Below are 144,179 nucleotides of genomic sequence, written 5' to 3' on the forward strand. Positions count from 1 at the left end.
TTAGTTATCTTATTTCAATTTAAATTTTACTTATGTGGAAATAACAATTCTTTCACAAAAGAATTAAGCTAAGAGTTGCATAGGTCAAATTGTCGCAGAAAATTTGAAAGAAATACAAATTTATAACCAATATAAACTCTTGTATTTTAGACATAGTGAATTTTTGAAACAAAATACTATTTCTTTAAAATTTTCATAAAGATGTGAAGTTTATTTTGTTTGACATTAAGTACAAAATTACAAATAGGGTTCAACCAACCACAGGTATCTAAACCTGATTTCTGGCGTTGTAAGTCTGCAGACATTCAGCAGTTCAGTGTGTGTATTATTATATTTACCTTTCCAAAGGGCAAAAAAAGGTAATGTAAGCCTTCTAATATCTTGATGAAAGAATATAATATAAGTAGATAATGGAAGATCTCATATGTTTGAAAATATGTGTTTTTACGTGCAATAAATGTATTGTGAAAGCCTTTTATTTCATCCTAAAGGTTAAAGTATGTGATAGCATGTAACAAAATCATTTATCCAGTAAAACATTGTCATAAATGAATAAACTTGGTGGTCTTCACAATCTTACATGATATTTAATTTTTAAACATTTTGTTCGATTATCTACAGACAGATGTTAATTTTTATTTTCTTTATTTGTCGCTTAGCACAAACCAAAACAAACTGCTATCTGTGATCTCGTCACTGCTTGAATCAAAACCCGAGTTTTATTCTCATAAGCTAGAAATTTTAATTTACTGTTAAACCACTGGAAGTATCTGCTTACAAAAAATTGCGCAGAGAAAATAGAAGCATAGAATGATTGAAAGTTTAGAACGTAGAAAGTTTTACAAAATTGGAGAATGCTGGTCTTGTTATGTACTGTATGAAGTGAGGATTTTATTAAATGTGGGATTAATTTGGAGGAAATTCATAAATATAAAACATTAATTGTAATTTTCCTTTTCTTCTGTAATTTAAGAGAATGAAAATGTTTACTATGTCCAAGAGTTTGACTTTCTAACTTCATTAGCCTGTTTAATGTAACGTTAAGGTTGTTTAATTTTGTAAGCAGAGACTTAATTGCGCTTTGCAAGAATAAAATTGGTATACATGTAAGATTATTCCAACGAGGTTATATAACATTAAACGTCAAACTTAGACACCATTAAAACTAACCTTCCATACTGTTATTCCAGCGCTATATCTCGTGCTTGAAGTTTTGGTTTTCAAAGGAATATCCATTATTGTTACATAAAGAATACAGATTTTGGATGCATGTTTTGAAATATTTCCAAAATTTAAGAACAATTTAATAAATCTTCGAATTTAAATCACTTACATTAATTAGTTTCCAAATTATTATCAAGTGAATTTCTATTTTTGAATATTAGCTTCATAATTGAAATAAAGTTAGCTACCTAATTGAGAGAAACAAGTACTAACTGGCCCGTGAATTTAAGAAATCAAATATTTTCTTTGACTTGGTAATGAACAGCCTATATTTAGTCTAACAACTAATTGAAAGAAAATGAATATATCTTCAACGAACTTTATTGAGCATATCAAATGAAAACAGTCATACATAGGCTTCTGTTCACAAACTAATAAAGTATTTTGGAACTATTCTATACTATTTAAACCTAATACAAGATTATTCATAAAATGTTTAGAGGTTCTTAGAGATCTATTGCAACGAAGCAATGGCGTGAACGTCTAGAAAACGATTTATCTGTAGATGTGAACGAAATAAAAAATACGATAATGCTACGTACTGTTCTGAAATTTGACAAGATCTCAAAAGCAGAATGATAAAACAAACAAACTTCTACAAAAGCCTTTTTACATTTTGGTTGTACTGAAGATTCAGAAAGTAACCGAAAATAAATGTTGTACGTGCAACATCCATTTTTTAAACAATAGAACACAATTTCTAACAAGAATATGACTATATGTCAGAATTTGATTATATATTTATTGATGTAATTTTATATGTAGTACTGAAAAATTTTAGTACTCAAAAATTATCTTTTGAATAACTGAAACTACTTTTTAATATATCAAATCATCACAATTTACATGCGTAAAATTTATAAAAATTTTTAGCTTCGAACTTGAATTAAACTTTTACCGGGATTTATAATTACTAATTACCATCAGTGTAAATATGTTTCGTTCCTCAGTGGGTCATATCAATAAACCTCTTGGAATGGATAGTAATATTTATCAGAGCGTATATTTTCAGAACTGAAATAAGCGCCATAAAACGTATGGAAGTAGTAAATGAAATGATTTTATGTCACAGTTCTGTATGGCCGCTGTTGGTCACTCAGTCGCGATTTCGTATCTCCGTCTAACAAGATATGCTCTCCATTTCAGCCGTGGGGGAGTTATAACGTGAAGGTCGGTCTCACTAATCATCTCTGAAAGGATGGCGAAAGAGATGGTAATGGTTGTCTGCCTTCCCTCTAGTGTTATCCTTCTGAGTTAAGTTAGCAAGCACATTTAGTCCTCGTGTAACCTTACAAGTTTAACATAATAATATATATGTATGTTTATTAAAATTAATAACAAAAACATGTTACAATTTTTTTTACACTAAAGCATAAGCATTACTATGACAGGAATTTCTTGAAATGTCCACGTAAGGCATAAAAATAATCCGCAAATTACTTTGCAATTGATAATATACGTTTGAACGAAATAAAGAATGTATTTATTGTTTGTTTCATTGTAAGGCGTTGAAAACTAAACCATGTTATAAATGAAACAATGATACAGTAATTTTGCCTAAACTCTTAATAAACTCCCATTATTATTACAAAAGCAACAAAGTGTATTCTGTTCTGTATAACTAAAAAAAAACAATGTTTCGGTGGTAAAGGAATCCTAGTTACTGTAAGATACACAGAGTTGTCAAATTGCTGCTTTTGTTCTGGCATTTTACTCTTAATTTATAGCTATTACTTTTTCTATTTCTGTATGATTGTTTTAAAGTTTAGCACAAAGATAAAGTATGGTCTTTCTGTGCTCTGCCATATATTTCTATTGAATGGTTTCGTAAATACGGAAGTAGTAATTGTACGGCTATTTTTGAAACCATTTTGTGTTCAACTAGAGTATTGGAGAAATTATGTATTTACTGTTACATAAGTTGTCAATTTAACTTTACTTGCAAATCAGTAAGTATTAGCTATTTGTTGTTTGGTACACTATATTTTTTATCGTTCAGCTATCTGTTATAACTCTCTAGTCTAGTATACGGACAGCTAGTGCAGATAGCCCTCGTGTCGCTTGTCGAGAACTTCCAAAAACCAAACAGAAGATATTTTCATTGTGTAAAGATTTTGAACTAGCTATATTGATAGCTCTAGTGGTAAGTATAGTCACAGTGTTAAGTTTAAATATTTTAATCAAAAGTGAAGAAATATTCATATGAGACAATTTAACAGGGTGGATGACTTACTTAATGGCAAGATGTCTCATTTTTTATGGGTTACAGTAAAGACGTCACAATGCAGCAGACCAATAAGAATTGGCATGAAAACATCAGCTGTTCTTTCTAGAAAACAATACAGAGATTACAGACCACATAATAGGTTTGTTTATTCATGTTGTAGAGTCTAACGTGCTTATTTCCGCGAGCTTGCATCCATCTGTTCGAAGTTTTAATATAACATTTATAGCGTTATGGGTAATTATCTCATCAGAAACAAGGACACGCTGTTCTTTCTTAGGATTGTTTGTCTTGAATTTTTGCGCAAAGCTTCACGAGAGCTATCTGTACTAACTGTCCATAATTCAGCAGTTCAAGATTAGAGGGAAGGCGTCTCGTCATCCTCACCCTTCAGTCTGAATTCTCTTCTCTTTTTAATGAATTAAAATGTTTTCATTCACAAAATATATTTGTTATTTATATGTTTCATTGATCGCATCTTCAATTATCTCAATCATTGAGAAATCATATTTTAATTACATTGTCTATTCTATTAGTTACAAGCAATTAATTAATAGCTACAGAGCCATTTTATCTTTCATAATAATTCTATACTCTGATTATACACTGCTGGCCAAATTCTTAAGGCCATTGAATATGAAAACAAGAATGCATTTTTCGTTGTTAGACTCATCGACTTACTTGAATAGAGCTTTAAAAGATGAAAATAAGAAAAGGGAATATAATAAGGCAAATGTGAACACTATGAAATTAGCCTAAATACTTAACAGTCATTATACAGCTTTTTTAGGAAAGTTTGTATTTCAGTTAAGATTGCATTAAAAAGCAAAATAGGTTCAAAGAACACTCTTTGTGGTGACACAATTATATGATAAAGATTTCTTGGGCCTCGGTGAAATCCATTTGAGATACAGGAACAACAAACGTTCAAAGAAAAGTAAGTTTTCATCTTTAAACACAACACAGTAAAAATAATTTCTTTAAACCTTGTGTTTTATACTGTAAAGTAAATATATATATATAATTCTGATAAAGGATAAGACGTTAGTGAAACCGAACGAAAATCCATAATTAAACATTGAAATCACGTTTCTCCTAAAGTACGTGAGTCAATAATCAATTGCTTCACACAACCAAAATGCCTGTTATTTATTTTACTTTCTACCATATTTGTTATTTATACAGCTTTTTTCTAATTTCTGTGGAATTCATAAACACCTTTTTCGATACGTTTATATATGATTACGTGATTTTCTTTTTCCCGATAACTTGATACCTTTTAACGCCTATAATAGTAACACATAATTTTCTGTGTTTGCTAATGTCATTATTCGATTTGTTGGTTATGATTTTTAGTATAGTATATCTCATTTGTTCTCGAGTTGCTTAGGTATTTCTCTTTCACATCATTTGAGGTTTAGGAATAAGAAATCTTTTAAAAATGTGCAGATTATAAAGATCATGAGTTTGGTTTATTTTAACTTAACGTACATACCACTTTCTTGCCATATGCCACTAAAAAAAGTAAAATAAAAATATCTGTTACTAAATTTCTTTAATTAATGTTTTTGTAAGTAAATAATTACAATAACCAAAATGAAATTTAAAATATTGTGTAACTACATATAGTGAATAGTTAGGCTAACAAATAGTAAAGTTTCACACATAAATATTTTCAGTTTCATCAAGAATACAAAAAAAAATAATTATCAGCAAGTTAATTCTGAAAAACTGCATACACTTGCTTTCGATTCAGTTATTTGAGTTTCAAAAAGTTTAGATACAACAGAATACAGAACCAAACCCCCTCTTCACGGACTACTGTATCTTCCTCAGCTGCCACCATATCCACGTTTGTCATTCAATTCATTTTCACGACGATTATATTCTCCAACACTATCGAGTGCTCTATATCTGTCGTTTAAATTTGCATACCCGACTCCATACCTGTGACGTGACCCTGCTACGGAGAGATCATGTTGATTGTTAAAAGTGTAGTCAATTTTTCTAAGAACTTTGCTTCTGACTCGAGTAAATGTCGCCAAAATTATTGCAACACTCATAAGAAAAAGGAAACTAACATGCAATTAAAAAATTACAGTTCACAAACACGAATATACCAGAATCAACAGATAAGCAATATCTAATTAACAGTATCATGTAATTAGTAATGACAATACTTTGAGTCATATGACTAAGAGATTATCTCAGAAAAATAATGATACAGTTTTCCATCAATAAATTGTTCTACCTTTGATAGAAAAACAAACAAACAAAACTTTTCAAGTGATTTCTGATATTGATTACCTTTATCTGCGCAGTAAAAAAGTTTCTTAAGGAAAACAATATGAGTCTTGTATGATAACGAAGTCATATTATAGCAATCTCACATTTTAAATAGAATCAATTTAATAATAATACATTAATTTTTTGTCCTGACATCTAAATATCTGGAATGTTTTACCTCGAAATTAAGACACTAATGCAAAATATTGATTAAATTTCTAACGTTTTAAAATTTTATGGTGAAATGCAGTAACTAATATCAAGTATTTTAAAACTCGTTTGGAATCAACTTTTGCTTTTCCGTCTTCTTTCCATTATTAAATTTTAGATATGATAACCTTAAAATGCAATTTTTCACAGACTTTTAAATGATCAATTGTCAGGTAGATGAAGGTTATAAAAATATTAAAACGAAAGAATTTGTTGATTCCATAGAAATAAACTAAATTTTTAGGTACGTTAGAATAAAACAGAAAGCATTACTCATGTAAATATTGAATATGGATAACTGTATTTTATAATATTAATTAGTAAGTATGATTAGTTAGTTACTTCGACTGTTTACGAATTCACTCTAAACTTAATAAATTCTACTTTGAGGGATGATTTACTTTATGGCGAGAGGTCTCATTCACTTTGGGCAACAGCAGTGACCTCACGCTACTTCAGAGCAATAAGATTTGTTATATATCCCAGAGTGTAATACAGAGATTAAAGACCATATACTGGGTTCGTCTACTCAATTAAAAACAATGACATTCTGAACATAAGAATGTAATTTCTCTTTATATATATATATATACACAATATATATAAAAATGTCGAAATTTTAATAAATTCATTTATTTTAAATTTATGCGAACACAAAGGTGAGATGAATTTGGTTGTATTTAACATATATGTGTTGAATGGTTACCTAAATAAGAAAGTACTAACGGTACGGCTATTTTTGAAACAATACAGTGTTTAGTTGGAGGAGTGTTGCAGAAATTATGTATTTACTGTTCCATTAGTTGTGAATATACGTTTACTTGCATGTCAGTAAGTATTAACTATTTATTTCTTGTTACAGTATAATTTTTATCATTCAGCCATCTGTTTTATTTCTCTAGTCTAACTTAGCGATAGCTAGTGCAGATAACCATCGTGTAACTTTTCGAGAACTTCCAAACAAACCAGACCAGAAGTTATTTTAATTGTGAAAAGATTTTGAATTAGCTATATTGAAAGCTCTGATGGTAAGTATAGTTACACTGTTAAATGTAAATACTTTGATTAAAGTAAAGAAATATTCACGTAAGCCATTTTAAAAGGGTGTACGACTTACTTAATGGCGAGAGGTTTCATTTCTTGGGGGCTACAGCAAAGACGTCACAATTCTGCAGACCAATAAGAATTGGCATGAAAACATCTGGTTTTCGTTCTGTAAAACAGTACATGGATTACAGACAATGTAATATGTTTTTTTATTCATGCTTTACAGTCTAGCATGCTTATTTCTTCGAGTTCGCATCCATCTGTTGGAACTTTCAAAATAACACTTATACCGTTATGGGTAATTATCTCGATTAGAAACAAGAACACCTGTCCTTAGTATTGTTTCTTATGAATTTTTGCGCAACGCTACACAAGAGCTATCTATTCTAGCCGTCCCTAATTCAGCAGTGAAAGACTAGAGGGAAGGCACCTCGTCATCAGATTCACCTCTAATTGAACATTTCTAGAAGATAGATAATGAAAGACTGATAGTCACACCTGACAGAAAAAGCTCAACGATTTCATTTTTTTTTATAGTTGTAAAGTGTCAGTTTTATTGTTTTTGCGTCTCGTTAACTTTAAACAAAACAATATGTTTTAATTTTTATTTGTAATTGATTGTTTTACCAAGTGTTTTTGTATATGAAGTTTTATTCTGTTTTTTAGCTATTTCTTGAACACTTATAATATGTTAACCCTAGCAATTGTTAGAAGCCGTAAAGAATCAAAATTTCATACAACACCGAAGAGTTCGGCGGATTAAGGAATACATTAGTTCTCTTTATAATTTTTCCTTTTGAGATAAAAAATATATGGAAAATGAACCTTTACTTGGATAAAAACTAAACAAATTTAAAATTGTGAAGAATAATTACTAAAATTTGTTTCGTAAACATTATTAAAAGAAATAATATATTTTAACTTCTTTGTTATTTGTAACTAATTATTAAATAATTTTTCACGAGGTTTATTTTTATGTCTTCAGGTGAAATTACGGTAAGTTCAAAAAGCCCAAAATTAAATTCCTATCAGTAGACAGAGTGTAAATAACTTATTGTGTAATTTTGTATTAAATGTTTTTGCGTAATATGAATTTTGTTCATGTAAATATGTCAGCAAAAAGTCGTCCTTCTTGAAGGAAGTCACACAAGTGCAATTTAACATTATCACACAAAAACTTTTGTCGTTATCTTTTTCAGATAAAAAAAAATATGCAACTATTTATTCGCTCTGTGCATTCAATTTAGAACACTACAAAAGGAATTCAAGTCTTTACTTTGACTAAAACTAAAATCATTTGAAAATGTGAATAACAACTGCCAAAATGCGTCTGGTTAACATTAAACAAAATAATGTTTAATTTTTAATTAATTATTAAAGAAAGTGTTTTTTCTTATGTCCCTATGTCAGTGATTAGGTTATAAAGATTCAATATTCACTTGCGAGCTAGCAGACAGAGAGAAAATAGCTCATTATGTATAATTGTCAGTGTTGGTGAGTTAACATCAGATCGCAGAGATAGAAAGAATCCTCGGGATGTTGTAGAAAATTGTGTTTTTAGTTATTTCGTTTGAATTTATTAATGTAGAATTAACAATGCATTAACAAAAAATGACGCTAAAATATCTTAAGTAAAATTGTGAACAAAATTTCAAATAAAGAGAAATTTATACTCGACTTATTGCAGTTAATGTCAAGTTTCATAGACGGCGGATAGCATGTGACCGCTCACGTCCTTGTTTATTTAAAAATTATGCGAGGCTCCGAAATCGTTTTAATTCAATATATTCAATTACGGAGCAAATTTTAATCAGCTCATGGACATTTTTTTATTTTGTTCTGAACGATGATATAGTTGGTATAGTTTTTAGGACCACCATTTTACCAAAATTAAAACAGACATAATCACATAGTGAAGATTTTGTTGAGTTTTCAACTTAGTTGTGTAACACAAATAATTGGTAAACACCCACTAACTGAGAATTAACTGTAAGTGCGTGCAAGTTGGGCGCGACCGGTATTCGAACCTGCGACCGTCGGATTACGAGTCGAAAGCCTTAACACGCTTGGCCATGCCGGGCCCCCACCAGCTGAGAATAAGGCCTGATAGTGCTTGTCCTTTTCATTATAACTTTAATTAATAGCTACAAATTCAAATAAGCAATATATTTTTCTATATTTAATTTTTGAAAAACAACCAATACTTTATTTTTAAGTTGTACATGGTTTGTTAATGATTTCATTTGTTGAAAAAAAGAGTAAGAAAAACCATTACTTAAACATTACCTAATTATGTAATATTTTAAAAAATAAACATCCTTATTTTAAATAAAAGAGAAATTTTAATCAATGTTACTATTTCTGAATACATTTTTTTTGTAAAAAGTAAGTACACTTTAACATTGGTGTTATCTTAAAGTTACTTTTATAGGCCTGTCCACATAGCGTAGCAGTTTGATCTAAAGACTTCCATTTTCTAATTTGTAATCATTGTTTCTCTCCGCTGGAATTTATTGTTAACAAATGTCGACTCAGCACGAAAAGCACATTATTTAGTTTCAAATAATCTTGTCTTAATTTTCTTGTATTTTGAGGAAAACCTTCAAAGAGTAGTTCTTAACGTTCCTTCTTTTAAAGTGCTGAACGTAGAAATAACAAAGAACTAAGGAAGAGCTGAATAACCAATATCAAATACAACACAAGTCTTAAATTCACAGAATGCACAAAGCTATGTTTCTGAAGGCAACACGTTTTTGTTGTACCAACTTAAAATTTACCTATTATTTTTTTACTTGAAACTACTATTTTCCCACAAATGTTTGCTCTATGCGCCATAGATACCAGGAGAATAAAGAATCTTCCTTATCCTCCAGTATTTGATGCTGTCGTTTATTCTTTACAATATGAGGGACAGGAACACAAACATGCTATTACTGGGGTTTTTACTTTCTCGAAGAGTCGATTCCCTTCAGGGAACGTTAAAGTATAAAGACCCATAGACAAAAAGCCTGTCATGACCAGGTGGTTAGGGCGTTCATCTCGCATTCTCCGTTTTGCGGATTTTAATTCTCCTTCCACCACATATGCTTGTCCTTCCAGCCGTAAGGGTGTTATAATGTGACTGTCAATCACACTATTCGTTGGTAAAAAAGTAACCCAAGAGCTGGCGGTGGGTGGTGGTGACTAGCTGCTTTCCCTCTAGTCTTACACTGCTAAATTAGGGACGGTTAGCACAGATAGCCCTTGAGTAGCTTTGTTCAAAATTCACAAAAGATACAAAAGAAAGAAGAAAGTCACTCAAGCGCAAGTTAATATTACCACACCAAACATTTATCGTTATCTTTCTGAGATAAAAAAGAATCATGTTACTATTTTCTGCTCTATTTACTCAGTTTAAAACTCTATAAATAGAAGATAAATCTTTAATTGGACTGAAACTAAGCTAATTTCAAAATGTAAATAACGATTACTTATATACCTCTGGTAAACTTTAAACGTAGTAATAAACTTCAAGTTATTTCTTATTTGTAATTAATTATCAAACCAGTTTACATGTGGCTAGTTTTTATGACTCCATGTAATTTAGATTAGGTTATAAGGACCGAATATTCAATTGCAAGCAAACGGACAGAGTGGAAACAGCTCATTGTATAGAACTGACTGTATCAATGACGAAACGGTCTGGCATAACCAGGTTGGTTAAGGCGTTGTACTCGTAAACTGAAGGTAGCAGGTTCGAATCCCCGACGCCCTTTCAGCCGTGGGTGTGTTATTATGTGACGGTCAATTCCACTATTCGTTGGTAAAAGAATAGTCCAAGAGTTGGCGGTGGGTGGTTTGACTAGCTCCTTTCCCTCTATTCTTACACTGCTAAATTAGGACGGCTGGCGCAGATAGCCCTTGTGTAGCTTTCCCCGTAATTCAAAAACAAACATGACAAACATGAAACTTTGGGCCGTTGAAAAGCTTAATATTTTTATGTAGAATTCCAAAGAAAATATTATTTCACATGAAGATATGATGTTTATTTTATTTAAAATTAAGAACCAAATTACAGATGGGGTTCTACCAACCACAGATATCTGAACGTAATTTCTTGCGTTTTAATTCTGCAAATATTCATCAGAATCACTTGTGTATGTGTGTGTCATTATATGTACCTTTTCCAAAGGGTAAAAAAATATAATATAATCCTTCTAAGATGTTGATGAAACAATATAACATTAACGGTTAATAGAAGATTTCATATGTTTGAAAATAAGTAATTTTATCTTCTTTAAATGCGTTTTCAAAGTCACTTATTCCATCCTAAAGGTTAAAACATGTGATAACATGGAACAAAATTAGTTATCAATCAAGACGTTAGGATCAATGAATAAGCATGATGACTTTTATAATATAACATGATATTTAATTTTTAAACACTCTGTTCGATATTTAACAGATAAATATTATTTTTTCCCTTATTTATTTGTTGCTAAGCCTAAACCAAACCTAACTGATTTCTGTGATCTGGTCACTTCTTCTATCGAAACCCAATTTTTATACTCATAAGCCTCAAAACTTAAATTACTGTCAACCCACTGGAGGTATCTTTTTGGAAAAGATTACGCAGAGAAAATAGAAGTATATAAAGATTGAAAGTATGGTATGTAGAAATTTTAACAAAACTGGAGGATGCTGGTTTTGTTATGTAATGTATAAAGTAAGAATTTTATAAAACCTTAACTTAATTTGGAGTAAATTCATAAATTTAAAATATAAGTTGTAAATTTCCATTTATTCTGTCATTTAACAGAATGAAAATGTTAATTATGTCGAAGAGTCAAACATTACCACTTCATTAGCCTGTTTAATGTAACATGAAGGTTGTTTAAATTTTGTGATCAAAGACTTTGTTGCTCTTTGGAAGAATGAAATTGGTACACGCGTAAGATTATTTCATTGAAGTTTTATAACATTAAACATCAACACAGTTAAAAGTAACCTTCCATATTGTTATTCCAGCGCTGTATCTAGTGCTCAATGTTTTAATTTTCAAAGGAATATCCATTATTTTTACTTAGAGAATACAGATATTAGATACAAAATTAGTTTCCAAATTATTATTAATTCAATTTCTATTTTAGGGTATTAGCTTCATAACTGAAATAAAGTTAATGCAAAGAAAGAAGTATTAAGTAAACCGTGAATTTGAGATAACAAATATTTTCTTCGACTTGGTAGTGAACAGACTATATTTGATTTAAAAACTAATTTAAAGAAAATGACTGTATCTTCAACGCACTTTATTAAACATACTAAATGAAAACAGTTATAAAAGGCTTCTGTTGATAAACTAATAAAGTCTTTTGGAAAACCATACACTACTTAAACCTTATGCAAGATTACTCATGAAATATTCAGATATTCTCAGAATTTTATACTATAATGAAGCAATGGCGTGAACGTCTAAAAACTATCAATCTGTAGATGTGAATGAAATAATAAATACGATGGTGCTACGTACTGTTCTAAAATTTAACAATATCTCAAAAGCAGAAGTTGTGATTTAGTTTTGTTATGCAGGGTATTAAGGAGAAATCTTTAAAAGGTCGGTTTTGCTGGTTTCGTTATGTAATGTTTTAAGGGGAAATTTTTTTTAAAAAGTGCATTTGATTTTGAGGAAATTTATATATTTATGATGTAAATTGTAATTTTCCCGATGTCTGTCAAATAACAGATTCAAGTAGTTGACTTTTCTACTTCATTAACATGTGTGATGCAACATAAAAGTTCTTTAATTTTTTTATAATCAGAGACTTAATTGCGCTTTGCAAGAATGAAGTTCCTATATACGTAAGATTATTTCAACCAGATTTTATAACAATAATTTCCGGCTGTCAGGATATGTACATACTTTTTCAGATAAATATTTATAACTCCGATTTTTTAACTTCATTAATTAGCTATCATTTTGTGACAAAAATTGTTCGATCTATTGTTCTATGAAATGAGACGGTTACATTACTATCAATATTCATTCTGTTTGTGGAAACGTGCAAAGAGATAAGGTTGAAACAATGTGATACTTCGGTTATTGTAAAACACTGAGTAATACTGTGTTTTTAATGTATATAAAAGATGGGACGATAATATTTCATTATGAAATGTTAAAGTTTAGAGGTTTTAGCCTAATAGGGAAAATTCATAAAAGTTCGTATACTTTGACTTCAATAACACGTTGTTTTTAACAGATATAGTTTAATGTTACATTCTCTGAAATGTACACAAGTCGTTTATTTTGTACGTATACAAATATTGATAACAAAAAGTACTCTTATAAACAATTTTACAACAGTGCTTCCGCATTACGATAAAAAGTATTTGTTGAAAGTCCACATAATGCGCAAAAATGGATTGGGACAAAGAATTTGCAGTTGATAATATACGGTCATACGAAATAAAGATATTCAAAGAACCAATTCAATTATCGTTTGTTTCAAATTCAGACACTGAAAATCAAACCACGTTCTAAATGAAAGAATAATAGAATAATTTTTGCCTCGACCCTTGATACATTTCTACTGTTATTATAACAACAACAAAATGTATTTTATCATGAACAACTAAGTACATAATTTTTTGTAGGTGAAAAGAATTCCGGTTAGTTTAAGAAATATAAAGTTGTCAAATTGTTGCTTTTACCTTGTATTTCATTTATGGTTTATAGATATCGTTTTTCTTTTTATGTTTGTTTATTTTGATGTTTCGCACGAAGTTACACAATGTGTTATCTGTTCTCTGTCCAACAGATTCTAGTCCATTAAGTTTTGCCAAGGGTTTATTTCCAGTTCTATTTAATTATAACAATATTGTTATATATTTGAAGTGTTGAGCTTTTACATGACAAGGGATCATTATTACAGTAATTGTGAAATGTTAGTGAGTTGATCTTGTCGTTATGGTCAGTTTTTTTACATTGACGAGAGTGGATTAGTGGTTAACTGTTTGAAGTGTGAATTCGCAGATTAATGGTTCACCTTTATCTAGGTTAGAGATGCTAAGAAGGACACCAGGTAACCCACTATTCGGTAATATAAGAGTAACCAAAGTATTGGTTGTATGTGCAGTAGGCCAGATACCTTATTTCTATTGATCATTTCGAAATTATGAACGGCTTTTATTTGTTATTCTTTTTATGAAGCTTTGAACAAACAATGTGAAAGAAGCATATCGTTTTTTGTTATCAACTTAAAGTTTAACCTCAGTTTTCTTGAGCGATGTTATATGTTTGTTATACCTTTCTTTTCAATCGCTTATCCTGCTTATATTATAAAAACGAAACGTCATTTCTTGTCATGTTAAATCATGAGATATTTTACGAACCTTAAAAGTTTCAAAATCATGATTAAATTCATAAGAACAAAAAATGTTCAATTTTACCTATGTCAGCGTTTCTACCACATGAAATAGTGAAAACGCACAATATAAAACCGCGAGTACATTCATCTGTAGATCAGAACCTACATAGGTAACAATGGACAAAAGGAAAGTTCTCACAACCTGTAAATGTGATACATAGAACGATAATAAATGAATTTATTGTTAACCACTGCAGACATAACACGGATAGCACATTATATAGCTTCGAATAATATTGCATTAATTTTGCAGTGTTTTGTGGAAACCTTCAAAGAATAATTCTTAACATCCCTAACTTTAAAATGCTAAAGATAGAAAAAAACAACAATGCACCGTAGTAAGAGCTGAGCAACCAATATATAGGAAAACATAAGCCTTCAATTGACAGAATGCACAAAGCTGTGTTTCTGCGGGCAACACGCTTTTCTTGTACCAACTTAAAATTTACCTCTTCTTTGTTTACTTGAAACTACCATCTTCCCACAGATGTTTGCTCTATGCGCCATAGATACCAGGAGAATAAACAATTTTCCTTATCCTCCAGTATCTGATGCTGTCGTTTATTCCCTACAATATAACGTTTGTTACACTTTGAGCCAATGACATACAATTTTCAAATTTATCTGTTAGCTTGTTCACTGGCTACTCTCGATTTGAATTCAGAAATTAAGCTCTTACAAAAGTGACTTTGGGTTATTGTTCCAAACTATTGAGCTCGCCAGTTTGACATACTCTGAATCTGTACTTGAGCTACATCGACGTCACAAACTGTTTTTGGTGTTCCAGGAAGAATACGTCATATTTTTTTATTGGACGTATAATTTTTCTCACAAACGTAATTTAATTATAATTTTTTTGCTCAGCTTTCGTTCTTCAAAAAAGAACATATCTTGTTTCCTATTTTTGAGTGATGTGAATTTTGTTTATATAAATATATATGAGAACAAAAACCTCCTTCCAGCAGGAAATCAGTGAAATTAACATTATTAAACTAAGACATTTGTCGTTATCTTTCTCAAATAAATAGTTTCATTTTTTATATTATTTTTCATATTATTTTTTCTATATTTATTAAGTTTAAAACTCTAAACATGGAATTTAACCGTATACTGAATAACCTCCACCATCGTGTTATTCTCTTTCACCTCCTCCGTATCTTCCGCCTCCATACCCATAACCTGACTGTACTAACAAGAGGTTATTTTGATTGTTAGAAGTAGAATCTATTTGATTATTACCATCGTTTTTGACTAGAGATAATGTCGCAAAAATTATATTGAAGCAGTAGATAAATAACATAACGTTAATGTGACAAGGATTTAAAGCATTTAGTGAAATATAACATAAACTAAATTTTTGTGATGATGATAAATCACTGAAAAAGGATTTTAAACATTAGTTATTCAACATTATTGTTTACAATGATCACTGTACGTATGAAACAAAATCTTTCTTAGCTCTGCCGTAAATTTTCCAATAATAACAGTTTAAATATGGTTTTTGTACGCATACCATTTTCCGTCTAAAGAATTTTATTATCGAATGTTTACTCCAGTCTCGGTTTAATCTCTTCAAACTGTAAATGATATAAGTGCAAAGAGAAAGTGGGCGAGAGCTTGTAGAACAATGATTTCACTCATGAAAAGCCCAAGATTATATAGTTGATGCCCGCTGTGTCACGTGAAATTGTGGCATCAAAACGCTACGTTAATGTTCCACTTTTCTCCAATCACAGTACAAAATACAATGCAGAAAAATTCTCTGTCCATAGGATGAGATAGAGCTGCAGTGGTCTTTTCATATGAAGAAGGAAACATCCGTGTAAGGAAAGAATTACTAATACTATTTAATATCATCAAACACAAATACAGCTAGGATTGATATAGGTTGGCTAACTAACTTTAACAGTATAAATTTATGGCACAGAAACTATAATAATTGATTGAGTAATATGATCATTAGATTATCTCAGATATAAATAATGGTATAGTTTTCCATCATTGAATTTTTCTATCTTATATGAAAAACAAACAATCAAAACACATCAAGTGAATTCTGATATAGATTACACTTATCTACGCAGTAACAAAATGTCTTAAAAAAGAAAATATGAGTGTTTTATAACAACGAAGTTATATCATAGTAATCTCCACTTGCAAATATAATCAATGTAATAATAACATGTTAAATTTTGTCCTGCCATCGAAATATGTCGAATGTTTCCCTCTGAATAAGGATACTTGCACCACAAAATTGATGTGATGTCTAACATTTTAAAAGTAATTTGATAAAATACGGCCACATCAAACATTTATAATGTATTAATCTGTTATTTTTAATTTTGTAACTCATTCAGAATTAACTTGTGATATTTGTTCCTTTTTGCAACACTGTATTTTAGACGTAACAGCCTTTTTATGTAACATTTTCGTTTCAAACTCCAATGTCATTGTCAAAACACATATACGACAGATAGAACATGACCTCAAAGGACGTAACATTTAAAAGGAAATATTTAAAGAAGCCCTGAACTATTGTAGAAAAGAGTGTTTTATTATAATGAGTGATGAGGATAAAACCCACTTGTAGAGAAATATATATGTAAAAACGGCTGGTTTTAGTTCAGAAATTTTTTTATGTGGAGAAGCGAACAACGTTTTGACTTTCTGCGGTCATCGTCAGGTCCACAAAAAAAGAAAGAGATAATTGACCGATAGCTGACCATACGCTTGAAAGGGGTTGTGTAACTGAGTATAGAAATGTAGAGGGTATGCTTAGATGTTTGATTATATTTATTAATGCAGGTATAAAGGTGTTCCTTTGTATTGGTTTAATTTGAGCTTGAATTGTTGCATAAGTAAGGCTTCTTCAATTTTGCGTTTGTTCATGTTTGTTTCTTTATGTAGAGGAAACTTTCTGATGTTGATGAAGTATTGTTTTATTTTGTCTAATTCGTCGTTAATGTCATCTGGTGAACGGGAATAAAGCGATCAAATATCATTTCTTAACATCATAAATACAAGAATCGATACACAATTTAAAACAAAAATCCACCTAAAAATCATCCATACTGGAATCTGCATTCCTTGGGACTCAGCATATAAAACAAAAAATAAACTCAACATACCAAAACACAAAATAAATACAGCCATAAAACTATGCTCACTAGATAAAATTAACGACGAATCAGAGAAAATAAAACAATACCTCATCAACATCATTAAGTTTCCTCTACAAACCGTAGAAAACATAATACGCACACATCTAGACAAAAAGCAAAATCAACTAACAAAAGTAAATATATCCCACGAATTAAAAAGTCACGAAACCATATACTGCTGCATACCATATATTTCCGACATCAGCAAGTGTTATTCTGGTAGATTATACCAAATTTCAATTCGCAAGTATAAATCAAATATATATATATATTTATTAGGTAGTTTGAATTATTTTGACCTGACTTACAAGCAGCTGTTACGGGAATTAGGTTTAAATTCTGTTGATACAGTAGTCGATTGGTGTATGAATGTTCGTGGTTCAAAAAAGTCATAAAATAGCATTTGTATTACAAACATAAAACCCCTATGTAGGTAAAGTACTCGTTTGTTGAATTTTATCTACGGACAAACTTATAAGATGACTATTTGCTGCCACCTGCTAGTACAGCGGTATGTCTCCGGATTTACAACGCTAAAATCAGGATTTCGATTCCCCTCGGTGGGCTAAGCAAATAGCCCCATGTGGCTTTGTTATAAAAAAACACAAAGACTATTTGCTCTAGCGGACCATAATTTAGCGGCGAAATACTGGAGGGAAGGGAATTGGAAATCATAACTGATCGGGAACTCTTGGGCTACTTTTGATATAGTTATAGAGCATTAAATCTGACAGATAAATAATTATTTGAATACCTAGTTTACAGTGAAGAAAGGACTAATATAGTACAAAACGAAGTCACTCATGAATTCTTCATTACTTATATGAAGGAGTTTTCTATCTTTCTGGTTTATCAGTACAAGTTGCAAAATAATTTGACAGATTCACCTCTAATTGAACATTTCTAGAAGATAGATAATGAAAGACTGATAGTCACACCTGACAGAAATAGCTCAACTATTTCATTTCTCTTATAGTTGTAAAGTGTTAGTTTTATTGTTTTTGCGTCTGGTTGACATTAAACAAAATAATATGTTTTAATTTTTTTATTTGTAATTGATTGTTTTACCAATTGTTTATGTATATGAAGTTTCATTCCGTTTTTAGCTATTTGTTTAATACTTATAATATGCTAACCCTAGCAATGGTTATAAGCCGTAAAGAGGCAAAATTTCATACAACACTGGAGACTTCGGCCGATTAAGGAATACATTAGTTCTTTTTATAATTTTTTATTTTGAGGTAAAAAATATATGGAAAATGAACCTTTACTTGGATAAAAACTAGACTAATTTAAAATTGTGAAGAACAATTACCAAAATGTGTTTGGTAAACAATATTAAACGAAATAATTTATTTTAACTTCTTTGTTCTTTGTAATAACATTACAAATTATAAAATTATAAAATCATTTTTTACGAGGTTTATTTTTATGTCTTCAGGTGAAATTACGGTATGTTAAAAAAGTCAAAAATTAAATTCCTATCAGTAGACAAAGTGTAAATAACTTATTGTGTAATTTTGTATTAAATGTTTTTGCGTGATATGAATTTTGTTCATGTAAATGTGTCAGCAATAAGTCGTCCTTCTTGAAGGAATCACACAAGTGCAATTTAACATTATCACACAAAAACTTTGTTCTTGTCGTTTTTAGACAAAAAAATTATGCAATTATTTATTCGTTTAGTGCATTCAGTTCAGAACACTACAAAAGGAAGTCAATTCTTTACTTTGACTAAAACTAAACTTATTTGAAAATGTGAATAACAACTACCAAAATGCGTCTGGTTAACATTAAAAAAAATTATGTTTTATTTTTTATTTTTAATTAATTATTAAACAAAGTGTTTTTTTCTTATGTCCCTATGTCAGTTTTTAGGTTATAAAGATATAATAATCACTTGCAAGCTAGCAGACACAGAGAAAATAGCTCATGTATAATTGTCAGTGATGGTGAAGTTATATCAGATAGCAGAGATGGAAAGAATCCTCGGGATGTTGTAGAAAATTGTGTTTTTAGTTATTTCGTTTGAATTTATTGATGTAGAATTAACAATGCATTCACCGAATATGAAGCTAAAATATCTTAGGTAAAATTGTGAACAAAAGTTTCAAATTTATTCAAAGAGAAATTCATACTTGACTTATTGCAGTTAATGTCAAGTTTCAAAGACGGCCGACAGAACGTGACCGATCACGTCCTTGTGTATTTAAAAATTCTGCGAGGCTCCGAAATCGTTTTAATTCAATACAATTAATTACAGAACTAATTTTAATCAGCACACTGACGTTTTTTTATTTTGTTCTGAATGATGATACTAGTTGGTATAGTTTGTAGGTCCACCATCTTGACAAAATTGAAATAGACATAATTACATAGTGAAGATTTGGTTGAGGTTTCAACTTAGTTGTGTAACACAAATACCCACTACCTGAGAATATGACCTGATAGTGCTTGTCGTTTTCATTATAACTTAACTTAATAGCTAAAAATTCAAATAAGCAAGATATTTTTCTGTATTTAATTTTTAAAAAACAACCAATACTTCATTTTTAAGTTGTATATGGTGAGTTAATCATTTCATTTATTGAAGAAAAAGTAAGAAAGACCCTTACTTGAACATTACCTAATTATGTAATATTTTAAAAAATAAACATCCTTATTTTAAATAAAAGAGAAATTTTAATCAATGTTACTATTTCTGAATACATTTTTTTTTGTAAAAAGTAAGTACACTTTAACATTGGTGTTATCGTAAAGTTACTTTTATAGGGCTGTCCACATAGCGCAGCAGTTTGATCTAAAGACTTCCATTTGATAATTTGTAATCATTGTTTCTCTTCGTTGGAAGTTATTGTTAACAAATGTCGACTCAGCACGAAAAGAACATTATTTAGTTTCAAATAATCTTGTCTTAATTTTCTTGTATTTTGAGGAAAACCTTCAAAGAGTAGTTCTTAACGTTCCTTCTTTTAAAGTGTTAAACGTGGAAATAACAAAGGACTAAGGAAGAGCTGAACAACCAATATCAAGGGCAACACGAGTATTAAATTCACAGAATGCACAAAGCTATGTTTCTGCAGGCATCACGTTTTTGTTGTATCAACCTAAAATTTACCTATTATTTATTCACTTGAAACTACCATCTTCCCACAAATGTTTGTTCTAAGCGACATAAATAACAAAAGAATAAATAATCTTCCTTATCCTCCAGTATTTGATGCTGTCGTTTATTCTAAACAATATAAGGGAGAGGAACACCAACATGATATTACTGGGGTTTTTCCTTTCTCGAAGAGTCGATTCCCTTCAGGGAACCTAAAAATATAAAGACCAATAGCCAAAAAGCCTGTCATGACCAGGTGTGTAGGGCGCTCATCCCGCATTCTCCATGTTGCGGATTCTAATTCTCGTTCCACCATATATGCTTGTTCTTTCAGCCGTAAGGGTGTTATAATGTGACTCTCAATGATACTATTCGTTGGTAAAAGAGTAGCCCAAGAGTTGGTGGTGGGTGGTGAAGACTAGCTGCTTTCCCTCTCGCCTTACAATGCTAAATTAGAGACAGTTAGCACAGATAGTCCTTGAGTAGCTTTGTGCGAAATTCACAAAAGATACAAAAGAAAGTCACTCAAGTGCAAGTTAATATTACCACACCAAACATTTATTGTTATCTTTCTGAGATAAAAAAGAATCATGTTACTTTTTTCTGCTCTGTTTACTCAGTTTAAAACTCTATAAATAGAAGATAAATCTTTACTTGGACTGAAACTAAGCTAATTTCAAAATGTGAATAACAATTACCAATATATCTCTGGTAAACTTTAAACGTAGTAAGATACTGTAAGTTATTTGGTAGTTGTAATTAATTATCAAACCAGTTTACATGTGGCTAGTTTTTATGACTCCATGTGAATTAGATTAGGTTATAAGGACCGAATATTCAATTGCAAATGGCGGACAGAGTGGAAACAACTCATTTTGAAGAATTGACTGTATCAATGACAAAACGGTCTGGCATAGCCAGATTGGTTAAGGCGTTGTACTCGTAATCTGGGGTTCGCAGATTCGAATCCTCGTCGCATCGAAAATGTTCGCCCTTTCAGCCGTGGGTGTGTTATAATGTGACGGTCAATTCCACTATCCGTTAATAAAAGAGTGGTCGAAGAGTTGGCGGTGGGTGGTTTGATTAGCTGCTTTCTCTCTATTTTTACACTGCTAACTTAGGACGGCTAGCGCAGATAGCCCATGTGTAGCTTTGCGCGAAATTCACAAACAAACATGACGAAACATCATTTTGCAGCAAAACAATGAAACTTTGGGCCTTTGAAAAGATTAATATTTTAATGTAGAATTCCAAACAAAATATTATTTCTTGGAATTCACATCAAGATATGATGTTTATTTCATTTGAAATTAAGAACAAAATTACAGCTGGGATTCTACCAACCACAGGTATCTGAACGCAATTTCTGGCGTTTTGAGTCTGCAAATATTCATCAGTATCACTTGTGTATGTGTGTGTCATTATATGTACCTTTTCAAAAGGGTCAAAAATATAATATAAACCTTCTAAGATATTGATGAAACAATATAACATTAACCGTTAATAGTAGATTTCATATGTTTGAAAATAAGTAATACTACCTTCTTTAAATGCGTTTTGAAAGTCATTTATTCCATCCTAAAGGTTAAAACATGTGATAACATGGAACAAAATTAGTTATCAATCAAAATGTTATGATAAATGAATAAGCTTGATGATTTTTATAATATAACATGATATTTAATTTTTAACTACTCTGTTCGACATTTAACAGATAAATATTATTTTTTCCCTTGTTTATTTGTTGCTAAGCCTAAACAAAACCAGACTGATTTCTGTTATCTGGTCACTTCTTCTATCGAAACCCAAGTTTTATACTCATAAGCCTCAAAACTTAAATTACCCTCAACCCACTGGAGGTACCTGTTTGGAAAAGAGAAAATAGAAGTATATAAAGATTGAAAGTGTGGTATGTAGAAAGTTTAACAAAATTGGAGTATGCTGGTTTTGTTATGTAATATATAAAGTAAGAATTTTATAAAACCTCAAATTAATTTGGAGTAAATTCATAGATTTAAAATAAAAGTTGTAAATTTTCTTTTATTCTGTCATTTAACAGAATGAAAATGTTAATTATGTCGAAGAGTCAAACTTTACCACTTCATTAGCCTGTTTAATGTAACATGAAGCTGGTTTAAATTTTGTAAACTGTAAACATCAACACAGTTAAAAGTAACCTTCCATATTGTTATTCCAGCGCTATATCTAATGCTTAATGTTTTGGTTCTCAAAGGAATATCCATTATTTTTACATCGCGAATACAGATATTGAATACAAAATTAGTTTCCAAATTATTATTAATTCAATTTTTATTTTAGGGTACTAGCTTCATATGTGAAATAAGGTTTATGCAAAGAAAGAAGCATTAAGTAGACCGTGAATTGTTTGTGTAACTTATTATTAATTCGTATTTCTTAAAATAAAGACATCTGAGTGTGGTTGCTTTTGTTTACTTAATTCATTTTTACTAACCTTGGCTTCAAAGAGTGTTAGAGTAATACGTTACGTGTTTAGAAATGCATTTTTTGTTTCGCTCAAATTAATTATTTTCAATAAGAAAATATAAATATGATGACTATGACATAATAAAAATATATATTTAACCTATTGTCATCATCACGTAACAAAAAATGTCCGAATGAAAAAAAAATGATTAAAAGCTAATAGTGATCATTTGATGTTATTCACATTTTTAACATCTCTTTGCAGTAAAATACATCATGTTTAGAAATTACAGGATGACATTATATACGAAATTTTCAACTGATATTCTTTCACCCCATACGTTACGCTGAGGAATCCAATCGTCATTACAGATGTTTATATTGAATCAGATCTGTATATTATTGTTATCAATTGTCCAATATTTCCTTTATCTGTAGAGTTATTTATTTGCTTAATGAAAATCTGGTATTTTAAACAGAGTAACCTTCTCGTTATTATAAGTGTTGGTTAAGAAAAAAATCTATCGACAAGAGATATGTAATATAATCCTTCAGAGATTTTGATTAAAAAATATAACATTTATAGCTAATATAAGATTTAATGTGGTGAAAATAAAAAAAATTATAGCTCTAATGAATATGTTTTCAAAGTCGTTTCTTCCATCCTAAAGGTTAAAGTATGGGATACCATGGAACAAAACCAGTTATTCAGTAAGACATGATAATAAATGAATAAACTTTGTGGTTTTCACAACCTAAATTGATGTTTAATTTTTAAAGACTCTGTTTGATAGTTAAAAAATACATGTTTTTCCTATTAATTGTTAATTTGTTGCTGAGCGCAAACCAATAGATATTGCTATCTGCGATTTGGCTTCAACTTGTATCGAACCCCGAATTTTATATTGATAAGATCCAATGTTACCTTTAAACGACTGCGACTTTCTTTTGAAAAAAACTCCGTTAAAAATAGAAGCATTGGAATGATTGAAAGTGTATGTCGAAGAAAGTTTTTCAAAACTGGAAAAACTGGAAAATATGTAGGGTATTAAGGAGAAATCTTTAAAAGATCGGTTTCATTTAGAGAAAATTTGTGTATTTAAGATGTAAATTGTAATTTTCCCGATGTCTTTCAAATAACAGATCCAAGTAGTTGACTTTTCTACTTCATTAGCATGTGTCATGTAACATTAAAGTTCTTTAATTTTTTTGTAATCAGAGACTTAATTGCGCTTTGCAATTTCTGTTGATCATTTCGAAATTATGAACGGCTTTTGTTTGTTTTTCTTTTTATGAACGTTTGAACAAACATTGTGAAAGAAACACATCATTTTTGTTACAAACTTAAAGTTTAACCTCAATTTTCTTGAGCGATGTTTTATGTTTGTTATTCCTTTCTCTTCAATCGCTCACTCTGCTTATATTATAAAAACGTCATCTCTTGTCATTTTAAATCAAGAGAGATTTTACGAACCTTAAAAGTTTCAAAATCATGATTAAATTCATAACAACAAAAAATATTCAATTTCTTACAGTTTTCAGCATTTACTAAATAATTCGATGTTCTTTTATATATTAAAAAGCAATGAAACTAAAAAGAACACATATTAGAGAGAGAACATATTTCTTTTTCTTTATTCATATTTAATATCTCTCTGTTAAAATAATTTATTTTCTACTTACAAACTTCATCGAGGTACTTCCTGTTATTTTCACATCATGGTAAAAAGAGCAACCAGAGAAACATCTGTTACATAATTGTTACTATTATTTTTTTCATGACAAATGAATATTTGTATGTGCGTGAAGAATGCTTATTTTTATATATGACGTTTATTTTGTTTTAGGTATGTGATTAAAATTATGATATCATTATCCAGGTTTATGTTGAAAATCTGTAAAATTTCATAAGTGTGTTTGTGTGTGTTTATAGGGTTCTCTGCTCAGTCCACCAAGGGGAATCGAACTCCTTAATTTTGCATTGTAAATCCGTAGACATATCAGTAACATCAGAGAGTTTAGTCGATTAAGGAATACATTAGTTCTCTTCGCCGCAAATTCTCTTTTCATTTTCACCTCTCTTCAGAACAAATCAATAAAATGTATATATTTTTTTTGAAATATTATATTATATAAGAAAGTATAATACGTCATATTTTTAATGGACGAAAAATATATATTTACTCTGAAATGAATTTGACTATAATTTTCTTTGTGAGGAACAATTACAAAAATATGTTTAGTAAACATAAAACGAAGTAATATTTTTAACTTCTTTGTTATTTCTGACTAATTATTAAATCAGTTTTTACAAAGTTTTTTTTTATTTTATCCTGTAAAAATAGAGGTAAGTTAACAAAGACCGTAGATTAAATTCCATTTAGTGTACATCGTGTAAATAACTCAGTATGTAACATTGTGTTTCATGGTTTTGAGTGATATGTATTTTCTCAATGTAAAGATATCACTCAAAATCGTCCTTCCTCTAGGAAACCAGTGAACTCCAAGCTAACTTTATCACACCAAAACATTTATCGTTATCCTTTTGAGATAAAAATTTATGTTACTATTTTTCATCTATATATTGAGATTAGAACTCCATAAATGGAGTTAAAACTAAGGTAACTAGAAAATGTGAAAAACAATTACTAAAATGCATCTGGTTAAATTTAAATTGAGTAATATATTTATTTTTTTGTTATTTGTAATTAATTATTAAAACAATTTCCAAGTACTTTATTTTTATGACCTCATGTGAGTTAACGGTTAGATTATAAAACCCAAAATGTAATTTCAAGGAATCGGACAGAGTAAAAACAGCTCATTGTGCACAACAGTGAGTGTTCATGACGTAACATCACCTGACAGCGATGCAATTAAACTTTGGTTCGTTGTAGAAAACAGTGTTTTCAGCTATCTCATTTGAATTTCAATTTATTAATGTAGAATTAACAATGCATTTACAAAAGAATGATGCTAAAATTCTTTAGGTTAAATTCTTGCAGAAAATTTGAATTAATAAGAAATTTATACTCGAATTCTTTCAATGGAAGCTCTAATATCTTTGTTAAGTTTCATAGACGACAGATAGATCATGTCCAGACGTATCCTGGTATATTGAAGTGCATGGCCTGGTTCCAAAATTGTTTGAATTCAATGAACTGAATTCCAGATATAAGTTTAATTAGCTCACTGACCTTTCTTATATTGTTCTGAATGATGGTAGTAGTTGGTGTGCTTATTAGGCCCACCATCTTTGAAAATGAGATTCACGTTAAAAACGATAAACATGAAAAACTCGATCATTACACTACGCAGTTATTTCAGCTATACAATGTTGTTCGCTTCACTTCATTTGGAGAGTGGAAAATGATTGTATGACTTATTATCAACTTATGTTTTTTTATTAAAAAGTAGTGAAACTCGTTGTTTTTCTTTACATTATTTAAATTTTAATAACCTTGGTTCAATAAACTATTAGAGTAACAGGTTATGTAAGAATAGGAACGATTAAAAACTAATAGTGATCAGCTGGTTACAGTGATTTCTTTAATATTGCTTTTTATAGCGAAATACATCATATAGAAATTAATTAAAGATTATTGATTATTTTTATAACTAATCTTTTTTACACTATATATTACACTGACCAATACAAAGATAACTACTAACGCTTATATTAATCAGAATCTTGTATTATTAGTATTTGTTGTTCAAAACTACCTTTATGTGTAAAATTATGTAATTACAGCATAAGAAAGAAGGTACTGTAAAAAGACTTACTATCCCTCTTGTTATGATAACCACTGCCTGCTCAGAACACTTCAGTTTGAAGAAAATGAAAATGAAAAATGATTAAGAAAAAAATCTAATTTTTTCCTATGTCAGCGTTTCTCCCACATGAAATAGTGAAAACGCACAATATACAACCGCGAGTACATTCATCTGTATCAGAACCTACATAGGTAACAATGGATAAAAGGAAAGTTCTCACAACCTGTAAATGTGATACTTAGAACGATAAAAAATGAATTTAATGTTAACCACTGCAGGCATAACACGGATAGCACATTATATAGCTTCGAATAATATTGTATTAATTTTGTAGTGTTTTGTGGAAACCTTCAAAGTATCGTTCTTAACGCCCTTAACTTTAAAGTGCTGAAGATAGAAAAAAAAACAATGCACCGTAGTAAGAGCTGAGCAACCAATATATATAGGAAAACACAAGCCTTCAATTTACAGAATGCAAAGAGCTGTGTTTCTGCGGTCAACACGCTTTTCTTGTAACAACTTAAAATTTACCTATTTTTTATTTACTTGAAACTGCCATCTTTTCACAGATATTTGCTCTATGCGCCATAGATACCAGGAGAATAAACAATTTTCCTTATCCTCCAGTATCTGACGCTGTCGTTTATTCTCTACAATATAACGTTTGTTACACTTTGAGCCAATGACATACAATTTTCAAATTTATCTGTTAACTTGTTCGCTATCTACCCTCGATTTCAATTCAGAAATTAAGCTCTTACCTAAGTGACTTTGGGATATTGTTCCAAACTATTGAGCTCGCCAGTTTGACATACTCTGAATTCGTACATAAGCTACATCGACGTCACAAACTGTTTTTGGTGTTACATGAAAAATACGTCATATTTTTTTATTGGAGGTATAATTTTTCTCACAAAAGTAATTTAATTATAATTTTTTTTGCTCATATTTCGTTCTTGAAAAAAGAACATATCTTGTTTCGTATTTTTGAGTGATGTGAATTTTGTTTATATAAATATATATTAGAACAAAAACCTCCTTCCAGCAGGAAATCAGTGAAATTAACATTATTACACAAAGACCTTTGTCGTTATCTTTCTCAAATAAATAATTTCATTTTTTATGTTATTATTCATATTATTTTTTTTCTATATTTATTAAGTTTAGAACTCTAAACTTGGAATTTTTTACTTACACTAAAAGTAAGCTAATTTCAAGGTGTGAAGAGCAATTAACAAAATGCGTCTGGTTAAATTTAAACAAATTAACATATTTTGACTTTCTTGTTATTTGTAATTAATTATTAACTTAGTTTACAGAGATATATTTTTATGTACCCCGGCGAGTTAGCAGTAAGTTTATAAACCGAGGAGATTTAATTGCCATCATGCCCAGTGGGTTATGGCACTCGACTCGTTTTCTGCAGAGCGTTAGTTCACACAACTGTCACACTAAAAATTCCCATTCTTTCATACGTGGGAGCGTTATAATGTGAAGATCAAACTCACTATTCATTGGTAAAATAGTAACCCAATTGGTGGTGTAAGTGGTGATAACTAGTTGTCATCATTTAATATAGCAGAGCTAAATTAAAGACGGCTGGAGAAAACAGTCCTCTTGTTGTCTAATATGTGTAATAGAAGAATTTTTTTTCTTCAACATCTCAAGCCATATTCCAGTTTTAATAACTTAAAGTGGATTTCTCGTCATCAAATAAAATAAGTGGTGACATTGACTGCATATAATTACTCGACTATGAAGACATAGATTGTTTTAACATGTGATGAAAAATTATTTGATATTTTGTTGTATAGGTTTTGGACAAAATAAATATAATGAGAGGTTATTCTTATTGATGTTGATCCACTGACATAAGATTTTATATCTCGTGAACCAACTGTAGGAGAAGTATATGAATATAAACATATAAGATCGCTTTAGATCACTGTATACCTATCCGAATTCTGTCTCCATCAATTATCTACCATTTTACAACAACAATTCTTCGATTGATTGTTGTGGAAAATTGCTCGATCATATTATTATAAATATTCGTCCTCTTTGGCGAAACAAACAAAAAGATAAAGTTGAACAACATTGAATTATATTGTTTTATTTATGTGTATGAAAGGTGGAACAGTAATATCTCATCATGATATCAGCTTTTAGTCTTTATACAGATTGTTTTAACAAAGTTTGATTCGACGCTGAGATCGCATTAAAAGGAAAATATCCTCAACAAAAGACTGTCGTACACCCTGAGCAGTGAAATACTTAAAAGTTAGAGAATTCTCAAGCTTGATTGAAAGCCATGTGAGATACAGGAACAGCAAACGATCATGGAGTATTAGGTTCTCATTCCTTTTCTATGACTTTAGATATGCATCTAAGATTTTGTCGACGCTCTACATTACTTAAATATTATTTTTATTTAACTAATTTATTTAATTTGTTGTTTAAAAGTAGTTGTTTCTTTTGATTTCTATCATAGTGTATTTCACCTGTTTCAGATATAGCTCTCAGAAAAAGTTGACCTTGACACTACTAATTTACAAAATGTAATTTTTATGTCGCTACTAATTCCTCCACTACCAAAACCCCATTCTTCATAACCACCATATATACCTGAACCAGCGTATCTTCCATATTCTTCTTTCCTAACCTCTAATTGAACATTTCTAGAAGATAGATGAACAAAGATCGAATGTTACATCTGATGCAAAGACATTCATTTCTCTCGGTACTTGTACAACAATAGAGTATTTGTTTGCATGGGTTTGGTAATAATTTGTATTTGTTTCTATAGAAAGGTAAAGAAAGTTTTTTTCTTTTGTTATTCATATTTTTAAATCTTACATAATCAATAGGCGCAAAATGCGTAGCAGTCTTTCATCAAATATATAAACTGATATTTAAAGCAAAAGCAATAAAAGCGTCATCTGTTGTTACTTACAATATGCTTCAGATATATTACCAATCATAAATAATGATAAAATCAATAACAGATTAAAATATTCAATTTCCTCTAGTTTTCAACACTTAGTAAACAGTTAATTGTATTTTTATATACTTATATCCAATGAATATACACAGAAAAAATATGAAACAGGGAAAGTTATTTTTTACTTCATTCATATTTAATATTTTTCTTTTAAAGTAATTTATTTTATTCTTACAAACTTCGCCAATATATTCTTCATTATTGTAAAATATGGGTAAAAGAAACACTTTAAAATGTAGTTTACATCATTTCTATCAATTATTATTATTTTAATGACAAATACCAGTGCAGAAAGAGTGAATAAATTATTTTAAAATTTAATTCATTATTTACTTCTAAACATAGTTATTTTAATTAATTTAACTATATGAGTAATATTAAAAAACACTGACTCACACTGTGCTGATAAATCTTGAATCGCAAAAACTTTCGTCAACACCATATTGTAAAGCCAATCAGAGAACGCTTTAGGTCTACACCTAACAAATCCTCATTTAATTTCTTATCTGTTGAAAAGAAACTTAGTAAAATTCATATTTCTTCTTTATTATTTTTTTATATGAAAGTCAAATACTTCACAGTTGTAATCGCATGAAAAATAAATTTTCTCTGTCCATTTTTGTTTCTTTAAATAAGAATATTTGTTAGTTCATGTTTTGAGTGATATGAAATTTGTTTATATAAATTTATCAGCAGAAAATCATTTTTCAGTAGGACGTTAGTCATGTGTAAGTTTATATTACTACATCAATACATTTGTCGTTATCCTTCTGAGATAAAAAAATCATGTTACTATTTCTTGCTCTGTCTATCTGTCTATTCAATTTAGAACTCTATAAATGGAAGTTAAATCTTTACTAGGACTGAAACTTAGTTAATTTCAAAATGTGAATAACAGTTACCAAAATGTCTCTGGAAAACTTTAAACGTTGTAATATACTTAAACTTCTTTGTCATTTGTAAGTAATTATTTTACCAGTTTTCCAGATGTTTATTTTTATGACCCCAAGTGAGTTAACTGATAGGTTATAAAGACCCATTATTCAAATGCAAGCGAGTGAGCAGAGTGGAAAGAGCCCATTGTATAGAATTGACTGTGTTCATGACGAAACATCACTAAGCAGCAACACAATGAAACTTGTGGCCGTTATACACATTAATGTTTTGTTATCTAATTTGAATTTGAATTTTATTTATGTAGAATTAACAAGTATTTCACAAAAGAATTAAGCTGAGAGTTCCTTCTGTTAAATTCTAACAGAAAACTTGAAATAAATAGAAATTGATGTGCATTTTAAAATTTCTCTTTTGAAAATAGTGTATTTTTAACAAATTGTTATTCGCTAAAAATTCACATGAAGATAGAAAGGCTTTTTCCGTTTGAAATTAAGCACAAAATAACAAATAGAGTTCTACCCACCACAGGTATCTAAACCTAGTTTTTAGCGTTTAAAATTTCTCAGATATTCGATTATACTACTAGTGTTTGTTTGTGTGTGTATAAAGGTATTATATTTACCTTTTTTATCGGGACAGAAAATGAAATGCAAACCTTCTACGATATTGATAAAATAATATAATTGTAAGGGTAAATAGAAAATTTCATATATTTGAAAATATGTATTTATGCGTAGAGTGAATGTGTTTGGAATGTCGATTTTACTATGTTGAGGGTTAAAGTATGCGATAGCATAAAAGAAAATCCGTTATCCGACAATATATTACTGTAGGTGAATAAACTTTGTGGTTTTCACAGCTTAACTTTATATTTAAGTTTTAGAGACTCATGTCTGTGTCAAACAAATACCTGTAAGCCTCAAAACTTAATTTACCGTTAAAACACTGGAGGTTTCTTTTTGGAGAAAACTGCATGTTGAATATAGGAGAGAAGAGTGATTGAAAGTATTGTGCTGATATTTTATTTCATAAATTAAGTGATAATTTATAAAAAGTCAGTTTCATTTCGATGAATTTATAGATTGAAAATATGAAGTTGTGATTCCCTCTTTCTTCTATCATTTAACAGAAAGAAAATGTTAACTATGTCCAGGGATTTGACTTTCCTACTTCATTAGCATGTTTAATGTAATAGAAAGATTGTTTAACTTTTGTAATCGGAGACTTAAATGTGCTTTGCAAGAATGAAATTGGTATAAGATTATTTGAACGAGGTTTTATAGCAATAAATATCAAACCTAGATACTATTAAAAGTAAACTTCCATATTGTTATTCCAGTACTATATCTCGTGATTAATATTTTAGTTTACAAAGAAATATACATTATTATTAGACATGACAGCCTTATTATTTAACCTTTTGCAATACAGAAATAAAAGTTTTGAAATATTTCAGGACTTTAAGAACATATTCATTAATCTTAGAAGAAATAAATTACGTAAATTATTTTCCATTTTATTAATATATGAATTTCTATTTTAGGGTATTAGCTTTATAACTGAAATAAAAGTAGTTACCTAATGCAGAGAAACATGTACTAACTGGACCGTGAATTCAAGAAAACAAATGTGTTCTTTCACTTGGTAGTAACGTGATGTAATTAATAAAATATAAACTTGATACACAAGTATTTACTCGCTTTGATAAATTATTTGAAGGAAATGAATGTAATTTAAACTAACTCTATTAATCTTAATAAATAAAAACGTCATACAAGGTCTTCTGTTGAGAAATTCATTAAGTCGTATGGGACTACTTTGGACTACTTGCTTGTTTACTTAGAATTTTGCACAAAGCTAGACGAAAGCTATGTGCGCTAGCTGTCCCTGATTTACCACTGTAAGAATAAGTTATCACCACCTACAGCTCACTTTTAGTCTACTCTTTTACCAACGAACTGTGGGATAGACCACACATTATAACGCCCCACGGCTAATAGAGCGAGCTTCTTTGGTGTGACAATTTCTCGAGACTCTAAGAGAAGACTCTTGAGGTTTCTCGAGCCCGTGATCCTCGGAATACGAGTGGAGTGCCTTAAACACCTGACCATGCTATGCATCTGCATATGAATGTAGAAGTACTGATAGTCAGATATTATCCTACGTTTTTCTTAATGTACCTAACTTCACAATATCGTTTTACAGAATGCCTCTTCCTTATTCTTCTCTTTTACTACTCTTATTTATTTAGCATTTTCTAAATTCTATGTAAATTTGTAACATTCATTTTCAAAGACTTTATATAAGGATGTATGGCTTTATTGTTACTACTATATATATATATATATATATTGTTTTATTTAACAGATTAATTCTTCTTTCGTTTAAAAAATTATTGCATTAATGAGAGTTGTTTCCTATGATTTCAAGTACGGTGTCGTTCACCTGTTCGAGATGCAGCCTTGAGTGAAGAGTGTTACTAATTCAACAAAACTTCTTTTCAGGTTGCTACTATATCCTTCTCTTCAGAAACTCCATTTTTCACTACTACCATAACCAGCAGCACTACTGTATACTGCATAACCCCCACCATCGTGTTATTCTCTTTCACCTCCTCCTTATCTGCCGCCTCCATATTCATAACCTGACTGTGCTAACAAGAGGTTATTTTGATTGTTAGAAGTAGAATCTATTTGTTTATCACCATCGTTTCTGGCTAGAGAACATGTTGCAAAAATTATTATAACTTACTGCAGACTTCCCTAGACGAAAAATGGTATATATTGAAGCAGTAGATAAATAACATAACGCTATTATAACTTTTAATGTGACAAGGATTTAAAGTATTTAGTGTAATATAACATCAATTAAATTTTTGTGATAATGATAAATTACTGAAAAAGAATTTTAAACATTAGTTATTGAACATTATTGTTTACAATGATCACTGTAAGTATGAAACAAAATCTTTCTTAGCTCTGCGGTAAGTATACCAATAATAACAGTTTAAATATAGTTTTTGTACGCATACCATTTTCCGTCTGAAGAATTTTATTATCGAATGTTTAATCCAGTCTCGGTTTAATCTCTTCAAACTGTAAATGATAAGAGTGCAATGAGAAAGTGGGCGAGAGCTTGTAAAACAATGATTTCACTTATGAAAAGCCCAAGATTATATAGTTGATGCCCGCTGTGTCACGTGAAAATGTTGCATCAAAACACTACGTTAATGTTCCACTTTTCTCCAAGCACAGTACGAAATACAATGCAGAAAAATTCTCTGTCCATAGAATGAGATAGAGCTGCAGTGGTCTTTTCATGTGAAGAAGGAAACATCCGTGTAAGGAAAGAATTACTAATAATATTTAATATCATCAAACACAAATACAGCTAGGATTGATATAGGTTGGCTAAATAACTTTAACAGTATAAATTTATGGCACAGAAACTATAATAATTGATTGAGTAATATGACCATCAGATTATCTCAGACATAAATAATTGTATAGTTTTCCATCATTGAATTTTTTTTTCTATCTTATATCTTATAAAACAAACAATCAAAACACATCAAGTGAATTCTGATATAGATTACACTTATCTACGCAGTAACAAAATGTCTTAAAAAAGAAAATATGAGTGTTTTATAATAACGAAGTTATATCATAGTAATCTCCACTTGCAAATATAATCAATGTAATAATAACATGTTAAATTTTGTCCTGCCATCGAAATATGTCGAATGTTTCCCTCGAAATTAGGATACTTGCACCAAAAAATTGATGAGATGTCTAACATTTTAAAAGTAATTTGATAAAATACGGCCACATCAAACATTTATAATGTATTAATCTGTTATTTTTAATTTTGTAACTCATTCAGCATTAACTTGTGATGTTTGTTCTTCTTTGCATCACTGTATTTTAGACGACAGCCTTTTTATGTAACTTTTTCGTTTCAAACTCCAATGTCATTGTCAAAACACATATACGACAGATAGAACATGACCTCAAAGGACGTAACATTTAAAAGGAAATATTTAAAGAAGCCCTGAACTATTGTAGAAAAGAGTGTTTTATTATAATGAGTGATGAGGATAAAACCCACTTGTAGAGAAATATATATGTAAAAACGGTGGTTTTAGTTCAGAAATTTTTTTATGTGGAGAAGCGAACAACGTTTTGACTTTCTGCGGTCATCGTCAGGTCCAAAAAAAATAAAGAGATAATTGACCGATAGTTGTCCATATGCTTGAAAGGTGTTGTGTAACTGAGTATAGGAATGTAGAGGGTATGCTTAGATGTTTGATTATATTTATTAATACAGGTATAAAGGTGTTCCTTTGTATTGGTTTAATTTGGGCTTGAATTGTTGCATAAGTAAAGCTTCTTTAATTTTGCGTTTGTTCATGTTTGTTTCTTTATGTAGAGGAAACTTTCTGATGTTGATGAAGTATTGTTTTATTTTGTCTAATTCGTCGTTAATGTCATCTGGTGAACGGGAATAAAGCGATCAAATATCATTTCTTAACCTTATAAATACAAGAACCGATACACAATTTAAAACAAAAATCCATCGAATTTATCCATACTGGAATCTGCATTCCTTTGGACTGAGCATATAAAACAAAACATAAACTCTACATACGAAAAAACAAAATAAGCACAGCCATAAAGCTGTGCTCACTAGTTAAAATTAACAACGAATCAGAGAAAATAAAACAATACTTCATCAACATCAATAAGTTTCCTCTACAAACCGTAGAAAAGATAATACGAACACATCTAGACAAAAAGCAAAATCAACTAACAAAAGTAAATATATTCCACGAATTAAAAAGTCACGAAACCATATACTGGTGCATTCCATATATTCCGGACATCAGCAGAAAAATAACCAACACTTGGCAAAAACGAAAAACAAAATATGTCATTCCAGTTAACACTAAATTTATTCAATAACCAGGCAAAAATCTATGATCACTACTATCTAAAAACTACACTGACAAACACCACACCAACATTATTTATAAAATACAATGTGATAACTGCCATGACTTCTGTATTGGAGAAACAAGTAGTAAAATCGAAATCAGGTTCAAAAAATCACCTTCTCACGTTTTCGAACACTGCAAATCAAATAACCACAACATAACCACAGAAAAGATCCAAATACTAAATAATGAAACAAAGTTAAATAAGAGTTAGTTATAGAACAACTCAAGCCAAAATAAACCAATTCAAAGGAACACCTTTATACCTATATTAATAAATATAATCAAACATCTGAGCCCATTACATTCTATACTCAGTTACAAAACCTCTTTCAAACATGTAATCAGCTATCGGTCAGTTACCTCTTTCTTTTTTTGTGAACCTGACGATCACTGAAGAAATACGAAACGTTGTTCGCTCCTCCACAAAAGCATTTTCTCAACCCAAACCAGCCGTTTTTACAAATATAATATATTATTATCTCATTTGAATTTGTATTTTATTTATGTATAATTAATAAAGCATTCCCAAGCATTTTTTATCATTCAGCTATCTTGTATATCTCTCTAAACTATCTTGGGGACAGCTAGTGCAGACAGCCCTCGTGTCGCTTTTCGAGAACTTCCAAACAAACCAAACAGAAGATATTTTCATTGTGAAAAGATTTATAAATTATACTATTTATGGTATTTATTTTCTAATTTATAATTACTTTTTCTCTCCGTTGAAATTTATCGTTAACCATTGTAGACAAAGTACGGATAACACATTACATAGCTTTAAATAATATTGTCTTAATTTTCTAGTATTTTGTGGTAAACTTTCAAAGAACGTCCCAACTTTTAAAGTGCTGAACAAAGAAAAATCAAATGACGGAAGGAACAGTAGAACAACCAATACTTAGGACAACACAAGTCTACTATTGACAGAATGCACAAAGCTATGTTTCTGCGGGCAACACGCTTCTCTTGTACCAACTTAAAATTTGCCTATAATTTACAGTCATGTGAAAAAGTTAAAACATCTTATGAAAGCCTGTTTATTTTGTGTAACATTTTGGATATATACATATTTAATATAAATTTCAACAATACTGAGAGATTATAAGAATATAACTAAACAATTAAAACTGAAGAAATACAGGCTTTCATAGGGTGTCTTAACTTTTTCACATGACTGTATTTACTTGGAGGGCTCGATTCCCCTCGGTGGGCTCAGTAAATAGCTCCATGTGGCTTTGCTATAAAAAAAAAACACACACACACAAAATTTACTTGAAACTACCATCTTCCCACACATGTTTGCTCTATGCGTCATACATACTAGAAGAATAAGATATCTTCTTTATCCTCCACTATCAGATACTATCGTTTATTCTGTGCAAAATAACGTTTCTTGCACATTGAGCCAATGACATACAATTTTTAAATTTATCTGTTAGCTTTATCGCCGATGCATGTTCGCTGGCTACTCTCGGTTTGAATTCAGAATTTAAGCTCTTCCCTAAACTAAGTGACTTCGGGTTATTGTTCCAAACTCTTGAGCTCGGCAGTTTTGAATTTTTTTTCTTTCTCGAAGAGTCAATTCCTTCACGGAACCATAACCGAAATGTCCGTCATGACCAGGTGGTTAAGGCGCTCTACTCGCAATCTGCGTGTCGCGGTTACTAATTCACGTTCTACCAAATATGCTCATCCTGTCAGCTGTATGAGTGTTATTATATGTCGATCAATTCTACTAATCATCGGTAAAAGAGTAAGACAAGAGTTGGCGTTAATTACTAAATGCCTTCTCTTTATTCTCCTATGGCCCATGTAAGACAGAGAGCACATGCAGCCGTTGTGTAACTTTGCGCAAAAGTCAGAAATAACCAATGTCTTAAAGCTAGAATATTTGGTAGAACTAAATTGGAAGCCGCATCCGTTAGATCGCGACCCAAGCTTCCTTACCATTCGCCTTGTGGAAAATGTAATAGACCATTTCTTAGTGTGACATACACCTACTTAGTTGAATACCTAGTCTACAGTACATGAAGAACGAATATAACACATGACCAGAATATCAACTAACTCTTCAGTACTAGTATATTCTACTTTTCTATTTTTCTGTGTATCTGCTTTTTTTTTTAATAACAAAGCCACATTGAGATATATGCTTAGTCCACTGAGGAAAATAGAACCCCTGATTTTAGTGTTGTATATCCTCCTTTATGAGTACAACTGTAGTAAACAAACAGTGAAAGTCACATCTGATGCAAAAATATTCATCTATTTTATTACTTTTACAGGTCAAAAATATTTGTTTTGGTAATAATATGTGTTTGTTCCAAAAAATAGCGAAATAAAATATATTTATTTAAATGTCGTAATTGAAATCTTAAATTAATAATAGAATAAACGGAAATTGCGTCGCTATCTTACATCAAAGCTATGAATTAATTTCCAGACAAAAAACGAAACAAAACGGTCATTTGTTGTCATTTTAAATAAAGACAGATATTACAAACTATAAAAGTTTTAAAATCATGATTTACAACGCTAAAATCAGGGGTTCGATTCCCCTCGGTGGGCTGAGCAGATAGCCCTTTGTGGCTTTGCTATACGAAAAACACACACACACCCAAAATCATGATAAAATTGATAACAAATTAAAATATTGAATTTCCTGTATTTCTTAACATATGATAAATAAGAAATTCTATTTTTCAATATGTAAAAAAAATGAAAATAAAGAGAACACATGTAAAATGGAGAAAATATTTCTTATTCTTTATTTGTATTTGAAATTTTCCGATAAAATAATTCATTTTCTACTTATAAATGTCATCGAGTTACTTATTAATATTTTAATATTAAGGTAGAATAAGCAATTTGACCAATATACTTTACGTAGTTGTTATAACTATTATTTTCCATGAAAAATTAATATTTGTCTGCACTTGAATATTGTATATTTTTATTTATGAAAGGTGATTAAGTTTTTAGCATTTTCATAAATATTATGACATTCTAACCAAAGCTGTGTTAATAAACCATAAAGAGGAAAACTACAGCTTACACCAGAGAGTTCGGGCGACCAGAGAACACTTGATGTCACGACACCACGAATTCTCTCTTCATTTTCAATTCTGGCAACAAGAAAAAAACAAAAATGTACGTTTTTGTTTTATAAGTTATTCCATTATATTAAAAGATAGAGTACGTCACATTTTTTGGACATATAATTTTTAGTGAAAAACGCTATTTTATTATAAATTTCTTTGTTCATCTTTTGTTCTTGACAAAAAAACAGGCCCGGCATGGCCAGGCGTGTTAAGGCGTGCGACTCGTAATCTGAGGAACGCGGGTTCGCATCCCCGTCGCGCCAAACATACTCGCCCTCCCAGCCGTTAGGGCGTTATAATGTGACGGTCAATCCCACTATTTGATGGTAAAAGAGTAGCCCAAAAGTTGGCGGTGGGTGGTGATGACTAGCTGCCTTCCCTCTAGTCTTACACTACTCAATTAGGGTCGGCAAGCACAGATAACCCTCGAGTAGCTTTGTGCGAAATTCAAAACAAACAAACAAAAGAACATAGGTTAGGGTTGATTCGTACTTTTGAGTGATGTGACTTTTCTTCAGGTAAATATATCAGCACAATCCGCAGGAAATCAGTCCAGTTAACTTTATCACATTTGTTCTTATGCTTCTGAAATAAATACTTTCATTTTATTATCTTTTTTGATATCTATTAAGTTTAGAACTCTAAACATGGAATTTAAATCTTTACTATTAGTTAAAGTAAGATAATTTCAAATTGTGAAGAGCAATTACCAAAATGCGTCTGGTTAAATTTTAACAAAGTAATATATTTTAACTTTCTTGTAATTTGTAATTAATTATTAAACCAGTTTACAAGAGGTTTATATATATGTCCCATAGTGAGTTAGCGTTAAGCTTATAAACACTCAAGATTGAATTGCAATCATGGCCAAGTGGTTAAGGCACTGGACTCGTTGTCTGCGGAGCGCGAGTTCACATCGCTGTCACACTAAACATGCTCATCCGTTCCGACGTTGAGACGTCATATGTGACGGTCAATCCCACTATTTGTTGGTAAAATAGTAACCCAAGAGGTGACAGTGAGTGGTGATAACTAGTTGTCATCATTTAATCTAGCAGAGCTACATTAGAGACGGCTAGAGAAAACAGTTAATTAACTATAGTTAAAGGATAGGTGTATAAACATATAAGTTCGCTTCAGATCACTATATATTTATCCGAATCTTAACTACATCAATTAACGATCATTTTACGACAAAGATTCTCCGTTAATTGTTGTAAGAAATGACTCGATCATTTTATTATAAATATTTTATTCTGTTTAGCGAAACAGACAAAGAGATAAAGTTGTATAACATTGTTTTGTTTTTGTTTGTTTTTTTGGAATTTCGCACAAAGCTACTCGAGGGCTATCTGTGCTAGCCGTCCCTAATTTAGCAGTGTAAGACTAGAGGGAAAGCAGCTAGTCTATCACCACCCACCGCCAACTCTTGGGCTACTCTTTTACCAACGAATAGTGGGATTGACCGTAACATTATACACCCCCACGGCTGGGAGGGCGAGCATTTTAGCGCGACTCGTGCGCGAACCCACGACCCTCGGATTACGAGTCTCACGCCTTACGCGCTTGGCCATGCCAGGCCTGTATAACATTGATTGATATTAGTTTCTTCATATAGATAAAAGGTGGGACCATAATATCTCATCATGATATCAGCTTTCAGTCCTCATACAGCTTGTTTTAGCAAGATTTGTATAAAAGCTGAGATCACATTTAAAAGAAAATATACTCAAACAAAAGACTATCGTATACCCTCAGGGGTGAAACAATTATAAGTTAGAAATTTGTCAGGCCTCGTTGAAAGCCATGTGATATACAGGAACAACAAACGATAAAGGAGAAATAGGCTTTCAGGTTTAAACACAACATAGTGAAAAACATTCTTCTTTGTTCCTTATGTTTTTATTCTCAAGATAAAGAAATATATAATATTGATAAAGGATGAATCTTAGTGATCAAAAACTAAAGTCCATATTTTAATAGTCAAATCACGTTTTTCCTGAAGTATCTAAATCTATAATTAGTCGTTGCTGAACAAAAGAGTGCCGCTTTTCTTAATACTGTTATTTATAGAGAGGCCTGGCATGGCCAAGAGCGTAAGGCGTGCGACTCGTAATTCGAGTGTCGCGGGTTCGCGCCCGCGTGACGCTAAACATGCTCGCCCGCCCAGCAGTGGGGGCGTTATAACGTGACGGTCAATCCCACTATTCGTTGGTAAAAGAGTAGCCCAAGAGTTGGCGGTGGGTGGTGATGACTAGTTGCCTTCCTTCTAGTCTTACACTACTAAATTAGGGACGGCTCGGTGCAGCGGGCTAACAACCTACTCTCTTAAATACTTGTTGAAGAATCCGCAAGCGATTGCAGCCCTATGTTCCTTGATGGAAACTAATGGTGATAACAAACTAACTATTTATAGAGCCTTTTCTAATTTCTGTACAACTTTCAAACATTCATCTTCAATGATTTTAGATATGTTGTACAGTTTTGTTATTATTGATTTCCAGATATCTTTTGGCGGTCAACATAACTTAAATATTATTGTTATTTTACTAATTTATTTATTTTTTCTTTAGAAAGGGTTGTTTTGATGTAAGTTGTTTAATATAATTTCTAGCATAGAGAGTTTCACTTGTTCTAGATGTAGCCCTCAGAAAATATTGACTTTAATACTAATAGTTCACCAAAACTTATTTTTGTGTCGCTACGATATTCTTCCCTACCAAAACCTCATTTTCCATTACCACCACGTCCATTAGCAGCACAGTATTTTCCATATTCCTCCTCCACCAAATGTGATTGAACAATGCGAGAAGGTAGACAATGAAATATCGAAAGTTACATCTGATTCAAAGAAGTTCATCAATTTATTACTTCTATAGTTCAAAAGTATTAGTTTGTATGGTTTTGGTATTAATTCATGTTTGTTACAAGACAAAGCTAACTAAAATGTATTCTTTTATTATTCATATATTGAAACTTTACATAATCATTAGGCGAAAATGCGTCACCATCTTGAATCAAATATATGAATTAATAACATGGGGAAAAAAGCGGTATCTGTTATTATTAGTAAAATACATGAGATATATTACGAGACATAAGCAATGATTAACTTAATAAGATATTACAATATATAGTTTCTTCTAGTTTTTAACATTTATTAAATAATTCATTATATTTTTACATATTTAAATCCAATGAAAGTAAACAGAACAAATATGAAAAGAGAAAGTTATTATATTGTGCTTCATTAATATTTAATATTTTTCTTTTAGAATAATTTATTTTATCCTAACAAACCTCCCCGAAATATACTTCATTATTGTAAAATTTTGATAAAAAGAATAGTATGACAAACGTATTTTACATAATTTCTTTTATTTATTACTCTTACTTTTTATGACAAATGCCTTAGCAGAAGGAATGAGTAATTTAGTATTTTATTTTTAATTCCTTATTTACTTCAAAACAGAGTTATTTTAATTAAATAAGCTGTGTGAATCATATTATGACCCAAACTGTTCTGATATACTTTGAATACGAAAAATTGTTGTGAACACCAGACTGTAAGGCCAATGAGAGAATTATTTAGGTCTCTTAACAACAAATTCTCTTTCCAATTTTCTTTCTAATGTAGAAAAACTTAATATAATTCATACTTTTCCTTGATTGTCTTTTTTTATATGAGAGTCAAATACATTACAATTCTAGTTGCACGAAAAATTAAATTTTCACTCGGAAATACGATGTTGATCATATTTTTCTTTGTTCATCTTTATTCCTTCAAATAAGAATATTCGTTGGTTCATGTTTTTGTGTGATATCACATTTATTTATCAAAATATATAAGCACAAATTTGTTCATCCAGTAGGACTTTAGTCATGTGAAAATTAATATTATTACACTAAAACATTCGTCGTTATCCTTCTGAGATAAAAAAATCATGTTACTAATTTTTGCTCTATATTTTCAGTTTAGAACTCTATAAATGGTAGTCAAATCTTTACTTGGACTAAACCTAAGGTAATTTCAAAATATGAATATTAATTACCACTATTCCTCTGGTGTAAACTTTAAACGTTATATAGCTTATTTGTTATTTGTAATTAATTATTAAACTAATTTACAAGCGGCTTATTTTTATGACACCCATATGAGTTAGTGATTAGGTTATAAGGACCCAATATTCAATTGCAAGCATGCGGAAGAGTGTAAATAACTCGTTGTGTTGCATTGACTGTGTTCATGACGAAATTGCCGACCATAGCCAGGTTGGTTCTACCTCGTATTCTGAGGTTCGCGGGTTCAATTCCCTGTCACACCAACCATGCTCGCACTTTGAGCCGTGGGGGCGTTATAATGTGACGGTGAATCCAACTATTCGTTGGTAAAAGAATAGCTCAAGATTTGGCGGTGGGTGATGAAAACTAGCTGCTTTTCCTCTATTATCACACCGCTAAATTAGGTACGGCTAGCGCAGATAGACTTCGGGTAGCTTTGAACGAAATTCAAAAACAAACATGACGAAACATCACCTAACAGCGATACAATGAAACTATGGGTCATTGTAGAGATTAATGTTTTTAGTTATCTCATTTCAATTTGAATATAGAACTAATAATTCATTCACAAAAGAATTAAGCTAAGAGTTCATAAAACCAAATTGTTACAGAAATTTTGAAATAAATAGAGATATATACGTATTTTAAACATAGCGCATTTTTTAAACAAAATATTATTTCCTTAAAATTCACATGAAGATATGAAGTTTATTTTATTCGAAATTAAGCACAAAATGATAAATAGGGTTCTACCAACCCCAGATATCTAAACCTGGTTTTTGGCATTTATTCCATCCTAAAGATTAAAGCATGTGTACTTATGGAACAAAATCTGTTGTCCTTTAAGACGTTATGATAAATGAATAAATTTGGTAGTTTTCATAACTTCATATCATATTTTTTTTATTTTCTTTATTTGTTGCTAAGCACAAACCAAAAGAGACTGCTATCTGTGATCTGGTCACTTGTATCAAAACCCGAGTTTTATACTCATAAGCCTCAACAGTTAAATTACCGTTAAACTACTGGAGATAACTTTTTGGAAAAGATTGCACAGAGAAAATAGAAGCATAGAAAGATTGAAAGTGGAGTATGTAGAAAGTTTTACAAATTGGGAGAAAACTTGTTTTGTTATGGAGTTTATAAGTGTTGATTTTATAAAACGTCAATTAATTTGGAGGAAATTCAAAGATTTATTATGTAAGTTGTAATTTTCCCTTTCTTCTGTCATTTAACAGTATGAAAATATGTACTCTGTTCAAGAGTTTGTCTTTCACACTTAATTAATATGTTTATAGTGAATAAGAAGTTATTAATTTTTTGTGATCAGAGTCTTAATTGCGCTATTCAAGGATAACGATGGTATACAAGAAAGATTAATTCAAGGAGGTTTTATAACATTAAACGTCAAACTCAAACACCATTAAAAGTAACCTTTCATATTGTTATTCGAGCACTATATATTGTTCTTAATGTTTTGGTTTTCTGAGAAATATCCTTTATTGTTACACAGAAAATGCAGATATTTCATACATGTTTTGAAATATTTGCGAAACAAGTGCTAACTAGACCGGGAATTCAATAAAACAAATATTTCTTCGACTTGGTAGTGAACGTGACATGATTAGTAAAATATAAATACATACAGAATTCTATATTTTATTTAAAAACTAATTTAGAGTGTGTTTTTGGAATTTCGCACAAAGCTACTCGAGGGCTATCTGTGCTAGTCGTCCCTAATTTAGCAGTGTAAGACTAGAGGGAAGGCAGCTAGTCATCACCACCCACCGCCAACTCTTGGGCTACTCTTTTTACCAACGAAAAGTGGGATTGACCGTTACATTATAACGCCCCCACGGCGAGCATGTTTGGCGCGACTCGGGCGCGAACCCGCGACCCTCAGAGTACGAAGCGCACGCCTTAACGCGCTAGGCCATGCCAGGCCCGCTTATTTAGAGAAAATGACTATATCTTCATGGAACTTTATTAAACATATTAAATGAAACAGTCTTATATAGGCTTGTTTTGTCAAACTAATAAAGTCTTTTGGAACTACACTATATTACTTAAACCTAACACAAGATTACTCATGAAAATTTTAATGGTTCTTAGAATTTTTTACTGCAATGAAACAATGGCGTGAACGTCTATATAACTATCAATCTGTAGATGTGAATGAATTAATAAATACGATGGTGCTACGTACTGTTCTGATATTTAAAAATATCTCAAAGGCAGAAGTTGAGATTGAGTCTTATAAAATGTAGCGTTGTGTATTGAGTGATATCACAAACAAACTTCCATAAAAGCATTTTTACATTTCGGTTGTACTGAAGATTGAGAAATATACCGAAATGAAATGTTGTACATACAACATTCATTTTTAAACAATGGAACACAATTTTTAATAAGAACATGACTTTCTTAATGCCTATATGTCAGAATATGATTATATCTTTTCTTGATGTAATTTAATATATAGTACTGAAAAATTCGAATACTCAAAATTTATCTTTGAATAACTGAAACTACCTTTTTAATATATCAAATTATTACAGTTTACACACGTAAACTTCTGAGCTCTTCAAATTGAATTAATTTTTTACCGAGATTTATAATTACTAATTACTATTAGTGAAAATATGAGTGGTCAGTTATTGGGTCATATCGATTAACTTGCTAGAAAGAATATTCATATTTAACAGAGCGAATATTTTCAGAACTCAAATAAGTGTCCTAGAACGTAAGGAAATAAAATAATCTTACAGCAGTTTTGAATGGCTATATATGAGAAATTAATATTAATGGTATAATTATTTTTAATAAAAACAATATATGTAATAATTCCGCTAACAATACAAACAATAGCTTATAGAAATGTTTTAGACTAAACATACTTGTTAAGAGAAGATACTTACTATATTTACGAGTATGAGGTGGGCCCTGCATGGTCAGGAGGTTAGGGGCACTCGACTCTTTTTCACTGGGTCTTCAGGTTTGTTTTAACGTAACAACATATGTGTTTTTAACTGATATTTTTAACTCCATTAATTAGCTATCATTTTGTGACAAAATTTGTTCGATTTATTGTTCTATGAAATGACACGATCACATTATTACAAATATTTGTTCTGTTTATTGAAACATGCAAAGAGATAAAGTTGTAAGAATGTAATACTTCGGTTATTGTAGAACACTGAGTGACATTGTGCTTTTAATGTATATGAAAGGTGAGACGGTAATATTTCATCATGAAAACATTAAAGTTTCGAGGCTTTAGTCTAACAGAGATAAATTGATAAAAGTTCGTGTATTTGACCTGAAGAACACGTTTTTTGAACAGGTATAACTTAAAGTTTCGTTTGTTTGTTTTTTTGAATTTCGCTTAAAGCTACTCGAGGGCTAACTGTGCTAGCCGTCCCTAATTTAGCAGTGTAAGACAAGAGGGAAAGCAGCTAGTCTATCACCATGCACCGCCAACTCTTGGGCTACTCTTTTACCAACGAATAGTGGGATTAACCGTCACATTATAACGCCCCAACGGTTGAAAGGGCGAGCATGTTTGACGCGACGGGGATATCGAACCCGCGACCCTCAGATTACGAGTCGCACGCTTTAACACGCTTGGCCATGCCGGGCCTAAAGTTTCGTTCTCTGTAATGTACACAAGTCGTTTATTTCTACGTATACAAAAATTAATAAGAAAACATTCTCTTATAAACATTTTTTTACCAATGTTTCAACATTATAAAAAATTATTTGTTGAAAGTCCATATAATGCGTAAAAATGAGAAGAATGGATTGGGAATAAAAAATTTGCAAATGATAATATTCGGTTGTAGGAAGGAAAGTGTTTCAAAGTCGGTTTAAGCCAATTAAATTGTTGTTATTTTCCGGTTAAGACAATGGGAATTCAAACACGTTCTAACTGAAACAATTATACAGTCGTTTTTGCCTCGACCCTTTTTAAGTTTTTACTATTATTTTTACAAAAACAAAGTGTATTCTGTCTTGAACAACTAAGAACAAAATGCTTTGTAGGGAAAAGAATTCCGGTTAGTTTAAGAAATATTAAGTTGTCAAATTGTTGCTTTTACATTGTGTTTCATTTCTGTTTATAGTTGTCGTTTTTCTCTTTATGTTTGTTTCGGATATTGCGACATTAATATTTATTTCTCCGAATTTTTTTAACTCCATTAATTAGCTCTTATTTTGTAACAAAAATTGTTCGATTTATTATTCTATAATATGATTCGATCACTTTATTATAAATATCCGTTCTGTTTGTCGAAACGTGCAAATATTAAAGTTGTAACAATGTAATACTTAGGTAATTGTAGAACACTGAGTACTATTATATTTTTAATGTATATGAAAGATGGGGCGGTAATATTTCATTATAACAACTTTAAAGTTTAGACGCTTTAGTTTAATAGGGATAAATTAATTCATAAATGTTCGTATAATTTGACCTGAACAACACGTTGTTTTCAACAGATATAGCTTAAACTTCCGTTCTTTGAAAGGTACACACGTCGTTTATTTGTACGTATACAAAAATTAATGAGAAAAATACACTTGTAAACATTTTCACACCAGTGCTTCAGCATTACGTTAAAAATTTTGTTGAAAGTCCTTATAATTCGTAGAAATGACACACATGGATTGGGACAAAAAGTTTGCAATTGATAATACATGATTGTACGAAAGTAAAGTTTCAAAAAACAGTTTGAACGAATTTAATTATTGTTTGGTACAAATTAGGACATTGAAAACGAAACCATGTTATAAATGAAACGATCGTGTAGTAGTTTTTGTCTTAACCCTTTATAAACTGCTAGTATTATTATAATAACAACAAAGTGTATTGTGTCATGAACAACTAATAACATAATGTTTTGTAGGGGAAAAGAAGTCAGGCTAGTTTAAAAAATATAAAGTTATTAAAATGTTGCTTTTACCTTGTATTTCATTTGTGGTTTATAGCTATCGTTTGTCTCTTTATGTTTTGATATTTAGTACAAAGTTACCCAATGGATTATCTCTATTCTGTCCAATACGGGTATCGAAACCTTGTGTCTGGTGTGCAAGTCCACAAAGATTCCGCTTGGCCACTGCTTGTATTTCCAGTTCTGTTTAATGATAACAATATTATTATATATTGAAGTGTTGAACTTTTACATGATAAAAGATCATTATTACAGTAAATGTTAAATGTTAGTGAGTTAATCATGTAGTCATGGTCAGTTTTTATAGGGGCGAGTGTGGCTTAATGGTTAAGTGTTTGGTTTGCTTTCATGCAGGTGTGTGTTTGGAAAGTGCCAAGAAACCCACAAGTCGGGGATATGAGAGACGCCTAATTATTGGTTGTATGTGAAATAGCCCAGATTCCTTGTTTCTTTTATCAGTTCGAAACTATGAAAGGCTTTCGTTGAACGTTTCACCAAACATTGTGAAACAAACAAATACATTATTTAAAGAAACACATTATTTGTGTTATCGCTTAAAGTTTAACCTCAATTTTTTGAGCGAGTTTTATATATTTGTTATTTTTTTTACTTCAACCGCTCATTCTGCTTAATATTGCAAACTAAATTACTCGTTTTACTTGCTATTTCTGGTTATGACCATCACACTTTTAATATTCGAATGTCAACTTAATCGCTATTATCCACGTATGTCAATCGGCAGGCCACTGTCATTCCATTTGCACTGACTGCCGTTATTTCACATAAATAATGTATTGAACAATAACACTATGAATGAAGACTTTACAGAAATCTATTTCCGTTGAATAGCAATTTACGTTTTGTTTTATCAAGTGTGGTAAACAAAATTATAATAAGACAATGTTATGACGCTTCTAACACGTACAATGTTATCATATATTATACCTGATGATCAAGCAAAATTATTAGATTATCGAAAGTTAGACATGAGGTTTCTCAGACATAACACTTATTTAAAATGTTCATAATTTTACCCTTTATAAATTATGATTTAGGTCAAAAAAGATAATTCCATATCAGTTTAACAGAAAGTTTGGGACATCATTTGTCATAATACCAACTTTCAGCCCTTATATAGCTTTTATAGAAAAGTTTGTATCGCACTAGAAAGGAAAACAGCCTCAAACAACAAACTATCGCACACGGTCTTGTGCCACGTTGAAAACCATGAGAGATACAGGAACAACAAACGATGAGGAAGAACTAATTTTTCCTTTTCATCACAATATAGTAAAAATACTTTTTATTACACCTTATGTTTTACACTGTAAAGTATTTATAAATGTAAATATTTTTCTAATTTTTGTATAAGTTATCAACACTCCTTTTCAATTACTTTAAGTATGGTTATATGGATTTGTTATTCGCGATATCTTGATAGCTTTTAACAAACTCCAATACTATCTTTTATTTTAATTTATAGTTTATTTCTTTTTTTGTTGTTGTCATTATGCAATTTGTTTTTTATTAGTTTTAGCATAGTATATCTTATTTGTTCTCGATTTGCTCAGATATTTCTCTTACATATCAATTGAGGTTTCTGAATGAGAAAATTTTTAGCAAAGTGCAGACTATAAAGTTCATGTGTTTGGTTCATTTTAACCTAACGTATATGTTCGTTTATTGACATGCTAATAAAAAGCAAATAATATAATAAAATAGTTGTTGCTAACTTTCTTTAATTTATGTATATACATACAATGACCAATATGAAATTTAAAATAATCTATACCTGTACAAAGTGTGTTGTTAGGCTGTAAAATAATAAAGTTTCAGTTATAAATATTTTCTGCTTTAACAAGAATACGATAAATTACAGACGACAACTAGTAAATTCTCAAAAACGGTATGCACATGCTTTAGTTATAATGGTTTGGGTTTCTAAAAGTTTAGATACATCACGATACAAATTACCCATAGTAAAAGCAACTGGATTATCACCAATCATATTCACCTCTTCGAAAATCTTCAGTACAAATCCTCATCATTTTCTACTTCTTAACCTTCTCGCAAAGAATCCAAAATCGCCATTCAATCCTGTTTTCTTAGGACGACGATATCGTCCAGCACCATATTAATCAAGTGGATGTGATTTTACTACAGAGAGGTCATTTACGTTGTTAGAAGTGTACTCAATTTCTTTAAGATCTACGCTTCTCACAAGAGTAAACATCACAAAAATTATTGCAAACCATTGCAGCTTTCCCTAGATAAAAAATCGGTATATCTTGAAGCAATAGATAAATGACATAATATGTTTATAGATGTTTTATTTTGACAAGAATTTATATCGTTTAGAGAAATATTACATCGACAGAATTGTTCCAGTACTGATAAATTACAATTAATGTATTTCAAATATCGAATATTGAAGGATATTGTTAAAAATGATCAAGTTCAATATAAAACTAAAACGTCCCTAGCTTTAAAATAATTATACAAATAATACCAGATTGAAAACAGTTTTTGTTCGCTTACCATTTTCCGTCCCGCGAATATCATTACCGAATGTTTACTTCAGTCTTGGTTAAGTCTGTTTACACTGAATGATAAGGTAGATGAAGGTCATAAAAATATCAAAACGTAAAAATTAGTTCATTTATGAGAAATACACTAAACTATCAGGTATGTTTCTTTGTTTTTTTTTTGGAAATTCGCGCAAAGCTACACCAGGGCTATCTGCACTAGCCGTCTATAATATAGCAATATAAGATTGGAGGGAAGGCAGCTAGTCACCACCACCAACTGCCAACTCTTGGTCTACTCTTTTATCAACGAATAGTGGGATTGACCGTAACATTATAATAATCCCATCGCTGAAAGGGCGAGCATGTTTGATGCGACAAGAATTCGATCCCGAGAACCTTGAAGTAGGAACTGAACTCTTCAACCTACTAGAACATGAAGGGCCTCAGGTATGTTAGAATAAAACAGAAAACATTACTTAGGTAACTATAAAATATAAATAAGTATATTTTGTATTACGCATTTGTCATTATGATTAGTTACTTATTTCAACTGCTTGAGAATTCACTTTAAGTTAATAAATTCTACTTAGTGAGATGATTTACATAATGGCGAGAGGTCTCATTCTTTTTGGGCTACAGTCGTGACCTCACACTACTTCAGACCGATAAAATTTGTCGTGAAAACAACTGGTATATATCCCAGAATATACACTGGATTCGTTTATTCATGCTGCAGAGTGTGGCGTGTCTATTGCTTCGAGTGTCCAACCATCTGATGGAATTTCCAAAATGAAACTCATAGTATCATTGGTAATTAACTGTATTAAAAACATGCACATGCTGAACATACGAATGTGAGATCTTTATATATATATATATATACAAAAAAGGAAAATTGTAATGAATTCATTGATTTGAATTCTATGCGAATACAAAGTTGTGCGGAATTTGCTAGTTTTTTAACATATTTCTTTTCAAATATATACCATACAGTGTTTAATTGGAGTGTTGGAGAAATTATGTGTTTACTGTTCCATCAGTTGTGAATTTAAATTTACTTGCAAGTCACTAGGGTTAACTATTTATTGTTTGTTACTCGATAATTTTTATCATCCATCTATCTGTTATTTCTCTCTTGTCTAACTTAGGGACAGCTAGTGCAGATAGTCTTTGTGTAGCTTTTCGAGAATTTCCAAACAAACAAAACCAGAAGATATTTTAATTATGAAAAGATTTTGAACTAGTTATATAGAAAGCTCTGGTGGTAAGTATAGTCACAGTGATAAGTTAAAATATTGTGATTAAAATTAAAGAAATATTAATGTAAGTTAACTATGCGAATACAAATTGTGCGGAATTTGCTAGTTTTTTAACATATTTCTTTTCAATGATTTCCTAAATATGGAAGTACCAACGGTACGGCTATTTTCAGAACCATACAGTGTTTAATTGGAGTGTTGGAGAAATTATGTGTTTACTGTTCCATCAGTTGTGAATTTAAATTTACTTGCAAGTCACTAGGGTTAACTATTTATTATTTGTTACTCGATAATTTTTATCATTCATCTATCTGTCATTTCTCTCTTGTCTAACTTAGGGACAGCTAGTGCAGATAGTCTTTGTGTAGCTTTTCGAGAATTTCCAAACAAACAAAACCAGAAGATATTTTAATTATGAAAAGATTTTGAACTAGTTATAACAAAAGCTCTGGTGGTAAGTATAGTCACAGTAATAAGTTAAAATATTGTGATTAAAATTAAAGAAATATTAATGTAAGTCAATTTAAAAGGGTGTATGACTTACTTAATGGCGAGAGGTCTCATTTTTTGTGGGACTACATCAAAGACGTCACAATGCTACATATTAATTAAAATTGGTATCAAAGCATCAGGTGTTCGTTCTATAAAACAGTAAGGGATTACAGAGGGTGTAATAGGTTTCTTTATTTATTCTGTTGAGTGCAGTAAGCTTATTTCCTCGCGATTGCATCCACTTGTTAGAACTCAGAAAATAATACTTATAGCGGGTTAGGAAATCATCACGATTAAAAAGTAGGACACACTGTTCTTTGGGTTGTTTGGTTTAAATTTTTGAGCAAAGCTACTCGAGGGCTATCTGTGCTAGCCGTCCATAATTTAGCAGTGTAAGACTAGAGAGAAGGCAGCTAGTCATCACCACCCACCGTCAACTCTTGGGCTACTCTTTTACCAACGAATAGTGGAATTGACCGTCACATTATAACGCTCATAGGGCTGAAAGGGCGAGCATGTTTGGCGCGACGGGGATGCGAACCCGCGACCCTCAAATTACGAGTCGCTGCCTTAACACTCTTGGCCATGCCGGGCCCGAAAAAAGAGAAACAAAAACAATTACTTTAATATTACTTAATTATGTTGTATGTTATAAAAAATAAACATCCTAATTTTAAATGAAAGAGAAATTTGGATCAAAGTACTTATACGTATGATGAAGGTGTTTTGAAAGTAGATTTTTCTATGCTAAGGGTTAAAGTATGCGATAGCATGGAAGAAAACCCGTTATCCAGTGAGATATTATGGTAGGTGAATAAACTTTGTGATTTTCACAACCTAACTTGATATCTAATTTTTAAAGACTCAGGTCGGTATTCAACAAATATGCGTAAAACTCAAAACTTAAGTTTCCATTAAAATCCTGTAATTTTATTTTTGGAGAAAACTGCGTGTAGAAATTAGGAGCGTAGAGGGATTGAAAGTTTACGTCGCAGAAAATATAGGGCTAATATTTTGTTTCATGAATTAAGGGGTGATTTTATAAGAAGTCAGTTTGATTTCGAAGAATTTATAGATCGAAAATATAAGTTGTGATTTCCCTTTTGCTCTGTCATTTAACAGTAAGAAAATATTTATTATATCCATGGTTTTGAGTTTCTTACTTCATTAACATATTTAACGCTACAGAAAGGTTGTTTAACTTTTGTAAGTGGAGACTCACTTTCATATATCACATAAAGAAAATGAATGTAACTTAAACTAACTCTGTTATTCTTAATAAATAAAAACGTGATATGCAGTCTTCTGTTGAGAAACTCATGAAAGTGTGTGGAACTACTTTTTCCTACTTAAACCTATCTAATACCAGATTAATCATGTTCGTTTGTGTAAAATTTTGCGCATAAATACACCAGGACTATCTGCGCTAGCAGTCCCTAATTTATCAGTGTAAGATTAGAGAATAGATAACTAGTCATCACTACCCGCGGCCAACTTTTGAGCTACTATTTTACCAAAGAATAGTGAGATAGACCATCACGTTATAACGACCCTACGACTGAAAGGACGAGCTTGTTTTATGTGACGATATTTCGAACCCGCGACCCTCGGATTACGAGTCGATTGCCAAAATCACCTGTCCATGCTGTGCATCTGAACATGTATGTACACGTACTGATAGTCGGAAATTTCTCCTAAAGTATCCAAGCTCATAATAAGTTGTTACAAAACACGAGAATGCCTATTTTTTTCTATTTTTCCTACTCTTAATAATAAAGCTTTTTCTAATTTCTGTATAACTTCAAAACATTCCTTTTCAATGACTTTATATGTGAATGTATGGTTTAAGAGTAACTAGTGGACATTTTGGAGGATCTACATTACTTAAATATTATTTTTATTTAAGAGATTATTTATTGTTTCGTTTAAAAATTGTTGCTATCATAAGAGTTGTTCGCTATGTTTTCAAGTACAGTGTATTTCATTTGTTCGAGATGTAGCCCTGAAAGAGGAGTATTACTGATTCAACAAAACTTCTTTTCAGGTCGCTACTATATCCTTCACCACAAAAACCTCATTTTCCACTATTACCATAACCATCAGCACTACCGTATCCTTTCATATCCTCTACTACCGTACCATCATTTCGTCACCTACGTATTTCACGCCTCCATACCCACAATCTGACTGCACTAACAAAAGGTCATTTTTATTGTTAGAAGTTGAATCAATTTGTTTATCACCATCATTTCTGACTAGAGCACATGTTGCAATTATTGCAACATATTGCAGACTTACCTAGACGAAAAACGGAATGTAGTGAAGCAGTAGATAAATAACACAACAGGTTATTTTAATGTCACAAAGATTTAAAGCATTTGAAGCATATAGCATCGACTGAATACTTGTGATATTGATAAATTACTGATCATGGATTTTAAACATTAAATATTGAACCTTATTGTTTACAATAATCACAGTGAGTATGAAACAAAACTGCTCTCAGCTTTGTGGTAAATATATTGATAATACCAGTTTAAATACAGTTTACGTACACTTAACATTTTCTGCCGAAAGAATTTCATTACCGAATGTTTACTCAAGTCTCGGTTCAGTCTCTTGAAAATATAAATGATAAGCGTGCAAAGAGAAAAAGAGGGAAAGAGCCTGCAGAACAACGATTTCACTGATGAAAAAAATACGAAGATTATATAGTTGAAGTCTGCAGTGTCACGTGAAAATGTGGCACTCAGGACGCTACGTGAATATTCCACTTTCGTTCAATTACAGTACGAAATACAATGCAGAAAATATCTCTTTTTCTCAGAACAATCAAGATCTGCAGTAGTCTTATAATATAAAAAAGGAAACTTCCCTGTAAAGAAAGAATTACTAATCATATTGAATAACGTCAAACACATATAAAACTAAGAATTATATTGCCTGGCTTTAAAAATCTCATAGTATCAACTTATAGTGTCAGCAACGACAAAAATTCGTTTAGTAATATGACCATCACATTATCTGAGACATAAATATTATTACAGTTTCCCTTCACTGAGTTGTTCTGTCCTAGATAAAAACAAACAAACAAACAAAACTCATCAAGTGAATTCTGATATAGATTACATTAATCTACGCACTAAGAATGTTGTATAATAACGAAGTCATACCATAGTAATCTCCACCTTTAAACAGAGTCAACGTGATAATAGTACATTACTTTTTTGTCCTGCGATCGAAATATCTCGAAAATAAGACACTTACGCCACAAAATTTGATGAGATGTCTCACATTTTAAAAGTTGCTTAAAGAAATACAGCCACTTCAATTATTTATAACGTATTAATATATTATTTAGAATTTTGTAAATCATTCAGAATTAACTTGTGATATTTCTTCTTTTTTGGATCAATGTATTTTAGTCGTCAAGCCTTATTTTGTCACTTTTTCATATAAAACTTTAATGTCATTGTCAAAACACATAGACGACAAATAGAACATGACCGCCTATGACGTAAGATCTCCAAGGCAAGATTTAAGGAACTCCTGAGCTATTTGTAGAAAATGGTGTTTTATTATCTCATTTGAATTTGAATTTTATTTATACAGAATTAATAAAGCTCTAGCAAAAATTAAGCTAAAATTTCTCAGGTCAAATTCCCATCATAAATAGAATGTATTTTTGAGACAAAGTTATTTCTTAAGATAAAAAAAGTTAACAATAAGGTTCTGCCCACTAAAGAAACTTTGTAATTTTCACAACCTAACTTCATTTTTAATTTCCAAAGACTGTGTTTGATATTCAACAAATAGATGTATTTTCTTCTCACTTGTTTATTTGTTGCTAAGCAACATATATTGCGATCTCTGGTTTTGACAAAACTTGTGTCAAAACCCGAGTTTTATACTGGTAAACTCCAATGTTACCGTTAAACGACTGCGGCTTTCTTTTCGGAAAAGACTGCATTAAAGAATAGAACCATAGAATGATTGGAAGCGTATGTCGAAGAAAGTTTTTCAAAATTGGAGAAGGCTGGTTTTGTTATGCAGCGTAATTAGGGGGGAATTTTTAAAAAGTCGATTTTATTTAAAAACGAATTATAGATGTAAGATTAAGTTGTAATTTTCCCAATCTTCTGTCAAATGACAAATTCAAGTAGTTGACTTATCTACTTCATTAGCACGTATGATGTAACATAAAGGTTGTTTAATTTTTGTAAACAGAGACTTAATTGCGCTTTGCAAGAATAAAAATGGTTTATTCGTAAGATTATTTCAACTAAATTTTATAACAATAAACATCAAACTTAGACACCGTTAAAAGTAACCTTACATATTGTTATTCCAGTACTATGTATTGTGATTATTGTCTTGTTTTTCAAAGGAATATCCACTATTCCTAAATCGGGAATACATGTTTTAAAATATTTCTGGAATTTAAGAGCTGTTTCATAAATCGTCGATTTTAAATAAACTACAAAAAATATTTTCCAATTTATAATTATATGATTTTGTATTTCAGGGTATTATCTTCATAACTAAAGTGAAAGTAGCTACTTATTACAGAAAAACATGAACAAACTACGTCGTGAATTCAAAAAAAGTAAATAAATATTTTCTTCAAACTGGTAGTGATCGTTACATAATAATGATAATATTAATTCATACAGAAGTATTGATTCACTTTAATAAATAATTTAAAGAAAATTATTATAGTTTCAACGAACGTTATCAATAACGTTAAAGGAAAAAGTCATATTTAGTCTTCTGTTTACAAACTAAAATCATTTGAAACCTTTTTATCCCATATTAACCTTTCTGATACCAAATTACTCATCAGCTGTTTAGAAGCTCTTACAGTTTTCTGCTATAATGGAGTAAGTTTGTCCCTTTTTGCATAACCATCTTTCAGTAGATCTGAAGCAAATAATAAATATTGTGGTGCTACGTACTGTGTTGAAACGTAACAAAATCTCAAAGGGAGAAGATGTGATTGTGGCCTTTGAAGTGTGGCGTAATGTGTTGAGTTGTATTTGAAGCAAACTTCCCGAAAAGCATTGTCACATTTCGTATGTTTAAGATTCAGAAAAAATCGAATATAAATCTGGTACGAGTAACAACCATTTTTAACAATAGCATACAATTTTCGATAAAAGTACCTTCATCACAACAAGAACACGACTTTCTCTACAACTGTATGTCGGAATTCGATTATATCGTTTTGATGTAATTTTAAATATAGTTATGAAAAAGTGAAGTTCTTGAAGAATTATTTTTAATAATTATCGTTATTTTTATGGGATTTTTATATGAATAAAATTTGTGAAAACTTCGAGCTCGGCAAATTGTTTCGTCTTTTTAGTTAATGAGCCTACAGTATAGTTATCTCTACTAGTGTAATTAATTACCATACAAAGATCCGTCTAGAGCGGCGTTTTTACTGCTATTGGAAACATGTCTGGTGCAACAGTGGATCAGATAACTAAAACTACGGGAAGGAATATGAATACCCTATCAGTGCTTATATTCTCAAAAATGCCCACCGCTAGTACAGCAGGAAGTCGACCGTTTTACAACGCTACAATTATGGGTTCGATTCCCCTCGGTGGGCTCATTAGATAGCACGATGTGGCTTTGATACAAGAAAACAAACTATTCTCAAAACTGAAGTGAAATCCTTAAAATTTATGGAAAACATAAAAGAAATAATTCATATTACAGTCTAGTATTGTTATCTATAGCCAAGTAATATGAATGGTATGATTATTTTCAATAAAAAAGTATCTAATAAGGCCTCTAGCGATATAAAAAATAGTATAAAGAAACATTTTAACCTAAATACAGTCGCTCAGAGAAGAAACTTGCGACGTTTACAATCAAGTGATGGGCGAGGCATGGCAAGGTAGTTAGGGGACGATCGACTCGTACTCTGAGGGTCGCGGGTTCGTATCTCCGTCACATCAATCTTGCTCGCCTTTTCGGACATGGGGTAGTTATGTGACATCAGCCCTAGTATTCGTTGGTAAAAGTGTAGTCCAAGAGTTGGCGGTGGATGGTGGTCACTACCTGTTTTTCCTCTTGTCCTACACTGCCAAATGAGGGACGACTAGTGGAGATAGTCCTCGTGTAGTCTTAGAAGTTTAACATAATAAGAAGTTTTCTTCACCAGCTCAGGCTATATTTAATCTTTATCTCTTATAGTGGTATATCGTCTTCATATACGTGAAGTGATGATATTAATATGACAGCATATAAGCTTCCAGGGTTGGAAGACATTCTTTGTTGTAGCATATTAGTTATCAGGCTGTGATGAGATAGACTGTTGTAAGAGGTGAGTTGACAACTGAAATTATTTCAAATGTTGTGGTGCGTGCGCTGACCAAAATAAATATAAAAAAAATATTATACTGGTTGTCGTTGATCCAACTGATATAAAGGTTTATACATTTTTATAAATATTTCTCCTGTTTGTTGAATACAAGGGAAGAGATAAAGTTCTAACTATACAATACTTCGGTTATTGAAGAACAATGAGTAATACTGTGTTTTAAATGTATGTGAAAGATGACACAATAACATCTGATTACAAAAACGCATAAATTCATGAAAATTCGAATACCTTTAACTGAACAACTCGTTGTTTTCAACAGATATAGCTCGAACTTCTGTTTTGTGAAACGTACACAAGTCTCGAGTTCGCGCCCGCGTCGTGCTAAACATGCTCGCCCTCCCAGCCGTGGGGGCGTATAATGTGACGGTCAATCCCACTATTCGTTGGTAAAAGAGTAACCCAAGAGTTGGCGGTGGATGGTGATGACTAGCTGTTTTCCCTCTAGTCTTACACTGCTAAATTAGGGACGGCTAGCACAGATAATCCTCGAGTAGCTTTGTGCGAAATTCCAAAAAAAAAAATTAAATTTTAATACCTTAGTTTTATAGATAATAAGAGTAACAAGTTGTGTGTTTAGAAATATAACAAAATATAAATATGATGATTATGAAATAATAGAAAATCTGGTAATCGTCTGACACCATCAAACAAAAAATGTCCATTAGAAAAGGAACAATTAAAAACTAATAGTGGTCAGCTTGTTACAGTTACAGCTTGTTAATATCTCTTTGCAGCGAAATACATTCTTATAGAAATTAATGGCTGAGATTATTAATTATTATTTTCAACTGATTTTTTATACACTGTAATTTACACTGACCATCTCAATGATGAGTACTAACGTTTATATTAATAAAAACCTTAGTTTATTATTAGCTGTTGTTCAATATTTTCTTCATGTGTAAAAATATTTATTTACATCATATGGGGGAAGGTACTGTAAAGAGTCTGACTGTCCCTCTTGTTATGATAACCACAACTTGGCCACTCATTCCAGTGTGAAGATATTAGATGTGGATTTTAAGAAAACAAACTGTTTGTATGTCAGCATTTCTCCTATAAGCAACAGTTAAAACGCACACTATACAATCGCGGATATATTCATCTGTAGATAAGAACCTACAAAAGTAAGTTAGTTTCAAAGTGTGAAGAGTAATTACCAAAATGCGTTTGGTTAAATTTAAACAAAGTAATAAATTTTAACTTTCTGTGATTTGCAATTATTTATTAAACCAGTTTACAAGAGGTTTATATATCTGTCCCCTAGTGAGTTGGCGGTAAGTTTAAAACACAAAAGATTGAATTGCAATCATGGCCAGATGATTAAGAAGCGCGAGTTTACATCAAAATCACATCCCAGTCTACGTTATTTAGATATTATTTTTGTTAACTAATTTTTTATTTTTGGATTAAAAATGGTTTCCATCATGTAACCTGCCTGTTATGATTTCTAGCATCGAGTGTTTCACCTGTTCCAGATGTAGCTCACAGAAAAGATTAAATTTGGAACTACTAGTTCACAATAACTTATTTTTATGTCGCTACTATATCGTTCACTACCAAAACCTCATTTTCCCCAACCATCATGTCCACCAGTACCACTGTATCCTCCATATTCCTCTTCCACCACTTCTAATTGAACATTTCTAGAAAGACGTTCATCTATTTCATTACTTGTACAGGTGTCGGGCATTTATTTGCATTGTTTTAGTAATATTTCATGTTGGTTTAAATAAAGAGCTGAATAAAATCTATTGTTTTTTAATTCATATTTTGAAACCTCACATAATCAAGAGGCGAAAATTGCGTTGCCATCTTACAGCAAGTATATGAACTACTATCACGGCAAAAACATAAAACATTAACTTTGGCTATTCGTAAAATGTGTGTGTTTTCTTATAGCAAATCCACATCGCACTATCTTCTGAGCCACCCCTCCGTCCAAGGGGAATCGAACCCCTGCTTTTAGCGTTGTAAAACCGTAGACTTACCACTGTACTAGCGGGTACATGTAAGATACATGAGGTATATTTTTTTATTATATATTTCAATCCAATGAAAATAAACATAACAAATATAAAATAGAGATAGTTATTATATAGTAGTTCATTCATATTTAATATTTTCATTTTAAAATAATGCATTTTATCCTTACAAACTTCACAGAAATATTCTTCATTATTGTAAAATCGGGTTAAAAAGAAGTCTGAAAAATGTATTTTACACAATTTCTCTCATTTCTTACTATTATTTTAATGATAAATGCTAGTGCAGAAAGAATGAATAATTTTGTTTTTTATTTCAATTGTTTATTTACTATTTAAACATAATTATTTTAATTAATTATCTGTGTAAATTATATCATAAAAATCTGACCCAAGATGTTTTGTTGAACCTTAAACAGGAAAAACGGTCGTCAACAACAGACTGTAAGGCCAATTAGAGGATTCTTTTGGCCTTTCAACAACCAATTCTCTTATTAATTTCATTTCTAATATAAAAAAATAAAAGTCACATTTTTCCTCAATTGTCCATTTTAAATGAAAGTCAAATACTTCACTGTTCTAATTGCACGTAAAATTAAATTTTCACTCGAAAACGGAATGTTGATCGTATTGTTCTCTGTTCAGCTTTGTTCCTTCAAATAAGAATATTCATTGGTGTTTTTGAGTGATATGAATTTTTTTTATTTATATATATCAGCAGAATGTCATTCTTCCAGTAAGACGTCAGTCATGTTGAAGTTAATATCACCACACCAGAACATTTGTCGTTATCCTTAAAGGTAAAAAACTATTATGTTACTGTTTCTTTCTATCTATTTAGTTTAGAATTCTATAAATAGAAATCAAATATTTACTTAGACTTAAACGAAGCTAATTTCAGAATGCAATATCAATTACCACGTAGTAATTAAACGTAGTAATATTCTTTAAGTTATTTGTAACATGTAATTAATCATTAAATCCGTTTACAAGTGGGTTACTTTTATGAACCCCATAGAAGTTAGCGATGATGTTATAAGAACCCACTATTCAATTGCAAGTGTGCGAAAGAGTGGTGATATTTCATTGTGTAGAATTGACTGTATTGATGTCGTATCGGCCGAGCATGGCCAGTTCGGTTAAGGCGTTCTATTTGTATGCTGAGGGTCGTGGGTTCGAATCTCCATCGCATAAAAATACTCGTCCTTTCAGCCTTGGTGGCATTATAAGTTTCGGTCAATCCCACTATTCGTTGATAAAAGAATAATCTAAAAGTTTGCGATAGTTCGGGAGGACTAGCTGCTTTTCCTGTAATATTACACTGCTAAATTAATGATGGCGAGTGCAAATAGATCTCGTGTATCTTTGCGCAAAATTCAAAAACAAATATCACAAAACATCAAATAGCAGCAATACAATGAAACTTTGGACCTTGTTAGAGAGTAAAGATTTGAGTTTTCTCAGTTCAGTTTTAATTTTACAATTCATTCACAAAAGAATTAAGCTAAAAGTTCCTAAGGCCAAATTGTTAAAGAAAATTTGAAATAAGTAGAAATGTGTTGTTATTTCAAACTTCTTTTCTATTTAAAACCAAGCCCATTTTTGAAACACAATAATATTTCTTTAAGATTCACATCAAGATATGAGTTCTTTTTTTTTAAATTAAGGACAAAATTACAGATAGGGTTCTACCAACCAAAGGTATCTGAACGCAATTTCTGGCATTTTACGTCTGCAAATATTCATCTGTATTACTTGTGTATGTGTGTGTCATTATATGTACCTTTTTCAAAAAGTCAAAAATATAATATAAACCTTCTAAGATGTTGATGAAACAATATAACAGTTACGGTTAATAGAAGATTTCATACGTGTGAAAATAAGTAATTCTATTCACATTAAATGTGTTTTGAAAGGCATTTATTCCATCTTAAAAATTAAAGTATGTGAGAGCGTGGAACAAAATCAGTTATTCGTTAAGGCATTATGATAAATGAATAAACTTGGCAGTATTTCATAATATAACAGGATATTGAATTTTTAAACACTCTGTTCAATATTTAACACACAGGTTTTTTTCTCTTGTTTATTTATGCTAATCAAACCAAAAGACACAGCTACATGTGATCTGGTTACTGCTTCTATCGAAACCCGAGTTTTCTACTCATAAGCCTCAAATTTAAAATACCGTGAAACCATCAGAGGTATCTTTTTGGAAAAGATTACGCAGAGAAAATAGAAGCATAGAAAGATTGAAAGTGGAGTATGTAGAAAGTTTTATAAAATTGGAGAATGCTGGTTTTGTTATGTTGTGTATCAAGTGTTGAGTTTATTGAACGTCAATTAAATTTGGAAGAAATTCATATATTTAAAATATAAGTTGTAATTTTTCTTTTCTTCTGTCATTTAACAATATTAAATATCAATTGTGTTTAAGTGTTTGTCTTTCCTACTTCATTAGTGTGTTAATGTAAGAAAGAAGCTATTAATTTCTGTAATCAGAGTCTTAATTCCGTTTTACAAGGATAAAGATGGTATGCACGTAAAATTATTTCAATGAGGTTTTATAACATTAAACGTCAAACTTTGATACCATTAAAAGTAACCTTCCATATTGTTATTCCAGCTATATATATTGTTCTTGTTGAAATATTTCCGTAATTTAAGAACAATTTATTGAATCTTCGAAATTAAACAAATTGCATAGTTAATTTCTAAGTTATTATTAATTGAATTTCTATTTAAGGGTATTAGCTTTATAACTGAAATAAAAGAAGCTACCTAATGCAGAGAAACAAGTACTAACTTAACCGTGAATTCATTAAAACAAATATTTCTTCGACTTGGTAGTGAATGTGACATAATTATTAAAATACAAATTCATACAGAAGTCTATATTTGATTTAACAACTAATTTATAGAAAATGAATATATCTTCGTCGAACTGTATTAAACACATTAAATGAAAACAGTCACACGAAGGCTTCTGTTGAGAAACTAATAGTCTTTTGGAACTACTCTTTACTACATACACTTCTTCTAGGTTACTCATGAAATACTTAGAGATTTTTAGAAGTTCCTACTATAATGAAGCAATGCCGTGAACGTCTATATAACAATCATTTTGCAGATGTGAACGAAATAATAAATACGATGATGATACGAACTGTTCTGAAATTTAACAACATTCAAAGGCAGAAGTTGTGATTGAGTGATAGTAAATGTAGAGTTGTGTATTGAGTGATATCACAAACAAACTTACATAAAAGCATTTTTACATTCTAGGTGTACACAAGAGTGAGAAATAAACCGAAAATATATGTTATACTAGCAACATCCATTTCTTTAACCACAGAACAAATTTTTTAATAGGAACATGACTATATCTATGACTGTATGTCAGAATTTTATTATAACTTTTTTAATGTAATTTTACATCTAGTACTGAATTAAATTCGACTACTTAAAAATTATCTTTTGAATAACTGAAAACACTTTTTGACATTCCAAATTATTACATGTGAAATTTATGAACATTTTGAGCACATCAAATCAAATTAAATTGTTACCGAGATTTATAATTACTAATTACTGTCAGTAAAAATACGTTTGTTACATTTGTGGGTCATATCGATTACCCTGCTGGAATGAATGGTAACATTTATCGGAGAGTATATTTTCAGAACTGAAATAAGCGCTCCATAACGTTTTGAAATAGTAAATGAAATAATGTCAGTTTTCAATGTCTATCTATAAGAGAATAATGTTAATGTATGATTTTTTAAAATAAAAACAATATATGTAATAATTCCTCTTTCACATAAGATATGATCGCCCTTTCACCCGCGGGGTGTGATAACGTGAAGGCCAGTCTTCCTAATCATCGCTAAAAGAGGTGGTGATGACTAGTTGCCTTCCTTGTAGTGTTGTTCTTCTAATGTAGATGGATAACAAGCATATGTAGTCCTCATGTAGCCGTACAGCTTTAACATAACAATATATGTGTATGTTTATAAAAATTAAAAACAAAAATATGTTATAAAACTTTTTACACTGGAGCATCATTATTGAGATGACAGGCGTTTCGTGAAAGGTCCACGTAAGGCCTAAAAATAATCCGCAAGTTACTTTGTCGTTGATAATATACGTTTTTACAAAGAAAAAATTGAAAATAGTTTGAATATATTTATTTATTGTTTGTTTCAAAGTAAGATGTTGAACATTAAACCATGTTATTAATGAAACAATCATATAGTAATTTTTGAGTTAACCACTTATAAATTCCTACTTTTATTATAATATCAACAAACTGTATTCGATTATGAACAAATAAAAACACAATGTTTTAAGGGGGTAACGAATCCTCGTCAATTTAAGATACACAAAGTTGTCAAATTGCTTCTTTACTTCTCGCATTTCCCTCCGTATCTATAGCTATTGTTTTTTTCCATTTCTGTATGTTTGGTTCAAGTTTAGCAGAAATCTAAACTATGTTCTTCTTGTACTCTGCCTACCAAGGGTTTCTACTCTTTATGTTTACAGACATTCCGCTGTGATACATGTAGGATTTCCAGTTTTATTTCATAATAAAAGTACTGATATACATTAAAATCCTGATGTTTTACATGACAAAGCGTCTATATTACAGTAGTCGTATGGCTTATTTATTATCTTCCTGGCCTTTGAATCCATGAATCCACGGTTCTCTTCTTGAAACATGTTGTATTGGTTATAAAGTTACGACATTTACGACAAAGTGGTGGTTGTATATCCAGTTCTGTTTAATGATAACAATAATGTTATATATTGAAGTGCTGAACTCTTACATGACAAAGGATTGTTTACACAGTAATTGTGAAATGTTAATCAGTTATTACGTATCATGAGGTTTCTCGGGGACGAGTGTGGCTTAGTGGTTAACTGCTTAGAGTGTGAATACACTCGTATATGGTTCAATTCTCTCTCGTGAGAGTTTGCAGTTTGTCATAAAAATGATAATGAAACCACTATTCGGTGATATAAGAGTAGATAAAGAACTAGTTGTATGTGATGTTGGCGACATACCTTGTTCCTATTTATCAGTTTGAAATTATCAACGGCTTTTCGTGAAGCTTTGAACAAACATTCTGAAACAATCAAATGTGTAATTGAAACAAACACATCATTTTAGTTATTAACTTAAAGTTTAAACTAAATTTTCTTGAGCGAGTTTTTATATTTGTTATTATTTTCACTTCAACGCTCTTTCTACTTATATTCTAAACTAAATTACACGTTTCAAGAGCTGCTAAGTTTCTGATTATGACGATTACACCTTTATATACGAATGTCGATTTAATCGCTATTGTCCTCGTAGGTCGGTCGGCAGGCCCCAGTCCTTCCATTTGCACTGACTGCCTTTATTTCACATAAGTTATGTATAGAACATTACCATTATGCATAAAAATTTAGGAGATCTATTTTCGTTCAATAATAGTTTATATTTTGGTTTATCAAGTGCCATAAACCAGATTATAGTAAGACATTGTTATCACGTTTGTACCACGCACATGGTGTGATATATTATACTGGATGATCCAGCAAGAAGATTAAATTCTATAAAGCTAGACACACGGTACCTAAGACATGACAGTTATTTTAACATGTTCGTAATTTTACTATTTACAAATAATGTTCAGGTCAAAAAATAAAAACAAAGTTGCTGAAAAAGATTATTCCATATCAGATTGAAAGAAAGTCTGAAATATCATTTGTCATGATATCAACTTTCAATCCTTATATAACTTTTTTCTAGAAATGTTTTTTTATCTAAGTTAATATCGCACAAGAATGAAAAATAGCCTCAAACAACAGGCTAGCGAACACCGTCTAGATCTACGTTGAAAGCCATGTGAGATACAGGAACAACAACCGATCAGGGAGAATTAGGTTTTCATTTTTACACGCAACATTGTGAAAAGGCTTTTTGTTTATACTTTACGTCTTATACTGTCTAGAAAATGTATATATATTTTTCTTATTCCTGTATAATTTATAAACATTCCTCAACAATAAATTTAAATTAGGTTACATGGAATTGTGTTGCGCGATAACTCTACACCTTATAACGGACTCCAGTACCTAAATATTATTTTTATTTAACGGAGACCAATACATAATTAATATTTTTATTTACCAGTTTATTTCTTGTGTTGTTGTTGTTTCCATTATAAGAGTTGTTTGTTATGAATCTCATTTGTTCTCGACTTTCTTAGGTATTTCTGTAGCATATAATTTGAGGTTTGGGAATGACAAATCTTTTAACAAAGTGAAGATTATAAAGTTCGTGTGTTTGGTTTACTTTAAACTAACGAATCTGTTCGTTTATTAACATGTTAATTAAAAGCAAATAAAACAATGTAATATCGGGTGCTAAAGTTCTTTAATTTATGTCAATAAATCCAATGACCAAAATGAAATTTAAAATATAATTTAACTCTATAAAGTGTATTGTTAGGCTTTAAAATAATGAAGTTTCAGTCATAAATATTTTGAGTTTCACCAAAAATATTTTAAATTATAGACGACAGTTGTAAATTCTCTAAAACTGTCTACACATGCTTTGGATTTATGGTTTTGGGTTTCAAAAATACCAATAGTAAAAGCATTTGGATCATCACTCTTCATATCCACCTCTTCGAAAACCTTCAGTACAAATCCTCATCGATTTCCATTACTGTATCTTGGTCTTCTCCCAATGAATCCAAGATCGTTATACAATCCTGGTTTTTCAAGACGACCATATCCTCCAGCACCTTCGAGTCCACTATGTCAACCACCTCGAGATGCAAACCCGACTCCATAATCTTGACGTTACTCTGTTACCGACAGGTCAATTTAATTGTTAAAAGTGTACTCAATTTCTTTAAGATCTTTGCTACTCTCTAGAGTGAACGTCGCAAAAATTATTGCAAGATGTTGCAGCTATCTTTAGATAAAAAAAGGGAATATGTTGATTCAATAGCTAAATGACATATATTAATAGATGTCTTATTTTGACAAGATTTAAAGCATTTAGTGAAATATCACATCGACTGAATTTTTCCAGAACTGATAAATTACAAATAATGGATTTTAAATATCAAATATTGAAGGTTACTTTCCGTCCAAACAATTTGATTAGCAGTCTCGGTTCAGTCTCTTTACACTGTAAATGATAAGCATGCAAAGAGAAAGAGCTTGTAGAACAATGACTTCACTGATGAAAAACACAATTATATAGTTAAAGTCTGCAGTGTCAATGGAAAATGTGACACTCAGAACGCTACGTGAATGTTTCACTTTTGTCCAATCACATTACGAATTGCAAAGCAGAAAATATTTCTGCGAATAGAATAAGAAAGAGCTGCAATGGTCTTATGATAGGAAAAAGGAAACTTACGTGTCATTTAATAATTACAGTTCATAGTGAATATCATCAAACACCAATATACCAGGATTAACAGGTATGGAAGATCTAATTAACAGTATTATATTATGCAGACAGTAATGATAATATTTTGAGTCATATGACTAACAGATTATCTCAGAGAAAATTATGATACAATTATCCATCATTAAATTACCAACCTTAGATAAAAAAAATCGCATCAAAAGAAATCTGATATAGATTACTTTTATCTATGCAGTAAGAACATTTCTTACAGAAAAAAATATGAGTATGGTACAATAACGAAGTGATATTATAGTAATTTCCACTTTTAAGTGGAATCCGGTTGAAATCCGGTTACTTCAATCATTTGTGGTATTTTGTTTTGTTTTGAACTTTGCGCTAGCCGTCTCTAATTGAGCAGTGTATGACTGCATTACTACTCACCGCTAACTGTTGGGATACTCTTTTACCAACGAATAGTGGGATTGACCGTCACATTATAACACCTCTACTTCGAGCAAGTTTAGCGCGACCGGGATTCGAACCCCCGACCGAGGAGACGAACTCCTTAACACGCTTGGCCATGCCGGGCTAATTTCTTTTGTAACACAATTATATTTTTACTCCTATTTCTTCTTCGTTGCATCATTGTATTTTAAACATGATAGCCTTATTATGTGAGTTTTCACAAAGCAAAGTCCAATGTTATTCTCAAGATGCACAGAAGGCAGACAGAACATGACAACATGACCACATACAGTAATTTTTGAGTTAACCACTTATAAATTCCTACTATTATTATAATATCAACAAAGTGTATTCGATTATGAACAAATAAAAACACAATGTTTTAAGGGGGTAACAAATCCTCGTCAGTTTAAGATACACAAAGTTGTCAAATTGCTTCTTTACTTCTCGCATTTCCCTCCGTATCTATAGCTATTGCTTTTTTCCATTTATGTATGTTTGGTTCAAGTTTAGCAGAAATCTAAACTATGTTCTTCGTGTACTCTGCCTACCAAGGGTTTCTACTCTTTATGTTTACAGACATTCCGCTGTGATACGTGTAGGATTTCCAGTTTTATTTCATAATAAAAGTACTGATATACATTAAAATCCTGATGCGAAAAACAATGAAAATATCCACTGTAGCTTTGATTTAAAAGCAAACAATACACAGTATAGATCCAAACTAGTTTAAATAAACTCTGTATATTTGATAAAAACTCAACACCGTCTTAATGATTCTCTGTCAAATATTTCATGTAATTATTATAGACGGGAGATATGAAAGCTTTGATTAGTGTAAAAAGAACAGGTTATTTAACTAAAACATATTAGGAAATACAGTTTAATTAATCAGGGCAGAAATATCAGTGTACTTTTATTAAGTACAAGGTATCACTGAGTATGATTCGTTTGTAATTAATTGCGATGAGTAAATTGAGTAGTTTTAAGCAATAAACATGGTAACTATAGTTTTGGTACACACTGCGATAAGAAAATATTTTTTAGGTAATTTTTACACATACTCATGTCATTTTAGTGACAAGTAGGGATAGATAACGATGTAAGACATAGACAGATTAGTGGTAACAGCTCATGTAACATTTGGAGATATTCTAGAACAAACAGGAAATCCACTGTGACAAATTAGTTAGTATTCTTTCACTAATTTATAATTTAATCACATGTTTAATGTTATCGTTTGAAACGGCAATTCGAGATGCCTCAGTTAAACGCTACAATAATAAATCAATGATCAGTGATGAAATCACGTCAGCCAGATTGTGTAAAAATGCCTCTTATCTCCCCACTTTATACTCGATAGAAACCTAGGGTGAATACTTTTGAAACAGATAAAACTCGCTGTGAAGATGATCCTCGCCTTACTTTTAACTTGGTCATCAAGTAAAACACTAGGATAAAGATAAGTAAATGAAATTTGCATATATGACTAATTACAACTCATATTAGAGAAGGTAATGAATTCTATTTTCTCAAAATAAAGTTATAAACAGTTTATTATATATATGTAAATATAACGAAGGAATAACATTTTTCATAGATGCTAAAAAAACGTCAGTATAAAAAAGACAATAGCAGATAATATTTCAAGATCTCAATAAAATCATTTAGCCGGTGAAAATTTCCAGCACTTTCAAAGATAGCAAAGTTATAAGCGTGATGGTTATTCTATTATTTAGATAAATGTATTCTGCCTGTAGGAGACAAACTTTACCGACTTGTCCTTCCGCTAATCAGCAGCTCTATGTCACAAATGACTATATTTCAGCCATTTCCCTTCATGTCGTGTACTTATAAAGTTGTATTCTGTTAGAAAATACCAAATTCAATTTCGCAAGTCTAAGTTAAATATGTTCATTTGTGAGATAGTTTGAATTGTTTAGAACTGACTCAGAAACAACCCATACAGGGGATAACTTTTAATTCTGTTGCTGCAGTTGTCGATAGGTATATGAGAGATGGAATTTTAAAAAGTGATAATAAAGCAGTTGGATTGCAAACATATAACCTTCATGCAGATAAAATATTCCTTCGTTGTTTTTTTTAAAATCAAACTTATTAGAATGTTATTTGCTCTAGCCGTCCATAATCCAGCAGAGAAAGCCTAGAGGTAAAGGAACTTGTAATCACAACTCGTCGCGAACTCTTGAGCTTTTTTCGAAATAGTAATAGACCATTTCTAAATATGACATACAACTACTTACTTGAACAACTCGTGTACAGTAACGAAACGACTAATATAACACAAACCCAAGACATGAAATAATTCTTCTCACTGGTATATTCGACTTTTCTCTCTTTCTGATTTGTCAGTACAAGCTGCTAAATAATTTGACACACTGACCTCTAATTGAAAATTTCTGGCAGATAGATAATGAAATTTTGAAAATCACACCCAACGCTGAAAAGTCAATGTGTTTCATTACTTGCGCTGTTATAAAGTATTTGTTTGTTTTGCTTTTCGAATTAACATGTATTTATTTCAACTAATTTCAAGGTTAAAAAAAGACCATAATATGTTGTCATTTTAAATAGTGAGAGATATGACGAGCTCTAAAAGTTTTAAAATCGTGAATAAATTCGTAACAAATAAGAATATTGAATTTCTTATAGATTTAAATATTTAGAAAATAATTCTATGTATTTTTATGTTTTAAAAACAATATGAAATAGAGAAAGGTATTACATTGTACTTCATTTATGTTTAATAATTTTCTTTTAAAATAAATTTTAAACTAACAAACATCATGGAAATATTCTTCATAATTGTAAATACGGGGTAAAATGAAGAGCCTTAAAATGTATTTAAATAATTTCTCTCATTTATTATCATTATTTTTCATAAAAAATAAATATATGCCGGTCCAGAAAGTACGCATATTTTGTTCTCAAAGTTTAATTCCGTGTTTACTTCAGAACATAGCTATTTTACTTAATTCAGATGTTTGAATAATATAATGACATACTGAAACAAGCTGAGTTAGAAATTACACGCAAAAATCAATATTTATTATAAACGACACTGAAAATGTTATTGTTTTTTGTTCTTAAAATAAGAATTTTCATTGGTTCATGTTTTCGAGCAATATAAATTTTCTTTGTACAAATATATCTGCGCAAATCCTCCTTCCAGTGCAAAGTTATCGAAGATAAATTTTCAGGCCAAAGGATTTATTGCAGTGATATTGAGCTGAAAAAATGGCCTGTCATTATTTATTGAGATATCTTCTGTTGGCAGGACTCTTTACATGGAACTTAAATCTCTATTTAGGTTAAAATTAACTTAGCTAAAAATGTGAACAAAGAGTATCAAAATGTTTAAGGGAAGTTTAAACGAAGTATTACATTTTATATTATTATTTAACTTTTTATTTGTACTGTTGTAAAATAGTTATTAAGATCCATTCAAGCATAAATTTGCGTTTGATTAAAACTACTGAATTTTAACTTATTATTTTAGAAGCCATGTTTGAAATTATTTTTAAAGAATATCATAGGTGGAAAAATATCGCCATCTTACATCAAGATATGAACAAATTTGAAAACAAAAAAAATAGTCATTTGTTATGATTTTTGAGATGTGAGACATATTACGAACCATAAAAGTTTTAAAATCGTGATTAAATTATAACAATTTAAAATATTCATTTTCTAATAGTTTTCAACATATAGTTAATAATAAATTATTATTTTATATCAAACAGCAATAAAAATAAAAGGAACACATATAAAGAAAGAAAAATATTCACTGATTAATATTTCTTTTCTTTATTTCTATTCAATATTTCTTCTGTTAGAATAATTTATTTTCTAGTTATAAACTTCATCGAAGTACTTGTTATTTTTATGTCGTGGCGAAAAGGGCAACCTGAAAAACATATTTCACATAATTGTTATTATTATTATTATTTATGACAAATGAGTATTTGTATATGCTTGAAAAATTCATATTTTAACATATGAAGTCTGATTCCATTTCTAGTTATTTGATTACTGTTTGATTGATATGTTAACTCAAGGTGTGTTAATAACCCGTAAAGAGAATAAACTGCAGTTAACACCAGAGAGTTCGGCCGATTAACAAATGCCTTAGATTTCTTTGCCACGAATTCTCTTTTGGTTTTCGCTTCTGGTGACAAAAATCAATAAAATAAATATTTTTGTTTTTGAAATTATTCCATTATATAAGAAGATGGAATACGTCTTATTTTTTATTGACGCAAAATTTAATTTTTAATGAGATACAAAATTTGATTTTTATTTTCTTTGTTCATCTTTTGTTTTGAAGAACGAATTTTTGGGAATACTTGCCAAAATGTGCCTCGTAAACATTAATCGAAGTTATAAATTTTAACTTTTTTGATATTTGTAACTGTTTATTAAATCAGTTATTAAGAGGTTTATTTTATGTGTTAAGGTGGAATAGCGGTAAGTTATTAAACGCCAAAATTCAATTCCAATCAATGGACAGATTGTAAATAACTCATTATGTAACTTTCTCTTAAATATTCAATGAGTTTCAATGCTAATACCGTAACATCTCCAAATCTAAATTTTATTAAATTCTATGCCATTGTGTAAACTAATTTTTAGTTATCTCATTTCAGTTTGAATTTTATTGATACAGAATTAATAATCAATTCACACAAGAATTAACCTAAAAATTCATTAGGTGCAATTGTTAAAGAAAATGTTATATACAAAGAAATTCATATGCAGCTTTTTGCAACGCAAATTCTAGGGTTATTTTGAAGATGGACACCCAGTAAATATAATATAACTGGTCATGACCTAGTGCATTTAAATACTCGATGATGTTTCGAAATCATTTGAGTACAATACAGATTATACCATAACCAAATTTAATTACGTCAATGAAATTGTATTTTTTTATATTGTCGTGAATGATATTTCTAGTTGGTGTGGTTATTAGTTCAAGCATCTTTGAAAATTACTTTTATGTTTAAAACAACAAACATAAAAATTTGACCATTATACCATGCATTTAAATAAACCATACCATATTCTTTGATACATTTCATTCCTGGAGATTTGAAAAAGTTGTTTGTGTAAATTATTATTAACTTACGTTTTTTTAGAAAAAACGAAATGGAGTATTTTTCTATTATTTTTTTCAACCTTTGCTTTACAGATTGATAGAGTAACAGGTTATTTGTTTACAATTAAAGGTTTTCTCTCGGTGAAATGAAATTTTATCTTATTTTAAGTAGCAAAGTAAGAATATAACTATGAAATAGAAAATGCCTGAATAACATATTGAGATCATTACGTGACAAGAACGGTCCAGAAGAAGAGAAATTTTGAAGAACTAATAGAGATGAGATGGTTGAAGTGATCGTATTATTTTGTCTTTGCTGCGAATACATCATTTCTTTAATTTACGGGAGAAGAGTACAAACTGATCATTTCTTGAACTATAAGTTACGCTGACGATTCATATAATGAGAACTTACGTTTACATTGAATCAGATTCGAATGTTATTATCAACCATTGTTTAGTATTTTTTATCTGTAAAGATATTTATTTAGAAGCCGGTAGATTAAAGAGTGTCTAGAACAGCACAGCATGTAAAATAATTATTTGACAAAAAGAAATATAGTATAATGTTGTTTTCGTTTGTTTGTCAGGAAACCATTTTTATTGCATTTAATTGAGCAAGTCAATCTGCGAAAAGAAATAGTTTTATAAATGGTGAACCATCAAGCAGACAAAGTCGTAAGAAGGTCAAAACGTAAGAAAAAAAAGATGATTCCCTAGAAATGCACTAACTTTTACATATGTTAGAACAAAAGAGAAAGTATTATTTATGCAACTTTTGGATATGAATAAATGTAGTTACTAATACTAATTATTGAGTATGATTAGATAGCCTCTTTCACTGCTTAAGAATAATTAAATTAATTAGTGCAGATTCGTAAGTACACTTGTACTGACTGGTGGTGTTCACTCTAAAGTTAATAAATTCAACTTAAAGTAATAATTTACTTATTGGCAAGAGGTCTCATTCTTTTGGAGATACCACAAGGACGTCATAATGCTTCAAATCAATAAGAATTGGCATGAAAACAACTGATGTTCATCCTAGAAAAAGTACAGAGATTACAGACCACATAATAGGTTTGTTTAATCCTGCTACTGAGTCTAGCGTCCTTAAAGTCAAGTGTTTGCAGCCATCTGTTGAAACTTCCAAAATAACACTCGAAGAATTATAGATAATTAAACTCAATTAAAAACGAGCACAAGTTGTTTTTAGGATTGTTTGTTTTAAATTTTTGCGCAAATCCACACCAGAACTATCTGTGATAGCCATCCCAAATTTATGCAGTACAAGAGCAGTGGAAAGACAACAGGTCATCATCACTCACAGCCAAATGTTGTGCTTCTCTATTACTATCGTATATCGAAATTAACCATCACATTATAACGTCTTCAAGACTGACAAGAGGAGAATGTTTACAGTGACGGGATTCAAACCAGAGATCCTCAGATTACGAGTTAACCAGAGTGATATGCATTTTCTCTAGGTAAATATATCGTCCTAAAATCATCCTTACTCTAGGAAGTCAGTTAACTTTATCACACCAAAATATTTATCGTTATCCTTTCGACATAAAATAAAATTATGTCTCTATTTTTTATCTATATATTGAGGTTAGAACTCCATAAATGGAAGTCAAATCTTTACCTAAATTAAAACTAAGCGAAATACAAAATGTAAAAACAATTACCAAAATCCATCTGGCTAAATTTAGATTAAGTAATATATTTTAATTTTTTGTTATTTGTAATTAATTATTAAATCAATTTCCAAATGGTTTACTTTTATGACTCCATGTGAGTTATCAATTAGCTTACAAAGATCCAATATGAAATGATAAGCCAGCGGACAGAGTTGTAAACAGCTCATTCTGCAGAACTGCGAGTGTTCATGACTTAACCTCACCAAGGAGATATACAAAGAAACTTTAGGTCGTTGTAGAAAATAGTGTTTTCAGTTATCTCATTTGAATTTGAATTTATTAGTGTAGAATTAACAATGCATTCAGAAAACAATGAAGCTAAAACCTCTTTAGGTCAAATTGTTAGAGAAAATTTGAAATAAAGAGAAATTTATTCTTGACTTTTTGAAATGGAAGATCTAACATTTTTGTCAAGTTTCATAGACGATAGATACATCATGACCACAAAATGTCCTGGTGTATTTTAGTGCTCGTCTAGGTTCCGACATCGTTTAAATTCAATGCACTAAATTTCAGAAGTAATTTTAATCAGCTCACTGACGTATTTTATATTCTTCTGAATGATAGTACTAGTTGGTGTGGTTATTAGATCCACCATATTTGGAAATGATCTTTACCTTAAAAAGGATAAATATAAAAAACTTTATTACAATACCACGAATTTAAATCAGCTATACAATGTTGTTCGCTTCACTTCATTTCGTGAGAAAAAAAATTCTTTGTACAACTTATTATTAACTTACCTGTTTTTTAGATAAAAATAAGGTGAGATTCTTTGTTTTTATTTACATTATTTAAATTTTAACAACCTTGGTTTTATAGACTATTAGAGTAACATGTTTCGATAGAAAAGAAACGATTAAGAACAAATAGTGATAAACTGGTCACAGTGATCTCTTAAATACCTCCTTTTCGAGCGAAATGAATCGTTATAGAAATTAATAGCTACGACTATTAATTAATTTCTTGTAACTGATCTTTTTTTTAAAATGTATGTTACCAATCCAAAGATAAGTACTTATGTTTATTATAATCAGAAAGTTATATTATTATTATCTGTTGTCCAAAATTTCCTATATCCGTAAAATTATTTAATTACATAATAAGAAGGGAGGTATTGTAAAAAGAATATCTATCCCGCTTGTTGTGATAACCACTGCCTTACCAGAATACTCCAGTTTGAAGAAAATTAAAATGGTAAATGGTTAAGAAAGAAAAACTCTTTCTATGTTCGAGTTTATCCCACATGCGATAGTGAAAACGCACAGTATACAATCGCGAGTATATTAATCTGAAGATTAGATGCTCCACAAGTAACAATTGATAAGAGGAACGTTCTCACAACCTGTAAATTACATCTTTATCAAAAATAAGAAACTAATGAAATCCTTACAACACCACTAAGTGTATATTATAATAGCGTAAAGAGTTGCTGTTCTTTTTATACATAAGTGTATATTATAATAGCGTAAAGAGTTGCTGTTCTTTTTATACATAAGTGTAATTTATTTATGAGTAGAAAGTACCAAACTCCATTTTGCAAATATTTTTAAGCTAGTATATTTACCTGTTATTTTAGATGTTTAAAAACGGCCTACTAACAACCGTTACCATAGTTAACTTTTAATTCTAATCCTCTAGTAGTTGATTGATTGATTTAGTGATTTATGACACAAAGCAGCTTGGCTATCTGCGCCAATCCTCTAGTACTCGACTGATTTCTTTGTTTTACTGGTTTAAAAAAACTGAGCCTAACACATATCGCTACAACAATAATACAATTGATTATTATCTGTATCTCTTTGAGGAAATGTTCCCATTTACTTTATCCCATTATAAAATTCAAGAAATTATCAGCTTCTTTATTTCGAACGATTATCAACAGTGATATCAAGTCTCAAAATAAAACGATATAAAAATTGATTTTATGAGACATAACACATGGATGTATTGATAATATTAATAAATTTAAAATAAACATAGCTACATAATAAAGGTTTGGTTAAGGTTTCAACTTAGTTGTGTAACTCAAATTATTACCAAATGCCCACTAACTGAGAATAAGGCCTGTTAGTGCTTGTCCTTTTCATTATAACATAAATTAATAGTTTAAAAATAAAATAAACAAAACATTTTGAAAATTTAATTGTTAAAAAACACCCAATATATCATTATCAAGTTGTACATGGTTAACTCATCATTTCTTGTTGAGGAAAAAGAAACAAAGACCACTACTTCAATATTACCTAATTATGTAATATTTAAAAAAATGAATATGATAATCTTAAATAAAAGAGAAATTTCAATCAATGTTGTTCTTTCTGAATCCTTTTTTCTCCTTTAATAAGATAATATATTTTAACATCGAAGTTATCTTAAATTTACTTTTACAGGATTGTCCACCTCTTCTTCTGTGGTTCAGCATTATGTGTGATACTAAGAACGATAAAAAAAACTGATTTATTATTGACCATTCTAGACACAGCACTGATAGTACATTATATAGCTTCAAATAATCTTGTCTTAATTTTTTTAGGATTTTATGGTAAACCTTTACAGAATAGTTCTTAACGTTCCTACTTTTGAAGTGGTTAACATAGAAAAAACAAAGGATTGAGAGAATAGCAGAGAAACTATTATCAAGGACAACACAAGTCTTGAATAGACAAATTGCTCTAAGCTATGTTTTAGCAAGCAACACGCTTTTCTTGTACCAACATAAATTTCCTATTTTTATTTACTTGAAACTGTCATCTTTGCACAGTTGTTTCCTATAAGCACCATAGATACCAGGGGAATAAAAAATGTTCCTTATTTTCCAGTATCTGATGCTGTCATTTATTCTCTACAATATATCGTTTGTTACACCTTGAGCCAATGATATACATTTTTTTTATCTTTAACTTAGGTTTATCGCCAGTGCATGTTTAAAAGCTACTCTTGATTTCAATTGAGAAATTAAGCTCTTACCTACACTAAGTGATTTCGGGTTGTTGTTCCAAGCTATCGAGCTCAACAGGATGCCGTACTCTGAGTCCGTACTTAAGCCCCATAGACGTCGCGTATTCTTTTTAGTGTTCCAGCTCTATTAGCCGAAATAAGGGACAATAACACAGACATGCGATTACTGGGGTCTTTTGTTTCTCGAAGAGTCGACTCTATTCACGAAACGTTTAAGTATAAAGAACCATGGCCGAAAAGCCCGTCATTACCAGGTAGTAAGGTCGCTCAATTCGCAATTAGCATGTCGCGGGTTCTTCTTCACGTTCCACCAAATATGCTCTGCTTGTCAGTTGTGGGATCGTTATTACGTGTTGATCAATTCTACTAATCGTTGGTAAAAGAGTAGAACAATAGCTGGCGTTCATTATTTATGCCTTGCCTCCATTCACACTCTGCTAAATTAAAACAGCTAGCTCATATAGCCGTTGCGTAACATGGAACAAAACTGAGAAATAACCCATGGCTAAAGGCTAGAATATTTGGTAGAACTGAAATTTGAAGCCGTCGCCTTGAGATCGCGAGTCATGCTCCCTAACCATGGACGAGGTTGATAATGTAATAGACCATTACTAAATGTGACACACACCTACTTACTTGAACACCTAGTCTACTGAAAATGAAGAACAAATATAACACATAACCGGAATGTTTAAGACCTCTTCACTACTAGAATATTCGACTTTTCACTCTTTCTCCTTTATCACCGTGTGTGCAAAGATGTTCATCTATTTCGTTACTTGCGCAGGTTAAAATATTTGTTAGCATTGGTTTTGGCAATAATATGTGTTTGTTCCGAAAAATAGTGAAATAATATATGTTCATTTAAATGTCGTAATTGAAAACTTACCTTAACAATATGAAAGACGGAAAATCCGTCGCCATCTAACATCAAATATATAAATTAATTTCCAGATGAAAAACAAAACGGTAATTTATTGTAATTTTAAATTAAGAGAAACCTTACGATCTATAAAAGTTTTAAAATCATGATTAAATTGATAACAACTTAAAATATTCAATTTCCCATAGTTTTCAACATATAGTGAACAATAAATTGTTCTATGTTAAAAAACAATGACTATAAAGAAGTCACATATGAATTACAGAACATATTTCTTTTACTTCGTTCATATTTAATTTTTTTTCTCATAAAATAATTTATTTCTTACTTACAAACTTCATCGAATTACTTCTTATTATTTTCATATCTTGGTAAAAAGAGCAACTTGATTAACATACTTTACATAATTGATATTATTATTATTTTCCATGACAAATAAATATTTCTTTATATTTGAATATCGTGTAATGTTATTTATGAAATTTCATTCCATTTATAGCTATTTCGTTAATATTATGGCAATCTTACCCAAGTTATGTTAATCAACCATAAAGAGGTAAAACTTCAGCTAACATCAGAGTGTTCTGCCGCTCAAAGAATGCTTTGTGTTACTTCACCATGAATTCTCTTTTCATTTTCACTTCTGGTGAGAAGAAAAAAATCAATAAAATGCATATTTTTGTTTTTTAAGTTATTCTATTATATCAAAAGGAGAAAATGTCATTTTTCTCGAAATATAGCTTTTCTTGAAAAACGCAATTTAATTATAATTTTATTTATTCATCTTTTGTTCTTCAGGAAAGAACATATGTTGGATCGTAGTTTTCAGTGATGTGAATTTTCTTTATATAAATGTATCAGAACAATCCGAAGAAAATCAGTGAAGTTAACATTATCACAGTAAAATATTTGTCGTTATCCTTCTGAAATAAATAGTTTCATTTTATTAACTCTTGCTTTATCTATTAAGTTCAGAACTCTAAACATGGAATTTAAATCTTTTGTTTTGACAAATACTAAGCTAATTTAAAAATGTGAAGAGAAATTACTAAAATGCGTCTAATTAAATTTAAACAAAGTAATATATTTTATCTTTCTTGTTATTTGTAAATAAGTATTAAATCAGTTTACAACAGGTTTATTTATATGTCCACCGGCGAGTTAGCGGTAAGTTTATAAACAGAGAAAATTAATTTGCAATCATGCACGTCATGGCTAGGTGGTTAAGGCTATCGTCACTTACACTACGGAGAGTGAGTTTGCATCTCTGTCATATTACACATGCTCATCTTTTCAGACGAAGGGGCGTTGTAATGTGATGGTCGATTCCACTATTTCTTGCTTAAAGAGTAATCCAAGGGGAGGCGTTGAGTGATAATAACTAGCTGTCTTCATTTAATCTACAAAGCTAAATTAGAGACGTTTGGAAAAGACAATTCTCTTGTTTTATATAAGAAAGTATTTTTTCAACATTTCAAGCCATATTCAAGTTTTATTGATTTAATTGAATTTCTCATCATCAAGTAAGATAATTGATTACATTCATTGCACATGAGTAACAGGAGTGTGAAGAGATAGAATGTTTTAACACGAAAGTTTCTAGACTTTGACAAGAAATTATTTGATTTGTCATATTATACGTTTTGGACAAAGTAAATATGATAAAAATTTTATATCTCGTGAATCAAATTTAGTAGAAGGTTATGTATATAAACATATACAATCGAATCAGGTTAATATATACTTATCCCAAATTTAACTCTGTGAATTCAGTATCATTTTACGACAATAATTTATCTAATGAATGTTGCAGGAAATGACTCGATCATATTATTATAAATATTCGTCCTCTTTGGCGAAACAGACAAAAAGATAAAGTTGTGTAACATTGAGTAATATTGTTTTCTTCATGTATATGAAACATAGGATGTGAAATACAGGAACAACAAACGATCAAGGAGTACTAAGTTTTCGTTTTTAAAGAGAACATAATGAAAACCATTTTTCTTTATTCCTTATGTTTTTTACTATAAAGAGGAAGAAATATATAATTTTCATAAAAAATGAAATGTTAGTGACAAGATAGGAAAGTCCATATTTTAACAGTGAAATCACGTTTCTCCTAAAGTACCTAAGTTTATAATTAATTGTTACTGAGGAAGAGAGTACCTCTGTTTTATTCAATACGATTATTTATACAGCCTTTTCTAATTTCTCTATAACTTTCACACATTCCTTTTCAATGACTTTAGCAATTTAAGTATGGTTTTGATATTAATGATTACTAGATAACTTTGACAGTCTACATTACTTGAACATTCCTTTTATTTACTAATTTATTTATCCTTTCGTTTAGAAATAGTTGTCATCAAGTGAGTTATTTGTTATCATTTCTACCATAGAGTATTTCACCTGTTCCAGATGTAGCTATCAGAGAAGATTAATTTTGATACTACTAATTCACAAAAACTGATGTTTACGTTGCTACTAAATCCTTCCCTACCGAAACCTTATTTTCTATTACCATCATATCCACCAGCACCACAGTATCTTTCATATTCCTCTTCCACAACATCTAATTAAACATTTCTAAATCATAGATAATCAAAGATCGAAAGTTACATCTGATGCAAAGACGTTCATCTCTTTCATTACTTGTACAGTTACTAAGTGTTTGTTTCTATGGATTTGCCATTACATCGTGTTTGTTTAAAGAAAAAGCTCAATAAAATTTATTGTTTTTTTATTTACATTATCAAATCTTACATAATCAATAAACAGAAAATGTGTTACTATCTTTCTTCAATAAAAAACTAATTTCATGTAAAAAAGCGTCATATATTGTTATTTGTAAAATACATGAGATATATTACAAACCATAAATAACGATACATTAATAACAAATTAAAATATTCTGTTTCCTCTAGTTTTCAACACTTAGTTACTAATTCATTGTATTTTGATATATTTAAATCCAATTAATATGAACTGAACTTTACTGAAATATTATTCATTCTTGTAAATTCGGAGTAAAAAGAACAGAGTGCAAAATGTATTTTACATGATTTCTATCACATATTACTTTTAATTTTAATGACAAATGCAGTCCAGAAAGAAAGAATAATTTTGTTCTTTTAATTTTAATTCATTATTTATTTCTAAACATAGTTATTTTAATTAATTTTTCTATGTGAATAATATTAAGAAATATTGACCCACGCTGTGCTGATAAATCTTCAGCACCATACTGTAAGAACAATCAGAGAATATTTTAGGTCTCTATCTAACGAATTCTCTTTTTAATTTCTTTGCTGCCAAAAAAAAAGGAACTAAAATTTATATTTTTCCTTAATAATTCTTTTTTATACGAAAGTAAAATACTTCACAATTCTAATTCCAGGAAAAGTTACATTTTCCATCGAAAACACAATGTTATTATATTTTCTCTGTTCATCTTTATTTCTTAAATGAGAACATTTGTTGGTTCATGTTTTGAGTGATATGAAATTTGTTTATATAAATATATCAGCATAAAATCAATGTTCTAGTCGGAAATCAGTCACGTGAAAGTTAATATTACTACATCAAAACATTTATCGTTATCTTTCTGATAAAAAATCATGGTACTATTTTTTGCTCCAACTATTCTCTTCAGAACTTTATAAATGGAAGTCAAATCTTTACTTGGACTGAAACTAAGCTAATTTCAAAATGTGAATAACAATTACCAAAATGCTTTTAGTAAACTTTAAATGGTGTAATATACTTTAACTTCTGTGCTATTTGTAAGTACTTAGTAAACCAGTTTTCAAGAGTTTTATTTTTATGACCCCATGTTCATGACGAAACATCACCTAGCAGCGATAAAATGAAACTTTTGGCCGTTGTACAGATTAATGTTTTTAGTTCTCTCATTTGAATTTGAATTTTATTCATGTAGGATTAATAATTAATTCAAAAAAGAATTAAGCTAAGAAATATATATGCAAATACGGCTCGTTTGGGTTGAGAAAATATTTTACGTAGAAGGGCGAACGACGTCTATGTCTATGTCAACACAAAGTTGTGATGAATTTTCCAGTTTTTTAACACATGATGAATGGTTTCCTAAATATAGAAGTACTAACGGTACGGCTATTTTTGAAACTATAGAGGATTTAATTGGAGTATTTGAGAAATTATGTATTTACTGTTCCATGAGTTGTGAATTTGACTTTACCTACGAGACAGTAAGTATTAACTATTTATTGTTTGATACACTACAATTTTTGTCATCCAGTTTTCTGTTATATATCTCTAGTCTAGCTTAGGGACAGCTAGTTCAGATAGCTCTCGTGTACCTTTTCGAAAATGTCCAAACAAACCAAACCAGAAAGTATTTTCATGGTGAAAAGATTTTGAATATGCTATACTGAAAGCTCTGGTGTTTAGTATAATCAGAATGTTAAGTTTAAATACTTTAATTAAAATTGAAGAAATATGAATGTAATAGGGTGTATGTTTACCCAATGGCAAAAGGGCAAAAGGTCTTATTCTTTTTGGTCTACAACAAAGAAATCATAATGCTGCAGACCAATAGGACTTGGAATGAAAACATCTGATATTCGTTCTTCAGACCATGTAAAAGATTTGTTTTTCTTGCAGTTGAGTAGAGCGTTCTTATTGTCTCAAGTTTGCATCCATCTTTTGGAACTTCCAAAATAAAACTTATAGCGTTGTGTGTAATTATCTCGATTAGAAAGAAGAACACGCTACCCTGTGTGGTTATGTTTAAGCCTCTGCCTTTCAGATGTATTTATAAAGTGTTATTCTGGTAGATAATACGAAATTCCAATTTGCAAGACTAATTCAAATATTTGTATTTATTAGGTAGTTTGAGTTCTTCAGATACAGCCTACAAGCAACCGTTATAGGGATTAGCTTAAAAGTCTGTTGATAGACTATTTGATTGGAGCATGAATGTTCGTAGTTTAAAAAGTGATAAAATAGCATTTGGATTACAAACATCAAATCTCTATGTAGATAAAGGACTCGCTTGTTTGGTTTCCTCTTCGGACAAACTTCTTAGAAGGCTATTTGCTCCAGCGAATTATAATTTAGGAAAGAAATACTAGAGGGAAGGCAACTGGGAAACCTAACTCATCGCGAAATTTTGGGCTACTTTTGATACAGTTAAAGACGAATTTTAAATATGACATACAAATACTTATTTGAATACCTAGTCTACAATAATGAACTAATATTATTCCAAACAAAAGAATTATTCATTACTAGTATGTTTGACTTTTCAATCTTTCTAGTTTATCAGTATAAGTTGCAGAATTACTTGACATATTCACCTGTTGTTGAACATTTCGAGAAGACAGATAATCAAAGACTGAAAGTCACACCCGGCACAAAAAGCTCAACTAATTTCACTTGTACAGTTCTAAAGTATTTATTTTGATTGGGTATGGAATTAATATGTGTTTATTTGAAGTAATATCAAGGTAAAAATCTGTTGTTATCTGTTGTCATTTTAATATTTTCAGATATATTACAAACCAAAAAAGTTTTTAAATGATGGTTAAATCTATAATAATTTGAAGTATTCAATTTCCTATAGTTTCAACATATAGTCAACAATAAATTTATTTTTCTATGTTAGAAACCAATAAAAATAAAAGGAACACATATCAAAAAAGGAAATATTTCTTTTTCTTTCTTCTTATTTATTTTTTAATAATAATTTATTTTCTACTTTCAAACTTCATCGAATTACTTATTTTTATTTTAGTATCGTGGTAAAAAGAGCAACATATTTGTTGTTATTATTATTATTTTTTCGTGATAAATGAATATTTGTTTATGCTTGAAGAATACATATTTTTTATATACGAAGTTTGATTTTGTTTTTATCTATTTGATTATAATTTTGATATATTAACCAATGCAGTGGTAATAAACCATTAAGAGACAAAATTTCACCCAAAACAAGAGAATTTGGCCGATTAACGAATACATTATATTTCTTCACCACGAATTATCTTTTCATTTTCACTTCTCATAAGTTAAAAAAATAAATAAAATGCATATTTTTGTTTTTCAAATCATCCTTTTATATGAGAAGGTAGACGTAAAATCTTATATTTCCTCAAATTCAAAATTGTATTATGATTTTCTTTGTTCGTTTTTTGTTGTTGATATACGAACATTTGTTGGTTCGTATTTTTGAGTGATGTTAGTATTTCCTTATATAAATACATCAGTACAAAATTCTCTTTCACGTATGAAGTCAGTTAAGTGCAAATTAACATTATCACACAAAAGCATTCGTGGTTATCTTTTAGATATAATTAATTATAATTTTATCATTTTTTACTCTATCTATTAACTTTAGAACTTAATACGTGGAATTTGAATCGTTACTTGGAGTAAACCGAAACTAACTTCAAAATGTGAAGAACAATTACCAAAATATGTTTGGTAAACATTAAACGCAGTGATATATTTTAATTATCTGTAACTAATTATTAAATAAGTTTTCAAAAGGTTTATTTTTATGTCTCCAGGTGAAATAACGAACAGTTAATAAAGGCTGAAAAACCAATTCCAGTCGGTAGAAAGAGTGTAAATAACTTATTGTGTAATTTTGTATTAAATGTTTTTGCGTGATATGAATTTTGTTTATGTAAATATATCAGCACAAAGTCGTCCTTCCTGAAAGAGGTCAGTCAAGTGCAAGTTAACATTAACACACAAAATCATTTATTGTTATGTTTTTGAGATAAAAAAATTCAAAGAACTGTTTATTCGGGTTGTGCATTCAGTTCCGAACCCTACAAAAGAAGTCAAGTCTTTACTTTGCCTAAAATTAAATTTATTTCAAAATGTGAGTAAAAATTGCCAAAATGTGTCTGGTTAACATTAAACAAAATAATATGATTTAATTTTTTATTTGTAATTAATTATTCAATCAAGAGATTTTTTTATGTCACCATTTTAGCGGTTAGGTTATAAAGACCCAATATACAACTGAAAGCAAGTGGACAAAGTGAAAATAGCTTGTTGGGAAGAATTGTTAGAGTTCGTGTAGTAATATCACTCAGCAGAAAATGAAAGAAACAGTTGATCGTTGCAGAAAATTGTGTTTTCAGTCATCTCATTTGAATTTATTAATGTAAAATTAACAATGCACTCACAAAAAAATAAAGCTAAGAATACTTTAAAGCATATTCTTCAAAAACATTTGAAATAAAAAGAAATATATACTCGACTTTTTGCAATGGAAGCTCTACTGTTTTTTTCAAGTTTAATAGACGGCCGATTGAACATGACTGCTTATATCCTAGTGTATTTAAAAATTCGGCGAGGTTTTGAAATCGTTTTAATTCAATACACTAAGTTCTAGAACTAACTTTAATTATCTCACTAAAGTTTCTCATATTGTTATGGATGATAATACTAGTTTGTATGATTTTTAGGTCCACAATCTTTTAAAATCATCTTTATGTTAAGAACGATTAACACCATATCTTTCTTTATCTTTATACCACGCACTTCAAGAAACCATACCATGTTGTTCGCTTCAGTTCATCTGGTGGCAGGTAATCCTTTGTAAAACATATAATTAATTTAGGAGTTTTTCATAACAAAAACAAAGGAGACTCGTTTTTGCTTACTTTACTTAATTTTAATAATCTTGGTTTTATAGATTGTTAGAGTAAAAGGTTACATGTTCAGAAATATAAAAAATATAAATGTAATGATTATGAAATTTTGATGACTGTAACTCTTTCTGAGTACATTTTCTTTCTGTGAAAGTAAATAAACTTTAACATTGGAGTTATCTTAAATTTACTTTTACAGAGCTGTTGTAAGAATTGTTTCTCTCTGTTGGAATTTATTTTTAACCATTCTAGACACAGCACGGATGGCACATTATATAGCTTCAAATAATCTTTCTTATTTTTTCGTATTTTGTGGACAACCTTCAAAACATAGTTCTTAATGTCCCTACTTTTAAAGTGTTGAACGTACAAAAAACAGAGGAATGAAAAAAGATCTGAGCAACAAATCTCAACAACAACACACGTATTCAATTGACAAAATGCACAAAGCTACGTTTCTGCGGGCATCACGCTTTCCTTGAACAAACATAAAATTTACTTATTACTTATTTACTTTAAACTACAATCTTTCCACAGACGTTTGCTCTATGCGTCATAGATACCAGGTGAATAAAGAATCTTCCTTAACCTCCAGTATCTGATGTTGTCGTATATTCTCCACAATATAACGTTTGTTTCACTTTGAGCTAATAACATAAAAAAATTAACTTTATGTGTTAGCTTTACCACCGGTGTATGTTCGCTGGATACTCTCGAATTGAATTCAGAATTGAAACTCTTACCTATACTAAGTGACTTCGGATTATTGTTTCAAATTCGTAATTAGGCCCCATCGACATCACATACTCATTTTAGTGCTCCAGCCCTGTAAGCCAAAATAAGGGACAGGAACAGAGCCATGAGATTCCGAGTGATCTTTTGTTTGTTTGTTTTGTTTTTGAATTTCGCGCAAAGCTACAAAAGGGTTATCTGCACTAGCCCTCCCAAATTTAGCAGTGTAATACTAGAGGGAAGGCAGCTAGTCATCACCACTCACCGCCAACTCTTGGGCTACTCTTTTATCAACGAGTAGTGAGATTGACCGTCACATTATAACGCCCCCACGGCTAAAAGGGCGAGCATATTTGGTGTGACGGGTATGCGAACCCGCGACCCTCAGATTATGAGTCGCACGCCTTAACCCATCTCGCCATGCGGGGCCACGAGTGATCTTTCTTTTCTCGACGAGTAGACTCCCATCACGGAACGTAAACGTATAAAGCCCCATGGCCAAAAAGCCCGTCATGACCAAATGGTTAGGGCGATCATCTTGCATTCACCGTGTCGCGGGTTCTAATCCACGTTCCACCACAAATGCTCGGCCTGTCAGCTGTGGGTGCGTTATTATGTGACGATCAATTCTACTAATTGTTGGTAAAAGAGCAGGACAATAGTTGGCGTTAATTTATAAATCTCCTCTCTCTATTCTTACACTCCTAAGTTAAGTTCATATAACGGTTGTGTAACTTTGCTAGAATATTTGGTAGAACTCAAATTGAAAGCCGCATCCGTCAGATCGCAAGCCAAGCTCTCTAACCATTGCCCATGTGGATAATGTAATTGCCCATTATTAAATATGACATGCAACTACTTACTTGAATATCTAGACTACAGTACATGAAGAACGAATATGACACATAACTAGAATGTAAAAGAACTCTTCATTACTAGTATATTCGACTTTTCTGTCTTTATCAGTGTGTGTTTTTGTTGTTGTTGTTGCAGAGCCACATCGGGCAATATGATTATTCCCCGAGGGGAATCTAGCCTATGATTTTAGCGTTGTAAATCCTCCTTCATCAGTACAACTATAGTAAGAGTGAAAGTCACATCTCATGGAAAAGTGTTCATCTATTTCGTTACCTGAACAGTTAATATATATTTGTTAGAATTGACTTTGATAATAATATATGTTTGTTCTAAAAATAGCGAAATAAAATATATTATTTGAATGTCGTACTTGAAATCTTACATTAACAAAATGATAGACGTCAAATGCGTCGCCATCTTCTACCAAATAGATGAATTAATATCCAGGAGGAAAAAACAACATCACAGTTATTAGTAATGATTTTTTAAATAAGAGACATAATACGAACTATAAAAGTTTTAAAAGCATGATTAAATTGATAACAACTTAAAATAATCAATTTTCTATATTTCTCAACATATGAAAATAAAGAGAACACTTTTGAAAAGGAGAAAATATTTCTTATTCTTTATTCGTATTTAAAAGTTTCCGTTAAAATAACTTATTTTCTACTTACAAACTTCATCGAGTTATTTACTATTATTTTAATATCAAGGTAAAAAGAACAACTTGACCAATATACGTTACATAATTGTTATTACTATTATTTTCCATGAAAAATGAATATTTGTCTACACTTGAAGATTGTATATTTTTATTTATGAAGAGTGATTCCGTTTTCAGCATTTTTATTAGTATTATTACATTCTAACACAAGTTATGTTAGTAAGCCGAAAAGAGGAAAAACTACAACTTATACCAGAGAGTTCGGGCGATCAAATAATGGTTTATATCACTACACCACGAATTCTCTTTTTACTTTCACTTCTGGTGACAAGAAGAAAATCAATAAAATGTGTGATTTTGTTTTTTAAATTGTTTTTATTATATTAAAAGGCTGATATTTTTGGACGTACAAATTTCACTAAAAACCCAATGACTCGATCATATTATTATAAATATTCGTGCTGTTTAGCGAAATAGACAAAGAGAAAAAGTTGTATAACATTGATTAATATTGGTTTCTTCATATAGATAAAAGGTGGGACAATACTATCTCATCGTGATATCAGCTTTCAGACCTTATACAGCTTGTTCTAGCAAGATTTGTATAGAAGCTGAGATTGCATTGAAAAGAAAACATACTCAAACAAAAAGACTATCCATACCCTCACAGGTGAAACAAGTTAGAGATTTGTCAAGCCTCGTTGAATGCCATGTGAGAAACAAAAACAAAAAACCATAAAGTAAAATTATGTGTTCGTGTTTAAAACCAACATAGTGATAAACATTCTTCTTTGTTCCTTATCTTTTTACTTTCTAGACAAAGATATATATAATTTTGATAAAGAATGAAATCTCAGTGTTCAAGAACGAAAGTTCATATTTTAATAGTCAAAGTACCAAAAGTATCTAAGTCTATAATTAGTTGTTACCCAAGAAGAGTGCTTTTATTGCTTAATACGTTATTTATAGAGCCTTTCCTAATTTCTGTACAATTTTGAAACATTCCTCTTCTGTGATTTTAGGTATGCATGTACAGTTTTGTTATTATTGATTACCAGTCTACATTACTTAAATATTATTTTTATTTCCTAATGTATTTATATTTGTTCAGAAATGGTTGCCATCATGTAAGTTGCTTATTATCATTTCTAACATAGAGAGTTTCACCTGTTCCAGATGTAGCTCACAGAAAAAGATTCACTTTGGTACTACTAATTCACCAAAACTTATATTTGTGTCGCTACTGTGTCCTTTACTCCCAAAACTTCATTTTCCACTACCACAATATCCACCAGCACCACCGTATCTTCCATATTTCTCTTCCACTACATCTAATTGATCAATTCTAGCAGGTAAATAATAAAATATCGAAAGTTACATCTGACGCAAAGACGCTTATCTGTTTCATTACTTCTACAGTTGTAAAGTATTTATTTGTATGGTTTTACTATTAATTCATGTTTGTTTCAAGAAAAAGCTAAATAAAATTTATTCCTCTCTAATTCATATATTGAAATATCACATAAACAGGAGGCAAAAAATGCGTTGCCATCTTAAATCATATATATAAACTGATATCATGGATAAAAAAGCGTTATCTATTGTTATTAGTAAAATACAGGAGATATATCACGAACCAAAAATAATGATTATATTAATGGCAGATAAAAATATTCGATTTTCTCGAGTTTTCAACATTTAGTAAATAATTCATTGTATTTTATATATTTTAATCGAACGAAAATAAAATAAAGAAAGTTATGATATTGTACTTCTTTCATATTAATTATTTTTCTTTCAAAATAATTCATTTTATCCTTACAAACTTCACTTAAATATTCTTCATTGTTGTAAAATCTGGGTAAAAGAACGGTCTGAAACATGTGTATTACTGTTAATTTTAATGACAAATGCCAGTACAGAAATAATGAGCAATTTTTTAAATTTAATTCCTGATTTACTTCTAAACATTGTTGTTTTAATTAATTTAGCTTTTTGAATTATATTGCGTAATTCTGACCCAAGTTGTGCTGAAAAACCTTGAAGAGGAAAAACTGTCGTCAACATCAAACTGTAAGGCCAATCAGAGAATTATTTAGATCTCTCATCAACGAATCCTATTTTCAATTTCTTTCTCATTGATATAAAAACTTACTAAAATTCATATTTTTCTTTAATTATTGTTTTTTATATGAAAGTCAAATACTTCACAACTCCAGTTGCAAGATAAATTAAATTCCACTCGTAAACATAAATTTGATCATATTGTTGTCTGATCGTCTTTATTTCTTCACATAAGAATATTTCTTGGTTCATGTTTTTGAGTGATATGAAATTTGTTTTTCTAAATATATCAGCACAAAATCGTTCTCTCAGTAGGACGTCAGTCAAGTGCAAGTTAATATTACCACACCAAAACATTTGTCCCAATACTTATGAGATAAAAAAGTGATGTTACTATTTTTGGTCTGTCTATTCAGTTTAGAACTCTGTATATGGAATTCAAATCTTTACTTGGATTGAAGCTAAGCTAATTTCAAAATTTGAACAACAATTACAATACGCCTCTGGCAAACTTTAATCTTAGTAATATACTTTAACTTATTTGTTATTTGTAATTAATTTTTATACCAGCTTACTAGTTGCTTACTTTCATAACCTCCATCTCTGTTAGCGGTTAGGTTATAAGGCCCCAATATTCAAATAAAAGTAACGAACAAAATGAACATAGCTCTTTGTATTAAAATTGTCAGTGTTCGTGAAGTAACATCACATAGCAGTGATAGAATGAAGCGTCGGGTCGTTGTATAAAATTGGGATTATAGTTATCTCATTTGAATTAACGATGCATTCACAAAAATTGAAGCTAAAAGTTACTGAGGTTAAATTGCTAGTGAAAATTTGAAATGAAAAAGAAATTTGTATTCGACTTTTTGAAGTGCAAACTCTAGTGTTGTTGTCAAGTTTTATAGACAGCCGATAAAACGTGACCGCACATGCCCTAATGTACTTATTAATTCGGCGAGGTTTCGAAATCGTTGTAATTCAATACACTGAATTATAAAAATAATTTTTATTTCTTGGGTGTTTTTCGTTATACAAAGAAGTGAGACTTACTTTATTTAAATTTTAAAAACTTTGGTTTTATAAACTATTCAAGTAAGAGGTAACGTGTTTAGAAATATAAAAAATATAAGTACGATCATTATTAAATACTAAAAAATATGGTAGCCTTCTGACACCATCAAACAAAAAAATATCCGTAATAAATGAAATGATTAAGAACTAATAGTAATTAGCTGGTTAAGCCATCATTTTAATATTTCTTTGCAGCAAAATACATTATTACAGAAATTAATGGCTAAGATTATTAATTATTAATTTTAACTGATCTTTTTTACACAATAAGTTACAATGACCAACTCAATGATGAGTAATGACGTTTATATTAATCAGAATGTTATTTTTTATGAACTGTTGTACAATATTTTCTTTATTTGTGAAAGTATTTATTTACATTATAAGAAGAAAAGCGCTGTAAAATGACTGACTATTCCTCTTTTCATGATAATAGTCATCTGCCCAGAATACTCCAATTTGAACATAATAGAAGTGGTTTTTAACAAAAATATCTCTTTTTACTGTCACCGTTTTTCCCACTCGCAAGAGTGAAAACGCACCATATACAACCAACCCAAGTAAAAACGGACAAGAAAATAAGAAACGTGGGATTGAAAAGTTTCTTTTTTGTTGTTTCTATTTCTTATATACAGAAGACTACTACATATTTCCAAAACGAGCATAAATTTTGTTAGTTTCTGTATCTCTTTGAGGTAGTGATTTAAAAACTAAAACTCCGACATGTCTCCAGGACGAGCATAAAATTGATAAGTTTCTACATATCTTTGAAAAAAATGTTCCTATTCAATTTATCCCTTTACAAAATTCACGAAATTATCAGCTTCTTGATTTCGAAATGTTATCAACAATCATATCAAGTCTCAAAATAAAACGATATCAAAACTTGATTATACCATCCTTTATACATGGATCTATTGATAATGTTAATAAAATTAAAATAGACATAATTACATAATAAATATTTGGTTGAGGTTTCAACTTTGTTGTGCAACTAAAATTATTACTAACTGGCTTCTTACTGAGGGTAAGGCCCGTTAGTTCTTATCTTTTCATTATAACATAAATTAATAGTTAAAAAGTCAAATAACAAAGACATGTTTAATATTTAATTGTTAAAGAACAAACAATACATCATTTTAAGTTCTCTATGGTTAGTTCATCACTTCATTTATTAAGGAAAGAGAAACAAAGACCAGTGTTTCAACAATACCTAATTATGTAATATTTTAAAAAAATAAATATGCTAATTTTAAATAAAAGTGAAATTTTAATCAAAAGTGTTATTTTTTTCCATTTTTTCTTTAATAAGAGTATAGATTGTAACATTGAAGTTATCTTGAATTTACTTTTACAGAGTTGTCCACACAGCGTAGGAGTTTGTTTTAAAGATTTCCATTTTCTAATTTACATTTCGGTATAGGGCTGTTGGCTGTATGTTTTAAGCACTCAGAAATTATATGTCTTTATGCATCTATATCTGATCCGTCTGGGGCGAAGTTTAGTACCTCAGTTGGTAAAATGTGGTTTATGACTTTTTATAATTTAGTTTATCTTTTACTTTAATTTTGTTTAAGTGAAAGGTGAGATTGAAAATAAACTAGAATGGAAGGTGGTCCCCATCTATATCGTGACCAACAGAGAAGACTACGAATTTACGAATATATATTTACCTTTTCCAATGGGATAAAAAATGAAATATAAACATTATAAAATATTTATGAAAGAATAAAATATTAATGGTTAATAGAAAATTTCACATATTTGAAAATACATATTTATACCTATTATGAATGTGTTTTGAATGTCGAATTTTCAATGTTGGCTGAAGGTTAAAGTATGAGACAGCATGGAAAAAAATTGTTATTGAATAAGGTATTATTGTAAGTGAATAAACATTCATTTGTTAAAGACTCTATTCGGTATTGAACAAGTATCCGCAAGCCTCAAAATTTAAGTTACCGTTAAACCAATGGAGGTATCTTTTTGGAGAAACTTAAATGTAGAATATACGAGCATAGAATGATTGAAAGTGTACGTTGAAAAAGGTAGAGAGCTGATATTTTATTTCATGAATTAAGGGGGGATTTTATGAGAAGTTTGATTTCGATGAATTTATAGATTGAAAATATAAGTTGAAATTTCCCTATTTTTCTGTCATTTACCAGTAAGAAAATGTTTACTATGTCCAGGGATTTGACTTTCCTATTTCATTAGCATGTTTAATGAAATAGAAATATTGTTTAACTTTTGTTTTCGGAGACTTAATTACGCTTTGCAAGAATGAAATTGGTATATACGTGAGATTATTTCAACGAGGTTTTATAGCAACAAACGTCAAATCTAGATAGCATTAAAAGTAAACTTCCTTATTGTTATTCCAGTACTATATCTCGTGATAAATATGTTGGTTTTCAAAGAAATATCCATTATTATTAGATATGACAGCCTTATTATGTAACTTTTCGCAACGCAGGAATATAGGAGTTGAAATATTTCAGGACTTTAAAAACAATTTCATAAATCTTTGAATTTAAATAAATTACATAAATTATTTACCAATTGATTAGTATATGAATTTCTATTTTAGGGTATTAGCTTTATAACTGAAATAAAAGTCGTTATTTGATGTAGAGAAAAGAATACAAAATAGACCGTGAAATCAAAAAGACAAATGTGTTCTTTCACTTGGAAGTCAACGTGACACAATTATTAAAATATTGACTTGATACACAAGTCTTTACTCGCTTTGATAAATTATTCCAAGAAAATGAGAAAAACTTAAACTAACTCTATTAATCTTAATAAATGAAAACGTAATATGTAGTTTTCTGTTGAGAAACTCATGAAGTCGTATGGAACTTCTCTGGACAACTTAAACCTATCCAATACTAAATTACTCATGCTTGTTTGTTTGTTTAGAATTTCGCGAAAAGCTACATGAGGGCTATCTCCGCTTGCCGTCTCTAATTTACCAGTGTAAGACCAGAGGGAAGACAATTAGTCATCACCACCCACCGTCAACTTTTGGTCTACTCTATCACCAACGAATAGTGGGATAGACCATCACAATATAACGCCCCCACGGCTGAAAGAGGCAGCTTGTTTGGTTTGACGGTTTCTCCAACCCTCGACCCTCAGAATACGAGTCGAGTGCCTCAAACACCTGACTATGCTGGGCATCTGAATATAAATGTACATGTACTGATAGTAGGAAATTATCCTACGTTTTCCACAATGTATCTAAGTTCATAATAAATTATTAATGAAGACAAGAGTACATCATTTTATTTTTCTCTTTCAATACCCTTATTTATACAGCTTTTTCTAATTTCTCTATAACTTTGAAACATTCCTTATATGGATGTGTGGTTTCAGAGTGACAACTGGATATTTTTGACGGTCTACATTACTTAAATATTGTTTTCAATCACCAGATGATTTCCTCTTTCGTTTAAAATATTGTTGCTGTCATGAAAGTTGTTTCCTTTAATTTCAAGTACAGTGTAATTTTACTGTTTGAGATGGAGCCCTGAAAGAAGAGTACTCTTGATTAAAAATAAACTTCTTTTCAAGTCGCTACAATATCTTTCACTACAAAAACCTTATTTTCAGTACTACCATAAGCACCAGCACTACTGTATCCTGCATAACCCCTATCACTGTACTATCCTCTTTTACCTCCTCTGTATCTCCAGCCTCCATACCCATAACATAACTGCGCTAGCAAGAGGTCATTTTGATTGTTAGAAGTAGAATTAATTTGTTTAACATCATCGTTTCTAACTAGAGAATATATTGCAGATTTTCTTAGAGAGAAACGGTAAATACTGAAACTGTGGATAAATAACATTACACGTTATAAGAAATTTTAATGTGACAAGGATTTAACACCAACTGAATTTGTACATATTGATAAATTATTAATCAAGTATTTTACATTAATTATTGAAATTTATTGTTTACATTATCACAGTAAGTATTAAACAAAATTTTTCTTATCTCAAACATAAATAATGATATATATGTAAAAACGAGCCGTTTCTGCATATATATTTCTCTACAAATAGGTTTTCTCGACATCACTGATAAATAATGATATATTTTTCCATCATGTAATTGTTCTATCTTTGATAAAAAAAAACAAATAGAACAAAACTCTTGAAGTGAATTGTGATACAGATTACATTTACCTACGCTGCAAGAAAATATCTTTTAAACGAATATAGGATTATTGTATAATAATAAAGTCATACCATAGTAATATACACTTTTAAACAGTCAACGAAATAATAACACATTAATTTTTTGTCCTCCCATCGAAATATCTCGAATGTTTCCCTCGAAATTCAGATCCTTAAGCCACAAAATTGATGCGATGTCTAACATTTTAAAAGTAGTTTGATGAAATACGGCAACTTCAATTATTTATAACATATTAAACTATTATTTAGAGTTTTTTAACTCATTCAGAATTAACTACTGACATTTCTTTTTCTTTGCATCAGCGTATTTTAAACGTGACAGCGTGTTTATGCAATTTTTTCAAATCAAACTCCAATGTCATTGTCAAAACACTTATACAACGAAAAGAACATGACCGCATATGACGTAACATATCCAAGGTAAAATTTAAGGAACCCCTGAACTATTTTAAAAATCAGTGTTTTATTATCTTATTTGAATTTTAATTTTATTTATGTAGAATTAATGAAGTATTTTGGTACTAAAAAAAATTTCTTAGTTCAAAATATTGTAGAAAATTAAAATAAAGTTAAATTCATACTTATTTTTAACTTCCCATTTTAAATATAATGTACTTTTGAAACGTAAAGGTATATTTTTACAATAAGCATACAGTTTGCAATTGGTTTCTGCCCACTAAGTATTCATTCTATCCTAAAAATTAAAGTAAGTGATACCATGGAACAAAATCACTTATTTTATAAGACATTATTATAAATTAATAAACTTAGTGATTTTCACAACCTAACTTCATACTTAATTTCCAAAGACTCTGTTTGATTTCGACAAATAAATGTATTTTCTTTTCTCGCTTTCATTTGTTGCAAAGCAACAAAAATTGCTATCTGTGATCTCGTCACAGCTTGTATCGAAACTCGAGTTTTATACTGCTCCAAAGTCACCGTTAAACCACTGTGGTTTTCTTTTGGGAAAGAATGCGTTAAAAATAAAAGCATAGAATGATTGAAAGCGTATGTCAAACAAAGTTGTTTCAAAATTGGTGAAGGTTGGTTTTCGTATGAAATATGTTAAGAAAGAAATTTTAAAAGTAGATTTGATTTAGAGAAAATTTATAGATTTAAGACATAAGCTGTAATTATCCTATCTTTTGTCAAAAGATAAATTTAAGAAGTTGACTTTCTAGTTCATTAGCATGTGTGATGTAATAGAAAGGCTGTTTAATTTTGTAAACAGTGATTTAATTGCGCTTTGCAAGAATAGGTTCGCTATATACGTTAGATTATTTGAACTAAATTTTATAACAATAAACATCAAACTTAGTCACCATTAAATGTAATCTTACATGTTGTTATTCCAGTACTATGTATCATGACTCTTGTCTTGTTTTTCAAAGCAATATACACTCTTCCTATATAACCTATACATGTGTTAAAATATTTTTGGAATACGAGCACTATTTCATAAAACTCCGATTTTCAATAAACTACATCAATTGTTTACCAATTTATAATTATTTGATTTTGTGTTTCAGGGTATTATCTTGATAACTAAAATAAAAGTACCTACTTAATACAGAGAAACATGTACAAACTAATTCGTAAAATCAATAAAAGTAAATAAATATTTTCTTCAAACTGGTAGTGATCGTTACATAATTATGAAAATATAAATTCATACAGAAGTCTTTATTCACTTTAATAAATAATTTAAAAAATCATTATAGTTTCAATGAGCTTTATTAATAATATTAAATGAAACCGTCATGTGTGGTCTTCAGTTTTCAAACTGAAGTCGTTTTTAACTACTAAATTACTAAATTAGTCATGAATTGTTTAGAAGCTCTTAGATTTTTCTGCTATAATGAAGCATGTTCGTGCCTCTTCATATAACCGTCTATCAGTATATCTTGACCAAATTCTAAATTCGATGGTGCTATTTACAGTGATGAAATTTAACAAGACCTCAAAGCAAACTTCCCTAAATGCATTGTCATATTTCATGTATTAAGTCTTCAGGAACAAACCGAATATAAATATGACACGTGCAACATCCATTTTTATCAATAGTACACAACTGCCACCAAAAGCACTTTCATCGTAACAAGAACATGACTTTCTCTAAAACTGTGTTAGAATTTGAGTATATTTTTTTCATGTGATTTTAAATGTACTACTAAGAGACTTGAGTATTGAAGAATTATTTTTCATTAACTATAACTTCTTTTATTATATAAAAGCATTAAATTTTATCTGAATAAAATTTATGAAATACTTGAGCTCAGTGAATAAATTCATCTTTAAAGTTATGAGCCTTAGTTATCGAGTTACAAACATCCGTCTTGATACGGCGTGTTTACTGGTAGTGAAAACATGTCTGGTACCACAATGTGTCAGATAACTTATACTATGGGAATGAAGAGAAATACCTTAATAGCGCTTAAATTCTCAAAACTGAAGTAAATACCATAAATTATTTATATTACAGTGTTGTACTTTTATCTCTTGCCAGTTAATATGAATGGCACAATTATTTTCCATGAAAACTTTTCTAATAATGTCACCAGCATAAAGAATAGTTTAGAGAAATATTTTAAACTAAATACAGTTGCTCAGAGAAGAAACTTGCTACATTTACGACCAAGTGATGGGCTAGTCATGGCAAGGTAGTTAGGTGAAGCTCAACTTGTAGTCTCAGTGTCCCTGGTTCGTATTTCCGTCATATTCGCCGTTTCAGACATGGAAACGTTATGTGACGACAATCCTAATATTCGTTGGTAAAAGAGGTCTAAAAGAGTAGTAGTAAAAGAGTGGCGGTGGATAGTGGTGACCAGCTGTTTTCCTCTACTCGTACACTGTCAAATGAGGGAGAACTGTTGGAGATAGCTCTTGTGTAGTCTCTCAAGTTTAACATAATAAGAAAGTTTTCTTCACGAATTCAACCTATATTCAATCTTTATTCTCTTATAGTGGTTTTTCGTCTTCATATAAGAGAAATGATGATATTAATATTATAGCGTATTAGCTATCCGAGTTGGAGAACATTCTTTGTTGTAGCATATTAGTTATCAGACTGCGATGAGATCGACTGTAGTATGAAGTGAGTTGACAAATGAAATTATTTCAACTGTATTGCATGCGCTGACCAGAATAAATATAAAAAAAGATATTAAATTGGTTGGTATATGATCCAACTCATATAAAAGTTTATACGTTATTATAAATATTCCTCCTGTTTCTTGAAACAAAGAAAGATATATAGTTCCAAAAATATAATACTTCAGTTATTGTTAAACACTGAGTAATATTGCGTTTTTAATGTATAGGAAAGATAACACAATAATATCTCATTACAAAAACGTTAAATTTTAGAGACTTTAGTCTAATACGCATAAATTCGTGTACTTTGAGCTGACCAACTCGTTGTTTTCAACAGATATAGTTTAAACTTTTGTTATCTGAAGTGTACACGAGTCGTTTATTTGTACGTATACAAAATTAAAAACAAAAATACTCTTATAAACGATTTTACAACAGTGCCTCAGAATAACGATGACAACTATTTGTCCATATAATGGGTAAAAATGTCACATATGGATTGGGACAATGGTTTTCAATTGATAGTATACTGTTGTACAAAGAATAAGTTTGAAAGGCAGTTTGAACCAATTTAATTTGTGTTTATTCAAAGTAAGCCGTTGAAAATTAATACAGAGTTTTCAAATTGTTACTTCCACCATGTATTTCATTTGTGGTTTCTAGCGATCGTTTTTTTTTTTTTTAATTTGTTTGCTTTGTTCATTTGCACAGAGCGACACGGTGAGCTGTCTGTACTCTATCCACGACAACAAACATTCCGCTAGGCAACTGGTTGTATGCAATGTTCTGTTTAATGATAATAATATTGTTATATATTGAAGTGCTGGGCTTTTGTATGAAAAGGATCATTATTACAGCAATTCTGAAAGGTAAGTGAGTTGACCATGCAGTCATGATAAGTTTTATAGTGACGAGTATAGCTTTGTGATTTACTGATTATAGTGTGAATCCACGTATCCATGGTTTTCTTCTACCTCGATGAAAGTCTGGGTGTGTTATAAAAGTGACAATAAATCCGATTTTTCACTCATATACGAGAAGCCCAAGTGTTGGCTGTATTTAATGCAAGCCAGATAACAGGTTTGTATTTGTCAGTTTCAAAATTATCAACGGCTTTTTTGTTGTTAGTTTTTTCAGGAAGCTTTGAACGAACATTCTGTTTGTTATTCTTTTCTTTTCATTCGCTCACTCTTCATATATTGTGAACTAAATTAAATTCAATCACTCATTCTGCTTATAGTATAATCTAACTTACCCGTTCATGTGTTACTAAGTTTCTGGTTAAGACTATCATACTTTTATATTCAAATTTCAGTTTAATCGACATTGTCCGCACATGACAGTCTGTAAGCCCCTGCAATTCTATTTGCAATAACTGCCTTTATTTCGACATAAATAATGTATTGAATAAGAACGTTATGAATGTAGACATCACATAATTTATCTTTTGGTCTAGCAAGTACCATAAATCAGATTATGATAAGAAGACTTTATAACGATTAGATTCTCCGAAGCTTCAAACGCGGTTCGTAAGATATAAGTTATTTTTGACGTGTTCATAATTTTACTACTTAGAAATTATGGTTTAAATCAAAAAATGAAAATAAAATTGCAGAAATAGATAATTCCGGATGAGTTGAACATACTTTATATAGTTTTTTGTAGAAAAATTTGTATCTTAGTTAAGATCGCATTAGAAAGAAAAATAGCCTCAACAACAGACTATGTGTGGTGACACAATTATATGATAGAGACTTCTCGTGCCTCGTTGAAATCCATATGAGATACAGAAACAACAAACGATCCATGAGAACTAAGATTTCATCTTAAAACACAACACAGTGAAAAAGATTTTTGTTTGAACCTTATGGTTTATTACACCACATTACTAATTTCTTTTTGAGTTGCTAAGGTATTTCTTTTTCATATCATTTAACGTTTGGGAATGTGAATTTTTACCAAATTGAAAATTATAAAGTTAATGTTTTTTGTTTGATTTTAATTTAACATATATACTGGTATACTGCCATGTGACACCAATAAAAACAAATAAAATAAAATAATAGCTGTTGCTAACTTTCTTTAATTTGTGTTTTTCTGAGTAAATTATTACAATAACCAAAATGAAATTTAAAATATTCTGTAACTACTTAACTTTTATTTTCAGGCTATCAAATAATAAAGTTTCACTCATAAATATTTTCAGTTCACCAATAATATGATAAATTAATTCTCATGAAGGTAATTCTCATAAACTGTATACACACGAATTGAATTCAGTGATTTGAGTTTCTAAAAGTTTAGATACACTAGGATACAAATTATGAACAGTAGAAGCAACTAAATAATAACAATAAATATCAACCTCCTCCAAAACCTACAGAACCAAATACTCCTCTTTATGAGCTACTGTATCTTACTCTCCTGCGACCGTAAACACGACGGCGATATCCTTTTGTGTCACCGAGTACACGAAATCTATCGTTTAAAAATGCATGCCCGACTCCATACCCCTGACCTGGCCGTTCTGCGGAGAAGTGTTGTTGAATGTTAGAAGTGTAGTCAATTTCTCCAGGATCTGCGTTTCTGACTAGAGTAAATGTCGCCAAAATTATTGCAACACATTGCAGCTTTCCCTATATAAAAATGATTTATATTGAATTCAAAGATAAATAAGATAATATGTTAATAAAAGTTTTGAATTAAGAAGGATTTCCAGCATTTAGAGAATAATAACATCGACAGAAATTTTCCAGTATTGATAAATTACAGATGTAGGATTTTAAATATCGAATATTTAAAGTTATTGTTTATAATGATCACTGTAAATACGAAAAAAATACTACTTAGCTTTGTGGTAACGATCCAAAAAATTGCAGTTTAAATACAGTTTTTGAACGCTTACCATTTTCGGTGTAAATAATTTCTTTACCAAATTGTTCACTCCAGTCTCGGTTCAGTCTCTACCAACTGTAAATGATAAGAGTGCAAAGCGAGAGAGTTTGTAGAACAGCAACTTCAATGATGAGAAACACAAGATTATATAGTTGAAGTCTGCAGTGTCATCAAAATGTAACACACAGAACAATACGTGAATGGTCCATTTGTGTCCAACCACAGTACGAAATACAATACAGAAAATATTTCTGCCAATAGGATGAGAATAAGCTGCAGTGGTCTGATTATACGAAAATGGAAACTTTTGTGCAATGAAATAATTGCACTTCATATTGAATGTCATCAAACACGAATATACTAGGATCAACAGGTTGGCAAGATCTAATTAACAGTATTATATTATGCACTAAGTAATGATAATACTTTGAGTCATATGACTAACAGATTATCTCAGACAAAAATATTTATACAGTTTCCATCATTTAATTGTTCTACCTCAAATAAAACAAGTGAAGTCTGATATTGATTACATTTTTCAACGCAATAGGAAATTTTCTTAAAAAAGAAAATATTAGTCTTTTATAACCACGAAGTCACATCATAGTAATCTTAGATTTTAAATAGAATCAATGTTATAATAATACATTACTTTTTGTCCTACCTACCATCGATATGTGTGGAATGTTTTCCGTCGAAATTGAGACATTAACGCCACAAAATTGACAAGATTTCTAACATTTTAAAAGTTGTTTGTGAAATTCAGTAACTAATATTTAGAATCTTGTAATTTATTTAGAATTAACTTTTGCTGTTTCGTATTCTTTGCATCATTAAATTAATGATATAATATCCTTATAATGCAACTTTTCACAACTTTTTCAACGGTGATTCTTCAGGTAGATTAAGGTTATAAAAGTATCAAAAGGTAAGAATTACTTGATTCGTTAAAAATACACTGAATTTTGAGGTATGTTAGCATAAAATAGGAAGCATTATTAATGTGTCTATTGGATATAGATAAGTGTATTTTTATGCTAATTAATAAGTATGATTAGTTAATTACTTCGACTGCTTAAGAATTAACTCTAAAATTAATAAATTCTGTTTAGAGGGATGATATACTTAATGGCGAGAACTCTCAATGTTTTTGGGCTAAAACAGTGAACTCATACAACTCCAGACCAACAAGATTTCTTATGAAAACAACTGATGTATATCCTAGAATACAATACAGATATTACAGACCATATAATGGATTCATCTATTCATGTTGCAGAGTGTGGCGTGATTATTGCTTTGTATTTCCAGCCATCTGATGGAATTTCAAAAATTAAACTCATAATATAATTGGTAATTACCTCAATTAATTAAAAGCAAGCACATGCTCAAAATACGAATATGACTTGTCTGATATGTATATATGTAAAAAAGTCGAAATTTTAATAAATTCATTTATTTTCATTCCATGCGAACACAAAGTCATGAAGAATTTAATGATTTTTAACATATTTCTGTTCAATGGTTTTCTGAATATGGAAGAACTAACGGTACTGTTACTTTTGAGACCATACAGTGTTTAATTGGAGGTTTGAAGAAACTATATATTTACTGTTCCATCAGTTGTGAATTCAACTTTACTTGCAATTCAGTAAGTATTAAATATCTATTGTTTGATATACTATCATTTTTATCATTCAACTATCTGTTATATCTCTCTAGTGTAAATTTAGGACAGCTAGTGCAGATAGCCCTCGTGTAGCATTTTGAGAACTTCCAAACAAACCGAACCGGAGATATTTTTATTGTGAAAATATTTTAAAATAGCTATCTTGAATGCTCTGGTGGTAAATATATTCACAATGTTAAGATTAAATATTTTAACCAAAATTGAAGAAATATTCATGTAAGCCAATTTGAAAGAGTATATGTTTAACTCAATGGCGAGAGATATCATTCTTTTTGGGGTTATAGCAAAGACGTCGCAATACTATAGACCAATAAAAATTGGCATGAAAACATCTGGTGTTCGTTCTAGAAAACTGTAAAGGGATTACAGACTATGTAATAGTTTCTTTATTCCAGCTTTAAAGTCTAGCGTTGTTATGGCCTCAAGTTTGCGTATGTCTGTTGGAACTTCCAAAATGACATTTATAACGTTGTGTGTAATTACTTCGATTAAAAACAAAGACATGTCGTCATTTGGATTGTTTGTTTTGAAACAAACATATCATTTTTGTTACCAACTTAAAGTTCTTAAACGAGTTTGATATCTTTCTTATTCTCTTCACTTGAACTGATATTCCTGCTTATCTTCTAAACTAAATTACACATTTCAAGTTCTACTGAGTTTCTGGTTATGACAATTACACTTTTATATATGAATGTCAATTTAATTGATATTGTCTTGGTATGTCCGTCGGCAGGCCCCAGTTATTCCATATTTACTGACTGCCTTTATTTCACATAAGTAATGTATAGAACAATAACACTATGCATAAAAAACTTTACAGGAATCTGTTTGCATTGAATAATAGTTTATATTTAGGTATATCAAGTGCAATAAACCAGATTGTAATAAAACAATGTTAGGACGTTTGTAACACGAACACTGGTGTGATATATTACACTAGATATTCCAGCAAAATTGTAAAATTCTACAAAGCGAGACAAACGGTTCTTAAGACATAACAGTTATTTTAAAATTTCATAATTTTGCTATTTAGAAATTATCTTTAGGTCAAAAAAATGAAAACAAAGTTTCTGAAAAAAATACTTCCATCTCAGTTTAAAATAATGTTTGGGACATCATTTGTCATTATACCTAATTTCAGTCCTTATATAGCTTTTTCAAGAATAATTTTTATCTTAGTTAATATCGCACCAGAATGAAAAATAGCCTCAAAGTCTCCAGCTACGTTGAAAGCTGGGTGAGTTACAGGAAAAACAAACGATCAGGAAGTACTTGATTATCATTTTTAAACGCAACATTGTGAAAAAGCTTTTTGTTCATACCTTATGTCTTTTTCTGTGAAGGAAAATTATATATATGTATGTATATATTTTTTTGTAATTTATGTATAAATTATAAATACTACTCTTTAATAAATATAAATATGGTTATATGAATTTCTTTTTTGCAATTTCTCGATATCTTTTAACGAACTCCAATATTTAAATAATTTTTTTTTAACGGAGTCTAATACTTGAATAATATTTTTAATTACCAGTTTATTCCTCTTTTGTTATTGTTATTGCCATTATGCGAGTTCTTTGCTATGATTTTTAGCCTAGTGTATCTCATTTGTTCTCGATTTTCTCAGGTATTTCTGTTACATATCATTTTAGGTTTCGGAATGATAAATCTTTTAACAAAGTGCAGATTATAAAGTTCATGTGTTTGGTTTATCTTAACCTATTTGTTCATTTATTAACATGTTAATTCAAAGCAAACAAAACAATATAATACCGAATGCTAAAGTTTTTTAATTTATGTAAATAAACCCAAAGACCAAAATGTGACATAAAATATTTTTAACGAAATAAAGTGTATTGTTTGGCTTTAAAATAATAAAGTTTCAGGATAAATATTTTGAGTTTCACCAATAATACGTTCAATTACAGACGACGGCTTGTGAATTCTCTTGAAGTATATACACATGCTTTAGATTTACTGGTTTGGATTCAAAAATACTAATAGTAAAATGACGTGACTCTGTTACCGACAGGTCATTTTGATTGTTAGAACTGTACCCAATTGCTTTAAGATCATCGCTTCTCATCAAAGTAAACATCGCAAAAATTATTGCAACACATAGCAGCTTTCTCACGATAAATGAAAACGGAATATCTTGATGCAATAGGTAAATGACAAAATATGTTAATAGAAGTTTCATTTTGACAAGGATTTACAGAATTTAGAGAAATATCACATCGACAGAATTTTTCTAGTGTTGATGAATTACAAATAATGGATTTTAAATATCCAATATTGAAGGTTATTTTCCGTCCAAACAATTTGATCAGCAGTCTCGTTTCAGTCTCTTTACAGTGTAGATGATAAGCATGCAAAGAGAGAGCGCTTGTAGAACAACGACTTCACTGATAAAAACACGATTATATAGTTAAAGTATGCAGTATCAATGGAAAATGTGACACTCAAAACGCTACGTGAATGTTTCACTTTTGTCCAATCACATTACGAAGTACAATGCAGAAAATATTTCTGCGAATAGAATAAGAAAGAACTGTAATGGTCTTATGATAGGAAGAAGGAAACTTACTTGTCATGAAATAATTACATTTCATAGTGAATATCATCAAACACCAATATACCAGGATCAATTGGTGGGCAAAACAGTATATTATGCAGACAGTAATGATAATATTTTGAGTCATATGACTAACAGATTATCTCAGACAAAATTATGATGCAATTTCCCATCATTGAATTACGTACATTATATATAAAAAAACTCATCAAATGAAATCTCATATATATTACTTTTATCTATGCAGTAAGAACATTTCTTAAAGAAGAAAATATGAGTGTAGTACAATAACGAAGCGATATCATACTCATTTCCACTTTTAAACAGAATCAACGTAATAATAATATATGAATTTTTAACGTACCATCGAAATATAATAAATTGTTTACCCTGGAAAATAATGTGCTTACGTTGAAAAATGATGAAAGGTCTGACATTTTAAAAGCAGTTTGATGATATACGTTAATTTCAATTATTTGTGACACAATTATATAATACTTAGAATTTTATCTTATTTAGATTTCTAAATTCTTCTATTTCTTCTTCGTTGCATCATTGTATTTTAAACATGATAGCCTTATTATGTGAGTTTTTGCAAAGCAAAGTCCAATGTTGTCAAGATGCACAGAAGACAAACAGAACATGACAACATGACCACGTCAAGTTAAATGTGCAATGAGACTCCTGAATCATTCGAATATATCGCTGCACTTCATTTTTTTAGGGAGGAAGTCGTTTGTGTATCTTATTACTCACTTATGTATTATTCAGAATAAAAGAAGTGAGCCTGAATGTTTTGTTTACTTTATTTCCTTTTCATTAACCTTGGCTTCATGAAGTGTTAGAGTAAAAGTTTATTTGTTTAGAAATTTAACTAAAACAGATTAGCAAATACAGTTTAATTAATCAGAATAGGAACGTAAGTATAATGTGTAGAACTACAAGATATCATTGAGTATGAAATGTATGTAAATAATTACAATGGAAAAATTTAATATTTTTATGTAATAAATATTGTAACTATAGTTTTGGTACACACTGCCGAGAAGAAAATCTGTAACAGTGGATTTCCTAGTATACTTTCACTAACTTGTAATTTTCTCACAGGTGTAATATTATTATTTGAAATAGCAATTTGAAATTCCTCAGGTAAATGCTACACTAAGAACTTCAGTTAGCGAGACTGTAGTAAAAATACCTATTATCTTATCACTTTATACTTGACAGACACATAGAATTTATACGTTTGAAACAGATGAAACTAACAATGAAGACGATACTCGTCGTACTGTCAACTTGGCAAGTAAGTTAAACACTAGTTATGGAAGGGTGAAAATAACGCCTTTTAACTGTTGTTGCTGCTATGAGTAAGGTTATCAATAAAAACACGCAACAAAATGTTAAAGCTAATTTTGTCGAGTATAAGAGTCTGATGTGTGATCGATAATGTAAATTCTACGGCATCCTATCGAAGACAAGTGTTTTATGGGTTAAGACTTTGAGTGCAGTAAATTGTCATAATGACAGTCTAGACACGCTCCATGTAGTGATCAAACGTTTAAGAATATGTCTTAGTTAATCAGCTAGTGCGACAAAAGACGTCTTATGTCAGCCATACTGATATTTTAATCATTATAATGAAACTCCAATGTATAAAAGATTCAGACGAAAGTATATAACACTTCATATCTTTGTATATTTTCTTTAAGTTAAATCAATTAAAATTTTCCAATTCACAAAATATATTTGTTATTAATATACTTTTGTTTGATCGTGTTTTCATTGATCTCAATCGTTGTGAAATCATGTGTTAATTACGTTGTTTTTCTGTAAGGATAAAGATAAGCGAATGAAATTTTTCGTCGTAATTTTTACTACGAGAATATATAGGAATACAAATATCGTTATTTACAATTGAAATTGAACAAGATAACAAAATCGAATTTTTAAAATAAAGAAAATTATAAAGAGTTTCATATATATATGTAAATATAACAGCAAGAGAAAAAAAAATAATTCTTTTAAGAAATAAACACCAGTATCAAAAACCTTGATGCCAGAAAGTATTGCAAGATCTTAATAAAACCATTTAGTCAGTTGAAATTTCCAGTACTTTCGGGTGTGGTGATGTTATAAGCGTGATGATTGTTCTATTATTCAGCTAAATGTATTATTCTTGTAGAAAACAAATTTTATCGATTTGTCCTCCGCGCATCAACAGTCCTATATTACGTATCGCTATGTTTAAGCCTTTGCTGCTCAGATGATGTATTTATAAAATGTTATTCTGGTAGAAAATACCAAAATCCAATTCGCAAGTCATGGTTAAATATGTATATTTATTATGTAGTTTGAGTTGATTAGAACCGGTTTACAAGAAACGGTTACGAAGGACTACTTTTAATCCTGTTGCTAGAGTAATGGATTGGTATATGAGTGTTCCTACTTTAAAAACTCATAAAATATCATTTGGATTACAAACGTATAACCTCCATGCAGATATAGCACCAGTTTGTTGGTTTTTATTTTCGGAAAAGCCTCTTAGAAGGCTCTTCACTGTAGCCGTCCATAATATAGCAGTGAAATACTAGATGGAAGGCAGGCAGTAATCAGAACCTGTGCGGAATCTTGAGCTACTTTTGATATAGTTTTAGACCATCTCTAAATGTGACATACACTACTTAAATGAATAACTAGTGTATAGTAACAAAAGGACCAATATAATACAAATTAAAGACATGAAAATCTCTTCTTCACTGGTGTATTGACATAGCTGCACATTGACTTCTAATTGACCATTTTAAAAGATAGATAATGAAATTTTGAACGTCACATCTCTGAAAAGTAAATGTATTTCATTACTTGTACTGTTGTAAAGTATTTGTTTGTTTTGCTTTTTTAATTAATATGTGTTTGTTTCAACTATTTTCAAGGCAAAAATGAGACCGTAATATTTTGTAATTTTAAAGAATGAGATTAAATTCATAACAATTAAAAATATTGAATTTCTTACAGTTTTTAACATTTAGAAAATATTTCTATGTATTTTTATATTTTCAAAACAATATAAAGGAGCAAATACGAAATAGAGAAAGTTATTATTATTGTACTTCATTTATATTTAATATTTTTATTTTAAAATAATTGTTATACTTACAAATATCACCGAAATATTCTTCATAATTATAAAATCGGGGTGAAACGAACAACCTAAAAAATGTATTTACATAATTTCTATCATTTATTATTACTTTCATTCATGACAAATAAATATATGCCGGTGCACAAAGTACATATATTTTTGTTCTTGAAGTTTAATTCCGTGTTTACTTCAGAACATAGTTATTTTAATTACTCCAGCAGTGTGAATATTATAATGACATACCGAACAAAGCTGAGTGATAAATCTTCTATTTACACGTAAAAGTTAATCTTCATTAAAAACCACAATGAAAATTATATTGTTCTTTGTTCATTTTTTGTTCTTAAATGAGAATATTTGTTGTTCATATGATTGAGCGAGATAATTTTTTTCATTATATTAATATATCAGCGCAAATCCTCCTTTCAATTCAAAGTTATCAAAGATAACAGATCATTGTGCAGATCTGAAAGCGCTCGTGTGGTAATCCTTACCTCGCAGCTATAAATTGAAACTTTATGATCGTTGTTGAAAATGGTGTTTTCAGTTATCTCATTTGAATATGAATTGATTTATGTAGAACTAACAAGGCATTCAGAAAAGAATGAAGCTAAAAATACTTAGTTCAAACTGTTGGAGAAAATTTTAAATAAAGAGATATTTATTATCATCGTTTTTACAATGGAAGCTCTAATATTTTTATCAAGTTTGATAGACGACAGTTAGACCATGATCACAACATGTCTTAGTGTATTTAATTGTTCCTCTAGTTTCCGAAATCGTTTGAATTCAATGATCTAAATTCCAAAAATAATTTTAATAAGCTCACTGACGTTTTTTATAATGTTCTGAATGATGGTTCTAGTTGGTGTGGTTATTAAGTCCACCATCTTTGAAAATGATCTTTACGTTAAAAAAGATAAAAAAAGCTATACAATGTTTATCTTCACTTTATTTGGTGAGGGGAAATTTATTGTATAGCTTATTATTATCTTATGTTTGTTTGTTTCACTAAAAAAAAGTGAGACTCTTTGTTTTATTTACATTAATTAAATTTTAGCCCAGCATGGTCAAGCGCGTAAGGCGTGCGTCTCGTAATCCGAGGTTCGCGCCCGCGTCGCGCTAAAATGCTCGCCCTCCCAGCCGTGGGGGTGTATAAAGTGACGGTCAATCCCACTATTCGTTGGTAAAAGAGTAGCCTAAGAGTCAGCGGTGGGTGGTGATGACTAGCTGCCTTCCCTCTAGTCTTACACTGCTAAATTAGGGACGGCTAGCACAGATAGCCCTTGAGTAGCTTTGTGCGAAATTCCAAAACAAACAAGTTAAATTTTAATAACCTTAGTTATAGACTATAACAATTACATGTTTCGTGAGAAAAGGAATGATTACGAACTACAGCTGGTTACAGTGATCTCTTAAATGTATCTTTTTATAGCGAAATAAATCATTATAGAAATTAATGGCTAGGATTTATAATTATATTTTTCTAACTGATCTTTTTACACTATATAATACGCTGCCCAATCCAAAGATAAGTATTTTCGTTTATATTAATCACAATATTATATTATTATTATCTGTTATTCAAAATTTCCTTTATCCGTAAAAAAATATTTAATTACATCATGAGAAGGAACGTTCTGTGAAAAGACTGATTATCCCTTTTGTTAAGATAACCACTGCCTGCCCAGAACACTCTAGTTGAAGAAAATTAAAACGGTAAATGTTTAAGAAAAAACAACTCTTTCTATGCAAGAGTGACAACGAACAATATACAACCGCGACTATATTCATCTGTAGGTTAGAATCTACACAGGTAACAAAGGATAATAGAAATGTTTTCACAACCTGTAAATTACGTCTGTTTCTAAATAAGAAACTGATGAAATCCTTACCACTACGCCACCTCGTATAGATTGTAGTAGCGTGAAGAATTTCTTTCTTCCTCTTGCTGTTCTTTAAATAAAGAATAACAATTTATTTCTGAGTAGAAAGTACCAACTACAAAATACCATTTTCAAATCTTCACGAAGTTAGTTTATTTATCTGTTACTTTTAAATGTTTAACAACGGTCCACTAACAACCTTTACAATAGTTAACTTTTAATTCTATTGCTAGAGTTCTCGACTAGTGTGTGAGTTTTGGTGGTTTAAAAGCTAAGACCACTCCATATCTCAAAAACGAGCAAAAATTTTATTAATTTCTATATGTATTTGAGGAAAGGTTCCTGTTTACTTTATCCCATTACAAAATTCAAGAAATTATCAGCTTCTTGATTTTGAAAGATTATGAACAATCATATCAGGTCTCAAAATACAACTGTATCAAAAATTGATAACATCAGACATAATACATGGATCTATTGATAATATAAATAAAATTAAAATAGACATAGCAACATAATAAAGGTTTGGTTAAGGTTTCAACTTAGTTGTGTAACTCAAATTATTACTAAATGCCCACTACCTGAGAATAAGGCCTATTAATGCTTGTCCTTTTCATTATAACATAAATTAATACCTAAAAATCAAATAAGCAAGATATTTTTCAATATTTAATTATTAAGCTGTACACGGTAAGTTTCCATGATTTTAGTGTTGTAAGACCTTCATCAATGCAACTGTAGTAAACAGATAGTGAAAGTCGCATCTGATGTTCATCTATTTCGTTATTTATACAGGTGAACAATATTTGTTAGGATTGATTTTGTCAATAATAATTGTTAGTTCCAACAAATAGGTAAATAAAATATATTCATTTAAATGTCGTATTTGAAATCTTACATAACAAAATGATAGACGGAAAATGCGTCGCTATCTTACATCAAAGCTGTGAACAAATTTCCAGATCATAAACAAAACGGTTATTTGTTGTAATTTTAAAGTAAGAGAGATATTACATACTATAAAGTTTTGAAATCATGATTAAATTAATACAAACTTAAAATATTGAATTTCCCATAGTTTTAAACATATAGTAAATAATGATTTGTATTCTTCTGTCTGAAAAAACAATGAAAATAAAGAGAACACATATAAAATGCAGAATATATTTCTTTTTCTTTTTGCATATTTAATATCTTTCTGTTAAAATAATTTATTTTCTACTTACAAACTTCGTCGAAGTACTTTTTCTTATTTTCGTATCTTGTTAAAAAGAGCAACTTGACCAATTAACTTTACAAAATTGATATTACTATTATTTTCCACGACAAATAAACATTTGTCGCTATTTGAATATCGTATATCTTTATTTATGAAATTTTATTCCATTTGTAGCTATTTCATTAACATCATGACATTCTTACTCATGCTGTGCTAATAAACCGTAAAGAGGAAAAACTACAGCTTACATCAGATAGTTCGGCGAATCAAAGAATGCATTAGGCACTTACTCATAATTTTTTTTTTTTCATTTTCACTTCTGGTGATCAGAAAAAAATCAATAAAATGAATATTTTTGTTCTTATAAGCTATTCCACCATGTTAAAAGGTAGAATAGGAAATCAGTCAAGTAAATATTATCACACCAAAACATTTGTCGTTATCCTTCTGAAATAAATAATTTCATTTTATTAACTTTTATTGTATCTATTAAGTTTAGAACTCTAAACATGGAATTTAAATCCTTACTTAGACTTAAAGTAAGCTAATTTTAAAATGTGAAGAGCAATTACCAAAATTTGTCTGGTTGAATTTAATCAAAGTAATATACATTAACTTGCTTGTGATTTGTAATTAATTATTAAATCAGTGTAGAATAGTTTTTTTATAAGTCCCCGGCGAGTTAGCTATAAGTTTATAAACATAGAAGATTAAATTTTAATCATACCCGAAATGGCTTGGTGGTTTAGGCACTGATCGTGTACTCTGTGAAGCGCGACTTCACCTCCTTGTCATACTAAACACGCTTCTCCTTTCAGAAATGGGCGTGTTATTATGTAACGGTCAGTCCGACTACTTGTTGCTAAAATAGTAATCCGTTGAGTGGTGATAACTAGTTGTCATCATTTAATCTAACAGAGCTAAAGTAAAGACATCTGGAAAAAAACAGTTCTCTTGCTGTATATAAGAAAGTATTTGATTGAACATTTCAAGCCATGTTCAAATTTTATCGATTAAATTGATCGTTCCGTGATCAAATAAGAGAAATGATGACATTGATTGCACATCAGTTACAAGACTTTGAAGAGAAAGATTGTTTTAACATGAAAGTATAAGAAATTATTTCGTTTGTTGAAGTACACGTTTTGGACAAAATAATTATAATAATAGATTATCCTCATTATCATGTCGTGAATAAACTATAGTAGAAGGATATGAATATAAATATATAAGATCGCTTCAGATCACTATATACTTATCCAAATTTTGTCTCCATCAATTAACTATGATTTTAAGACAACAATTCTTCTACTGAATGTTGTAGGGAATGAGTCGATCATATTATTATAAATATTCGTCCTGTTTAGCAAAACAGACAAAGAGATAATGTTGTATAACACTGAGTAATATTGTTTTCTTCATGTATATGAAAGGTGGGACAGTAATATCTCATCATTATATCAGCTTTCTGTCCTTATACAGCTTTGTTTCGCAAAGTTTGTTTTGAAACTTAGATTGCATTGAAATGAAAATATTTTCAACTATCGAACAACCTGAGCAGTGAAACAGTTTTAAGTATGCTCGAAAGCCATGTGAGATACAGGAAGAACAAACGATCAAGAAGTATTAGGTTTTCGTTTTAATCACAACAGTGGAGAAATAAGGTTTCTTTATTGCTTATGTTTTTTACTCAGATGAGAAAGCAATATATATAATTTTGATAAAGAATGAAATGTTAGTGACAAGAAAGGAAAGTCCATATTTTAACAGTCAAATCACATTTCTCCTATAGTACCTTTGTCAGTAATTAATTGTTACTGAAGAAGAGAGTACCTTTATTGTTTAATGCTGTTAGTTATACAACCTTTTTCTAATTTCTCTATTACTTTCAAACATTCATTTTCAATGACTTTGGGAATGCAATAACGGTTTTGACATTAAGGAGTATTAGATATCTTTGACTGTCTACATTACTTAAATATTATTTTTATTCACTAATTTTTTTCTTCTTTCGTTTAAAAATAGTTGTCATAACGTGAGTTGTTTGTTATCATTTCTATCATAGAGTATTTCACCTGTTCCAGAGGTAGCTATCAGAGAAGATAGATTTTGATACTACTAATTCACAAAAACTGATTTTTACGTTGCTACTAATTCCTTCACTACCAAAACCTCATTTTCTATAATTTTCATTTCCACCAGCACCACCGTATCTTCCATATTTTTCTTCCACAACATCTAATTAAACATTTCTAAAACATCGATAATCAAAGATCGAAAGTTACATCTGATGCAAAGACATTCATTACTTGTACTATTGTAAAGTATTTGTTTGTATGATTTTGGTATTACATCAATAGACAGAAAATGCGCTACCATCTTACATCAAATATATAAACTAATTTCAGGTAAAACAAATGTTTATTCTATTGTTATCTGTAAATGACAAATGATGTTGTAAAATAATGTAGATTCACCCTAGTAATCTTCACTTTTAAATAGAGTCAACTTAATAAAAACACATTTAACTTTTGTACAACTATCAAAATATCTCTAATGTTTTCTGTTGAAATTAAGACACTAAAGCCACAAAATTGATGAGATGTCTCACATTTAAAAAGTAATTTGATGAAATACGGACACTTCAATTAGTTATAACATATTAAATTATTATTTACAATTTTGTAATTCATTCAGAATTAACTTCTGATATTTCTTCTTCTTTGCATCAGAGTATTTTAGACGTGAAATCTTATTTCGTGACTTTTAAATATAATACTCCAATGTCATTGTCAAAACACCTAGACGACAGACATAACCACATTTGACGGCAAGATTTAAGAAAGCCCTGAACTATTTTAGAAAATAAGGTTTTATTATTCTTATTTTAATTTTAAGTTTGTTTATATAGGATTAATAAGGCATTCGCAAAAGTATTAAGCTAAAATTTTTGTCAAAATGTTCTAGAAAATTTGAAATAAAGTAAAATTTATACGTATTTTTAACTTTCCCGTTTTAAATATTTTAGGTTATTTCTTAAGAAAAGCATAGAGTTAAAAATAGGGTTCTGCTCACTAGGTGTATCTAAATCTGGTTTCAAGCTTTTTTTTAATTTTGCACAAAGCTACTCGAGGGCTATCTGTGCTAGCGTCCCTAATTTGCAGTAAGACTACAGGATAGGCAGCTAGTCATCACCACCAACCCCCAATTCTGGGGCTACTCTTTTACCAAAGAATAGTGAGATTCACCGTCACATTATAATGCCCACACGGAAGAAAGGGAAATTATGTTTGGTGTGACTGAGATTCGAACTCGTGACCCTCATATTACGAGTCGAACGCCTTAACCCACCTTGCCATGCCTGGCCTTTAAGAGTTGTAAGTCTGCAGACATTTGGCTGCACCTGACGAGAGTGAGAAAAAAGCTATGATATTTACCTTTTTCAAAGGGACAAAAAATGAAATGTAAACCATCTAAAATATTGATGAAAGAATATAATTTTAATGGTTATTAGAAAATTTCATGTATTTGAAAATAAGTAATTATACCTATAAAGAATTCGTTTAGAAAGTCGTTTATTCCATCCTAATTGTTAAAGTATGTGATACCAAGGAACAAAATCAGTTATTCAGTAAGACGTTATTACAAACGAATAAACTTTGTGATTTTCACAATCAAACTTGATATTAATTTCTAAAGAACCTGTTTAATATTCCACAAATTTATGTTGTTGTTTTTCTCTTGTTTATTTGTTGCTATGAGCAAAGCAAGACATTTTGATATTTGTGATTTGGTCACAACTTGTATCAAAATTTAAGTTTTGTACTGGTAAGCTTCAAAGTTACCGTTAAAAGACTGCGGTTTTCCGTTTATTCTGTCATTTAACAGAATGAAAATGTTTGCCATGTTCAAGAGTCTGACTTTCCCACTTCATCAAACTGTTTAATTTAACATAAAGGTTGTTCAATTTTTTGTAATCAGAGAATTAATTTATCTTTGCAGAAATGAAGTTGGTATATACGTAAGCTTATTTCAACGAGGTTTTATAACATTAAACGTCAAAATTAGACACCACTAAAAGTAACATTCCATAATGCTATTCCAGTGCTATATCTTGTGCTTAATGTTTTGGTTTTCAATGGTATATCTGTTATTGTTATATAGAGAATACAGGTATTGGATAGATAAATCAGTTTTCAAATTATTATTAATTCTGTTTCTCTTTGAGGGTACTAGCTTCATAACTTATATAAAGTTAGCTACCTAATGGAAAGAAAGAAGTACTAAGTAGACGGTGAATTTAAGAAAACAAATATTATCTTCGACTTGGTAGTGAACACTCTATATTTGACTTAAGAACTAATTTAAAGAAAATTAATATATCTTCAACGAACTTTAAACATATTAAATGAAAACAGTTATACGTTGGCTTCTGTTGACAAACTAAAAAAGTCTTTTAGAACTACTATATACTACTTAAACCTAATACAAGGTAACTCATGAAATATTTAAAGGTTCTCAGAATTTTCTACTATGAAAAAGCAATGGCGTGAACGTCTATATAACTATCAATCTGTATATGTGAACAAAATAATAAATACGATGGTGCTACATAGCGTTCTAAAATTTAACAATATCTCAAAATCAGAAGTTATGATTGAGTCTGATTAAATGTAGTGTTGTGTTTTGATTAATATCACAAACAAACTTCGATAAAAGCGTTTTTACATTTTGGGTGTACTCAAGATTCATAAATAAAACAAAAATATATGTTGTACGTGCAACATCTATTTCTTTAGCATAATTTTTAACAGGAACATGACTATCTTTATGACTACATGTCAGAATTTGATTATATCTTTTCTTGGTGTAATTTAAATGTAGTACTGAAAAATTCAAGTGCTGAAAAATATCTTTTGAATAACAGAAACCACTTTTTAATATATTAAATTATAACAGTTTACCTGTGTAAAATTTATAAAAAATTTGAGCCCTTGAAATTGAATCACAATTTTACCGGAATTTATAATTTCCAATCACTGTTAGTGAAAATATGTTTGATCCCATCGTGGGTAGTAGAGTATAAAGAATGGCTTGCGCAGATAGACCTCGAGTAGTTTTGCGCGAAATTCAAAAGAGACAAACAAACGAAATACAGTGCTAAAAATATCTCTTTGAATAGGGTAAGAAAGAACTGCAGTGGTCTTATTATATGAAAAAGGAAACTTACGTGTCATGAAATAATTACAGTTTATAGGGAATATCATAAAACACGAATATACGAGGATCAACAGGTGGGCAAAATCTAATTAACAGTATTATATTACGAATATCAGTAATGATAATACTTTGAGTCATCTGACTAATAGATTCTCTCAGACAAAAATTCAGTTTTCCAACATTTAATTGTTCTACTTTAGATAAAAAGAAGCAAACAAAACTTTTCAAGTTAATTCTGATATTAATTAATTTTATCTTCGCAGTAAGAAGATGTCTTAAAAAGGAAAATATGAGTCTTGCATAATAACGAAGTCATATCATAGTAATCTCACATTTAAAATAGAATCAATATAATAATAATACACTGTATTTTTGTTTTGCCATTGAAATATCTCGAATGTTTCCTTCGAAATTAAAATATTAACGCAATAAAATTGTCAACATTTCTGAAATGTTTAAAGTTATTTGGTGAAATGCAATAACTAATATTTAGACTTTTGTAACTTGTTTAGAATTAACTTCAACTGTTTCGTATTCTTTGCATCATTAAATTTTAGATATGATAACCTTATAATGCATCTTCAAATGATGAATCGTCAGGTAGATGAAGGTAATAAAAATATCAAAACGTATAAATTGGTTGATTTCTTAGAAATACACTAAATTTTCAGGTATGTTTGTTTGTTCTTTGGAATTTCGCACAAAGCTACATCAGGGCTATCTGCGCTAGACGTCCATAATATAGCAGTACAAGATTAGAGAAAAGACAGCTACTTACTACTACCTACTGCCAACTCTTGGGCTTTTCTTTTACGAACGAATAGTAGAATTGACCGTCACATAATAATACTCCGTCGCTGAAAGGGCTAGCATGTTTGGTGCGACGAGGATTCGAACCTCGGATTAGGAGTCGAACGCCTCACCCTACCTGGCCATGTTAGAATAAAACAGAAAGCACTGCTTATATAACTATTGTATATGGAGAAGTGTATTTTATAATACTAATTAGTGAGTGTGATTAGTTAGTCACTTCGACTGCTCTAGAATTCACTCTAAAGTTAATAAATTCTACTTAGTGGGATGATTTACATGATGGCTACAGCAGTGACCTCAGACAACTCCAGGCAAATAAGATTTGTCGTAAAAACAACTGGTGTATATCCCAAAATACAATACAGAGATTAGAGACCGTATACTGGGTTCGTCTATTCATGCTACAGAGTGTAACGTGTTTATTGCTTCTGGAATCCATCCATCTCATAAAATTTCGAAAATGAAACTCATAGTATCATTGGTAATTAACTCAACTAAAAACAAGCACATGTTGTACATACGAATGTGACTTCTCTTTATATGTATACATATATATGTATGATATACGAAAAGAAAGAAAGTTTAATAATTTAATTAATTTTAATTTGATGCGAACACAAAGTTGTGATGTATTTTGTAGTTTCTTAACATATTTGTGATGAATGGTTTCCTAAATATGGAAGTACTAATGGCACAGTTATTTTCGAAAACATACAGTGTTGAACTGAATTTAAATTTACTTGCAAGTCACTAAGTGTTAACTATTTATCGTTTGATACACTATCATTTTTACCATTCATCTATTTGTTATTTCTCTCGTCTAACTTCGGGACAGCGAGTGCAGGTAGCCCTCTCTAGCTTTTCGAGAACTTCGAAACAAACCTGACCAGAAGATATTTTCATTGTGAAACGATATTTTGAACTAACTATCTGGAAAGCTCTGATGTTAAGTATAGTCACAATGTTAAGTCAAAATATTGTGATTAAAATTGAACAATATTCATGTTTGCCAATTTAAAAGGGTGTATGACTTATATAATGGCGAGAGATCTCATTTTTTGGGATGCTGTATACAGAAATAAAGTCACAATGCTACAGACCAATCAGAATTATCATGAAAACATCTGGTGTTCGTTCTATAAAAGTGTACAAAGATTACAGACCATGTAATATGTTTGTTTTTTCATTTTGTAGAATGAGGAGTGCTTATTTCCTCGAGTTTGTATCCATCTCTTGGAACTTGCAAAGTAACACTTATTGCGTTGTTGATAATTATCTCGATCAGAAACAAGAATATGCTGTCCTAAGTATTGTTTGCTCAAAGCTACACAAGGGATATCTGTGCTAGCCGTCCCTAATTTAGCAGTGCAAGACTAAAGGGAAATCATCTAGTTTTCACCACCCGCCAGTCTGAATTGTTACTCTTTTTATAATTTTTTTTTCATTTACAAAGTATTTTTGTTCCTTATACACGTTTCTTTAATCGCATCTTCAATTATCTCAATCTTTACAAATAATATTTAAATTACATGTTTTTTCTGTTAGGAACAATTCAGTTATTAATAGCTACATAGCCTAAGGAATACAAATATCAGTAGATACACATCAAACTGAACAAAATAAGAAATTCAAGTTTGTTTAACGAAAACAGATGTAAAGATATTCATATATATATATATAGGTAAATATAACAGCAAGATAATTTTTTTATCGTTTCTAAAAATGAGCACATAATTATCAAAAACCTTTATTTTAGAAAATATTGCAAGTTCTCTATAAAACCATTTAGCCAGTGAAAAGGACCAGCACTTTCGGATATGGTAAATTTATAAGCGTAATGGTTATTCTATTATTCATTTAATTGTATTCTTCTTCTAGGGGACAAATTTTAACGACTGATCCTTTTGCTGATCAACAGTTAAATCCCACATGTGACTGTGTTTAAGCCCCCGACGTTCAAATGATGTGTTTATAAAGTGTTATTCTGGCAGATAATACCAAATTCCAATTTGCAATTCTAAGTCAAATACATGTATTTATCAGATAGTTTAATTTGTTTAGACCTGGCCTAAAAGCAATAAATTCAGGAATAAGCTTTAAATTTTGTTGATAGAATAGTCGATAGGTGTATAAATATTCGTAGTTTAAAAAGCGATATAATAGCAATTGGATTGCAAACATAAAACTTCCATGTAGATAAAGTGCTCGTTTATTGGATTTTATTTTTGGACAAACTTATTAGAAGGCTATCTGCTCTAGCGGACTATAATTTAGCAATGAAATACCAGAGAAAAGTCAACTAGTGACCAGCACCCATCGAGAACTTTTGAGCTACTTTTGATATAGTTATAGACGAATTTTAAATATGACATACTTATTTGAATACCTAGTCTACAGTAAAGAAAGGACTAGCATAATACAAAACGAAGATACCAAAGAATTCTTCATTACTAATATGTCAGACTTTTTAATATTTCTGGCTTATCAGAACAAGTTGCAAAATAATTTTTTCAGATTTACCTCTAATTGAATATTTCTAGAAGGTAGATAATATAAAAAGACTTTAAGTCACACCTGACATATAAAGCTCAAATATCTCATTACTTGTACAGTTAGTTTGGATTGGTTTTGCGTTTGGTTAATATTAAACAAAATAAAAAGTTTAATTTTTTTATTTGTAATTAATTATTAAACCAAGTGATTTTATGTGTGAAGTCTAATTCCGTTTTTATATCTTTAATTAATATTTATGATATGTTAGCCCTGGCAATGGTAAAAAACCGTAAAGAAGCAAAATTATATATAACACTACAGAATTTGGCTGATTAAAGATTACATTACTTCTCTTTATCATTTGTTTTTTTTAGATAAAAAAAACATGGAGTTTAACCCTTTTCTTGAATTACAACTAAGATAATTTCAAAATCTGAAGGGCAGTTACCAAAATTAAACAAAATAAAATGTTTTAATTTTTTTATTTCTAATTAATAATTAAACCAAGTGTTTCTTCTCATGTCCTTTGTCATTGGTTAGGTTACAAAGACCCGATATTCAATTGAAAGGAAACAGACAAAGTAAAAATAGCTCATTGTGTAAAATTGTCAGTGTTGGTGAAGTAACATTGCAAAGCAGTGATAGAAGTTAACCTCAGGATTTTGTTGTGCATTGTGTTTTAATGATCTCATATGAATTTATTATTGTAGAATTAACAGTGCATTCACAGGAAAGTTAAGCTAAAATACCTCAGGTCAAATTCTTAAATAAAGAGAAATTTATATTCGACTTCTTGCAGTGCAAACTCTAGTTTAATGTGAAGTTTATAGACGGCTGATAGAACGTGATCGCACACGTCCACGGCGAGGTTCTGAAATCGTTTTAATTCAATACACTTAAATACAGAGCTAATTTTAATTAGCTCACTGACGTTTTTCGTATTGTTCTGGATGATGATACTCTTAGATATGGGTTTTAGGTCCACCATCATTGAAAATTATCTTTATGTGAAAAACGATTAACACAGAAACCACGCATTTAACGCAGCCATACCACATTGTTCTCTTCACTTCATTTTGTAGCAAGAAATTATTTATATACGTATTATTAACTAAGGTGTTTATTCATTACAAAAGAAAATGAGATTCGTTGTTTTTGCTTACTTTATTTAAATTTTAATAACCTTAGTTGTACAGATTCTTAGAGTAACAGGCAATTTGCTTATAAATGTGATGATTATGAAATGCTAAAAAATTGGGTAATATTCTGACATTATCAAACAAGAAATGTCCCAAAGAAAAGGAGCGATTAAAAACTAATTGTGATAAGCGAGTCACAGCAATCATTATGATATCTCTTTCCAACGAAATACATTATTATAGAAATTAATTATTAACTAAGATTATTAATTACTATTTTCAACTGATCTTTTTTTACACTGTACGTTACACTGATCAATCCAATGATGAATACTAACATTTATATTTATCAGAACCTTATTTTTTTATTGGCAGTTTTTCAATTTTTTTATCTGTAAAAATATTTATTTACATCATAAGAAGGAAGGTACTGTAAAGAGACTGACAATCAGTCTTATTATGACAACCACTGCCTGACCAGATCATTCCAGTGTGAAGATAATAAAAGTAGTGTTTATGAACAAATTGTTTCTAGGTCTGCATTTCTCCCGTAATCAACAATGAAAATGCACACTATACAACGCGGATATACTGATATGTAGGTTAGAATCTACACAAGTAACAACTAATAAGAGTACGTTCTCACAATCAGTAAATTGTAGCTATTTCGAAAATAAAAAAAAACAAAACAGGTGGTATTCTTACTACTACGTCGCTTAGTAAAGAGTTTCTCTTTTGTTAGGTTGTTGTTTATATGCGGAAGTAAATGCTATTTCTGACGAGAAAATACCAACCACTATGTATCTCCAAAACGAACATAAATTTTGTTAGTTTATATATCTTTTTGAGAAAAGGGTTTAAAAACCAAAACTTCCACATATCTCTAAAGCGAGCTTAAAATTGACTAGTTTCTATATTCACGAAATTATCAACTTCTTGATTTCGAAAGGTTATCAATAATCATATCAAGTCTGAAAATGCAACAATATCAATAATTGATTACATCAGACATAATAAATGGATCTATTGATAATATTAATAAAATTAAAATTGACATATTTACCTAATAAATATTTGGTTGAGGTTTGAAATACCCACTATTCGTTGGTAAAAGAGTAGCCCAAGAGTTGGCGGTGGATGGTGATGACTAGTTGCCTTCCTTCTTGTCTTACACAGCTAAATTAGGGACGGCTAGCACAGATAGTCCTCGAGTAGCTTTGTGCGAAATTCCAAAACAACAAAATACTTGAAACAACCAACTTCCCACAGATTTTTTTTCTCCATACGCCATAGATACTTGGAGAATAAAGAATCTTCCTTATCCTTAGGTATCTGCTGCTGTGGTTTATTCTCTGCAATATCACGTTAATTACACTTTGAAACAATGATATAAGAGTTTTAACTTTATCTGTTAGCCTTATCGCCGGTGCAAGTTTGCTGGGTGCATTCGATTTGAGTTCGAAATTTAAGCTTTTACATATTCTAAGTGACTTCGGGTTATTGCTTCAAACTATCGAGCTCGCCAGGATGACAAACTCTGTAAGTGCGAACTTAGGTCCCATCGACGTCACATATTCGTTTCGATGCTCCAGCCCTATAAGCCAAAACAAAGGTCAGGAACAGAAACATGCTATTACTGGATGTGTTTCCTTTCTCAAAGAGTCAATTACCCTCACGGTACGTGAAAGTATAAAGACCCATAGCCGAAAATCCCGTCGTGACCACGTGGTTAAGGCGCTCAATTCGCAATCTGCGTGGTGCGGGTTCTATTCCCGCTCCAACGAATATGCTTGTCCTGTCAGCTGTGTGGGCGTCATTATGTGACGATAACTTCTACTAATAGTTGGTAAAAGAGTAGGACAAGAGTTGGCGTTAATATTAAATGCCTTCCGTCTGTGCTTACGTTTAAATCACTAAACATAAAATTTAAATTTTTACTTAGACTAAAAGTAAGCTAATTTCAAAGTAATGTTGTTATTTGTAAATAATTATTAAACCTGTTTTCCAGAGGTTTATGTATATGTCCCCCGGCAAGTTAGCGGTAAGTTTATAAACAAAGAAGATTGAAATGTATTAATGCCCCTCATGGGCATGTTGTTGAGGCATTCAACTCGTACTCTGCGGGTCGCGAGTTTACATCCCTATCAAACTAAACATGCTCATTCTTTCAGATGTATTAACGCTATAATGGCACGGTGAATCTCACTATTCGTTGGTAAAATAGTAATCCAAGAGGTGGCGGTGAGTGGTGATAACTAGTTGTCATCATACAATCTAATTTAGAGACAGCTGGAGAAAATAGTCCTTTTGTTGTGTTATATGTTTAATATAAGAAAGTCTTTCTTCAACATTTCAAGCAATATTCAAGTTGTATTAACTTAAAGTTGATTTCTCCTTATCAAATAAGAGAAGTGATGACATTGATTGCAAGTGTGTTACCAGACAGTGACGACATAAATTGTTTTGACATATAAGTTACCAGACTGTGATGAGAAAATATTTGGTTTGTTATAGTATACGTTTTCGACAAAATAAATATAATAAAAGATTTTCTTGATTATCGTTGTTCCTCTGACAAATATCCGATATTTCGTAAATCAACTATAGTAAAAATATAGGAATATAAATTGTTGTCGGAAATGACTCGATCATATTATTATCAATATTCATCCTATTTAGCGAAACAAATAAATAAAGATGTATAAAAATGAGTAATATTGTTGTCTTCATGTATTTGAAAAATGGGACAGTAATATTTCCTCATGATATCAGATTTCAGTCTTCAAAAAGTTTGTTTTAGCAAACTTTGTTTCGAAGCTCAGTTCGCTTTGAAAGGAAAATATCCTCAAACGAAAGATTATCTTTCACCCCGAGCGATAAAGTAATTATAAGTTAGAGACTTCTCAAGCCTCGTTCAAAGACATGTGAGAAAAAGGAACAAAAACTGTGAAGGAGAATATGGTTTTTGTTTCTAAACACAACATAGTGAAAACCATTTCTTTTTATTCCTTATGTTTTTTTACTCTTAAGACAAAGAAACTATAATTTTATAAAGGATAAAATATTACTGATCAGGAACGAAAGTCCACATTTTAACAGTCAAATCACGTTTCTCTCAAAGTACTTAAGTCCATAATTAATTATTACAGAAGAAAAGAGTGTCTCTTTTTTATTCAATACTGTTATTTATACAGCATTTTCTAATTTCTGTATAACTTTGAAACATTCCTCTTCTATGACTTTAGGTATGCATGTACGGTTTTGTTATTAATTATGACTAGATACCTTTTGAAGGTCTACATCACTTAAATATTATCTTTTATTTACTAATTCATTTAATTTTTTGTTTAAAAATAGTTGCCATAATGTAAGTTGCTTATCATGATTTCCAGCATAGAGTGTTTCATCTGTTCCAGATGTATCTCTCAGAAAAAATTGACTTTGGAACTACTAACTCACTAAAACTTAATTTTATGTCGCGACAATATCGTTTGCTACCAAAATCTCCTTTTCTCCAACCACCATATACATCAGCACCATTGTATCCTCCAGATTCCTCTTCCACCACCTCTAATTGAACATTTCTTGAAGATAGACAATGAAATATGGAAAGCTACATCTGACGGAAACACATTCATTTATTTCATTACTTGTACAGTAAAAAGTATTTATTTGTATTGTTTTAGTATTACTTCGTGTTTAAAGAAAAAGCTGAATAAAATTTATTCTTTTATATTTATATATATAATTCTTACATAATCAAATAGTGAAAATGCGTTGCCATCTTACATCAAATATATGAACTTATGTCACGAAAAAAAAGCGTTATCTGTTGTTATTAATAAAATACATGAGATATATAACAAACCATAAATAACGATTAAATTAATAATAAACAGAAATATTTAATTTCCTCTAGTTTTCAAGTTTTCAACATTTAGTGAATAATTCATTGTATTTTTACATATTTAAATCTAATGAAATAAAGAGAAGAAATATGAAATAGGGAGAGTTATCACATCAAACTTCATTCGTACTTTATATTTATATTTTAGAATAATGAATCTTATTTTTACACTCTTCAAAATATTTTCATTATTGTAAAATCAGGGAAAAACACAGTCTGAGAAATGTATTTTACATACTTTCTATCATTTCAATGGAAAATCGTGCAGAAAAAATGAATTATTTTTATTTTTATTTTAATTCCTTATTTACTTTTAAACATAGTTATTGTAATTAATTTACCTGCGTTAATTATATTATAAATCACAAGTTGTGCTGATACATCTCGAAAAGGAAAAACTGTCGTCAACCCCAGACTGTAAGACCAATCAGAGTATACTTTAGGTTTCTCTCGAACGATTTCTCTTTTGAATTTCTTTTCTGGTGGAAAACTTACTAAAATTAATATTTTTCTTTAATAATTCTTTTTAACTGCATGTGAGCTAGCGGTTAGCTTATAAATACCCAATAAGAAATTATAAGCAAGCAGACAGAGTGTAAACAGCTCATAGAGCAGAACTGTGAGTGTTTATGACGTAACCTCACCTTGCACCGATACAATGAAACATTGGATCACTGTTGAAAACGGTGTTTTCTGTTATCTCATTTGAATTTGAATTTATTAATGTAGAATTAACAATGCATTCAGAAAAGAACGAAGCTAAAAATTCCTTAGGTAAATTGATAGAAAAAATTTGAAATAAAGAGAAATTTATTCTCGACTTTTTGCAATGGAAGCTCTAACATTTTCGTCAAGTTTCATAGGTGACAGATAGATCATGACCAAAACATGACCTCGTGTACTTAAGTGTTCGTCTAGGTTCCGAAATCGTTTCCAAAATTCCTAAAATACTTTTAATTAGCTAACTGACGTTTTCATATTGTTCTGAATGATGGTAGTAGTTGGTGTTATCATAAAGTCCATCGTCTTTGAAAATGATCTTGACGATGAAAAGGATAAATATAAAAACCTGGTTCATTATACCACGCATTTAAATCAGTTATACAATGTTGTTCGCTTCACTTTATTTGGTGAGAGGATATTGATTGGAAAACTTATTATTAACTTAACGTTTTTTAGAATATAAAGAAGTGAGACTCGTTGTTTTTCTTCACGTTATTTAAAACTTAACAACCTTGGTTTTATAGACTATTAAAGTAACAGGTTCCAAAAGGAAAAGAACGATTAAAAACAAAGAGTGAAGAGCTGGTTACAGTGATCTTTTTAATATCTCCTTTTATAGCAAAATAAATCATTATAGAAATTAATAGCTAAGATTATTAATTATTTTTGTAACTGATCTTTTTCAACACTGTGTATTACGTTGAACAATTCAAAACAAGTACTTACGTTTATATTAATCAGAATCTTATATTACACTGCACAACAAAGTTTTTGCTTCTTGAACACTGTTGGATGTTCCTTATAGACTTTTGGCGGCTGATCACGAAAATCACATCCAAATTTTTCCATCACGTATCGTTTTATCGAAATCTTCAGTTTTGCTACAATGGGAAAAACGATATCAGGGCAACTGGAATCCGTCAATGGTTGCTGACTACTCTTGGACACTGCAACGTGATATACAGAACATTGAATACAAAGGATAATCAGGATCAAAACACTTTTAATTATGTTGAACTTAATAGCGTATTAGAAACATAAATACGTTATTGCCGGTAAACAGTTAGCTGTGTATTTCTCAGAGTTCCTACGTGATGAAGCAAAACCAAAACAATATTTGTGCACACCCAACAGGTATCTGTCACAATCAGCAAAAAAATTTCTGGAAGCAAAACTTTTAAAAGAAATAGTTGTGGTGTGTCATTATTATCAGTTTTTTTCAAAATTTCCTCTATCCCTAAAAATATTTAATTACATTATAAGAAGGAAGGTATTGTAAAAACAATAACTATCCTTCTTGTTATGATAACCAATGCCTGACGAGGACACTCCAATTTGAAGAAAATTAAAATGGTAAAGGTTTAAGAAAAAAACTCTTTTCTGTCCGAGTTTCTCCCAAATGCGATAGTGAAAACGCACAATATACAACCGCGAGTATATTCATCTGAGGAGTAGAACCTGCTCAGGTAACAGTGGATAAGACGAACGTTATCACAACCTGTATATTACATTTTTGTCGAAAATCAGAAACTGTTGAAATCCTTACTACTACGCTAAGTAGTATAGATTATAGTAGCGTGAAGACTTTCTCTCTTGTTGCTGCTGTTCTTTATATACAGAAGTTCAGTTTATTTTTGAGTGGAAAGTACCAAATTCCATTTTGCAAAACTTTTTTAACTTAGTATATTTATCTGTTACTTCTTGATGTTTAAAAACGTTCTATTAAAAACCGTTACAGTGGTTAACTTTTAATTCTGTTGCTAAAGTAGTCGATTGGAGTCTAAGTTTTATTGGTTTAACAACTGAGACTACCATATATGATGAAAACGAGCATTACTTTTATTAGTTGCTATATCTCTTTGAAGACATGGTTTTAAAACTGTGGCTACCAGAAATCGCGAAAACGAGAATAAAATTGATTAGCTTCTTAATCTCTGTGAGGAAATGTTCCTATTTACTTTATCCCATTACAAAAGTCAAGAAAATATCAGCTTCTTGATTTCGAAAAATTAGCAACAGTCATATCAAATCTCAAAACACAACGATATCAATAATTGATTATATAAGACATAAGACATCTATCTATTGATAATATTAATAAAAAAATAAAAAAACAGTTACATAATAAAGGTTTGGTTGGGGGTTTCAACTTATTTTTGAAGCTCAAATTATTTCTAAATGACCACAAACTGAGAATTAGGCCTGTTAGTGATTGTCCCTTTCATTATAATATAAATAAATAGTTAAAAAATAAAATAAAGAAGACATTTTCAATATTTAGTTTTAAATGACACCCAGTACATCAGTTTTAAGTTGTACATTATTAGCTCTTCATTTCTTTCTTCAGAAAAGAGAAACAAAGACCATGACTTCAACATTATCTAGTAATGTAATATTTTAAAAAATGAACATGGTAATTTTAAGTAAAAGAGAAAGTTTATTAAATGATTTTATTTCTGAATCATTTTTTCTTATATATAAAGAGAATACATTTTAACATTGAAGTTATCTTAAATTTACTTTTACAGGGCTGTCCACCTCTCCTTCTGTGGTTCAGCTTTATGTGTGAAACATAGAAATTGAATTTATTGTCAGTCATTGTAGACATAGAACTGATAGCTTCAAGTAATGTTGTCTTAATTTTCTAGTATTTTGTGGTAAACCTTCATAGCATAGTTCTGAACGTCCCTACTTTTAAAGTGGTGAACACTCAAAAAACAAAGTGAAAGAATAGTTGAGAAACTAATATCAAGAACAACACATGTATTCAATTGACAGATTGCACAAAGCTATGTTTCTGTTGGCAACACGCTTTTTTGTACCAACTTAAAATTTACCTATTTTTTATTTATTTGAAACTGCCATATTCCCACAGTTGCTTCATTTAAGCACCACACCTACTAGGGGAAAAAAGAATCTTCGTTATTCTCCAGTATCTGATGCTGTCGTTTGTTACACTTTGAGCCAATGGCATACAGTATTTATCTTTAACTGTTGGCTTTATCGCCTGAGCATTTTTGCAGGTTATTCTCGATTTGAATTTAGAAATTAAGCTCTTACCCATACTAAGTGATTTCGGGTTGTTGTTCTAAACTATCGAGCTCACCAGAACGCCATACTCTCAGTCCGTACTGAAGCCCCATCGACGTCACATACTCTGTTTGGTGTTCCAGCCCTATAAACTAAAACAATGAACAAGTACAGACATGAGATTACTGGGGTTCATTCCTTTCTCGAGGAGTCGACTTCCTTCACGGAACGTAAAAATATAAAGACTCAGAGTCGAAAAGCCCGTCATGACAAAGTCGCTAAAGTACTCAATTTGCAATTTGTTTGTTGCGGGTTGTAATTCACGTTCCTCCAAATGTGCGTGGAGACGTTATTACGTAATGATCAATTCTACTGATCGTTCATAAAAGAGTAGAACAAGAATTGGCGTTGATTACTAAATGCCTACCCTTTATTCTCTCTCTCCTAAATTATGACAGCTAGCCCATAGAACCTTTGCATAACTTTGGGCAAAATTGAGAAATAACCCATGGCTAAAAGTTAGAATATTTGGTAGAACTGAAATTTTAAGTCGTCTCCCGGAGATCGAGAGCCATACTCCCTAACAATGGGCGATGTTGATAATGTAATAGACTATTACTAAGTATGATATGCAACTACTTACTTCAACGCTTGGTTTACTGTAAATGAAGAACTAATATAACACATAACCAGAATGTCAACGAACTGTTCACTGCTAGTATATTCGACTTTACCATCTTTCTCCTTTATCAGCGTGGGTGTTTTTTTTTTTTTAGCTAAAGGCCAGTTGTCAAAATGCTTAGTCCAAAGAGGTAATCGATCCATGACTTTAGTGTTGTATGTCCTCCTTTATCAGTACAACTGTAGTAAACAGATAGTGAAAGTCACATCTGATGCAATGATGATTATCTATTTCGTTCCTTGTATAGGTGAAAATATTTGTTAGGATTGGTTTTGGCAATAATATGGGTTTGGTTTAAGAAATAGCCAAATAATATATTCTCATTTAAATGTCGAAATTGAAATCTTACATTAACAATATGACAGACGGAAAATGCGTCACCATCTTACATCAACGATATGAATTAATTTCCAGATAATAAACAAAACGTCATTTGTTGTAATTTTAAAGAGAGATATTACGTACTATAAAGTTTTAAATCATGATTATATTGATATCAACTTAAAATATTGAATTTTTTATAGTTTTCAACATATAGCTAAAAAAAATTGTATTCTTCTGTTTAAAAAAACAATGAAATAAAGTTAACTCATATCAAATACAAAACATTTTTTTCTTTATTCATATTTAATATATTTCTGTTAAAATAATTTATTTTCTACTTACAAACTCTATCAAAGTACTTCTTATTATTTTCTTATCTAAGTAAAAAGAGCAATTTGATCATTGTACTTTACATGAATGATATTATTATTATTTTCCATGACAAATAAATATTTGTTTATATTTGAAGATCGTCTACTTTTATTTGTGAAATATCATTCCGTTTATAGCTATTTCATTAGTATTATGACATTCTTACTCACGTATTCTTTTTTTAATTTTCACTTCTTATGACAAGAGAAAAAATCAATAAAATGCATATTTTTGTTTTTTAAGTTATTCTATAATATTAATAGGTAGAATATGTCATTTTTTAAAAATATACCTTTTACTTAAACACGCAATTTGATTATAATTTTCTTTGTTATCGGTGATCCACTGACATAAAATTTAATATCTCGTTCAGATTATTATATAATTATCCGTATTTGAACTCAATTACCTCTCATTTTACGACAACAATTTTTCGATTGACAGTTGTAGGAAATCACTCGATCATATTATTATAAATATTCGTTCTGTTTCGCGAAAAAGAAAAAGAAATAAAATTGCATAACCTTGAGTAATATTGTTCTTTTCACGAAAGGTGAGATAGTAATATATCATCATAATATCAGCTTTCAGTCCTTATACAGCTTTTTTGGCAAGGTTTGTTTTGAAGCTGAGTTTGCACTGAGAGGAAAGTATCCTCAACCAAAAGACTATCGTACACTTTGAGAGATGAAACAATTAGAAGTTAGAGACTTCTCAAGTGTCGTTGAAATCCATGTGAAATACAGGAAGAACAAACGATCATTCTCTTTTTAAACAGAGCATAGTGTAAACCATTTCTCTTTATTTCTTATGTTTTTTACTCTCAAGAGAAAGAAATATATAATTTTGATAAAGAATGAAATGTTAGTGATATGAAAGGAAAGTCCCTATTTTAACAGTCAAATCACATTTCTACTAAAGTAACTAATTTTATAATTAATTGTTACTTTTCTTCGATACTGTTATCTATATAGCTTTTTCTAATTTCTGTATAACTTAGATACTTTCCTTTTCATTGACTTTAGGTATGCAAGTTGGGTTTTGTTATTAATGATTACGAGACATCTTTTGACGGTCTACATCACTTAAATATTATTTTTTATTCACTAATTTATTTATTTTCTGGTTTAAAATAGTTGTTTTCATATGAGTTGTTTGTTATTATTTCTAGTATAGTGTATTTCATCTGTTCCAGATGTAGCTCTAAGAGTAATTTACTTTGGTGCTACTAATTCACAAAAACTTATTTTTCTGTCGCTACTAATTCCTTCACTTCCAAAATCTCATTCTCCATTACCACCCTATCAACCAGCAAAACCGTATCTTCCATATGATTTATCCACAACCTCTCATTGACCATTTCGAAAAGATTGAAAATCAAAGATCGAAAGGTACACCTGATGCCAAGACGTTTCTCTCAGAACAGTTACAAAGTATTTTTGTGGTTTTTGTAAGAATTTCTTATTTTTCAAGAGAAGCTAAATAAAATTTATTCTTCTATGATACATATTTCGAAAATTACATCATGTAAAAAAAGCGTCACGTGTTGTTATTTGCAAAACACATGGAATATAATATATTACGAACCATAAATAACGGTTAAATTAACAACAAAATGTACATTTTTCTTGTTTATGTTATTCTATTGTATTAAAAGGTAGAATATCATTTTTTTGGAAATACAACTTTTACTTAAAAACGCAATTTGATTATAATTTTGTGTTCATCTTTTGTCCTTGAGAAAAGAACATTTGTTGATTCGTATTTTTAAGAGATTTGAATCTTCTTTATATAAATATATCAGCACAATCCGCAGATAACCAGTCAAGTACAAATTATTACACTGAGACATTTGTCAAACAAATAATTTCTTTTTATTAACTTTTGCTCTGTCTATTCATTTGAGAATTCTAAACATGGAATTTAAATCTTTATTTAGCTTAAAGGTAATCTAATTTCAAATTGTGAAGAGAAATTACCTAAATGCGTCAGGTTAAATTTAAACAAAATTAATATATTTTAACTTTCTTGTTATTTAAAATTAACTATTAATTTACAATCAGTTTAAATCAGTTTACAAGAAGTTTATTTATATGTTCCCGACGAGTTAGCGATAAGTTTATGAACATAAAAGATTAAATTGAATTATGCTTGTCTGATAAGTGTATATTAATCTGAATCGATTATTTATACTTATATACATATCCTACTACTACAGTTGAATCTCGAGATATAAAATTTTATGTCAGTGGATCAACTATAATGAGGATAATATCTTATTATATTTATTTTGTCCAAACCGCAAACTACAAGAAATCAATTTTTTTTTCAATAAATCAGTTTATTGTTGTTTATTTCTCAATAAAATCATTTAGGCAGAGAAAATTTCCAGTATTTTCGGATATGATAAAGGTCAAATATGTATATTTATTAGGTAGCTTAAGTTGTTCAGACCTGGTCTGCAAGCAACCGTTGCAGATATTAAGTTTATATTCCGTTGATGGAGTGGTCAATTGGTGCAGGAATGTTCGAAGTTTAAAAAAATGATAAAATAGTATATAGATTACAAACATAAAACCTCCATGTAAATAAAGTACTCGTTTGTTAGGTTTTATCTTCGGACAAACTAATTAGAAGACTATTTGCTCTATCAGACCATAAATTAGGAGTGAATTACGGGAGGGAAGGTAACTGGGAAACCCAACTTCTCGCGAAATCTTGGGCTACGTTAGATATAGTTATAGACCATTTTTAAATATGGCATACAAAATTTTATTTTAATACCTAGTCTACAGTAAAGAAAAAATTAATATAATACAAAACGAAGATACCGAAGAATTCTTTGTTACTAGTATGTTACACTTTTTTATCTTTCTGGTTTATCAGTACAAGTTGCAAAATAATTTAACAGATTCACATGTAATTTAAAATAGGTAATAAAAGAGTGACAGTCACATCTCACACAAGAAGCTCACCTATTTTTACTTGTACAGAGTTAAAGTATTAGTTTGGATTTGCTTTGGAATTAATATGTGTTTGTTGAAACTGATTTCAAGGCAAAGAAATCTGTTGTCATCTGTTGTCATTTTTAAATAATGAGTAACATTAGAAACCAGAAAGTTTTAAAATGATGGTTAAATCTATAATAACTAAATATATTCAATTTCCTATATTTTCAACATATAGTAAATGAATAATTGTATATTTCTACGTTATAAACCAATGAAAATAAAAGGAAAAGTTATGGAAGAAAGAAAATATTTCTTTTTCTCTGTCCACAATTAATATATTTCTTTTAAATATTTTTTCTTATAATTATTATCGAAATACTTCTTGTTACTTTCATATCATGAGGAAAAAGCAACTTGAAAAATGTAATTTTACATATTTGTTATTATTATTATTTTTAAATAATTAATGAATATTTGTCTTTGCATGAAGAATACATATTTTTATATGTGAAGTATGATTCCATTTCTAGCTATTTGATTAATATTCTGACATGTTAACCCAAGCTGTTATAATAAACCCAAAAGAAGCAAAATTACATATAATCCCAGAGATTTCGGTCGATAAAAGAATACGTTAATTCTCTTTACCACGAATTATTTTATCATTTTTACTTCTCCTGAGAAAATAAAAGTAATAAAATATATATTTTTGATTTTCAGATTATTCTATTATATTAATACTTTTATTTTGTCAGTAATATAGAATTTCATTTTAATTTTGTTTGTTCATCTTTCTTCGTAAAAATGAAAACTTGTTGGTTCATATATTGAAGTATTGTGTAGAATTGACTGTGTTCATTACGAAACGGCTTGGCATGGCCAGATTGGTTAAGGCGTTCTTCTGGTAATTTTAGGGTCGCGTCTTCAAATCCTCGTCGCACCAAACATGCTCGCCCAAGAGTTGTGGGTGGGTGGTGTTAACTAACTGCTTTCTCTCTAGACATACATTGCTAAATTAAAGACGGCCAGCACAGATAGCCCTTGTGTAGTTTTTCAAACACAATATGACGAACCATCACCAAGCAGCAATACAATGAAATATTGGGCCGTTGTGGAGTTTACTTTATATGGAGAATTAACAATTCATTAAGAAAAGAGTTAATTTAAGAGTTCTTTTCGTCAAAGTGATATAAAAAATTTGAAATAACTAGAAATGTGTATAAATTTTAAACTTTTCTATTTCAAACATGTTGAATTTTTGGAAAAAATATTATTTCTTTAAAATTCTCATGAAGATATGAAGTTTCTTTTATTTGAAATTTAGCACAAAATTACAAAAATGGTTCTACCTACCACAGGTATCTAAACCTGGTTTCTGGCGTTTTCAGTCTGCAAATATTCATCTGTATCACTTCAGTATGTGTGTTATTATATGTACCTTGTACAAAGGGTCAGAAAAGGTAATGTAAATATTCTAAGATGTTGATGAAACAATATAACATTAACGGTTAATAGAAGATTTCATATGTTTGAATATAAGTAATTCTACCTGCATTAAATGTATTTTGAAAGTATGTGAGAGCATGGAACAAAATCAGTTATCCATTAAAACGTTATAAAAAATGAATAAACTTGGTTTTTTTTTATAATATAACATGATATTTAATTTTAAATACTCTGCTTGATATTTAACGAATAGATACTGTTTTTTCTCTTGTTTACTTGTCGTTCAGCCTAAACTAAATCAGACTGCTCTCTGTAATCTGGTCACTACTTCTATCGAAACAAGAGTTTTATACTCGTAAGCAACAAAACTTAAATTACTGTTAAATCACTGGAGGTATCTTTTTGGAGAAAACAACGCAGAGAAAATACAAGCATAGAAATATTGAAAATGTAGTATGTAGAAAGTTTTACAAAATGGGAAAATGCTTAATTTGTAATGTAATGTATCAACTGTGGATTTTATAAAACCTTAATTTAATTTGGACGAAATTCATACTTTTAAAATGTATGTTGTAATTTTCCTTTTATTTTGTCATTTAACAGAATGAAAATGTTTACCATGTCCAAGAAACTGACTTTCCTACTTCATAAGCCTGTTTAATTTAACAGTTTAACAGTTTAATTTTTGTTATCAGAGAATTAATTACTCTTTGCATGAATGAAGTTGGTATATACGTAAGACTATTTCAATGAAGTTTAATAGCATTAAACAATAGCTCGGCATGGCCAAGCGTTCGACTCGTCATCCGATAGGCGGGTTGGAATCCCCATCGCACCAATCATTGTCGCTTTTTCAGCTGTGGTCGCATTATAACGTTACAGTCAATCCCACTATTCGTTAGTAAAAAAAATATCACAAAAGTTATCGGTGGGTTGTGATGACTAGCTGCCTTTTCTCTAGTCATACACTACTAATTTAGGGACGGCTAACGCAAATAGCCCTCGAGTAGCTTTGCGCGAAATTCAAACAACATTAAACGGCAAACTTTGACACCATCAAAAGTAACCTTCCATATTATTATTCCAACACTATAGCTCGTGCTTAATGTTTTCGTTTTCAAACTAATATCCATTACTGTTACATAGAGAATACAGACATTGAATACATAAATTAGTTTCCAAATTATTATTAATTCAATTTCTATTTTCTTCGACTTGGTAGTAAACAGTCTGTATTTGAGTTAACAACTAATTTAAAGGAAAATAACATATCATCAACGAACTTTATTAAACATATTAAATAAAAACTGTCATACCTAGGTTTCTGTTGACAAACTAATAAAGTATTGTGGAATTACCATATACTACTTAAACCTAATAAAAGATCACTCATGATATATTTTGAGGTTCCTAGAAGTTTTTACTATAATTGAGCAATGTCGTAAAAGTTTATATAATTATCAATCTGTAGATATCAAGGAAATAATAAATATGATCGTGTTACGTACTGTTCTGAAATTTAAGAATATCTCAAAATCAGAAGTTGTTATTGAGTCTTATTAATTGCAGTGTTGTATATTGAGTGATATCACAAACAAACTTCCGTAAAAGAATTTTTACATATTGAGTTTACTCAAAATTTAGAAATAATCTGAAAATAAATGTTGCACGTGCAAAATCCATTTTTTTAACAATATAACACAATTTTTACGAGGAACATAACTATCTCTATGACTATATGTCAGATATTGACTTTATCTTTTCTTGATATAATTTTATATGCAGTGCTGAAAAATTCGACTACTTAAAAATTATCTTTTGAATAACGGAAACCACTTTTTTTATACATCAAATTATTACAGTTTCCATGAGTAAAATTTATGAAAATTTTGAGCCATTCATCTTGGATTATCTTGTTACCGAGATTTATAATTACAAATTGCTATTAGTGAAAATATGTTTTCTCCCTTTATGGGTCATATCGACTAACCTCCTAGAATGAATAATAAAATTTATCAATGCATAAATTTTCAAAACTGAAATAAGCGGCCTAGAACGTATGGAAATGGTAAAGGAAATAGTTTTATGACAGTTCTGAATGGCTACCTATAACAAATTAATATTTATGACATGATGATTTTAATAAAAGAAATATTAGGTACCGTTTGTTTGTTTGTTTTGGAATTTCGCACAAAGCTACTCGAGGGCTATCTGTGCTAGCCGTCCCTAATTTAGCAGTGTAAGACTAGAGGGAAGGCAGCTAGTCATCACCACCCACCGCCAACTCTTATAGTGGGATTGACCGTCACATTATACACCCCCACGGCTGGGAGGGCGAGCATGTTTAGCGCGACGCGGGCGCGAACTCGCGACCCTCGGATTACGAGTCGCACGCCTTACGCGCTCGGCCATGCCGCGCCTATTAGGTACTCCTAGCGTAGGTAGACCTTGTATAGGTTTGCGTGAAGCTCCAAAGCAAACAAACAAACTTGCTAAGAGATGATATTTACGACTTTTACAACTATGGGTTGGGCCCGGTATGGTCAAGAGGTTAGTGGAGCCCGACTTTTGGTCATTGGGTCGTGGGTTTGTATCTCCTTTACACAAGCTATGATCGCCCTGTCATCCGCGGGGTGTTATGAAGTTAAGGTCAATCTCCCTAATCGTTGCTAATAGAGTAGCAAAAGAGGTGGTAGTGATTAATTGCCTTCCTTCTAGTGTTATACTTCTAATTCAGAAGGACAACAAGCACATATCGTGATCGTGTAGACTTACAAGTTTAAAATAATAACATATTTGTATGTATATAAAAATTAATAACAAAAATATGTTATAAAAATGTTTACATCGAGCATCAGCATTACGATGACATGCGTTTCTTGAAAGGATTACGTAAGGCATAAAAATAATCCACAAGTTACCTTGCAGTTGATAATATACGTTTTTATTTATTGTTGATTTCAAAGTAAAACGTTGAAAATTAAACCATGTTATTGATGAAACAATCATCCAGTAATTTTTGCATCAACCCTTTACAAACCCCTAGTATTATTATAATATCAATAAAGTGTATTCTATAATGAACAACTAAAAAACACAATGTTTTAAGGGAGAAAAGAATCCTTATCAGTATAAGATACACAAATCTGTCACATTGCTTCTTCTCTTCTCGCATTTCACTCCTTTTCTATAGATATTGCTTTTTCTCCACTTCTGTATGTTTGGTTTGAAGTTGAGGAGAAATGTAAACTGTGGTCTTTTTGTGTATTTCCCTCCAAGGCATTTTACTGTTTATAGTTAGAGAAAATTCTTTGTGATATTTTTGGATTTCCAGTTCTGTTTCATAATAACAGTACTAATACACATTGAAATACTGAGCTTTTACATGACAAAAGGTATATATTACAGTTGCCGTGAGTGGTTAATTTATAATACGGTGAGACTTACATGTTATTTCCTGGCCTTTGAATCCACATATCCATGGTTCTCTTCTAGAACATGTTGTATTGGTTATGAGGTTACAGCTTTATTTTAATTTTCGTACCATTATATTTTTATATTTGTTATTATTTTCACTTCAGCCTATCATTCTGCTTTTAATCTGCGTGTGTGTTTTATAGCAACGTTCATAATTAATCAGCCCCGCATGGCCAGGTGGGTTAAGGCGTTCGACTCGTAAACTGAGGGTCGCTGGTTCGCATCCCCGTAGCAATAAAGCATGCTCGCCTTTTCAGTTGTAGTGGCGTCACAAAGTGCGGTTAATCCCACTATTTGTTGGTTAAAGAATAACCATGAGTAATCAATCAAATCACGTTTCTCGTTACGTACCTATGTCAATAATTAATTGATACGGAAGACAAAAACGTTTATTTTTAATTTTTTCTATCATTTACATGATTTATCTAAACAATTTATGCAGTGTTACTAAATGCCTTCCCTCTTTCTCACACAGCTAAATCAAGATAACCAGCCCATGCAGGCGTTGTGTAACTTCGCTCAAAATTCAGAAATAGCCGATGGCTTAAGGCTACAATATTTGGTAGAACTGAAATTGGAAGCCGCATCCGTCAGATCGCGATTCAAGCTCCCTAACAATTGGCAATGTTAAAAGTGTAATAGACCTTTACTAAACATGACATACAACTGCTTACTTCAATACCTAGTCTACAAACTAATACAACACATAACTAGAATGTCAACGAACTCTTCACTACAAGTATATTCGACATTTGTATCTTTTTCCTTTTTCAGTGTGTGTTTTTTTTTTTGCACAGCAAAGCCACATCTGGCAATATGCCTGGTCCAAAGAGGGAAATGGAGTCCATGATTTTAGCGTTGTAAATCCTCCTTTATCAGTACAACTCTAGTAAACAGATAGTGAAAGACACATCTCATGAAAAGTGTTCATCTATTTCGTTACTTGTACAGTTGAAACATATTTGTTAGGATTGTTTTGGGCAATAATATGTGTTTGTTCCAGTTAACAGGAAAATAAAATATATTCATATAAATGTATTTGAAATCTTGCTTTAACAATATGATAGACGGAAAATGCCTCGCCGTCTAAAATCAAAGATATGAATTATTTTACAGACACAAAACAAAGGCTCGGTATGGCCTAGCGCGTAAAGCGTGTGACTCCTAATCCGAGGGTCGCGGGTTCGAGCCCGCGTCGCGCTAAACATGCTCGCCCTCCCATCCGTAGGGGTGTACAATGTGACGGGCAATCCCACTAATCGTTGGTATAGAGTAGCCTATGAGTGAGCGGTGGGTGGTGATGACGAGCTGCCTTCCCTCTAGTCTTACACTGCTAAATCAGGAACGGCTAGCACAGATAGACCTTGAATATCTTTGTGCGAAAGTTCCAAACAAACAAACACAAAACAAGAGGGTCATTTGTTATCATTTTAAAATAAGAGACATATTACGAACTAATAAAGTTTTAAAATCATGATTAAATTAAAAACAACTTAAAATATTTAACTTCTTCTGCTTTTAACACTGATTAAATAATATATTTTATTCCTCTATGTAAAAATCAACGAAAATAAAGAGAACACATATGAAATAGAGAACAAATTTCTTTTTTTTATTCATATTTAATATTTTTCTGTTAAAGTATTTTAATTTCTACTTACAGACTTCACCGAGGTATTTATTATTATTGTAATACAGTGGTAAAAACAGAAATTTGATAATGTACTTATTATTTTCTATGACAAATAAATATTTGTCTATTTATAAGATAGTATATTTATATTTATGAAATTTGGTTCCGTTTTTAGCCATTTGTTTGATATCATGACATTTTAACCAAAGCTGTGATAATAAACCATAAAGAGGAAAAACTACAGCTCACACTAGAGAGTTCAGCTGATCAAGAATGCATTAGACCACAATGCCACACATTCTCTTTTCATTTTAACTTCTGTTAGCAAGAAAAAAATGAATAAAATGCATATTTTTGTTTTTTATGTTATTCTATTATTACAAAAAATAGATAACGTCATATTTTTATTGGACGTATAATTTTTTACACAGAAAAGGTAAATTTGAGTAAAATTTTCTTTTTTTTTCTTTTGTACTTGAAAAGAGAACGTTTATTAGTTCATATTTTCGAATAATGTGAATTTTATTTGCATGAAAAAAAATATCAGTACAGAAACTTCCTTGCAACAGAAAAGCAGTCAAATTCATATTATCCCACTAAGACATCTATCGTTATCCATCTGAAATAAATAATTTCATTTTATTAAATTTGCTCTATAAATTAAGTTCAGAACTCTAAACATGGAATTTAAATCTTTATTTAGAGTAAAAGTAAGCTAGTTTCAAAATGTCAAAAGAAATTACCAAAATGCATCTGGTTAAATATAAAGAAAGTAATATATTTTAACTTCCTTGTTATTTATACTTAATTATTAAATCGGTTTACAACAGGTTTATTTATATGTCCACCGACGAGTTAGCGGTAAGTTTATAAACAAAGAAAATTAATTTGCAATCATGCCCGTCATGGCAAGGTGGTTAAGGCTATCGTCGCATAGACTATGAAAAGTGTCTTTGCATCCCTATCACATTAAACATGCTCATCCTTTCAGAAGAAGGGACGTTATAATGTGATGATCGATTCCAGTATTTGTTGGTAAAATAGTAACCAAAGGAAGGCGGTGAGTGGTGATAACTAGTTGTAACAATTAATTTATAAGAGTTAAATTAGAGACGGCTAGAGAAAACAATCGTCTTGTTTAATAAAATAGATTTTGTTCTTGAACATTTCTCGCCATATTCAAGTTTTAATGACTTACGTTGGATTTCTCGTCATCAAATAAGAGAAGTAATGACATTGATCACATATGAGTTACAAGACTGTGAAGAGATAGAATGTTTTAATATGAAAGTTACTAAACTCTGACAAGAAATTATTTGATTTGTTGTAGTATACGTTTTGGTTAAAATAAATGTAATAAGAGATTATCCTCATTATTGTTGACCCACTGACTTAAGATTTTATATTGCGTGAATCAGCTGTTGCAAAAGGATATGTATATAAACATATACGATCGATTCAGATTAATACATGCTTATCCGAATTTTGACTGCATCAATTAACTATCATTATAAGTCAGCAATTCTTCGTTTGATTGTTGTAGGAAATGACTCGATCATATTATAAATATTCGTCCTGTTTGGCAAAACAGAAAAAGATAAAGTTGTAAAACAATGAGTAAGATTGTTTTCTTCATTTATGAAAGGTGGGACAGTGATACATCATCATGATATCGTCTTTCAATCCTCAAAAAGCTTCTTTTAGCAAGGTTTCTTTCGAAGCTGAGATTGCATTGAAAGGAAAATATCCTCAAACAAAAAATGCCGTACACTCTGAGCTGTGAAACGATTATAAGTTAGAGATTTCTCAAACCTCGTTGAAAGCCATGTAAGATAACGGAATAAGGGACGATCAAGGTGGATCAGGATTTCGTTTCTAAACAAACATAATGCAAAACATTTTTCGTTGTTCCATAAGTTTTTATTCTCAATACAAATATAAATATATATTTTTGATCAGGAACGAAAGTCTATATTTTAATAATCAAATCATGTTTCTCCTAAAGTACCTAAGTTCATAATTGACTAAAGAAAAGAGTGCTTCTTTTTTAATTACTCTTATTTATACAGTATTTTCTAATTTCTGTATAACTTTCAAATATTCCTCTTCAATTACTTAAGGTATGCATACGGTTTTATTGTTAATGACTACGAGATATTTTTTAATTGTCTACATTACTTAACTGTTATTTTTATTTACTAATTTATTCATTTTTTCGTTTGAAAGTGGTTGCCATAATGTGAGTTTTTTGTTATGATTTCTAGCATAGAGTGTTTCACCTGTTCCAGATGTAGCTATCAGAGAAGATTGATTTTGGTTCTATTAATTCACAAAAACTTACTTTTCGTAAGACATTGGATAAGTTTGTTTTCTTCAGAAGCTGGTATTGTAATCAGGTTACCCCTCTTATTAATATAACCGTGATCTGCCTATAACACTTCAGTTTGAAAATAAAAGAAGTGGTGTTTAAAGAAAAAATCTGTTTCTACGTCAACCATTCACAAACAGGCAATAATGAAAACGCATACAATATAACCGCTAATATATTTATGTGTAGGTGAGAACCTATGGATAAGAGGTATGTTCTCAGAACTTGTAAATTATAGTTGGCCCGGCATAACCAGGTGGATAAGGCACTCGACTAATAATCTGACGGTCGTGGGTTTGACCCTCACCTCAAAATTCTTGACTCTTGAGGCACAGGGCTTTATAATGTGACAGTTAATCCCACTACTGTTGGTAAAAGAGTAGTACCAAGAGTTGGCGGTGTGTTTTGATGACTAACTGTCTTCCTTCTAGTCTTCCATGCAAAAGTATGGATGTCTAATCCAGGTAACCGTGGTGTAGCTTTGCGTGAAATTCTAAACAAAAACAATAAAATACAGTTGTGTCTGAAATTAGAAACAGGTGGTATTCCTACCCTTACGCTACATAGTAACGATTGTACCAATGTGAAATTTTTTCTGTTCTTGTTACCGTTTATCATATGCAGATGAATACGCTATTTCTGAGTTATGACGTTGATTAGTCGTGCAAGTCATTCTGTTCCTTATATATATAAATATCTACTGATTTAAAAATAAAGGTTTTAATGAACACCATTTACATATTGTTATGAATGT

This window comes from Tachypleus tridentatus, chromosome 7, assembly GCF_004210375.1.
Source record: "Tachypleus tridentatus isolate NWPU-2018 chromosome 7, ASM421037v1, whole genome shotgun sequence".
NCBI lineage: Eukaryota > Metazoa > Arthropoda > Merostomata > Xiphosura > Limulidae > Tachypleus > Tachypleus tridentatus.